The sequence below is a fragment of the Dasypus novemcinctus genome (assembly GCF_030445035.2).
Source record: "Dasypus novemcinctus isolate mDasNov1 chromosome 11 unlocalized genomic scaffold, mDasNov1.1.hap2 SUPER_11_unloc_1, whole genome shotgun sequence".
Lineage (NCBI taxonomy): Eukaryota > Metazoa > Chordata > Mammalia > Cingulata > Dasypodidae > Dasypus > Dasypus novemcinctus.
The window spans coordinates 2486123-2630301 of NW_026688125.1; the positions used below are offsets into that span (position 1 = coordinate 2486123).

General features: G+C 41.3%; 1 long non-coding RNA gene and 3 pseudogenes across 1 annotated transcript; 2 read left to right on the forward strand and 2 right to left on the reverse strand.

Annotated features, from left to right (window-relative positions):
- Positions 1-9218: 9218 nt before the first annotated feature.
- On the reverse strand, positions 9219-10675 carry LOC131277352 (ornithine decarboxylase pseudogene; annotated as a pseudogene).
- Positions 10676-17163: 6488 nt separating this feature from the next.
- Positions 17164-104188, reverse strand: LOC139438470 (uncharacterized). The gene is made up of 5 exons (XR_011648129.1): positions 103920-104188; positions 72753-72874; positions 43217-43401; positions 42809-42950; positions 17164-17244 (listed from the first exon to the last, which is right to left on the reverse strand). It is a non-coding gene; the product is annotated as an uncharacterized lncRNA (long non-coding RNA).
- LOC139438471 (E3 ubiquitin-protein ligase Mdm2-like) lies at positions 34361-36683 on the forward strand (annotated as a pseudogene).
- LOC131277350 (heterogeneous nuclear ribonucleoprotein D0 pseudogene) lies at positions 86431-87352 on the forward strand (annotated as a pseudogene).
- Positions 104189-144179: the final 39991 nt, after the last annotated feature.

A 144179-nucleotide genomic window follows, 5' to 3' on the forward strand; every position in this document is an offset into this window, starting at 1 on the left:
TTGAATTCCAGACCAATCACCAATACCCAATAATTGTTCAGCAGCAGTAAGAATGGGAGGATTCTGTACTGCGTTACAGTGCGCAATCATATTGGCTTCATCTGTCCACCAGGTTTAAATTGCAAAAACTCAGCCGAGCTTAAAACAGTTCTAGCCAGCATGTCCCAATCCCAGGGGATAAGTTGGTCAGCTTGAGTCAGCCCCTGCACTAAGCCAAAAGCGTAAGGACTATTAGTTCCAAATTGTGCACAGGCTTGTTTAAGTTCTTGCAGAATTTAAAGTGGCAGGGGTTCATGATGAAAATTATATCCTCCTTGAGGGTTGTTTGCCTCTGGGGAAACTTGTTGAATATTTACCGGGAAAGCTGTTAGTAATTGCATTCCTTCAGGACCCCCTGTCAAGATCCTTGCAGCAAACAATGCATTAAGGGAGTAGTTGGAACTGGATTTGGTACAAACACGTTGTTAGTGTAGGGCCTGGTGTCAATGGCATCAGTAAATATTCCCGGGGCTGTCGGCATTGTAACCGGTGAGACTGTAGGGGCTACATTACACAAATTAGGGTAAATGCTGGCTTTAGAAATATTCAATTTAGACACCTGCTTAGGCAGAAAGGGCTTAGTTTCTTTCTCATTGGGGGGCTCATCCTTGTCCTTGTCCTCTATTTCCTCCCTGTCCTCACTCTGATGGCCTGTGTCATGGGACTCCCTGGAAAAGATGGTAATTTCTTCCTCCTCTGCTTCAGACTGCAGCGGATCTAAGGCTGCTGCAATCTGTTGCCCTAAAGCCCACACCAACAGTGATATAGTCTCTCCTTTTTGGTATGCCCTATGTAGCACCTTCATTACCTGTTTCCACTGTTTAAGATTTAAAAGATTTTTTCCTTGTGCCTGAAACCAATAACAGTGTTTTTGTACTAGAGCAAAAATTCAAGTAAATCAGCAGTTTTCACTGAGACTCCAACAGTATTTAAAAGAGATTTTTGTCCTGTGAATATTCTTCCAGACATCCTCATTGATTCCCCATACCCTGATGCTAGCAGAAAACAAAATTAATTTAAGATTCTCACCACTGTATTGTCAGACTTGAGTCACCTTTCAATGGACACCTCAACCTTTCAGGAAGGTTTTCAGTTTCCATGTTCCCAATACTGCCATGGAAGAATCTCTGCTGCAGTCACTGCTTTGGGCCCCACATTGGGTGCCAGATGTCAGAGTCATGGACCCGAAGGGTATTGGGAGTGAAAGACAAAGAGAGATTGGGATCAGGGGATGTGAGAGCATTGAAGCCTCAAGCTCATCAGACAAGTTTATTTTTATTTTTATTTTTTATTTTTGTTTTTAAAAGATTTATTTATTTTATTTAATTTCCCTCCCCCCCTCCCCTGGTTGTCTGTTCTTGGTGTCTATTTGCTGCGTCTTGTTTCTTTGTCCGCTTCTGTTGTCGTCAGCGGCACGGGAAGTGTGGGCGGTGCCATTCCTGGGCAGGCTGCTCTTTCTTTTCACGCTGGGCGGCTCTCCTCACGGGCGCACTCCTTGCGTGTGGGGCTCCCCCACACGGGGGACACCCTTGCGTGGCACGGCACTCCTTGCGCGCATCAGCACTGTGCATGGGCCAGCTTCACACGGGTCAAGGAGGCCCGGGGTTAGAACCACAGACCTCCCATATGGTAGACGGACGCCCTAACCACTGGGCCAAAGTCCGTTTCCCCAGACAAGTTTATTAATCTCAGGGATTTCTTTATCTACCCCAAGCAATCATGAGAACCAGCAACTATTCTTGCTAACTATTCCCATTACCTTAACTTGTGTAACACAAATGCTATGATTATAATTCAAAGTACAAAATTTCAATGTTCTGTTATATTGTTGAGAAAACATAGCCATAAATCTTGTTGCCCAGGTTGTTCCATTCTACCTAGTCCTCATTCCACCTGAATGTACACATCTCCTTGCTAGATTTATGACCTGCATGTATAGCTATGGAGACAGCATGACTCAGTGGTCAAGGAAGTAGCTTGCTTCCATGGAAACAACATGCCTTTGTTTCCCTCATGAGGGTTTTTATGTTGGAGTTTGATGCTGAAGCCTTAAGCAGGAGCCCTGGGAAGTAAACTCACAGAGAAAAGAGAAGCCAGCACACGGAAGAGAGGAATGCTGAGCCCAGGAAGAAGCAAGCCCTTGGAAGAAAGGAGCCTTGAACCCAGAGAGAAGCAAGACTCTGAAAGGGAGGAACCTAGGAAGCCTGAACCCTTGCAGCCATCAGCAGCCATCTTGCTCCAAATACACTTTGGTGATGGAATTAACTTATGCTTATGGCCTGGTATCTGCAAGCTCCTACCCCAAATAAATACCTTTTATAAAAGCCAACCAGTTTCTGGTATTTTGCATCAGCACCCCTTTGGCTGACTAATACACATGGTATGCAGGATATGGTTTTGTAGAGAAAAATAAGAGAATAGTTCTTTCTTAAAGCAAAATCATTGGCTATTGAAAAATTTTAAAGAGAAAAAATACAGGATAAAACCTGAAAGAATAGGAAAGTTGCAAAGATTTGCAGAAAAAGAATTTTGTTTTTCATGGTTATTGCTGGATAAGACATAATGGGTTTTCCAATAAGATTTTTATAAACAGCATATGCATGCAAATTTGAAATTTGGTTTTTCCCATTAAAATGACAGCATTTTCTGGGATTATTGTTCTGCTTTCAGTAGGTGATTGAAAGAAGTTTTATTTGCCTTATGAGTAATTGGCCTAGAAGGCATTTATTATGTTTCTTATCACAACAATTCACTGCCCTGCATGTAGTCTTTAATATGAATGCATTTTTTAAGAGAATCAAGTCATCTTCCTTTTTTAAAAAAACATTTATTTATTTAATCATCTTCCTCTCCCACCACTCTGCTATTTTTGCTGTGTATGTACATTTACTGTGTGATCTTCTGCATCTATTTGTCTTTTGGTTTTCTCTTCTCATGTTTTTCTCCTCTAGGACTCAACAGTATTTGTTCCTGGGGACCACTGATGTGGAGAGAGGTTTGATGTCAATTGTGCCACCTCAGTTCCTGGTCTCCACTGTGCTTCACTTTGACTCTCCCCTTCATCATTCTTTTGTTGCATCATCATCTTGCTGTGGTACTCACTTCCACGGGTACTGGCTCACTCTACAGGCACTGACTCACTATGTCACTGGCTCATCATGTGGGGCATGCTTCCTCTTCTTATTTTTCACCAGGAGGTCCCAGGGATCAAACCCAGGCCCTCCTATATGGTAGGTGGAAGCCCTATGACTTGAGGCACATCTGCTTCCCCTCATCTCCCTTTTAATATATCTATTTTTGTAAAGGATCATACTACTGCCAGAATATTGTTTTAATTTTTCATTGTCACTTTGGTTAAATAAGGAGCTGAGTCTTGTTCATGGTGACCTATGATCTTATTTCATATACATTACAAACCTCCTGGCAATTTTGACATCTTGCATTTCCTCAAACAAATCCTAAGTATGTCTCCTTGATCAAAGATTTCTACAGGGGTCCCAGAAAATAAAAAATTGTGGGAAACAAAGGTATGTTGTTTCCATGGAAGCAAGTTACTTCCTTGACCACTGAGTCATGCTGTCTCCATAGCTATACATGCAGGTCATAAATCTAGCAGGAGATGTGTACATTCAGGTGGAATGAGGACTAGGTAGAATGGAACAACCTGGGCAACAAGATTTATGGCTATGTTTTCTCAACAATATAATAGAACATTGAAATTTTGAACTTTGATTTATAATCATAGATTTTGATCCATTGTGTTACACAGGTTGAAGTAATGGGAATAGTTAGCAAGAATAGTTGCTAGTTCTCACGATTGCTTGGGGTATATAAAGAAGCCCCTGAGATTAATAAACTTGTCTGATGAACTTGAGGCTTCAATGCTCTCACATCCCCTGATCCCAATCTCTCTTTTTCTTTCATTCCCGATACCCTTTGGGTCCATGACTCTGAAAAAAATTGTTAATTTTTTACCTTAATAGAAGAGAAATTTTAAAAGTTGTTAGGATTATTTGATACGTTGGGACTTGCATGGGATGTGTTGTCAAATTAAAAAGAATTATCTAATTTTCTGTTGGTTAAATTTGAGTGCGCAAAAAAGTTATTCATATAAACATTTCAGAAATTATATGAAGTTACTTAGAGAGTTGTCAAGATCTTTACTGCTCATGACAGGCACTAGTGCAGATTTGTAAGGTATTGTACAAGAGTGAGGTCTTATTAGTCAGTCAAGTTATTCTTTATAAAATGCTCCATTCCACAAAATAAACAAGTTGTCTGGTCATTTACATTGTATTCTTCTGGTGCTTTTTTTAACTTCAACAACAACAAATAAATAAATAAACAAACTTTAAATGAGAAGGTTAGCATATTTACCTTGCTCCATCTGTCAACTTCACAACACTTGTAAAACTGAAAGTTCAAGAGGTGTCAAATACCTTGCAAAAAGGACCCTTTAAACATCTTTAAATGGATTTTATACAATCTCTACCACCTCCAACTTTAACCTTATACCCAATTACAATTAAACTTATCATTTCAAGTTTATGAAAATCAAAATAAAACTATTAAAAGCCATCACTGGAGACATGGGGAGTGGTGGAGATTTGGGCCCAAAGGGTATCAGGAATGGAAGAAAAAGAAGAATGAAAGAAAGAGGAAGAAAGTGAGAAAGCTGGGATCAGGGGGTCCATGAGTAGAGACTCATCAGACAACTTTATTGTTTACAAGGAGCTCTATATATACCTCAGTCTACATGAGAACAAGCAGCAACATGCAGTTAACTATCAGCATTACTCATAGTCTAAGGAATTCAAAAAATCTTATCTCAAGGTACAAAGTCTAAGTGTTCAATTTACTACAAAAGGTATGTGCTCATCTTTCAGCCTTTAACAGCTTCCTCCTGTTTGCTGGGAACTATTTATTACTGAATTCCTTAGGTTGCAAGCATAGCCATGGAAACAGCATGTCTCTCCTTGTGAGACCTCTGTGTCTCAGTTTCCAAACTTTCCCTTTTTGTTTTGTTTGTTTGTTTAGTTATTTATTTCTCTCCCCTTCTCCCACCCAGTTGTCTGTTCTCAGTGTCTATTTGCTGCATCTTCTTTGTCCACTTCTGTTGTTGTCAGTGGCATCAGGAATCTGTGTTTCTTTTTGTTGTGTTATCTTGTTGTGTCAGCTTTCCATGTGTGTGGCACCATTTCTGGGCAGGCTGTACTTTCTTTCACACTGGGCGGCTCTCCTTATGGGGTGCACTCCTTGCACATGGGGCTGCCCTATGTGGGGGATACCCCTGCAAGGCATGGCACTCCTTGCACACATCAGCACTGCACATGGGCCAGCTCCACATGGGTCAAGGAGGCCCGGGACTTGAACTGCAGACCTCCCATGTAGTAGACAGACACCCTAACCAGTGGACCAAGTCCACCTCCCCCCCCTTTTGTTTTACTTGAGGTGACCATGCCTGTCTTAGGTTGCCCTCCTCTCAAAAGTCTTACTCATCATTGACTACCCGCCAAGCTCTTTGACTTGGGGAGATTATTGAAGTGCTTTGGCTAGCACCAGATTATTTGCATGTCCCATGGCTGTTACACTTTGCAATTTTCTTTGAAAGCACTGTCCGGCACAGGCAAGAATCATGAGCAATAGAACAAATATGTTTAGCCCTATTCCTAAAGCTGACAGGAAATGCTGTGCTTTCCACCAATTAACTGGGTTAAATTGTGTAATATGTGAAATCATATCTGAGAAAATATCCTTATCATTTGCTACATGAATTTGATTATGAGACATCTCTAATATTTTCCTTTGTAATTCAATTATTTCCAGAGAGATATTACTTTTATGGCCTAATAAATGATTCTTACTTTTTCCATACTATATTTGATGTATTATATGCAAGCAGAGTTAAACAGAAATTACTTTCATTCCAACCACATCTCAACCCCCTTAACAAATTCAAATTATACAATTGATTTCTAATATGTAACATAGCTGATTTCAAATCATTAACTCAATTATTTAACTGCCCAGAATCTATATGCTCTTGACTATGGCACAAATCACTAGCATTTTTATGCCAGTTATGTACATATTGTTCTGTTCATACTTTCATGTAAAGTTATTACAGCAATAGCAGCAACTGTAATGATACCAATCATCCCCAAAATGCTTATAATAAGCAGTCAAAGAAAGCATCTAGTCCATTTCAAGAATTCTTGTGCCATATGTAGCAATAACTGACTTTCAGGAAATGACTGCCAAATTCCACATCATTCTCACAGGTATCCAGATGCCTTTTCTTCTTCTGGCCATCACTATAGTTTCTTCATTGATATTCACCTTTACAGTGGAGCCAATTTTTCCTTTTCTCAGGTTTCAGTGGTAGGGCCCTGGACCTTTACAAAGGCATCTGTGTCAACAGTCCTAAAAGGGGTGTTAGTGGAGTGGGCAGGGACATGACAGCCACCTGTTACTACTAGCAGGTATCCCAGGTGCTTTTTCATAAACTGAGGGTGATTTACAACAGTCCATCATTTCTGTCTTGCTTTTAGTATTTGCAATCCACCCCCGGATAGGGATGGCAGTCTTTAGAGTGACCAGACCCTATTGATTTAAATCTTTCACTTTTAGCAGGACCTCCCATGCTGCACACAATTGCTTTTTTATATTGCACTTTTGGTCTCTTTCCAGAATTGTGATTAAAATCCAAGGGATACTTGTTTAGAATTTTGCTTTTGCCACAAACTCCACCCAAAGCCAATATTGGTGCTTGCCATGTCCAATTCATAGGCTAAGTTAATGTCCACAGTTTACTTTCCTTTTCTTATTATTTAAAGCAGCTTGCTGGAGGTTTTCCTACTTCCATGAAGGACTTTTCCCTATTAATACATACAATGGTTGTAATATTTGAGCTAAGTGAGGGATGAAAGATTTTCAGTATTCCAACCATATTACAAACTACATTAACATGAGAAAACATTGTACTTTATCAATCACAGCAGAGGTTATAGTTTTGTTTTGCCCAACTAAACAATATTGAAGAATTCATTAGAGGAGGAGGGACCTCACAGTCCACCCCAACTGTCTGCCCACCCCAGGCTCTCAAGATAAGATACCACTGTTTCTGCTGTTTCTTTTAATTTTGAAAAAAGGATTACTTATTAACATAATGTCATCAGTAGCATTTTTTTAGCCACAGATTTCTGCACAGCCAGATTCTTTGCCACAAGGCCAGGGCAGATGGTTGGGCTATATACACAGCCTTGGGGAGGCACTGCAAAAGTCTACTGTTGACTTTTCTACAGGTAGGAGAATGCAGGCTGGCTTGACTTGCCTAAGGAAATACTAAAGAAAGTCTTAGCACATTTTAAAACAAAATGATAGTGGCATAGTTGGATATTAATTTTTTTGCAACAAGCTAGCAATATTTGGTACAGCTCCATACTACAATGGTATTACTGCAATTTATGATAAGAAGTTGTTTCTATGACACACACCTTTTTATATTAATTAAATCCATAATCATATTGTACTTTTGTTTAGTATTATGTTGAAATATTGGTAAATTTATACACTCTTAAGCATTCATATGAACCTTTTACTCATACAACTTTAGTTAACAGGGTTTAAAAATCTGGTTAATTTTATAACACTTTTAAAGACCTTCCATTCAATTTATAACATATTAAATGAACTCAACTATTTAATTTTTCTTTCAAGGTAATTAGTTTGGAATAAAAAGCTACTTTTCAGGATTTGATTTTGAGAAAGCAGGTTTGAAAATTAATTTCCTTTAAAAGAGATGAGAGCTTTTTTTCTTTGAACACTGAGGAAATGATGAGGTTAAAGCACAAGAAGTTATTTTGATAAAACAGACTTTCTTTGTATACTGATTATTCAAGATGAAAACTTTTTATAAACTTGTACCAAAACAGGCTAATGATTTGAGAGACTTTGAGAAAGAAGAAAATTTTAACTTTGCATTAGTATACTTCTTGATACTAAACTATTTAAAACTTTATAGACAGACCCATCAAATCTTGCTTAACTTTAACCATAAAAATTTCTTTTCCATTAACCTTCTACACTTTCAGTATTCAATCAGATTTTGTCACACATTTTTTCTTTCTTAATAATCATTTTTCTTAGGACAAAATCATCTCCTGTTTCCTTAACAATAAAAACACATTCCATATAGTCCACATACATAAGTTACCAAAAAAATTTTGGAAACTTTTCAGGCAACCTTTTTCCAAAATATAATTACTATCAACACTAAACAAACTTATTAAAATAATGAACTTTTCTTCATTTTAAATACTTAGTAGCATGTAATACCAGAAATAGTCTTTTAGAAGCAGGTTTGCAGGGGAGGCTGGCTGCCAACAAGTTTTCTTGTTATAAAATTACCTTTTATTATTATTATTATCAAATCAGGTTTTGTTTAATAATGACTTTTTGCAATTATCCATTTAAGTACCTTAATTTAAACAATGCTTTGCTAAAATTCTCATAATTATTTGTAACCATATAGACTATAATTATATTATTTTAAGACAAATTTTACCTTCACAGGACACATTCCCTTACCCAAAGTTACAATAATTCTTTTACATATGGATATCCAGTTCTCTAGGCACCAGTTTTTGAATAGGCCATTCTTTCCCAGTTGAGAGGGTTTGGTGGCTTTATTGAATTTTATATGACTATATATATGAGGATCTCTATCAGCTCTCAGTTCAGTTCCATTAGTCTGTGTGTCTCTCCTTGTGCCAATACCATGCTTTTTTCTCTACTGTAGATTTGTAGTGTGATTCCTCCAATTTCGTTTTTCTTTTTTCTTTTTTTTTAATTTCAAGATACTTTTATTTTTAAAACAGGTCACAACATTAAGCTTTTGGCCCATTCTGCGGTCATACAAGCTACAAATGCTTGTTCAGCAGGTGAGAGGCATCCCTTAGAAGTATGTTTGAAAGTGAATAAAAATCCATATAAAACAAAATAATCAAGTAGTTTCCATAGGAACACAGATAAGTGTAACCCCATCTCCTAGTCTTCCTTATCGCTGTGTCTGTGCCAACCCTACTCTTAGAAGGACATTTCAAAACTAGCAGTAATTAAGTTAAATGATCCCCCCCCCAAATCCCTCCATTCAAGATAAACTCACAGCAGCTACAAAAATGGTATTTACACATTAATACTAGCTGGAGCACAAGTGGCCGGGTGGCACTTCATCCCACTTTCCCAAGCACAGGAAAAAGGCAGAGCACTGGCGTCTTGCTCCTCTACTTCAGGTGGAAACCCCCGGCTCTCAATTTGTTGCATGACTTGCCATGCAGGCCCTGACATCACATAGTAGATGGTTGGCCTCTGGAACCCATTGAAAGTGGAAGCAGTAGCCACAGTGTAAGCCCCCAGCATCCAGTCAAACAGCATCCAGTCACCCACGTGCATTTCCGGCAGGCCACAGTGCTCAATGATCCGATCAAGGCCATCACACGTGGGTCCCCATATGCTAGATGAGTAATACTTCTCACCTGGTTTGCATCTCTTCTGCATAAGAAGCTTTACATGCTCATGATCATAAAGGATACAATTAAATGATCCATACACTCCATCATTCACATAATGCATAAAGGTTTGTTCACTCGATTCATCTTCATCATCAGAGCCTGTCTGTTCCTTAAACACAATTTATTTTGGCAATGATATTCACTGCAAGTGTGAAAGCTGAAGCAACATAATATCAGCCTGGTTCAGCTATGATTCTCACTCCAGAATCTAATGGGAAATACTTGTCTAATGCTGGATTAATGACACTGGTTATCTCTTCAAATTTAAGCTTCACGTCATCAGATCTGGGAAAGCCACCACCAATATCAAGTAGATACATGCTGAAACCAACCTCAGCTCCCATGTCAAAGACACAGAGGGCATCATAGATGGCCTGCACAAAAGTTTCAGGATCAGTATAGCCACTTCCCACATGGAAGCTGACATCAATGACATCAATATTGAGCTCTTTAGTCCATTCCAAAAGAAGCTTGCTGGTTTTCTGTGTGGCTCCAAATTTAACACTGAGGTGGCAGACTGCTTTGGAGTCATCGGTGGCAATCCACAAAACCAACTTTTGCCTTTGGATATGCCCTGGCCACTTTCATCAACTCAACCTCGCTGTCAAAAGTCATCATCTCAACTCCATTATTGGCGGCATAGTTAATTTGAGACACTTGTTTGCAAGGGTTTGCATAGATTATCCTCTCTGGCGGCACCCCGAGACTCTGCACCAACTGGATTTCAGTCTTGCTAGCACAATCAAATCCTGTCCCTATGGAAGCCAGGGTCTTCACTATGGCTTTACTGTCATTACATTTGACTGCAAAGAAGGGGGTGACATGAGGAAGAACTTTTAACCATCTCAGATGTTTCTTTAGAATGTCTCCAAGGTCCGCAACATAGAAGGCATCTTTATCATCATCAGAAGAAACTTCATTAATTTTTTGGCCCAGAATGTCCTTGGCAGTAAAACCTTCATCAGGAAATGGCAGTCAAACTCCTCATTACTGAAGTTGTTCATGGTTTCTTGATGTTCCACTGAAACACAACAAAATGGAAAACTAAGAGACAGAATTTAAAGAGATTTCTTTCAACTATTCAGGAAGGCAATTCTCCAGGAATTCCAAATCTTGCTGAATTATAAAACTTGTGCCCTTGATGCAGCAGTAGAAATGTTCTCCTAGCACTTGGGCGCTGGGGCCACACCCCGAGGAGGTCCTGCAGCCCGCAATGCTGCCACCACTGCTGCCCACCTCGCTCCCTCCCGCTGGAGGACTGCTGGCCCAAGGAGGCACCAGAACTGCTGCCAGAGGGTGGTTGGTGGCAGAGCTGCAGAGGCCTGACTTATTTTTCTTTTTCAATATGTCTTTACCTATTCGGGGCCTCTTTCCTTTCCAAATAAATTTCATAGTGAGTTTTTCTAATTCCTTAAAGAATGCTGTGTTGATTTTTATTGGGATTGCATTGAATGTGTAGATCAGTTTTGGTAGGATAGACATCTTGATAATATTTAGTCTTCCTATCCATGAACAGGGAATATTCTTCCATTTATTTAGGACTTCTTTGATTTCCTTGAACAGTCTTGTGTATTTCTCTGTGTATAAGTTTTTCACATCTTTAGTTAAATTTATTCCCAGGTATTTGAAATTTTAATTTACTATTGTAAATGATATTTGTTTCCTGATTTCCTCCTGAGCTTCCTCATTATTTGTATATAGAAATGCTACTGATTTTTGTCCATTCATCTTATAACCTGCAACTTCACTAAACTCATTTAAGTTCTAGAAGCCTTGTTGTAGACCTCTTAGGGTTTTCTATGTATAGGATCATGTCATCTGCAAATAATGAAATTTTGACTTCTTCCTGTCCAATTTGAATGCTTTTTGTATCTGCTTCTTGCCTCAGTGCTCGAGCAAGTACTTCTAAGACAATGTTAAATAGAAGGGGTGAGAGTAGGCATCCTTGTCTTGTTCCTGATCTTAGAGGGAAGGATTTTAGGATTTCACCATTGTAAAAGATGTTGGCTGTGGGTTTTTCATATATACTCTTTATTATGTTAAAAAAATTTCCTTGTATTCTGATCTTTTGCAGTGTTTTTATCAAGAAAGGGTGCTGTATTTTGTCCAATTCTTTTTCTGCATCTATAGATATAATCATGATTTTTTCCCTTTAATCTGCTTACATGGTGTATAACATTGATTAATTTGCTTATGTTGAACCATCCTTGCATACCCGGAATGAATCCCACTTGGTTATGGTATATAATTTGCTTAATGTATTGTTGAATACAGTTAGCAACTATTTTGTTGAGGATTTTTGCATCTAGGTTCATTAGAGAAATTGATCTGTAATTTTCCTTTTTGTGGTGTCTTTGTTTGGCTTTGGTACTAGGATAATGTTGGCATCATAGAAGGAGTTAGGTAATGTTCTTTCTGCTTCGATTTTTTGGAAGAGTTTCAGCAGGATTGGTGTTAGTTCTTTCTGGAATGTTTTGTAGAATTCACCAGTGAAGCCGTCTGGCCCTGGGTTCTTCTTTGTTGGGAGGTTTTTAATGACTGATTCTATCTCTTTACTTGTGATTGGCTTGTTGAGATCATCGATTTCTTCTTTCATCAATATAGGCTGCTTATGTGTTTCTAGGAATTTGTCCATTTCCTCTGAATTGTCAGTTTTGTTGGAATATAGTTTTTCAAAGTATCCTCTCATGATAATCTTTATTTCTGTGGGGTCAGTGATGACATCTCCCTTCTTGTTTCTTATTTTGTGTATTTGCATCTTATCGCTCTTTTTCTTTGTTAGTCTAGCTAAGGGTTTGTCAATTTTATTGATCTTCCCAAAGAACCAGCTTCTTGGTTTTGTTTATCTTTTCAAGTGCTTTCCTATTTTCTATTTCATTTAGTTCTGCTCTTATCTTTGTTCTTTCTTTCTTTCTTCTTCCTGTGGGGTTACTTTGTTGTTTTTTTACTAATTCCTCCAAATGTGCAGGTAGTTCTTCAATTTTTGCTCTTTCTTCTTTTTGGATGTATGAATTTATGGCTATAAATTTCCCTCTCAGTACTGCTTTTGCTGCATCCTATAAGTTTTGTATGTTGTGTTATCATTTTCATGAGTTTCAAGGTAGTTATTAATTTCTTTTGAGATTTCCTCTTTGACCCACTGTTTTCTAAGAGCATGCTGTTTAATTTCCATATCTTGGTGTGAAATCTGGCTTCACTCCACTGTGGTCAGAGATATTATTTTTTATGATTTTGATCTTTCTGAATTCACTGAGCCTTTCTTTGTGGCTAGCATATGGTCCATCTTGGAGAATGATCCATGTGCACTTGAGAAAAATATATATCCTGCTGTATTCGGGTGTAATGATCTGTAAATGTCTATTAGATCCAACTCCTCTAATATACTGTTTAAAGTTTTTATTTCTTTAGTGTTTCTCTTTTGAGATGTTCTATCCAAAGTTGATAGTGGTGTATTAAAATCTCCCACTATAATTGTAGAGTCATCTACTCTTTCACTTAGTTTTTCCAGTGTTTGCCTCATGTATTTGGAGGCACCCTTGTTAGGAGCATAAATATTTATGATTATTCATTCTTCTTGAGAGATTGTCCCTTTCACTAATATGTAGTAGCCTTCTTTGTCTCTCACAATTTTTTCACATTTAAAGTCTATTTTGTCTGATATTAATATAGCTACTCCTGTCTTTTTTGGTTATTGTTTGCTTGTAAGATTGTTTTCCAACCATTCACTTTCAACCTCCATGAATCCCTGGGTCTAAGATGTGTTTCTTGTAGACAGCATATAGATGGGTCATATTTCCTTATCCAATCTCCAAGTCTGAATCTTTTGATAAGTGAGTTTAATCCATTGACATTCAGTGTTATTACTTTCAAGGAATTTTTTATGTTAGCCATATTTTGATTGGACTTGTGTTTGTCATATTTTGTTTGTTTTTTTCCTTCTCTTTTTGTCTTTTTTGTTGCTCTTACACTCTCCTCCAACTCTGCCTCTCCTGTTTTTTCCTTTCTTCCTGAAGAACTCCTTTTAGTATTTCTTGAAGGGCAGGGTTCTTGTTGGCATTCTCTTTCAATTTCTGTTTATCTGTGAATATTTTTAACTCTCCATCTTTTTTAATGCTAGTTTAGCTGGGTAGAGTATTCTTGGTTGGATTTTTTTTTCTTTTAGTACCTTGACTATATCATACCACTGCCTTCTTGCCTCCATGGTTTCAGATGAGAAAGCAGCACTTAATCTTATGGAGCCTCCCTTGTATGTGATGGTTTTCTTTTCTCTTGCTTTTAGAATTTTTTCTTTGTCTTGAGCATTGGATAATTTGATACATATATGTCTTGGGGTGGGCCTGTTGGGATTTATGATGTTTGGGGTGTGTTGTGCTTCCTAGACATGTACATCCATCTCTCTCAGTAGATTTGGGAAGTTTTCAGTCATTATTTCCTCCAACAGTCCTTCTGTCCCCTTTCCCTTCTCTTCTCCTTCTGGGATGCCTATAATACATATGTTTGTGCATTCTGCATTGTCATTCAGGTCCCTAAGTCCTAGTTGGATTTTTTCTATCTTTTTATCAATCAGTTCTATTATCTGTTTGATTTCAGATGTAATGTCTTCCATGTCGCTAATTCTCTCCTCTGACTCTTCTAATCTGCTGCTATTTGCAGCAAGTGTATTTCTCATTTCTTGAACTGTGCTGTTCATCCCCATCATATCTGTTATCTTTTTGCATAGGTCTGCAATTTCCTCTCCAAGTGTTTTCTTCATATTGTTAATCTCTAATATATGTTTTGAGATCTTTAATTACTTGTCCAATGTTCTGCTCCCCTTCCCAGCTTTTAGTTTGTTCATTGGATTCAGCCATGTTTTCCTGATTATTGATTTGGTTTGTAGTTTTTTGTTGCTGTCTGGTCATCATTTTATCTTGATGGGTTTAATCAGTTCCTTAGCTTCTTTGTCTATTCTTGGGGATTAATTAGTTCTTCTTGCATAAATGTTATGTCTTCTCTTTGTCACTTTGTTCTTCTTATTCTATGTTCTTGTTGCTGGCTAAGTTCACTTTGAAGGAAAATATTAGGGCCAGGGAAAGCAAAACGAGTAAGAAAAGAAAGTGTGTAATGTAGTATTGGTAATAACTGTTAACAGAGCAAAAATGTGAGATCTGGGAGAATGGATATTAGACTCACGTAAGTTGTGTTGAGTTATAGCAGTAAATAGAGTACCTATAATGAGACAGTCAACTGAATATTGGAGAAATAGAGTATGAATTAAAAAGCAGTGTTTTAATGAGAGAGGGAAAGAGAAAAGAAAGACAATAATATCAAGAGTGGATAAAAGACAAAAAACAGAACAAAGGTATTAGAAATTAAAAGTCAGACAATTTGGGGGCCAAAGAAAGGGAGGTGGAATGTAAGGGAGACAGTAGATGATGGAGGATAACAAGATGTAGGGTGGCCAAAATCAATTCACACAGAAAAGAGGAAATGGAGGATGAGGAAACACAGCAAATGTGAAGTGCTCCCTGCAGCTCCTATTATATAAATTAAATATAATAAAATAAGAAGAAAAAGAGAGAAAAGAAAAAAAAGAGAAGAAAAAAGAGCATGGGCAAAGAAAAGAGAGGGAAACAAGCAAGAAAAAGAAAAGGAGAAAAAAAACTAAATAAACAAAAAAGGACCTTGGGGGATAAAATGGGAGAAAAGACCAGGAGATAATGCAATATTAGCAACCAAGACAAAAAAAAAAAGAAGAAAAAAGAAAAAGAAAAAAAAACAGAAATGCTGAGGGCTAGGATAATCAAAGACCTCAGTGGACTTCATTGCACGGTGGATTCAGGGATGGGAAGGCTGTGATATTGCAGACTTAAGGTGTGTGAGTCTCTGGAGTGTGGGCCACCAGGGTTTAGGGGACACAGACCTGGGAACCATGCATCCAGTTAACAGGGGGCCTGGGAGCACTGCAGTGCAACACAGCCTTCAGGGATCCCTGCAGCTGGGCACAGCCCTAGGGAGAGGGGCCCCACCTGCAAACTCTGACCTCTGTGTCAGAAACCCAAAATTCCACCTCTTACAAGAATCTCTTCTGTTACTGTCTCACCAAATAGACATCCAGACACCTCCTGCCCTGCAAGCCCCTGAAACAGCCTGCTGGGTGTGCTGCTGCACTACAAAGAGTTCAGGGACCACCCCAGACAGGCTGCCAGCCCTAGGTGGAAGGGTTCCTCCTAAAACTTCTGACCTCCATGTCAGAAACTGCAAGTTCCAACTCTTGCAAGAATCTCTTCTGTCACTGTCTCACCAAATTGACATCCAGTCACCTCCTGCCCTGCAAGCCCCCGAAACAGCCTGCTCAGGTTTACGAACACCCCACACAACAAAGATCCCAGGGATCACCATGGCCCAGCCGCCAGCCCTAGGGGGAGGGGCTCCAGCCAGAACATCTGACCTCTGAATCAGAAACCCAAAATTCCACCTCTTGCAAGAATCTCCTCCGTCACTGTCTCACCAAATCAACTTCCAGACACCTCCCACCCTGCAAGTCTCCAAAACAGCCTGCTCAGGGATTGGGAACTCCCCAGCAAAGCAAAGCCTCCAGGAATCACCACCACCGGGCAGCCAGTCCCAGGGGGAAGGGTCCCACTCACAACCGCAACCTCTGTGAATGAGACCCAAAATTCTACCTCTTCCAAGAATCTCCTCTGTCACCATCCCACCAAATCAACATCCAGACACCTCCTTCCCTTCAAACACCCAAAACAGCCTGGTCTACCAGGACTCCAACCCTACTCAGCCGCTTCTTTGCAGGAGAGATTATAAGGTGCACTCACTCAGACGCCATCTTGTCTCCTACGCACAACTATCTTTTTAACATAGGGTAAAGCATCTGCCATATCGGAAAAGATTCCAGGTGTTGATGCTGGGGCAGCCATAATTGCTGGCTCAACAGGTGCATTAGGTTGAACTGGATATAAGCTAGGATAAAGACCTGGATGATATATGGAGACTGCATATTTTATTAGAGTAGACAGGTATTTTCTTAATTATAAAAGGGTTAGTTCTAGGACTAGGCATAAAGCCAGGAGACTCTCCTCTGCCTTTTGGCTCAGAATTTCTTTCTTTCAAATGGCCCTCCACTTTCTGTTTGTCTATGGGTTTTGAAAATATAGTAATTTCTTCTTTGTCATCTTCCTCTGATTGTAAAGGATCTAAGGTGGCAGTAATTTGCTGGCACAAAGCTCACACAGATAAAAGGAATGGATTCCCCTCTTTGATATGCTCTCTGTAAAGCTTTCATTACACATCTCCACTGTTTCAAATTTAAAACATTATGCCCCTGAGGCTGAAACCAACCACAATGCTTTTGTATTAAAGCAAACAATTCAATTAACTCACAACTTTTTACAGGCACCCCACTAGCTTTCAACAAAGTTTTTAACACTTGCAAATATTCTTCCACACTTCCCATTTGAATACCCATTACCCTGATGACTTCGTGGAAATGTTACTTACCTAAAAGAAGACTTGAGTCACACTGCTTTGGACATCATTTACAACCCTCATAGGAGTCCTTTCCGTGGGTCCCAATACTGTTTTGGAAGACTCACTTCTTTGGGCTCTGCATTGGGCACCATTTGTTGGAGATTTGGGCCTGAATGTTATTGGGAATGAAAGAAAGAGAAAAAGAAGAATGAAAGAAAGAGAGAGAGAGCTGGGATCAGGCGGTCTGTGAGTAGAGACTCATCAGACAACTTTTTGTTTACAAGGCACTCTATATATACCTGTCTACATGAGAACAAGCAGTTAACTATCAGCATTACTCATAGTCTAAGGAACTTAAAAAAATCTTATCTCAAGGTACAAAGTCTAAGTGTTCAATTTACTACAAAACGTATGTGCTCATCTTTTCTTTTAGTCTTTAACAGCTTCCTCCTGTTTACTGGGGAACTCTTTATTACCACATTCCTTCGGTTGCAAGCATAGCCATGGAAAGAGTATGTCTCTCCTTGTGAGACCTCTGTGCCACAGTTTCCAAAGGGAAAAAGCTATAAAATATTCCAGTCTGTAACTGGATGCAGAAGTTATACCATACTCAGCCATGAAAGGATAGTAGCTGCGGTTGCAACATTACATGAGGTGTCAGCTGACTTGGGCAGGGGGCGTACTTTTTAGTTAATAGAGCTCATGATTTGCTGGTTGCTATTCTCAAGAAAAACCTAGCATATGTCAACTCACAGACTGACCTTTTTGAAATCATACTGCTCACTCCTTAAAATATCCAAATCCTCTACTGTGATACTTTAAATCCTGTACTCTGTTGTCCATGCCTGAAAAAGATGATTCTCCAGATTGTGAGGTTCCTGTTTCTCAATTATTATCCCCAGGACCAGATTTACCAAAAATAAGGCAAAACAAAGCAAAACACACACACACAAAACAAAACAAACAACAACATAAAAATCCTTGCTAAACCTGGGTTAGATCAAATTTTAAGATGTGTCTTACCATAAAACAGAAACAGATAATTATGAGGCAGACTATGAAGTAACCACTACAGTAGAAGCAATTACTGGTCAACAAGCCCCTAGCCTCACCATGCCCTAGTGAGCTGTGGTAAAACTTTTAAATAGAGGCAGTCATTTAGCTAAAAGGAAATCACAATATTTATACTGACCGTAGGTATGTATTTGGAGTAATTCATGATTTGGGAAGTTTATGAAAATAAATGGACTCCCTGAAGTCATTAGGAAACAAATAAAAAAAATGGTAACTATCTGAAACAATAGATGTATTTCTATCACCTAAGGAAAAGGTAAAACAAAGAAAAAATGCTGTGATAAAAGTGGAAGCTCACACTCACAAAACTTAGAAGAAAAATGCCAACCTAGCAGCTCAACAATATGTGGAGACAACAAAACAGTTTCCTTATACAATGTCCCTCATAAGCCCTCTCCAAATGAGTTAGCTCACAGTTAGGAAAGTGTTTTTGTATTTGAAAAAGAAAAATAGAGTCAGTAGGGTCACCAATTAAATTCTGGGGATAGAATCTAGGAAGTGCTGGATGGTGCCCTGTTTGCCCTAGAGTCCCTAGAAGAAACTACATGTGAGCACTCCATGAAATTACCCATTACAGAATGCAAAAAATGAAAAAGGATAAGGAAATATATTGGTGGGCAGTCTTTGATAAGGTACTTTAAAAAATCTGTAACCAGATTCATACATGACAGGCTTGTAAACTAGGCAAAATTTATTAATGTATGTATCTCCATAACCTTAACCCCCACACCTGGACTATTTGAACATCAGCTGAAGGGCTTTACCAGCCAGTTCTTTCAATGGATTTTAATTATATATAGTTTATGGCTTACAGGTATTAAGAATGGGTTGAGGCATTCTCTTGTCAAAATAAGAATGCTTTAACTGTAGGGGAAAAAAAGAAAATGGTTTTCCAAAGCAGGGAGTACCCTTTGAACTCTCAAGCAAGCTTCAAACTCACTTCACTGGAAAGGTTATAAAAAAGTGTGTCAATAAACATTTATGTAATCTAAGTATCTTTTTAAAAATGTATATATATATATTTAAAGTTTGTGTCAAGTGGTTCCTATCCAGCAAATCACCCACTGCCCATACCATCCAACACCTATGGTAAGGTAGAATAAATCCATGAGATAACAAATTAAAGCTTAAATATTGACTCACTGGTTCTGTCTTGGCCAAAACATTCCCTTTGGTCCTCATGGCCCTGAGGTCTATGCCATCAGGCAACACCACTGATCCCACAAGAGGTAATTATAGGGCAGCCCATGTATGGGGAACAGTTCACTAGAGAGGATCTGTAACAGTTTGATGTTGGATGGATCCCAGAGAATCATGTCCTTAGAGCCAATCCATTCCTGTGGGAGTGGACCTATTGTAAATGGGACTCTTTGATTAGATTACTTCTGTAAGGCATGCCTCAGGGTGGGACTTAATCCTCTTACTAGAGTCCATATGGAAAGAGACAGACACAGGTGCTCAGAGTGAAATGCTCAGAAGCTGAGAGAGAAACCAGAAACTGAAAGCAACAGAGTTCAGAGGAGAAAGCAGAGACTGACAGATGACACCATGTACCTTCCCATATGACAGAAGAGTCCAGGATCACCCACAGCTGATCTTTGAGGAGAGAGCATTGCCAGAAGATGTCTTGATTTGGACTCTTTTCTCAGCTTCACAACTGTAAGCTTGCAAGTCAATAAACTCCCTTTGGAAAAGCCAACTCATTTGGGGAAATACTGTTTTCATCAGCCTCGGTTAACTAAAACAGGATCCAATGATAGTGAATTGAGTTTTTTTCAGTATTGTAGGAAATCAGTGGAATATCCTCAGGGATTTTTTTTTTTTAAGTTACTGAAGATTTACTGACCCTCTACCACCTAAAGACAACATCCCACCACCTGCAAACTGATGACATTATATTCTGGAAAAGAAAACAATGAAAAACCAATCTCTGACCTACTTGAAATAAACTTATCAGGTGTTAATAACTTCACATATAGCTGTCAAATTAGAAGGAAATGAGAGTTGAGTACAACACATGCAGCTAAAACTGATGTCACTTCCAAGGTGGGTATATGAAATGGTACATGATTCAAAATTAAAATTAACCAAAATAATCCAGAAGCACTTGACACTGTGTGTGTATCTGATGTGGACAGGTACTGCCAAGATCATGGAACAAGAACCCATTCAGCCAAGTGTTTTGTAGATTATGGGGAAGTTTTTTCAGTGATGAGGTACAAACATAGATACCCAGCAAGATTGCATGAAATGAGAGGTTCATAACATCAAAGAATCTGGAGGGGGAGAATGGAAAATCTTGGCATGGCAGGTCCCAGCTTACCTAGCCTAGGTTCCTGTGAGGGTTCATGGTAAGGCAGGTTGGAGCACATGTTTATTCCAGGCGCTTGCCTTTACTGTGACCCAGATGGGAAGGATCCAATGGATCCGGGGCCTGGCAGTTTCACAATATATGGTACAAAAAGCAGATGTGACTATGATGTGGGCTATGGGTGGAAGGCTCTTTGTCTCTTCAGAGATAACTAAGTTGTTTGACTTGTGGGTGTGGAACGGTAAGAGGCTGCAGTCCTGCCCTTAGGGACCAGCAGCGGCTCCAGTCCCAGGAAATGTTTAACAATGCAAGGGCTATAAACTTTAAGTATTTAGGGGAAATGCAAAAACCAAATATGCGAAAGGCTTATCTAGAATGTCTGGAGTCCATGCTAAAAGCTTACCTAAGATGTGGAAGATATATGCTAATTGAAGCCTATTGAGACTTGAACAAAGGGACCATTTGGCCTTTCCTCTCTGTATAAAAGATGTTTGAAAATCTTGTTCGGGGCTCGGGATTCAAACTGAAAGCTCCCGAGTCCGGCCGGCCGTCAATAAACCATTTTTCCTTCTCAAAATCATTCCTGAGTCCTGGCCTCTCTATACTCAAATAATTGAACTTCTCTTAAATTCCACAACATTTTTGGCGACTCCGCCGGGACTACAAATGAAGGCCAGAGACGGTAGCATTTTGTTGCCCCTTCCAAATCCCCGAGGAAGCTGGGAGGACTCAGGTGAACCCCAAATCTGGGTGCCCCTGGGTTAAATTTAATCCAGAAAAGATGTGGGCTCCACCAGAATCTTCCCGACAAAAATCGAGGGCAATGGAAGGTCTGAAGAGAAAGATTCTGGGAATGAAAAAGAACTCCGAACATGGAAGAAGGTAAGACTCCCCGGGTGAGCAGAGTCTGGAAGGCCCTAGCTTTAATTGCTAGGAAGGGGAGGCTGATCACCTCCCGAGAGAACCCTAGTAGCCCCAGAAGGCTGGGGGGAAGCCGTTCTCTCTAGGCTTGGGAAAAGGAGGAAAACCGGGGAAAAGCCCTGGTGTTTTGGGTTTGTCTAACTGCATGTTAGAATCTGGTACTGGTCTTATATCCACTAAAGGAGTGGAGTCTCGATTTTAATAGGAAGGGCTATTTATAGGTTCAAGTCCTAATGTCCTGGAAATTGGTCTAGATTAAGGGAAACAAAACTTGGTTACAGGAAAATGGATCGGCTTTTCTGGTGGAGCTTGGTCTGGGTGTAAAGTTTAAACAGTGGAAAAGTCTAGCTGAAATCTTTTGTTATGGTGCTAATTTGTGAATGAATTCACTTTATACCAAATGTTAAGTGTTCTGAGGTTTGTGATGGCTGTGGGGGGCAGCCATGGTGAAAATAAATATATAAACTTGTGGGTCAGATTAGTGACCTTTGTGCTTCTGTCTGTGTCAGCTCAAGGCCAGTGTTGGAGTTGTCCTTATGTAAAGTGGAATTACAGCTGAGCTGGAGCCCTCCCTTGCCATTGGCAAGGGAGTGAAATGATTCTGGGGCAAAAGCTGAGGAGTCTCGATGTTTGCGGAGTCTAGATGTTTGTGCATGCTCTGCTGTCTTGTCTCTGGTCTGGCCCTTTGCCAGGGCTTGGAGGCCATCTGTGTCCCCGCCATGCACCCAAGTTTGTTGGGGATGTCCCAGTCAGGGTGGCTGGGTCCCTGGGAGAGTTGCCAAATTTGAGTAGGTTCTGTCTGCCCATTTTGGCTGAAAGCTGGAAAGGGGGGAGCGGCTTGCCCCTTTCCAGTGAGTCCACCCTTCTATTCATAAGCCGCATTCCTGTTTGTTGTGCGCCTGACTGCCTGGAAGGGGGGGAAGTGAAGAGGGTGAAAAGCAGAATCAGAATAAATGCAGTAAAGTTCCCTCCTTAGGGTGTCAAAGCCAAAATACGTTTGCATTCTGCTCAGGTTCTTAGAAGGTATTGTAGTAACCTTAAGTAAGAGAATGTGTTCTGTGAAGGTAAAATTTGTCTTAAGGGTATAAATATAAAAGTTTTACAAAGCATTGTTTAAGGTATTTAAGTGGCTAATTGCAGAAAGTCATTATTTAACAAAACTGAATTGATAATAATAATAATAAAAGGCAATTTTATAACAAACTTATTTGGCAGCCAATCTCCGCTGCCAACTTGCTTCCAAAAAAACTGTTTCTGGTATTACATGCTACTAAGTATTTAAAGTGAAGAAAAGTTCATTATTTTAACAAACTTGTTTAGTATTAATGGCAATTATATGTTGTAAGAAGTTTGCCTGGTAACTTAGTATGTGGGATATATGGAGTGTGTTTTTATTGTTAAGGAAACAGAAGATGATTTTGTCCTAAGATAAAGTGATTGATTATTGGAAAGAGTAGAGTGTGGGACAGAACCTGAATGAATACTGAAAGTGTAGAAGGTTTGTGGAAGGAAATTTTTATGATTAAATTGAGTAAGATCAATATACAAAGAAAGTCTTTTATCAATAGCTTCTTGTGCTTTAACCTCATCATATCCTCAATGTTTGAAGAAGAGTCTTACCTCTTTTAAAAGAACATTTTATGTTCTAGAAATCAAATCCTGAAAAGTAGCCTTTTATTTCAAACTAACTGCAAGAGATTTATTCTTTTACTTTAAAGGAAAAATTAAAGTAATGGTTAAGTTCATTTAATATGTTATAAGTTGAATGAAAGGTATTTAAAGGTGTTATAAAATTAATAGGTTTTTAAAAAAATTAATAAAAACTGTAACTAAGAGTTAAAATCATTTATAAATGCATTTATATTATAAAACAGTGGAAAGACAATAACTGAGATTATAGCTGGGTGAATTTAGCCTGAAACTATTATTTAAGTGTAAATTCTACACTAACCTTTCCTTTGTTTATGGTTACTTCAAGCCTAACCTCACCCTTTGCCTTTGCCTATGGTTATTTCATAATTGAGAAGAGCTGGGACATCACTGTCTCCTCTCCTGGTATTAGTAACCCTTTCTCTCATGAATTCAAGTGTAAACTAAATAAATTGCTGCCTGATAGAATAAGGTTAAATGGCCACTGGAGTTTTATTATCTCCAAAATCAAAAAGGGGGGTGGAGGGGGAGAAGTCTCCTGCCTTGACGGTCAGTGTTCCTAAGAGTGGCAATTCATGAGAGAAAGCAGTCTGTCTCCCTGAGGCTTCAAATAGCCTCAGTAAATATATATAAAATTAATCTTGTTGCTTATCCAAAATTCTGCTAATTTCAAAGTAAAATATAAAGTTCTAAAACAAAATGGTGCTAAGGCATTGAGAATATTTTGGTTATTACAATCCATTAAGTAAGAAAGAAAATTCTTGTGGTAAACTGCATGGTCATAGTGCAAATTAAGAAGAGTTTCAAAAGTCTTTGAAAAGTTTAAAGTAACTAAAGTCATGTTGTTGTGTCAAACTATTCATGTCTGCCTATTTGCTCAAATTGTTGAGGTTAAATATGCAGTTATATAAGTAATATGTATTTCTGGACCCCTAATTAATTAAGCTAAACAGTATATAAAATGCAAATTATAAGTAATATCAATGAGTTGTGTTTGTGTCTAACTCTTTGTGTCTGCCCATTTAAAAAAAAAAGCTCAATGTATGTCTTCATACATCAGGATAATATCAAATTAACAAAAATTCTTAAAAGAGGTCTATTCAAATTGTTAAAAATTAAATATGCAGTTATATTTATAAATATTCTTAAAGCCCAAATTAAACTAAGCAGGATGAAAAAGTCATAGAAATCTGATTATGGAAACAATTGGAAAAGGGCCTCCTCTTTGCAAGAGCTTTTAAGGCAAGACTAGGTGTGGCAGATTAAACCTATCTACTAGGTTAGGGAATTAAGAATCAGTTTGCCTGGTAATTTCCCAGTTTAAACCTTTGTCAGCCATAAATTGAAAAAAAAAAAAACAAAGATTAGGTTAATTTTCACATAAGAAAAATGTTGATGTAACCCCGCGGCCTGCTGCCTCAGTCTCCCACTCCCGGGTTGGACAGCAGTGGAGGAGGAGACCAGTTTAGGCCAGTCCTATGGGCAGTGGAAGGATGCCCAAGAAGGAGCTAACTAAGTCGGTGCCATTTCAGCACTAAATTCTATTCCTTATTTGACAAAGGGGGGAGCAGATAAAAAAACTAAAATGGTTGGAATGTGATAGAAGAAGCAGTTAAATCAAACTTTTGCGTGGGAAACTTAAATCTCAGATAAGCTGTAACTTCTGAAGTATCCAATCTATGGAAAAACAGGAAGAGCTTGCATGCTAGGCTTAGGGGTATAAATTGTGTCATTTTTCTTTGTTCGTGGCACCAGCCATATCTGGCTCTGCACCCCTTCTTGCAAGATTGAGAATAAATTATTTTCTTCTCCACAATCTGGTGAACCTTAATTTCTTCCAGAAGATTTCTTTCCAATGAAATAAAGGTAATTAGTGGCTCTATTAACAAATTTCAGTAAGTAAAGGAAAGTCCATAAAAACTATGGAGAGATCTTTCCTGGGTTATGATTTAAAAAAAAAAAAATTAAGTAATTGTATAATGTGTTTTAAAACCTGGTAGTCAGTATGCTTTTAATTTAATAATTTTCATAACTTAAAGAAAAGAAGTTTTTAGCTTCCTGTAAGGGAAAAAGAGAACATTCCTTGCATAAACTATTATGGTTTCAATTTTATTTAACTTGAGTGTAATCTCCCATAGTTAATTTATAAACTAAATTAACATTATATGTACAAAATCTTTACAGTAATGAAAATTGTAAGTTCACATTGGTGAAATTAGGCTAAAGGAAAAAGATTGTAGATATGCTCTCTTAAATAAAGAGTAAATTTCTTTCATTGGTAATTGTAATTTAGTAAGTTTATTTAAACATGAGGTGGCTAGTCAATGTGGTTATAGTCAATTATAAAGAGTTTGTAAAACATCTTCCAAACTGAAAATGTTTAAATAGTTCTAGTTGTAGAAGTCATTGTTATAAACCTGTCTGAAGGCCACTGCAAAATACACATTTAAGTAAATGGTAATAAAAAGTTGTCTTGATTCTATTGGAAATATTCTGTTTTCATTCTAACAATGAAAAATAATATTTTTCCTCTATTACTAAAGTAAAGTACCTACTGTTATCTTCATAGTAAAATTGTGTAAGTAAATAGTCATTTGATATATGTATTGCGTTAAGTTGTTTAAAATATATATAAAACAAGGAATAAACTTTAACATTGTCAAACTCTTGTGCATTCGAACCAGGCCTTGTATACATTACAGGTGGCCTCTCCATGTGAGTTATTGGTGAGGCTGGTCACTGACCCCTCAATTAAAAATATGTGCTATATCAGTCTCTGGTTCTGCTCCTGAAGTTGATGGAAACTATATTGCAGTTTCAAGCTCCTGCAGCCAATAATGACTCGGTACAGCCAAGTGTACAATGGATATCGCTTCCAGACTGGCACTGTTCCATGGTGCCAGAGAGCACTATGCACCAGGCTAGTAGAATACTGGAAAATCTCTCTAAGATGAAGGATGCTGCAACTTGCTCACTGCGTTGAAGAACATGCTAAGTGGAGCCATGATACCAGGATACTGTAAGTAAAACTTAAACACAATTGGCATTATGGCCTGCTCTCATGGAGAGATAACATGTAAAGTATTACAAACCTGAAACTCAAAACTAATAATTGCAACTCTGAATCCTTATGCATTAAGTAATACATTAGTTAATATTAAGTGCTGCACTTTTATCCTGTACTAAATATATGCCTAATAATTGTAATGTTATCTTTTCTATTTTGGATCAAGTGCAGAAGTATATTAGACATGTTAAATTCCTGGTAAAATCATTTTCTAAACAGTTAATAACATGTCTATAGAATAAGGTGGCAGTCTCAGCCAGTCTCAGTTAGCAAAAGTGAGGCTTGCTTGCTGATGGTGAGTCACCTATTGAACAAGTCAAAATTGCTAGAAATTGTACAATGAAAACCAAGGTGTAAAAATCTTTATTCTGTAGTTCTGATCACTCCCACAGGTGAAAACTAAGAGTATTTCCAAATTAGTGTTCTAATCCTGAGTGAAGCCAGTTGCCCAAGGAGTACCAGTTCACCAGGAGCATCTGACAGAGCGAATGAGTGTCAATCATTGAACAGCTTGGAATGTGTCTTCAGACAAAGCTAAGTGTCTGTTGCAATTTCTCTCTAAAGATGGATAACTTAAAAAAGAATATATATGCTGTTCCCACCAGCTTTTAAGGAATGCCATCTTTATAGGCACCTAACCTTGTCTACCTCTGTAATCCAATGTGTCCTCTTTTAAAAACAGGTATTCCAAAATTTTAATTAAGTTTGTTTCTTTCAGAGTGAACATCTTATTAACCATATGAAAACTTCATCCAGCTTCGTACAGAATGCCAGATCCATCTTCCTCCAGTTAGAATAAATTAAAGAGTTTTACACCTTATTAGGCAATGACTACAGCCCATGGCCAGCAGGAAGCAGTTACAGAAAAGAGATCGTCTCCCTTCAGCACCCCTTTTAAATTAAAGGTGTAAACTCTTTAAGAGTAAAATAAAAGTAATAGATGGATCTGGAACCTGACTGGAAATCCACGTGAGTGCCAGTGGCAGCAGAATAACTGCGGGAGGCCCCTGCCCAAGATTCTGCTGTCCAGAATGAAAAGTTCTAAACTTCTAAAAACGGTCCTGGATGCTGTACTAAAGACTGATAAATAATCAGTCAAGACAACAAACAGCCATCCACCTCATAGCTCCAACAATAATTATGCCAAAGCTTAGCAAGTAAACTTTGACAAAGGGGGGGAATGACGTGGGCTATGGGTGGAAGGCTCTTTGTCTCTTCAGAGATAACTAAGTTGTTTGACTTGTGGGTGTGGAACAGTAAGAGGCTGCAGTCCTGCCCTTAGGGACCAGCAGCGGCTCCAGTCCCAGGAAATGTTTAACAATGCAAGGGCTATAAACTTTAAGTATTTAGGGGAAATGCAAAAACCAAATATGCAAAAGGCTTATCTAGAATGTCTGGAGTCCATGCTAAAAGCTTTCCTAAGATGTGGAAGATATATGCTAATTGAAGCCTATTGAGAACTGAAACAAAGGGACCATTTGGCCTTTCCTCTCTGTATAAAAGACGTTTGAAAATCTTGTTCGGGGTTCGGGATTCAAACTGAAAGCTCCCGAGTCCGGCCGGCCATCAATAAACCATTTTTCCTTCTCAAAATCATTCCTGAGTCCTGGCCTCTCTATACTCAAATAATTGAACTTCTCTTAAATTCCACAACAACTAAGGCCATGTGGAGAAGCTGGGAGCAGCTTCTTATCATCCAAGCCATATGGAAATTGATGTCTTGCAAATAAATTATGCAGCAGGAAAGAGCTGCAGTGGCAAGGGGGCAATTGAAAAGAAGTGGCAGAGGCTGATCATAGAAGCTGAGGTTAGCTCTTATCATCCATACCTGTGAAGGTGCAGGTGTTGCTAGTTGTGGTTATACCCAGGGAAGTGTTAACTCAGGTGGTTGCTCGAAATGACTAAGTCAGGACAAGGTGAAGATGTGTCAAAATAATTTATTTCATTACACCAAAATTCCCTTGTTTAATTGACACCCTTGTGCTTTTATCTATATTTACAATTTTGTTTTTATGCTTTTGTTATCTTCCTCAAAAGCCTATTTTCCATACTTTCTCTAGACATCAAGATAAAACCCTTAGTTTAAATAACACTATTAGGAGCAGATGTGGCTCAAGTGGTTGAGTGTCCACTTATCACATTGGAGATCCTGGATTCAGTTGCCTCATGCCTCCTAAAAAATTAAGAAAAACAAACAAGAAAAACAAAAGAAAAAATCAATTCAGTGAAGCCTATGTGGCTCAATGTTTGAGCTCCAGCTTCCCACATATGAGGTCTCTGGTTCAAACCCTGGCCTTGGTACCTCAAACAGACAACAAAAACAACAACAAAAATCCCAAGGAGACTGCACTTCATCAGTCCAACAGTGGTTTATATGGACTAATATCCAGGTAACCCTTCCCAGGAGAACAAAAGGCAAGTCAGCAAAGCCAGCATCAGGTGACCAAGGGTATTGGCTCTTCTAGGTTTGAATTTCCTAGTCTGAAAAGGCAGACTGTGTTCAGCACTCATTTTGTTTTGCTTTAAAAAAAAAACTTTCTCCTGAGAAAGGAACAAAAAATCATACTTTCATTTTTTAAAAGCATCACTACATAAAATTATGGGTTTACAAAGTAATAAAATTTGACATCCAAATAAAATAGTTTTTCTCCCAGGAATTTCTCAAACTCTTCTTGTGTCATATATGATGCTAACAAATATAAAGCAGGTAATCTAAATTTCAGTTTTGTGACAAAATGCATGTTTTTCCAAAGCTGCACAGAAAGCTCACCTAAACACTTGGGCCCTGAGAGAGTGGCCTTTAGGGAGCAAGCTGGGCACCCAGCAGCCTCTGGGGCTGAGGTCCAGAAGCAGAACCCCCTGTGAGTGGGGACTGGACCATAAAGGCAGCAGAGAGGCCACAGGAGCCCAGAGACTTGGTGGGAAATCTCAGTCTCCATTCAGCCATGCTCCATTTGGTGTTCTCTGCACAAACCAAAGGCACCTGGATCCACTGTGTAAGGAGAGTGATAAAAGCACCTGGGGAAGTGGCTGCCTCCAGGGAGAAGACCAGGCTGGGGGAGCTCTCATTTACCCCCATGGAGCAGGGAAGAGCCTGAGGGCCATAAAGGACCACCTGCTCACAGGGCCTCTATTCTCTAAGCACCAAGCTCAAGCCCTTGCGAACCACATCCCTCCGGTATAAACCAATGGTCTCTTTCTGACTGCACTCACCACTAGGGAGGCATTACTACTGCCCATGTGCAGAGAATGGTTTGTCAGGTCAAATCCTCCAAAACTGCAGGTTCTCTGTGTGAAGGAGAGGCAGACAGGAGAGGAGTTACCCCTGAAGTAGCTGGCAGAGAAGCACACCAACCCCAGACCCCACTTGCGGGGTGTCACTGAGCCACAGATGTGTGGGCAGGTGGAAGTGATGGGGGAGAGGGTGCAGGACTCAGGTTCCCAGGAACTTCTTGCCTAAACAGAGGTCCACAGTGCCCCTGACATACAAACACCATAATCACCACAAAGCTCTCTGCATATTCTGTGCCCTAAGATTCCCAGTCTTAGCTGGTGTTTCTGCGTGATGGAAATGGACTCAGAGGGGATCTCTTTTCACAAGACTTGCATGCTACTTTATTGGAATTGTAGTTGGTGCTGGGTTTAAGATATATGTAGGGGATTTGAATCTCTGGACTGATAATATGACACCCAGGCCCAGAGCCTCAACAGACTTCAGCTCCTACACTTTGACTTATTGGACTTACTCCACTCAGCTAACATGGAGTTGAAGAAGGTCAACCACCACAACATGGAGCCTAGAGTGTCTACAACTAGAAGCGGGAAGAGTGCATCCAGTACCCATGTGGAATCTAAGCCCTCACTTGACATAGGTGTGCAATGGACACAACCAATCCAATGTCCACAGAGAAAATGTGGAATGGGTGTGGGAACGGTAGCCATGGGGGCTGCTGGGTGTGGGGAACGGGAGGAAGGGATGAGATGTGGAGGCATTTTCGGGACGTGGAGTTGTCCTGGATAGTGCTTCACGGACAATTACGGGACACTGTAGATCCCCCCAGGGCCCACTGGATGGAACGTGAGAGAGTCTGGGCTATGATGTGGACCATTGACTATGGGGTGCAGTGATGCTCAGAGATGAACTTACCAGGTGCAATGGATGTATCACGATGATGGGAGAGAGTGTTGCTGTGGGGAGAGTGGGGGGCGGTGGCGGTGGGGTTGAATGGGACCTCATATATTTTTTTTAATGTAATTAAAAATAATAATAATAAATAAATATTAAAAAAAAAAAAAGATTCCCAGTCTTGTCATGACCCAGCCTCCCATTCAACCTCCCTTATGTCAGTGACAAACAAAATAAGGGCTATTTATACAGGGTCATGCAGTTTTAGAAGAGAAGACAGAAGCCCAGTGGCTGCAGAGAGCCTTCTAATGGACTTCTGTGTAGTTTAAATCACTCAGAAAGGAACAAGGCTATGTTTATTGCAGGCTGACAGGCAGGCTCATGCACTGGTGTCTCCTAACCACAGCCACAACTTTACCAACCTACTTAAATATGACCCTTTTTCTAAACGTGTAAAGGGAAGAGACCACATTTCCCCAGAAAGAAAAAGTTGGATGAACAACTGTCTTCAACCACACTCTTTAATTTCATCAGGAAAATTATTGAAGTTTTATAAGGAAGAAGAACTTCAGTGTACTTTTAGCTTGTTTCAAACTTCATGGAATGCCTTTATATTAGGTAATATAAGGCAGTAATTTTATATTTCCAGAACTTAATTTGAATACACTGTTGACTAAAAAACTAAACAAACAATACCTAAACTTCTAAGAAAATAAGTGAAAGCAAAAACACCCTATTTTTGGCACAGCTGATTATCTTTTTAAGTAGCCGTAATAAGATGTGAACAGCAGATACATGTTTCTCAAAGGACTATAGTTAATACTATGTATACTAGAACAGCACAATGAATACTAGAAATGCTGCTTATTTAAAATAGGCATGCTTGCTCTAAATACTTTAATTAGCTGACTGAGAAACACCCAGGAAGGGAAATTCCAGACACTGGGCTCCCAGATGTGGACTCAAATCCTGTGTCTGTCCTATGCAGTGTGATGAGTGAAGTGCTTAGACTCAGCTCTGGTTCACCAGCAGCAACACTTATGGACTGAAGACTGGATGGCAGGTGCTCAGTGAGGGCCACTGCACTCAGGACAGCCACCAGTGCCTCCTGACCACTGTGACCCTGAAGTTGAGGCTCAGTCAATGCCACAACCATGCAAATGAAGAGCTGGTATTCATTCTGTGAATTTCTACTCTAAAAGCAAAGCACACTGGGGAGGAATGGAAGGGCTGGATGTGGCAGTTTTGTCGAAAGAGGAGCAGGCAGCAGCCTTTCAAGGTGGCAGGTGATGAGGACACCACAGAACCTTCTCCCTCAGCAAACAGCTGCTGCTGCTCTGAATAATGTAGGGTGGATGCGATCTCCAATGGGACATTCCTAATTCATAGCAATTTAATGGGATATCTGACTTCCTTTATAGTCAACTTGGCTGGACCTCGATCTACTCTGTAAAAAGAGAAAGACCCACATGCAAAAACGTTCACCAAACCACCTAACAAAGCACATGGTGTTGCACCCACCCTTCAAGGCTGATTTTTAATATTAGCTTTCCCTTCCCACCTTATAAGGCTGAGTAAAGGTTCCCATGTTTACAAAGGCAATGATTTTATTTCAGTTCCTTTCCCCTGACTCGGGCTTCATGACAGTGTGAGGTCCAGATGCCACACTTGGTAGCATCTGCACATCCTTCTTTAACCAGCAGCAGCTTCACAAGACTGGAGCCCAGCTTGTTATTTCTAATGCACATGAAATAGCTGATAAAGAATTTATGAGGAAACTATGACTGCAATAAGTTAAGCACATATTTAAGTTTCTAAATTCCTGCTGTATGCATTTATTCTTAAAATTGAAAGCTTAAAGCTAAGAATGGACTGGTTTTCTTAAATACCAACTAAGACCACATCCTAAGATAAGATAAGCTATCTGGAAAAATTTTTCTTTCAATCAGTGGGGGATTGACAAGGAGTATAACAATAAACAGTCCTCAAACTAATCTCCAACTTTTTCTGTAATACCACATAGTTCTTGAAACAGCACTACTTAAATGGAGAAAATAGGTTGTAAACATTAAAAGAAAAATAACCCAATCTTTGATTTTGTGATATAAATGAAGCTATGTATTCCTTGCATCTTCTGTACAATTATAGAAATGTTCATACATACTTGTGGAGAAGGCAGCTAGTAAGTGGAATATGCCATGCAGTTGTCATGCATGTCTCTTCCCCCAAACAAAAATTTAATGACCAAATAAAATAAAGACAAGTGACACATCCAGTGTGTATGAGGCATTATCATTTCCCTGGTTTCATTAAGCAAATATGGCATTTTTAGAAGACAAAAAGATCAAGGTTGAAGAATAAAGGACAACTTTCAGTAAAATGAAGGAAATATATGAAAAGGAGAATGCAAAAGAACTTTAAAAATAAATAGAGCAAAGAAAACAATCCTAACCCCCTGAAAAACAACAAGAAAAATGTCTTATTTCTCAGTAAAACATTGTTTTACATTACTTTCTCTGGATAATTAGAAAATTAAATGTTGTTTTCCTTATTGTACAGTAAAGAAATGTGCACAAATATAATTGAACACTGAACACATTTCAGCAAGTGCTAAACTGCCCAGTGCTGCCCTAAGTTCATAGTACCTTAAAAATATTTAAACTTGGGCTGAGATTACATACATTGCTATCATTATGGGGCAAAATAAATATTTTCTTTTAAAAAATGGTACTTGAAAACAACCTTGTCTGATGTCTACATGATGCCTGTGGAATCAGTCCCCGACCCCCATGTTAGCACAAATCTGAAAAAAAGAACTTTCAGAGGGAAGTTCTTGATGAAGTTACATTGTTATAAATGATGACATATGCAGTCTATGATTTAGGTATCATATTGATAATGTATCATCTTCTGTTGTGAACCTACATATATCGTGAATACCATGAGGGTCATATGAACAACTGAATGTACTCAATTTGGAAAAATTGTCCGTGTCACATAATTTAAACCCACAAGGTTGGTCAGCCAATTAGGGAAGTGGGCTGTTTTATCATGGACATGAGTTGGGAAGACACTGGTGTGCTGAGCCTGTACCGAGTCTGGCCATGGTATATTATACAGAATAGATGTGAGACTGACTGAGCAAGAAAGAGAACTGTCATTTCAGCACAAAAACAAAACCCAAACAAAAAATACCATGCTAGAAAGGAAGAGAAAACTTTTGCTACATAGTAATAGTATTAAAAGAGCCACAAGATTCCTTTTTAGAATCTTTTAGAATGGAGAAGGGTGTTTCACATTGGTGCTGACCAGACAAGGACCTGGTGACATATAAGTAGCACAGCCTTGGGCTGGGGAGGATGGCAGGATGGAGGGCCACTGTCATCCTGAAGAGCTGGATGGGAGCCCAGGGCTTCTCCAGGCTCTGGGCATTCATACAGACCATGTGCCAGCTTCAAGGGGACAGACACATCCTCTTACCAGTCTAACCACACAGTAGTAAAACTGAGAAGCATTTTATTTTCTGTAAGCAACTGCTTCATTTCTGGCTACATACAGGAGAATAGACAAGATGTGTGTGTACATTTCCAAATGCTGCTTCTTTTGTTTAAAAAGATAAGAGCATCTAAGAGCTTAAGTAAAACAGAAGAGCTCTAATCTTCTTCCCTTTTAGTTAGCAGAGACAACAAGCATGTCTCTCAAGGCATCAAAGCAGAATGCTCTGATCCATATGGGTTCTCAGGAGGTTGGGGGGGCCTCCATACTTAGCTTCCCAGCCCCAGTGGCCTCCCACTATCAAGAGGACAGATGGGAAGAGGGGGGAGCATGGCTATTAGCAACCTTTGTTCCTTTTGTTTGGGGCTTGTGTTACCCTGTGTGACTGGAAGGGGGATGGAGCAAGAAGCTGAGCCTTTTTCTGGTCAGAGCCTCTGACTCAGGTTCTGATGCTTTTGCCTCAAGGGATCTCCTATTCCCAACCTAATGTGTTGGAATACAATAGTGGTGTGAAATTGACACGCAGGCTTCCATGTGCCCCATGAACAGAACTGGGGAGCCTCAAAAGATCCCACTGTAGGCATGAAAAACCCTGCATGGCAAATGTACAATATCAACAATTATCTATCTACTGATATGCTATGAGCACCTCACAGATTCCTGTTTCAGAACCAGAGACCCTGGTTAGAATAAAACAATCATTACTGAAGTTGCTAAAGTCTGTTGGTGCACAAAAACACACACAATGAAAGACATTATATTTTATCTTGGCCACTATATTATGACCAAGTGATGAGAAACAATAATATATTACATATTGTTTAAATTATCTTCTAGGGGAGTTGTTTGTAGTGCCAAGCTCCTCTGTGAAAGAACACAGGAAAATGTCTACAGAAAGTTGGTAGTAGTCAACCAGCAGGAACCATCAGATTCAGGTGCATCTCTAAGTGAAAACAGGCATCACCTTCAAGATGGCAACCATCAGGAAGCAGACTTGGTCCAGTGGATAGGGTGTCCGTCTACCACATGGGAGGTCTGCGGTTCAAACCCTGGGTCTCCTTGACCCATGTGGAGCTGGCCCGTGTGCAGCACTGATGCACACAAGGAGTGCTGCCTCACGCAGGGGTGCCCCTGCATAGGGGAGCCCCATCACAAGGAGAGCACCCCATAAGGAGAGCCGACCAGTGTGAAAGTTCAGCCTGCCCAGTAATGGTGCCACATGCACGGAGAGCTGACACAACAAGATGATGCAACAAAAAAGAGACACAGATTCCCATGCCGCTGAAAACAACAGATGCAGACAAAGAACACACAGCAAATGGACACAGAGAACAGACAACTGGGGCAGGGGAGGGGGAAGGGGAGAGAAATAAATAAAATAAATCTTAAAAAAAAGATGGCAGCCATCAAAGGGACCCTGTGCAAGAGGTGTAGGAGGAGAAACCTTCATCCTCAAATTTGATTTTTAGACCTTCATCTAAAAGGAGAGTAATTAGTGAGACAGAAAATTCAGAAGACTTAGCTGGTGGACAACAGAGAAAGCACCACAAATCTGCTAGCATTTACCTTTCCTCTGATGAAAGTCTTGCTCTATAATAAGGAAGATAAGGTGTAAAAGATTCTGTAGGAGTGAATCAATGGAGACTATCAAATCTGGATGTTGATACTGGTTTAAGTGAACATTCTGGTGATTGGTTGAATCAGGATTCAGTTTCAGATCAATTCAGTGTATAATTTGAAGTTGAATCTCTTGATTCAGAAGATTAGTGAAGAAGGACAAGAACTCTCATATGAAGATGATCAGGTTTATCAAGTTACTGTATATCAAGCAGGGGAGAGTGATACAGACTCATCTGAAGAAGATCCTGAAATTTCCTTAGCTCTCTGTGGGAAATGTACTTCATGCAATGAAATGTATCCTCCCCTTGTGGAAATGCATTACAACAGATGTGAGAATTGGCTTCCTGAAGATAAAGGAAATGATAAAGGGAAAATACCTGGGAAAGCCATACTAGAAAACTCAACACATGTAGAAGAGGACTTTAATGTTCCTGATTTCAGAAAAATGACATAGAGGAAAAGAATAAAATCACACAAGCCTCCCAATCCCAAGAAAATAAGGGCTATTCTCAGCCATCAATTTCTAGTAGAAACATTTATACCAGTAAGAAGATGTCAGCCATCTGCCCATTGGGATTTAAGCCCCCTCTCAAGTAGAAGCAGTGGGATCACCATCCTGAAATTCTCAAGACTGGGGAGTGAACAATGGACTAAAGTAGACTTAGTATTATTCTATTATAGATTTAATATTATTCTAGCAATGGAAGAACTTTTATCATTGATGTAAAGGTAGTGGCCACCAGAGGTTCTGAGGTGAGGGAGAGGGAAGAATAGATATAATATGGGGACATTTGGGGCATTGGAATTGTCCTGCATGACATTGCAATGACAGGTATAGGCCATTACATTTGGTCATAACCTATAAAATTGGGTAAGGCAGAGTGTAAGCTATAATAGAAACTATAGTACATTGTTAATAACAATGCTTCAATATGTGTTTATCAATTGTAGCAAATTTACCACACTAATGAAAGATGTCAATGTGGGAAAGTGTGGGAGGGTTAGGGTGAGGGGTTGGGGAATATGGGAATCCCCTATATTTTTTATTAAACATTTATATAATCTAAAGCTTCTTTAAAAATTAAAAAAAATTAAAGCTGTCCAAGAGTTTGAGAGGAATGAAACACAAGATAAAGAAAAATGCATGGAATCTAGTTTCCATCTTTGTGCCATTGAACCTTGTGACCTAAAATTGACTGTATCATCCATGACAAAAAAGGACATCTTATGGCTTGTTTTACATGTTCAAAAAAGCTAAAAAAAAAAACCCACAAAAAACAAAATAAGGCCTGCCCAATATGTAGGCAGCTAGTTCAAATGATTATGCTAACTTATTTCTCCTAATTGACTTGTTTGTAAGAGTAGAATTATATATTTCTAACTATGTAACTCTAAAAACTCAGATAGTTATTTTTGCAACATTAAATTTATTTTTATGTTTTTATACATATTGAAGTGTAAAAGTATCTCAGTCCATGTAGAATTCTTCGCCTTAATGTAATTTACCTACTTGGGGAGGGGATATGGTTTAGTGAATATTCATTTCATTTTAGGAAAATTTCACTTCTCTTTATAGTTCATATTTGGGTTTTAATGTAATTTGAATTGGCTATATAGCTGGTTTTTTAACTCTATCCTTCATATTTTAATTCATTTCTACCTTCACTTAAATAAAAATAACTGATTTTTCAAAATATAAGTAGGGTATTCACATATACATTATTTAGTACATTTCTTTTAAGGAGATAAATTTTGTGAGAGAGATTTATTATTTAAATTTTAGATACTCTTAAATCTTCTCATCCTTACTCTGCTCTTTCAGAGTCTCTTAAAATATTCTTTACAGGGAAGCAGACTTGGCCCAGTGGCTAGGGTGTCTGTCTACCACATGGAAGGTCCACAGTTCAAACCCCGGACCTCCTTGACCTGTGTGGAGCTGGCCCACGTGCAGTGCTGATGTGCACAAGGAGTGCCGTGCCACACAGGAGTGTCCCCTGTGTAGGGGAGCCCCATGTGCAAGAAGTGTGCCCCATAAGGAGAGCTGCCCAGCATGAAAGAACGTGCAGCCTGCCCAGGGATGGCACCACACACATGGAGAGCTGATGCAGCAAGATGATGCAACAAAAAGAGACACAGATTCCCAAGCCGCTGACAACAGAAGCCGACAAAAACAAGAACACAGCAAATGGACACAGAGAACAAATGACTGGGGGCGGGGGGCAGGAAGGGCAGAGAAAAAAATCTTTAAAAGATATTTTTTACAGATAAATAGAAATTGGTAGTTATATTCTCTGCCACTGAAGTAAAAAATGTACCACTTGTTCTCCAGGTATAGGTGGTGATGATATTGTCCATTGAGAGTCTTTCAGAAGAGCCAATACAACTTTTTTAAAGCTCTGCAGTAAAATGCGGAGTTGTCCTGGGAGGTCCAATGTGACATACATTTTCAGGATTTGGTGGGAATTGTTTGTTTCTCTCAAGTGAAAAACAGTTTAATTCACTTTGAAGTGTCTTCTTAGACAGGATTACACAGTCTCTATTAATTGCCTAGACATCAGAACTTTACTTAAGACCAGTTTCAGAAACAAGTGAATTCAGAAGGATTAATTCATAAATTAGTTAAAAGGAAGAACTGTTCATTTTTTAAAAAATAGCTGGAAAGGTCAACATTTCTCTAAATTATCCAGAAAATATACATCACTTCCTTCAAGAATTAATTACAGGGTCATGGGATTCTAATATTGCTGTCAAACTGCACAGATTAACTTATTGATTTATATATATGTATGAGTCCTTCAGCAAAATAGTATGAATAAACAAACCTTTAGATAAGTGGAGTTGAGTTTTAATTTAAAGTTCCAGTGTTTTGCTTCTGGTTATGACAAGTTGAGGGCAATAAAATAAACTGAACTATGAGTTTAGAACAGAACTGAGGGCCAATTTTAAACAGCAACATAGTGTGGGGGAAGCTGCCTCTGGCACAGGTGTTGTATTGGCCATCTTGTTGCTAAGCGCTATTTTTAGATACTAACCCGGTTAAGTTTCCATTTCCCCACCCTCGCTGAAGCAATTAAGTTTCTATTCTTACACCACTCCCCCCAGGCTCCAATTGGGCACTCCCTAAAGAGCAGGAAAGTCTTTCCGCTGACATTGCCAAATAACCATCTGCACATGCGTGTGGCATGAGAATCAAAATCTAGTTAATCAATCATTTACTGACACATGTGTTGTCATCAGTATGTACCACCTCATTCATCCCTGGCTATAAATACCCCTGATTGACCCTCAATAAACAAGACTTGATCAGAATCCTGTCTTGTCTCCATTCTTTGTGTCTCTTGTCCCTTTTCATTCCCAATCCCTCCCTCAGGTCTTGGTTCTACTGATCCGCGGGTCGGGTCAATAGTGTGTCTGTTATTAGCAGTAGATTGTTATAGATAGACTTCATAAAAACAATAAACACATCCACATAGGACTTACCCATGTATACGTATGTAAATATAAAACAAATGGCTGAAGGTATTGGTAATTAAGCCAAAGCTATTCTCAAATACAGTAAAGCTTAATTAATTTTTAATTTGATACCTCCAGCTAGAGCTAAACAGAATACATCCTTTCTTAGAAGAGTTAGTATAAATGAGATAATTAAATATACATTCAGAGTATATCTTTGCAGTGATTATGCTGCTTACAATGCAAAACTGAGCAAATGGAATCTCATTCTAAATGCCTATGGATTATTAATGTGGTCTTGATTACCTAAATTTTAAAGCATGGTGTAAAATATTATTGATTGATTTACAAAGAAACAACTTATTAAGTGATTTTAAAAATTTAAAAAGCAATGCTATTGTTGTAGAGAAATCAGGTGTGTGAGGTATCGAAGACCAGGACACGAGAGTACAGAGAAGGAAGTTGGTTTATTTCAACCGGCTGGGCTCAGTGGACTCTTGTCCTAATAAAAACCAAGGCCCGAATAGCTTTTTTCAGACCCTTTTATACAGAGGATATAGGATTAGGGAGACTAACAGTGATGGCAAACAGACCTCTGGTTAGGTTCTTCAGTGTTTGATCTTAGTATCAGATAGGTTATTTCCTCCAGGCGAGTTACATATTCTCCACATCCAAGGCAGCTTGGATTAGCATATCTTCCATATCTCATCTGGAGGCAACCCTAAATACACATTTAGTCTCACATCGTATCTGATCATTCAGAGACTGTAGGGCCTATATTACTTATTTGGCTATTTTGGGGACCAGGTACACTGGGAAACAATTTTGAATTTATGCACAGGCTATATCACTATTAATCACTGCTACTTCTCTAAGGTTAGATCTAGCTCAACTCCAGTTATTTATAGGGTTTCTAGCATTATAAATTTAACTGATTGCTGGGTTTGCCAATATCTAGATGATAAAGACAGACCTAGATATTTGCCGGTGCGGCCCGAGCCGCCGCCAACAAAAAGTGCGCGGGAGACCGGCGGGCGCACGAACGGGTGCAGGCGCCACGGGTGCAGCGCCCCCTCGCCGCCTCACTGCCGCCACAGCCACCACCGCGGGCCCGGCCCCGCACACCCTGCGCCCCGCCGCCCGCGGGGATGCCTTACAAACTGAACTTGAATGCGCACATGCCCGCCGCCTCCCTCAACGCGGCTGGAAGTGTCCACTCTCCTTCTACCAGCATGGCGACATCCTCACAGTACCACCAGCTGCTGAGTGACTATGGCAGCCATCCCTTGGCTAGACCCGGGGAACTGGGAAGAGCCAGGTGCCCCAAAGCAAATATGCTGAGCTGCTGGCCATTATCAAAGAGCTGGGGAAAGAGATCAGACCCACCTACGCAGGGAGCAAGAGCGCCATGAAGAGATTGAAACGAGGCATCATTCATGCTAGAGGACTGGTTCGGGAGTGCTTGGCCAAAACAGAACAGAATGCCAGATCCTAGCCACCTCGTTAGCTTTGAAGGCTTTCCATCTTTACAAGATGAGAAGTTACAGTTCATCTACCTGTTCAGATGTTAACTCTTTTGTTTTCAAAATGTTAACAGTTTGTTTTCATGGTTCATTAGGCTCTGAACCTACCGACTAAGATTGAGAAAAAATTTTGCAGTTGATTAGGATTTGTGTTTTAAGTAGTTAGGAAGTACCCGGGTATTTTTTTAAGCATTGATTAAAAAAATAATACATGGAAAAGTTACCTATCTTACATCAAACTATAGTTTGCCTCCAAGATACCAGTATCTCACTTTAATCTTCTCTTGAATATATTTATGTTCCCTAAGTTGTTATTTTCATAAGCTAATACAACTCTAAGAATTCTGTTTTTAGCAAATACTGACAGCATGCTTTTCTTAGTAGCCAGTCCCAGTTTGGCAATACAGTGTAGATTCTGCTTAATATAACTTTTTGCTTAAGCATTTGCATGACTATTAGTGCTTTGAAGTCAAATAAAAAGTGCACAAGTTATAAATACAGAAGAGCAATCTATCATACCGAACAAGGATCCCCCAAAATTTTCATACTGAGACTGTGTAGCTTTCAGTTTTGTGTTTCCTGTAAGTTGATCAAAATGTCTGGGAAAAAATGACTGAAACTATTTGCGTCTTTGTATGTATTTATTACTTGATGTAATAAAGCTTATATTCATTAAAAAAAAAAAAAGATGGACCTAAAATAGTGTTCCATTCAGGCAAAAGTGATCACTGGCCAAAAAAAGAGGTAAATGTTTAATAAAAAGATTTGGTATCCTGTTAAAAATTAGTCAGCCCTTGTTACAGATTAGTAAGTTAAATGTATTTGGCATTGGGACACTTTATTTGAAGCTTTAACTACATTTTCACAACTTATAATTTGGTGACTATAAACTCTTCTTTATGCAAGAAAACTGTAATAAGACAGGGCCAAAATTGGATATATACAAGACTGGTTGTATATATTGGTTGTATATAACCAATCAATCAGGTTAGATTCAGACAATAGATTTGGGACTCCCATAGTCAAAGACTGAGAGCTTAAAAGTGACTCCAATAATGATACTTTTACTGATGTAACAAAGAAAATCACTAAATTAGATATTCATTCAATGACAAGTATCCCACTTGCATGTGTAATGCCTGCATTATCTCTTTCCCCAATACGATAAACTTATATAACATGATTTAGTCAATATTCAGGTTATATTTAAAATGGAAACTCAACATACTTAATTGGGAGTAATATACATGATTTGTTACATCATTTAAATAGGAATGCTTTCTTCTTTCTCAGACTAATGGACTCTTGTAAAATGGCAATGTGCTGATGCTTATATGACCTCCTTAAAGGGTAAAAAAATACAAATAGAGAGACACTCAAGATGGTTTTCTGGATCTAATCTTAACCTAACTTTAGATCATATTGGATTGCTTATTTTCCATGTGGGAAAATATATAAAACTTTTCTCCATGTTTGGTCAGGAAGATGTGTACTAGGTTATCTTGTTCCATGTATACCAAAGATATTTACACTAGCAAGGGAATTTCCAGGAAGATGGCAGAGCAGGGAGATTCAGGACTCACTTCTCTTCCAAAAGAGCTAGTGAAGAGTCAGAAACTGTCTGTAACAGCTGTTCTGGAGCTCAGGAAGCCAAAGGAGCATTATACAGCATCCAGAGAATGGTGTATAGAAAAGGCTGAGAAATTGTGCTAAAAACTGTGTGTACGACATTATGATTATAATAACAGCCATTGATTATACACTTTGGATAGATCATAGTGTATGTGAACACATCTCAAAAAAACAACTTAATGAACTAATAAATAATTTTGCAAGAGTAGCCAGAAATAGCAACTATGTACAGCAGGGGAATCATAGAGAGGTTGAGAGGTGAGGAATTTTCCTGTTTGTTTTTTATTATTACTGAAATAATAGAAATACTCCAATAATGATTGAAGTGAAGAATGCACAACTATGTGATCATACCAAATTCCACTGTTTTTTTACTTTGTGTGAATTGTAAGCTTTATTAATATGTATAAATAAAATTGATTTGTTAAAAAAAGAACACTACACAGTCTAATTACAATTTTTATCAAGTTTAAAAAATACTGAGTAGCTCACTCTATACTTACAGCGGGCACCCATCCCCCATTCATGATATGGGCTATCTTAGGATCTAGTCCCTGGCTGGCTGTTGTGGGTGGAGAGGAACATGGACGTCTACCCCGACAATGGTGGGATTGAGCATATCTTTTGATCAGCGTTTTGATTACTGAGTTCCAGTTCTGAACCGCTGTTTTAGCTAACCCAGACAAGGACAGCCACTGCCATTGACTCAACCCCACTGCTGACATGGAGGAAGGCAGTTAAAGCTTAAAGGCACAATACCCCCTTAGGGTTGCAGGGAACAGTTTTCTAAAGGGTGCCTATTTTTGGCAGGACAGGAATTCAAGCTTCACCGAGTTGTGAAAAAGGCTTCTGGTGTCTTACCTGTACCTTTCTCCAGGGCTCATTGGGGCTGGTCTGAGCCCTTTTTGTGAGTCTCTGGTCCTCATTTGACTGGAAATACTGACTTCAGAAAGTCCTTTCTGAGGTGACCATCCTCCAAGATTTTGCATATCATGTAAAACAGCTAGAGGCAATGAAAGGAGTGTGTGAAAAAAAAAAAAAACAGAACAGATCAATATTGTCAGAGAACTAGGAAAGAATTTTTTTCTTAGGGTAAAACAATTATACACATAGTACAATCTTAAAAATTATACCAAATATCCAGGGCTAGAATGAGATGAAGAACTGGGAAAATTTGATCAATTAAATACAGCCAATTCTAAGTGTCAGAGAAGAGTTTTACTATAAAGCCAATCAACAAAAAATACTAGGCAAGAGAAAGAAACTGACCTTCATGTTGGGGCACTTTGAAACTTTATGTGGAGCCCAGGAAAGATCACATATTCTTGGAGCTAATTCATTCCTGTGGGCTTGAGAACTTGAATTGGATTCAATTTGGGGTCTTTGATTGGATTGCTTCAGTGAGTCTAGGGTGGGTATCGGTCCTCTTGCTGGAGTCCTTTATAAATGGAGGGCTGAAAGCAGCAGATGTAATATAGCCTGTGCACAAATCCAAACTTATTTCCAAATATGCCTAGAAAGCCAATTGAGAAGTATAAACTCTGTAGGCTTTGGATATTCAGGGAGGATATAAGCTGGAATGTGGGGGGGGGTAGTGCTAAATGCTGACTTGGAATTTGGGGGATATGCATTAATTCAAGCTTACCTGGGGGAAATAACCAATCCAATACTCAGACAAAACACTTGAAGAAACTAACAAAAATATTTTTGCATACATACAAGCACAATTTTTCTTCCCACTCTTATTTCCTCTGTACAAAAGGGACCCAAAAAATTCTATTTGGGGCTCAGTTTTTATTATGACAGGAGTCCACCAATTCTGGCTGGTCTAAATAAATCAACTTCCAGGTGGTAGACTTGGCCCAGTGGTTAGGGTGTCCACCTACCACATAGGAGGTCTGCAGTTCAAACCCAGGGCCTCCTTGACCATGTGGAGCTGGCCCATGTGCAGTGCTGATGTGCACAAGGAGTGCCGTGCAATGCAGGGGTGTCCCCCACATAGGGGAGCCCCACACAAAGGAGCACACCCTGTAAGAAGAGCCGCCCAGCACAAAAGGAAGTGCAGCCTGCCCAGGAATGGTGCCACACAGAGATCTGACACAACAAGATGATGCAATAAAAAGAAACACAGATTCCCATGCCACTGACAACAACAGAAGTGGACAAAGAAGATGCAACAAATAGAGAACAGACAACTGGGGTGGGGGGGAGGGGAGAGAAATAAATAAATAAATCTTTAAAAAAAATATTAAGTCAAATTCCTTCTCAGAGTTCTCGTGTCCTGGCCTTCAACACCACATACACCTGACTTCTCTGCTACTACAATTCTGGGGGCTTGTCCAGGATTGCACTGAGAAGATCAGAGGTGGCAACAATTGTTTGCCCCTTTCAGATGTCTCTGAGGAGGCTGGGAGGGCTCAGGTGAAACCCAGCCCTGGGTGCCCCTGGACTCCCCTTTTAGTCCAGAAAGAGGTTGTGGTCTTCACCAGAGACCTCCTGGAAGAACCAGAGCACCAGTGCATTTGAGAGACAATGAGAATGAAGCAAGGAGCACTACACATCAGATGGGTAAGACCCCCAGGGGCATAGTGCAGGAAAAGCCTAATTCTAAAATAAGGAGGGAGACTGATCAGCTCTCTAAAAGGGGAGGCCCCAGTACACCTGAGAATACAGGAGGAAGGTACCTCCTCTCCAGGTTCGAGAAAAGGAAAGGGGGGTGGTTGTGTGCATGTGATTGTGGAAACTGGGTGAGATGCAGAAAGTCACTTCTGTGTGGCAAGTGCAGAGTCCTGATCTGTGGTTCTGTGGTGACCTCATATGATCAAGGGCAGTCTGGGGGGTCCCTGCAAAGGGACCCTCTTCCAAGTCAGGGGCTTATACAGACCTGCTAAGGTTAAGAGGTGCCGAAAGTTTCCGTGAGGGTTGCGACCAGAGATGGACTAAGTGTATGGCTTGAGTGACTGTTGTGTACCATCAGCACAGGGTGGAAACATGGGAAACACACAAAGTAGGACCCTCTTCAGTTGTATGCTGAAAAACTTCCCCCATGCATTCCATGAAGATGTATACAGCATAAGGTTCCAACCAGGAAAGCTTAGGATGCTTTGTGAATTAGAATGACCAACTTTTGGCATGGGCTGGCCCCAGTATGGCATTTTAGATCCCTGGATCATCCATAAAGTCCATGATGCAGTAACTGGAAACCCAGGACACCCAATTCCCCTACATTGATCCTTGGGAAAATGCTATAAGCCAAAATCCACCTTGGTTAGGGTAGAGTATGAATATGGAAGCTAGAATTTGCCTAATACAGAAACCAAGGAGTGCTGTCCCAGGGACCATACCAAACAATCACCATGCAAAGGGCCCAGAGAAAGTGTACCCTGAGTCCAGTGCCAATCTGCCCATTTTAGAAGGGCCATACAAACATGAATTTCTGCCACCGTATGCAATGACTCCTGCCCCAGAAATACTAAGGAATGAAAATGAGCTAGTCTCTCTAAGCAGTGCCCCATTATCATCATCCACACAGGGAAGAGACACCCATACCACCCCCACCACTGATTTTATCACCATCTGAGAGGGCACCTATACCATCCCTGCAGTTGCCTTTATCGAACCAGAGAGCCCTATGCCATCCCTGTAGCAGCTTTTACCATCTCCTCAGTGGTCTTTGATACCTTCTGCAATGGAAAATACAGATCTGCAGCTTTTACAGCCCATTGCCCCTGGCAATGCTGCTGCAGTGCTGCCAATCAGTCAGGGTGGAGATGCTGAGAGGCGCAACTTAAACCACAGGAACCCCTAGGGGCAGAGGAAGCACAGAAAAAGCCTGCCTACCAGCTACCTTTCCATGAAGGCTGGACCCCAATTTTTTATGATGCACATGGCTAGGTTCGGGGGGGACCTGGACATTCATCTATCAGCCCTTTACCACAACGGACCATTTTAACTGGAAAAGCCATACCTCACCATTCTCAGAGAAGCCTCAAGCCATGATGGACATTTTCCAGTCCATCATACAGACCCACAAACCCACTTGGGTTGATTGTAAACAATTTATAATGACTTTATTAAACTTTGAAGAAAGAATGTGTGTCATGCAGGGAGCTCTAACCTGGCTTAGCACCCACCTGAGGAAAGTTTGGACAGTGACCAATATGCCCACTTGCAGTCCCCAGAGGAGGACCCCCTTTGGGATCCAAAGAGCACAACCAGGCTCAACTGACTAGAAACTTTCCATAGGGCCTTAGTTGAATGATTCATGGTGGGGAGCCACAAGACAGTAAATATGGCAAAAACTACTCAAATTCTACAGGCTCAGGCTTTTCGGCAAGATGGTGGCTGCGTGAGCTTGCCTGGTAGTGTCTCTGCAGGGGGCAGCTGGGCAGCGTTGAAGGCTCTTTGAGACCGCGCTGTTTCGGGGATTTTTGCTGGTTGGAAGGTGTCTGGACGTCAATTCGGTGGGAAGGTAACAGAGAGGATACATCTATAATATATAAACGGAGGTCCCAGCTGGGCTCGGGAAGTTTCCTCCTTGGGTGGGCGGAGCCGCGGTAGCGGGCGCTCTTGCAGCTCCGGAGCCCCGGCGGCCAGGGTTTTTGTTTTTTTTTTCCTTTTACTAGAGGCTTTGCGGTGCTGAGAAATTCGCGGATACTGGGCTGGCTGGTGAGGGATTGTTGGGACAAGACTCCTTTGCAGATTGATTTGGGGAGACAGACGGTGTTTTCTTGTGAAGCGGGGGACGTTTTTGGTCGCTGGACAGGGGGGACAGTGCTTCCGCCTGGAGCCCCATCCCCACAGGTCCGGCTGCCGATCTGCAACGGAATTGGATTTTGGACAATAAGGGGACACAATTGGGAGACTGTTGTAGGGTGCAGTGAGGGAGGAGGACACGTCTGGAAGCTGATTGGAGGATATTTTGCGAAGTTTGGGATTTCGGATCTTAGAGTCTGTTTTCGGCGTTTCCAGCTGAAGCCCACCCCACCCGGCGGGGCTTGGGATCTGGGTCATTGAACTGGCTGTGGTGTAGAGGCGCCCTCAAGTGGCCGTTGCGAGGGAGCACAGGGAGGGAGCTGTCCAAAGGCTGATACCCTGAGGAGTTAGGTGAATTTCAGGGATCAGAAATTCAATATAAAATTCACGGATCTGGCTTCCCCCACAGGGCTGGCACCCAGCTACGGGGATCCCTGAGGGCTGTGTTGCACTGCGGGGCTCCTAAGCTTTCTGTGGACCAGATTTGAGCTTGCCAGGTCTGGGTCCCCTGAACTCTGGCGGTCCACACCCCAGACTCACACCTCTTGAGTCTTCAGTGTCTCAGACTTTCCACCCCTGAATCCATCACGCTCTGGGGTCTACCTGGGGTCCTTGAGTGCCCTGGACCTCAACGTTTGCGTTTTATCTTTAATGGTTCATATTGTTTAGTTTTTATTTTCACTTTATCTTATTTTTTACTCTTTTTGACGCCCTGATTGCTAATATTGCATTATCCCCTAATCTTTTCTCCTAGCGTCTCCCCCAAAGTCCTTTTATTTTATACAGATATTTAGGGGTTTTTTTGGTTGTTGTTTAAGATAGTGTTGCAATTGTGACACGTGTATACCTGTATCTCTCTCCCCCCATCTGTTCCCCACCGCTTGCCTATCCTCTTTTTCTTTCTTCCTTTCTTCTTGTCTTTCTTTTTTTCTTTATTATAATTAGTGTTTTTTTTTTTTCGGTTCTCTCTTTCCCTCTTGTCCCTCATTTTCCACTTATTTTATTTTAATTCAAGTACACAATACGTGCTACAGGGAACACCTCACATTTGCTGGGTTTTCCCATCCTCCACTGCCTCATTTCTGTGTGAACTGATTTAGGCTACCTACACTATCCCTCTTCCCCTGCATCTTGATAACCACTATAATCTACTGTCTCTCCTATATTCCACCCCCCACCTCCCATTCTTTGATCCACAAAGTGTCTAACTCTTAATTTCTAATACCTTTGTTTTGTTTTCTGTCTGTTATCCACTCTTGAAACTATTACCTTTCTTTTCTTTTTCCTTCTCTCATGAAAACAATAGCTTTGTAGTTCATACCATATTCCGCCTATATTCAGTCATCTACTTCATAAAAGATACTCTACCTACAGCTATAACTCTATACAATCTACATGAATCTAACCTCCATCCTCCCAGATCTCATATTCTTGCTTTGTTAACATACATTACCAATACCACTTTACACTTTACCCTTGCTGACACAATTGCCTTTTCCCAACACTAATACTTTCTTCTAAAGTGAACTTAACCAACAACAAGTAACTTGAGTAAGAAGAAAAAAGTGACAAAGAGAAGATATAACACCTATGTAAAAATAACAACTAATTAACCTCCAAAAGCAGACAAAGAAGCTAAGGAACTGATTAAATTCGTCAAAATAAAGAGATGACCAGAAAGCAACAAAAATCTACAAACCAAACCAATAATCAGGAAAACATGACTGAATCCAATCAACAAACCAATAAGCATGAAGGGGAGCAAAACTTGGCACAAGCAATGAAAGAACTCAGAACATTCATCACCGACAAATTTGATGCAGTAATGAAAGAGGTTAACAACATGAAGACATCACTTGGAGGGGAAATTGCAGACATACGCAAAAACATAACAGATATGATGGGAATGAACACCACAGTTCAAGAAATCAAAAATACACTTGCAGCAAATATCAGCAGACTAGAAGAGACAGAGCAGAGAATTAGTGATGTGGAAGACAGTACCTCAGAAATCAAACAGATAGTAGAAGGGGTCAATAAGAAGATAGAAAAAATCCAATTAGGATTTAGGGACCTGAATGACAATGCAAAACGCTCAAACATACGTATTATAGGCATTCCAGAAGGTGAAGAGAAGGGAAAGGGGTCAGAAGGAGTGTTGCAGGAAATAATGGCTGAAAACTTCCCAAATCTACTGAAAGAGACAGATGTACATATCCAAGAAGCACAGCGCACTCCACAAGTCATAAACCCCAACAGGCCCACCCCAAGACATATACTTATCAAATTATCCAAGGCTCAAGACAAAGAGAAAATCCTAAAAGCAGCAAGAGAAAAGAAAACCATCACATACAAGGGAAGCTCAATTAGATTAAGTGCTGATTTCTCTTCTGAAACCATGGAGGCAAGAAGACAGTGGTATGATATAGTCAAGGTACTAAAGGAAAAAAACTTCCAACCAAGAATACTCTATCCAGCTAAACTAGCATTCAAACATGATGGAGAGTTCAAAATATTCACAGACAAACAGAAACTGAAAGAGTATACCAACAAGAAACCTCCCCTTCAAGAAATTCTAAAGGGAGTTCTGCAGGAAGAAAGGAAAAAACAGGAAAGGCAAAGTTGGAGGAGAGTATAAGACCAACAACAACAACAAAAAAGACCAAAAAAATATACAAACAAAATATGACAAACACAAATCCAATCAAAATATGGCTAACACAAATCATTCCTTGATAGTAATAACACTGAATGTCAACGGATTAAACTCACCTATCAAAAGATTCAGACTGGGACATTGGATAAGGAAATATAACCCATCCATATGCTGTCTACAAGAGACACATCTTAGACCCAGAGACGCATGGAGATTGAAAGTGAATGGCTGGAAAACAATCATACAAGCTAACAATAACCAAAAAAAGGCAGGAGTAGCTATATTAATATCAGACAAAATAGACTTTAAATGTGAAACAATTGTGAGAGACAAAGAAGGATACTACATTTTAGTGAAAGGGAAAATCTGTCAAGAAGATCGAACAATCATAAATATCTATGCCCCTAACAAGGGTGCCTCTAAATACGTCAGGCAAACGCTGGAAAAACTAAGTGAAAGAATAGATACATCTACAATTATAGTGGGGGATTTTAATACACCACTATCAACTCTGGACAGAACATCTCAAAAGAGAATCACCAAAGAAACAAAACATCTGAATAGTATATTAGAGGAGCTCGATCTAATAGACATATATAGATCGCTACACCCAAACACAGCAGGATATACATTTTTCTCAAGCGCACATGGATCATTCTCCAAGATAGATCATATGCTAGGCCACAAAGAAAGGCTGAACGAATTCAGAAAGATTGAAATCATACAAAACATTATCTCTGACCACAGTGGAGTCAAGCTGGAGATTTGCAAGGGACAGAAGCCCAGATTTCACACCACGATTTGGAAATTAAACAGCACACTCTTAGAAAAACAGTGGGTCAAAGAGGAAATCTCAAAAGAAATCAATGACTACCTTGAAACAAATGATAATGATAACACAACATACCAAAATTTATGGGATGCAGCAAAAGCAGTACTGAGAGGGAAGTTTATAGCCATAAATTCATATATCAAAAAAGAAGAAAGAGCAAAAATCGAAGAACTAACTGCACATTTGAAGGAATTAGAAAAACAACAACAAAGTAACCCAACAGGAAGAAGAAGGAAGGAAATAACAAAGATAAGAGCAGAACTAAATGAAATAGAAAATAAGAAAGCACTTGAACAGATAAACAAGACCAAGAGCTGGTTTTTTGAGAAGATTAACAAAATTGACAAACCTTTAGCAACACTAACAAAGAAAAAAAGAGAGAAGATGCAAATACACAAAATAAGAAATGAGAAAGGCGATATCACCACTGACCCAACAGAAATAAAGACTATCATAAGAGGATATTTTGAAAAACTATATTCCAACAAAAATGACAATCTAGAGGAAATGGACAAATTCCTAGAAACACATAAGCAGCCCATATTGATGAAAGAAGAAATTGATGATCTTAACAAACCAATCACAAGCAGAGAGATAGAATCAGTTATCAAAAATCTCCCAACTAAGAAGAGCCCAGGGCCAGATGGCTTCACAGGTGAATTCTACAAAACATTCCGGAAAGAACTGACACCAATCCTGCTGAAACTATTCCAAAACATCGAAACAGAAAGAACATTACCCAACTCCTTCTATGATGCCAACATTACCCTAGTACCAAAGCCAAACAAAGACATCACAAGAAAGGAAAATTACAGACCAATTTCTCTGATGAACCTAGACGCAAAAATACTTAACAAAATACTTGCTAATCGTATTCAACAATACATTAAACGTATTATACACCACGACCAAGTGGGATTCATCCCAGGTATGCAAGGATGGTTCAACATAAGAAAATCAATCAACGTAATACACCATATAAACAGATTGAAGGAAAAAAATCACATGATTATATCTATTGATGCAGAAAAAGCATTTGACAAAATACAGCACCCTTTCTTGATAAAAACACTCCAAAAGATTGGAATACAAGGGAATTTTTTGAACATGATAAAGAGTATATATGAAAAACCTAAAGCCAATATTGTTTACAATGGAGAAATCCTAGACTCCTTCCCTCTAAACTCAGGAACAAGACAAGGATGCCCACTGTCTCCGCTCCTATTTAACATTGTCTTAGAAGTACTTGCACGAGCACTGAGGCAAGAACCAGAAATAAAAGGCATTCAAATTGGAAAGGAAGAAGTCAAAATTTCATTATTTGCAGATGACATGATCCTATACATAGAAAACCCTGAGAGATCTACAATGAAGATTCTAGAACACATAAATGAGTTTAGTAAAGTCGCAGGTTATAAGACCAATGCGCAAAAATCAGTAGCATTTCTGTACACCAATAATGAGCAAGATCAGGAGGAAATCAAGAAACAAATACCATTCACAATAGTAAATAAAAAAATCAAATACTTAGGAATAAATTTAACTAAAGAGGTAAAGAACTTATACACCGAGAACTATACAAGATTGTTCAAGGAAATCAAAGAAGATCTAAATAAATGGAAGACTATTCCTTGTTCATGGATAGGAAGACTGAACATTATTAAGATGTCTATCCTACCAAAATTGATCTACACATTCAATGCAATCCCAATAAAAATCAACGCAGCCTTCTTTAAGGAACTAGAAAAACTAACTATGAAATTTATTTGGAAAGGAAAGAGACCCCGAATAGCCAAAGACATACTGAAAAAGAAAAACGAAATTGGAGGAATCACACTACCTGACTTCAAAACATACTATAAAGCTACGGTGGTGAAAACAGCATGGTATTGGCATAAGGAAAGACACATAGGCCAATGGAATCGAATTGAAAGCTCTGATATAGAACCTCACATATATAGCCACATAATATTTGATAAAGCCACCAAACCCTCTCAATTGGGAGACAGTGGCCTATTCAACAAATGGTGTCTGGAGAACTGGATAGCCATATGTAGAAGAATGAAAGAGGATTACCATCTCACACCTTATACAAAGATCAACTCAAGATGGATCAAAGACCTAAATATAAGAGCCAAGACCATAAAAACCTTAGAAAGCAGTGTAGGGAAACATCTACAGGACCTTGTAATAGGAAATGGATTTATGAATATCTCACCAAAAGCACGAGCAGCAAAAGAACTAATAGATAAATGGGACTTCCTCAAAATTAAAGCCTTCTGCACCTCAAAGGAGTTTGTCAAGAAAGTAAAAAGGGAGCCCACACAGTGGGAGAAAATATTTGGCAATCATATATCTGATAAGAAACTTATAACTTGCATATATAAAGAACTCCTATATCTTGAAAATAAAAAGATAAACAACCCATTTAAAAAAAGGGAAAAAGACTTAAACAGACACTTCTCCGAAGAAGAAATACAAATGGCAAGAAAGCACATGAAAAAATGTTCCAAATCTCTAGCTATCAGGGAAATGCAAATCAAAACTACAATGAGATACCATCTTACACCCATAAGATTGGCAGCTATGAAAAAAACAGAAGAATACAAGTGCTGGAGAGGATGTGAAGGAAGGGGAACACTCATCCACTGCTGGTGGGAATGCAGAAGGATCCAACCATTCTGGAGGACAGTATGGCGGTTTCTCAAAAAACTAGCCATAGATTTGCCATATGACCCAGCAATACCACTGCTGGGTATATACCCAGCAGAACTGAAAACAAGGACACAAACCGATATATGTACACCAATGTTCATAGCAGCATTGTTCACTATTGCCAAAAGTTGGAATCAACCCAAATGCCCATCAACAGATGAGTGGATCAATAAAATGTGGTATATACACACAATGGAATACTACTCGGCTGTAAGAACAAACACACTACAAACACATGTGATAACATGGATGAATCTTGAGAACCTTATGTTGAGTGAAGCAACCCAGACATTGAAGGACAAATACTACATGACCTCAATGATATGAAATAAACAAGCTGCCCTAGATAGCAAGAGACTGAACGATAGGCTTACAGGAAATCGGAGGGTGGAGGAAGGATATGAGCCGATGTCTGCAGGGGTGGAACTTAAGACGAGATGGTGGTAAGTATGAACACAAAGAAGAGATAAAATGGGGGCAAGGGGTTGCCTTTGGTTGGGGCTTTGCGGGTTTGAGGGTGGCTGGGGAGGGACGGTTGGGTAATGTTGCCAAAAAGTGGGGGGAGGGAGGGGTAGCATACGAACACAGGAGAGGGTTAGGAGGTGGTGGAGAGTAAAATGCCGAGAAAATAATATCAAAATATAATAAAGAGGGTTACCTGTTTAGAATGCTCGGAGGGGAGGGTCTGATGCAGGACGGGCTCCTGGGGAATGTCTAAATGCTCATTCTGCCAGAGTGGGTGACACCATGGGGTAGAATCCCAAGTAGTGAGAGTGGGGGTGGACCCACATCCTGGGGAGGACTAATGCCACCAAATAGAGGGAACTCTATCCCTCGAGAGAAAGGGTGGCTCCCAGGGCATTGGGGCAGATGAGCAAGTTAGGCCCTAAACACTATTCCATCTATCTCTGGAAGTGGCTCCTCAGGAAACGGAGGTTGACTGTCACTGTGGGCACCAAGGTGGAAGGGAAAATGGACGTTAAATGTGTGGAACCAAAGTAAATGGGGGGCAAGGGAGGAGTTTCTTGAGAGTACACAAGGATGGATATAAAACATGTAATATTACACCATAACATATAGGAGACGACAGACTGATAATGTAAACCATAATGTAAAACATAGGAGAACTAAAAATGTAAAGAACTGTGTATCCTAAAGTATGCACCATAATGTAAGCACAGATATTACCATGTTAGAAAGCTAATATCTCAGACTCTGTACATCACCTTAAGTAAATATGATGTGAATAGGGTGTAAGAGTATCGCTGTGGAAGGAAAAAGGTGTTGTGGTGGATGTATGGGAGTGCTGTATATTATATATATGCATTGCTGTGGTCTAGGACTCCTATGAAGAAACGCTGAATAATTAGGGGGGGGGGGGAAAAAAAGGATAGGATGTGGAATTTTTTCAAGTCAACATTCTTTATCTAAGTTCTTTATCTAACTTTATCCAAGTTCTTTATCTATCCTTTAAACCCATCGCTATATGCCATTCCCTAGTAAGGGACCATGACATTATATTGGGCTTCAAATTTTGGGGAGTTCTGGATCACAGAGTGTTTCAACAATGGCAATGGAGGGATACTGGTATGGGATACCAATGACAGGTGATATATGGCTGACAGGGAGCTGTACAGAACATATGTCCAGGGTGCATGGTAATGATTGGATATACTCATAGTGGCAACAATTAAAAACCCAGCAGGGGGGGGGGTACTGGGTTCCTGGCCAGTGGTGCTCTGTCGTGGTCCCTAGGGGAGCAGCGATAGTCTCCCAGGTACAGCGGCGGGGACCGGGAGGGAGTGAGGGTTCAACAGTGAGCACCTGATGCTAATGACTATGCTTGTGAGCTGATAAACCTAAAATAAGAACAAGGCCTAGAGCAACATTGTGCCTGGGAATTTCCTCCTGTCAGCCTTCATGTTACTCAAATGTGGCCAGTCTCGAAGCCAAACTCAGCATGTAAATGCAATGCCTTCCCTCCAGCGTGGGACATGACACCCGGGGATGAGCCTCCCTGGCAACGAGGGACCACTATCAAATACCAACTGATGATGCAACTGGAAAAGGACCTTATATGGAAGGTTCAATGCGGATCAGCAGAATATCCATGTCTACATAAAACAACATGACTTTAAAATGCTGTTTGACCTAAAGTAAGGGGGAAATGGAAAGGAGAAATGAGTTTATATGGCTACGAGTTTCTAAAAAAGAGTCTGGAGGCTGGCAGAAGGATTGCCCTCATGCACAACTGAGCAGAGTCAGAGAGACAGATAAAGCAGATACAACCCCCAGATATTGGTTCCTATGAAGGCTAAAGAGACCCATGAGAGTTATGGTCATGGCCGATGGGGTTTACTACCAGGGCAGATGGCCCCTCTCTGGAAATGGTGTTTATGTGTGATGAATCTGGACTCAGATGGGATCCCCCTTCATAAGACTTTCATACTAATCTGCTGGAGGTGCAGTTAACGTTGGGGTTTAAGATATAGTTAGGGGATTTGAATCTCTGGACTGATAATGTGATAGCCAGGTCCTGAGCCTCAACAGACTCCAGCACCTACAATCTGATTTATTGGACTTACCACACTCAGCTAAGATGGAGTTGAAGAAGGACAATCACCACACCATGGAGCCTAGAGTGATTACAACTGAAAATGGGAGGATGGCAGCCAGCATCCATGTGGAATCTGAGCCTCCTCTTGACATAGAGGTGCAATGGACACAACCAATCCAATGTCCACATAGAAGAGGTGGCATTGGATTGGGAAAAGTGGACATGGTGGACGATGGGTATGGGGAAGGGCAGGAAGAGATGAGAGGTGGGGGCGTATTTGGGACGTGGAGCTGCCCTGGATGGCGCCTCGGGGGTAATCACCGGACATCATGGATCCTCACAGGGCCCACTGGATGGAATGGAGGAGAGTATGGGCCATGATGTGGACCATTGTCTATGAGGTGCAGAGGTGCCCAAAGATGTACTTACCAAATCCAATGGATGTGTCATGATGATGGGAACGAGTGTTGTTGGGGAGGGAGAGGGGGGTTGGGGGGGTGGGGTTGAATGGGACCTCACATATATATTTTTATGTAATATTATTACAAAGTCAATAAAAAATAAAATAAAAAAAAAGAAAGGAAAAAAAAATTCTACAGGCTCTGGATGAGAGTCCAGCTCAATTCTATGAGAGGCTGTGCAGCATGTTTTGTGTATGCACACCCTTCAAACCCAGATGCTCCTGAGCGCCAAACAATGGTCAACGCAGCATTCGTTTCCCAATCACAAGCTGACACCCAAAGAAAACTGCAGAAGTTGGATGGGTTTGCTGGAATGAATATCTCTCAGCTCATGGAAGTAGCTACTAAAGTCTATGCCAACCATGATGTAGAAACAAGGAGGGAAGAAAGTCAGAAGATGAAGAAGAAGGCATATCTTCTGACAGTGGCAATCATGGAAAAATCCATTCCTGTGTCAAGGAGAGTAAATTGGGAATCCCCTGCCCCAAGGAGAGGGAAGGGCCTATGCTAGGGCAAAATTAGTGTGTGTACTGCAAAGAAGATGGGCATTGGAAGCAAGAGTGTCCCAGCTGGCCACTCAACCCTGCCACTGCTGTTAAAACATTAACCAGGAAAGCTAGTGGGGCATCACAAACAAAAACCTGGGTCCAAAAAAGTTCAGGAAAAAACCCCTGCAAATCAGATAATTGGGCTGGCAGGAATAGAGGACTCTGATGGAGATTATTAGGACAGACTGGGTTCCTATTCTCCCGGCCCTGCAGAGCCTATGGTCAGAGTCCAAATTGGGGGCCACACCATACATATGATGGTTGATGCTGGGGCTCAACATTCTGTAATGACCAAGCCAATTGGGCCTCTCTCAAAAAGACAGGCCACTGTCATAGGTGCAACTGGCAAAAGTACCCAATGGCCCTTCCTGCAAGCCAGGACCTGCAACATTGGGAGAAAAGAGGTCACTCACAAATTCCTTTATCTTCAGAGTGCCCAGTCTCCCTCCTGGGTTGTGAACTGCTGTCTAAACTGCAGCTCAAATTACCTTTGATGTCATGGGGCAATCCACACTGACACTGGGGCCACAGGACCCTCTGAGAATAGTGCTAACCCTTCCTCTGCAGGAGGAATGGAGACTGTTTTGCCTCAGTGAAACTGGCCAGTCCATGCCCATGCAGCTCCCTTTGGAAGATGCACCTGAAGTATGGGCAGAGGGTAACCCAATAGGGATGGCACATGACATTCCTCCAATTATTATTGAAATAAAGGCCACAGACAGTCCAATAAGAATAAAGCAATATCCAGTACCACGTGAAGCACAAGCAAATGTCCAGCTACTTATTCAGAGATTACTGAATGAAAGCATATTGAGCCATGCCAGTCTCCATGGAACACTGCACTCTTTCCAGTTAAAAAAGCTGATGGGGATTACCGCCCAGTCCAGGACTTACTAGCAGTTAATTCGGCAGTAATAACCCTTCATTCTGCAGTTTCTAATCCATATACTTTTCTCAGCTTAATACCCTCATTGGCAATCTACTTTTCATGCCTAGATCTTAAGGATGCCTTCTTCTGCATTTGGGTAGTGCCCTGCAGCCAGCCAATTTCCACTTTTAGGTGGGACTATCTGAACCCAGATGAAAAGCAGAAGCTAACATGGATGCAACTGCCTCAGGGGTTTAAAAATGCCCCCACTATTTTTGGACAAGGTCTGGCTAGTGATCTCAAATCCTTTAAACCAGAAAGCCATAACTGTTTTCTCCTCCATTATGTAGATGACCTCATTCTCAGAAGTCCCACCTACCAAGACTGTGCTGGTGGAACCCATGGTCTTTTAAAGCATCTACAGCAAAAAGGCTATCGAGTGTCTAAGAAGAAAGCCAAAATATGCCTGTCTCAGGTCAAATATCTAGATTATAAAAATAATGCAGGGGCCCCATGAATTGGGACTTGAAAGAAAGAAAGTAATCTGTAGTCTCCCTGAGCCCAACAGCCACCAGAAGCTGCCAGTTCCTCAGTGCAGCAGGATTCTGCCACAATTGGAGCCCCAATTTTGGGGTCCTCATGTGCCCTTTATATGAAGTCACAAAGGGGAAAGATTATGATTCCCTGCTCTGGGAAAGCCCACAGAAAAATGCTTTCATTGCTCTCAAACAAGCTCTAATGGAAGCACTGAGCCTCAGGCTTCCAGATCTCACTAAACCATTCTACCTCTATGTTCACAACTGCCAAAGGATCACAGTAGGGGCACTCACTCAATACCTCGGTTCCTGGCAAAGACCCATAGCTATCTGTTCAAGCAACTGGACACTAGCCCAAAGACAGGCTCTCATGTCTGCAAGCTGTAGCAGCTGTAGTCATTTTTACACTGGAAGCTATAAAATTGGTTCTGCATGCAGTAATCATAGTCTTCAAAGCCAAAGGAACACACCGGCTAACTAACAGCTGCCTGGTTAAATATCGAACCCCATTATGTGGTTTCCCTTCAACTGGAACTTGTAAAAACCCTAAATCCTGCCATTCTACTACCCGTGGAGCTGGGGATTCTAGCCCATAACTGCCTGAAAACATCACAAGAAGTATATTCCAGCAGGCCAGACCTCCAAGACCAGCCACTGGCAAATTCTGACATGGAGTTCTTTATGGATGGGAGTAGCTTTATGCAGGACAGCAATCAGTGAGTGGGATATGCTGTGGTATCAGGAGGCCCAGAGCCTCCTGGGTAGCAAATCAGCACAGAAAGTCAAACTCATTGCCCTCACCCAAGCCCTACAACTTGCAGCTGGAGCAAAGGTTAATATCTACACAGGCTCCAAATATGCCTTCTTTACCCAGCATATGCACTGAGCCTTATACAAACAAAAAGAACTCATCAACTCAGGAGGAAAGAGCATTAAATATGGCACAGGATTCTGGAACTACTAGAAGCAGTTTGGAAACCTACCAAAGTGGCTGTAATGCACTGCAAGGGACACCAGACAAGCCACAGCCCTGTCACCCAGGGAAATCAGAGGGCAGATGCTGAAGCAAAAAGAGTGGCATGGGAAGGATCCCTATCTAAAAACCTGGCCACTGCTCTCATTCCTCAACCTTTTTAATTATCTGAAACTCCAGTATACACTGCCTGCCACAGCCTCTGAATCAACAAGAGCTGCAATACACTCAAGCCGAGAGAGTGGATACTCTCTGAGGGTGGGATATAAGGAGAAAATGGATGGTGGACATTGCCCGATCACACAATAGTTGTGCCACAAATATTAGCCACAACATTAGTTCAACACTACCATGAGAAGACACACTTGGGAAAAACCCATCTTAAAGAAGTTTTAGAAAGATTCTTCAGGTGGCAGACTTGGCCCAGTGGTAAGGGCATCCGTCTACCACATGGGAGGTCTGCGGTTCAAACCCCGGGCCTCCTTGACCCGTGTGCAGTTGGCCAATGCACAGTGCTGATGCGCGCAAGGAGTGCCCTACCATGCAGGGGTGTCCCCCGCATAAGGGAGCCCCATGCACAAGGAATGCAACCAGTAAGGAGAGCCACCCAGTGTGAAAGAAAGTGCAGCCTGCCTAAGAATGGTGCTGCCCACACCGAGAGCTGACACAACAAGATGATGCAACCAAAAGAAACACAGATTCCTGTGCTGCTGACAACAACAGAAGCGGACAAAGAAGATGCAGCAAATAGACACAGAGAACAGACAACCGGGGTGGGATGGGGGAGGGGAAATAAATAAATAATAATTTTTTTTAAAAAAAGAAAGATTCTTCTACATCCCAAGTCTGGCTGCTATCACCCATGCCATACGCCAGTGGTGCATCACAAGTGCAAAAATAAAACCTTTGGCAGGGGGCCTATGGGAGTCCCAGGAGTCCAAAGAATTGGCAATATGCCTCTTGAAGATCTAGTAGTTGATTTCACTGAAATGCCACACTCTGGAAGTTATAAATATCTCCTAGTCCTTGTTTGCACCTTTTCTGGCTGGGTGGAAGCCTTTCCCACTTGAACATAAAGAGCTGAAGAAGTAACCAAAGTTCTCAGGGAAATCATTCCTAGATATGGGCTACCCCTCTCAATTGGCTCTGACAATGGACCCACCTTCATCTCTGAAATCACTCAAAAATTGCCAAAGCACTGAGCATCTGATGGAAACTGCACACCTCTTCCCATCCTCAAAGCTCAGGAAAGTAGAGTGAATGAACCATACAATAAAGACTTATATTGCCAAGATTTGCCAAGAAACTGGGCCAAAATGGGTGCAAGTACTTCTGAGTCCTCTTCTCCAAGTTTGGGCAAGCCCAAGCTGAAAGCCAAGCCTAACCTCTTTTGAAATCCTCTTTCAGAAACCACCCCCTTAATCCAAAATATAGAAGGGGATCTCGGAGAAAGAGGAAACTTACCAATAGCTCAGCAAATGATAAGCTTATGAAAAACCTTACAAAATCTGCAACACTAGGTCCAAGAAAGGGCCCCCATTAGCTTAAGCAACTATATACACCTGGAGAAGCCAGGTGATGCAGTCTGTGTCAAAGACTGGAAATCAGCTCCACTAATCCCTCTAGGGTGGGGACGCTATCTTGTCATTTTATCCACCCCCAGTGCAATTAAAGTAGCTGAAAGTACCCCATGGATACACCATAGCCGGGTCAAGCAAGCTGCCCCAGAGTCCTGGACCTGTATTCCAGATGCCCACAACTCAACCAAACTCATCTTGCAAAAGAACAAAACACCAAGCCCTGCTCCAGTCACACCCCAGAATCTGACTGGTCCGTGCATGGCTGAAGGTTGAGGATGGGACACCGAGCTCTGCTCCAATCACACCCCAGAAACTGATAGGTCTATGTACAGATAAAGAATAGTTTAATCCCAGTTACAATGCCCCTTTGATTATTCTCCCTACTCCTAGCCCTCACCCGCCCCTGGTCCCAGGTTGGCATCACAGAGTGTGAGCCATTATCCAAAAGGTGTGAATGGGGGCCCATGTCAATACCACATTAATATATCATAACCATTACACCTGCAAGGGCCATATAGCTGCCTGCCAGTTTCAAGGAATCTCCTATAGTGTCTGTAACATATATGGTCAAATAATCTGCTATGACCCCAAACCTCCAACAGTCTCCTGTAAATGGGAAATAAGGGTGCTTAATCAAAATGGGGAGCTACTTAGCTCTACCCCAGCCACTAGCCAGAACCAATGAGTGTCCCTCCTATTTGATGCTTGCCAAGTTATAGACTCTGGGATACCATGGAACACCAATTGTGGAGGGCTTAGCAGGGAGCAAAAATATACTCATAACAATAAGTATATGTGTGGTCCAGAAGTGAAAAGTGCAGTCCAAGGGGGGCCTTCTGGTGTAAATGCATAGGTGCATACTACTGCCCCTACTGGTCGTGTGTCACCTGGGCCACATGGAATACAGATGCAACTAAACAGCCATCCTCACCAAAGGAATGGCCCTGGCCATTTATGCTGTCATTGTAACCACTTAAACCTCACCATCCTTAAACCTGAATCCCGACAGACTCAGGGAGTCCAAACGAGTCTCTGCATTGATGGTAGAGGAATAGACCCAGAAGACTACATCTGGGTTGCGTATTGGGAATACCCACTCACAAGTAAAGACCATTCTGTGTTCCACTCCTTCTATGAAGAAATGGAAAAGCCCTTTTCCATTCTACAAGGAGTGAGAAACCTCTTCATAAGCCTAGCTGAAGTAGTAGGGGCAGCTTAAATGTCTCCTTGTGCTAAGTATGTGGAGGTACTAATATGGAAGACCAACGGCCCTGGGAAACTAGAGAACACAATTACAGCCAAACATATAATGAAACTGGCCTCTCAGCTGTCCCCTGAGATAGCATGTGGCCCTTGTAAACTTCTGTCATAGGAAAATATTGTGCTTCAAGGGCCTGCCTAAACTCTTCTTTATCTGTTAGAAACCTAACATGTACAGGGGGAGAATTCCAAAATTATACCACCAATATAACAGAGCCTTGGGGAACATGGAATGAATCTGACCTCACTCTCATAAATTGTACTTTGCCCAAATTAATCAGTGTGGAACTCCACTGCAAAAGGCCCCTTTAATGCCCCAAATGGTCTGTACTGGATTTGTGGGAAAGTTGCATTCTGAGAACTTCCCCAAAACTGGTGTGGTACTTGTATGCTCAGTACAATAAAACCCTCCTTCTTCCTCATTCCCTTAATGGAAGGGAAAGAGCTAAGCCAGCCAGTGTATCAAAATATAAGAAAGGGCTGTCGTTACCTGGAGAGGTGAAGAATGGCCCCATGAATGTGTAATCCGGTACTATGTGGGCCAGCATCTCAGGCAGAGGATGACATGTGAATTTATTGAACCCTTATCTATATGCTAAACTGAAACATCCACTTGCAAGCCATGGTGGAAATAATAACTAATGAAACTGCCCATGCTCTAAACCTACTAGCCCAACAGCAAACTAAATTCAGAAATGCTATCTGTGAAAACCATCTCACCCTAGACTATCTCCTGGCAGCTAAAGGGGGAGTTTGTGGAAAATTCAATCTCTCTAACTGCTACATTGAACTAGACAGCACTGGAAAGGTTATTGATGAAATTACAAGCAAAATGGTAAAAATTGTTCATGTTCCAGTCCAGAGCTGGAATGGGTGGAATTTAAGTAATCCCATTGGAAGCTGGAAGCCAATAGTAAACAATTTCAAGTTTCTACTGGGAATAATTGCCTTCATCATAGGAGGATGCACCATACTTCCTTGCCTCCTCCCTTTCATCATAAACAGAATGTGCACCCTAATAAATGATATAGTAAACAGGCAGACAGCTGCCCATCTCATGGCAGTATATACATACCAGTCAGTCCAGAGAGACTCTGACAATAGTGATGCCAAAGCTTAATAACCTTAAGCAGGCATCAAAAGAGGGAAATAATATTGCCTGTGCATAGATTCAAACTTATTTCATATCCAAATATGTCTGGAAAACCAATTGAGAAGTATAAATTCTATAAGCTTTGGATATTCAGAAAGGATGCAAGCCAAATGTGGCAAGCCTACCTGATTGTGGGGGATATGAGTTAAATCAAGCTTACCTGGAAGAAATAACCTATCTAATACTCATGTAAAACACTTGAAGAAACTAACAAAAAGTCCTTTTGCATACAACCACCATTAGACCCCCACTCTTATTTCTTCTGTATAAAAGGAACCCAAAAATTCTACTAGGCATTCAGTTTTTATTAGCACAGGAGTCTGCCAAGTCCAGCTGGTTGAAATAAACCACCTTGCTTCCCAGAGTTCTCATGTCCTGGCCTTTGATACTGCATACACCTGACTTCTCTGCTACTACACCTTCTTGCCAAGGACCAGCTGAGTAGGTACAACCACAGGTACTGGTACTCCTGAGTGCTAAGGAGACACACAGTCTATGTTCACATCTGATGACTCCAGATTTCAGTGCCCTGCCAGTGGGTCCTACTTTGGAATTTGTGCTCCTGAGTGTGATGGAGTTGGACTCAGATGTGACTTTCTACACATACCTCTTCTGTCACTTTGACTGAAGCTGTGTTTGGCACTGGGGTTTGTGTATACTCAGGAGTCTTGAATCTCTGGACTGCCCATGTGCCAGCTGGGTCCTGAGCCTCAGCAGAGTTACAAAACCTACTCTCCAGTTCATTGGACTTACTCAGGTGAGCTAAGAGGAAGATGAAGATGGTCACCCACCACACCAGGGAAGTGAGAGTATCTATACCTGCAAGCAGGAGAATGACACCCCCCAACCATGTGGGGTCAAAGCCCCCTCTTCACTGAGAGTTGGAGTGGACATAATCAACCCAGGGTCCACAGGATGGAGGAATAAATTATACGTTAGAGTGGACTTACTGGTATTCTACTATAGAACTACTGTGACTCTAGCGATGGAAGTTTCTGGTTTTCAGTTTTTGGTGTTTTAAAGGATGTTTACTGCTTTGTGCTTTTCATTGCTTTCCTTTTTTTGTTTTTCATAAAGACATAGTTTATTTCCCCTTGAAATTCCAGATAAATGTTACTAAATTGACACATGATATATTAAAGGAACGATTCAGAATAGACTAAAGAAGAATTTTACAAGCTGGAGTGTCTAGAGCTTGCAACAGCCTTCAGGATCAAATGACCATGACCTCCTCCCATCCAGGGAGATAACAGTTTCCTCTAAAGCATTTAGTCAAGGGTTGATTAAGTGTGCAGGAGGCATAACAAAAGTAGGCTGATGAGCTATCAAAAGATCATCATCCTTATTACCAGTAATAACACATTAGTTAAATTACAATGCAAACAGTATACATAAAAATACCCTTCTACTTTTGTAATTTTCAGGCCTCCCCTGCCCCAATACCAAACAGATAACAGATGACAACAAACACCCACCCTGCCCTTGATTCAACAGGATATACTAGTACCTGTGCAATCATAAATGAAACTTGTTGTTTTTACATTAACAGAACTGGTCAGGTAAAAGAAAATCTTAAAATCCTAAGAAAAATATAGAAATCATTCAGAAAATCCAAAATAATAACTATGAAAATCAATCACGGCTATCCTCATTCCTTTTTTATTTTTCTTCATTCATAAAATCAACCCTTTTACCCTTATAACATCATTATTAACAGTATTGCTGCTGCTGCTTTTTTTAAAAAATTTATTTATTTTCTTTATTTAATTCCACCCCCCTCCCCCAGTTGTCTGTTCTCTGTGTCTATTTGCTGCGTCTTGTTTCTTTGTCCACTTCTGTTGTTGTGTGCGGCACAGGAAGTGTGGGCGGTGCCATTCCTGGACAGGCTGCACTTTCTTTCATGCTGGGCGGCTCTCCTTACCGGTGCACTCCTTGCGCGTGGGGCTCCCCTATGTGGGGTACACCCCTGCATGGTGCGGCACTTCTTGCGTGCATCAGCACTGCACATGGGCCAGCTCCACATGAGTCAAGGAGGCCCGGGGTTTGAACCGTGGACCTCCCATGTGGTAGACAGACGCCCTAACCACTGGGCCAAGTCTGTTTCCCTGCTGCTTCTTTTTGATCCTTGTCTCTTACAGCTTCTTGTCCAATTCATACACCTAATCATACAGTCAATAACCCAGGAATATGTAAATGGTGTCTCTCTGCTACATGAACAACAATGTCAATGCCTATGGGACCTAAAACCACAGCCTACTATACAGGATGGATGAGAACTTCTTTTCTCTGCCCCTTGACAGCAGGAAGTAGCCAGACAGAACCAACACCCCAAATCCCCTCACCCTCTGATCCTTCCCATATATATATATATATAAACAACATATATATATATAAACAAAGAATTAGGAATGTTAGAGATTTGCAATAATTAACACGCTGTAGCTCAATTTCCCCTGATATGCATTGGGAAAAGGCAAACCCCCTCCCCTGGGTCTGAGGGCATAGCATGGCACTTTCCCACAGGTTAAAGAAATCTCATAGAGACAGGAATAAAGGGAGATAGAGATCTTCACCATCTGCAAATCAGAGGTAGATGGAGATCTTTACTATCTCTACCTGCATATCAGAGGGAGAGGGAGATGGAAGTCTTCAATATTTACATATCTTTTAATACCTACAGATGAAAAAAAAAAATCTGCTCCTGCAGCATTCCAAAAAGCCGTAAACTCCCTCAACCCTTTCCCACTACTGCACTTAGACCCTCAATCCCCCTCCCATGAACTATCGATTCCCCTCCTAGGAAAGTTCTGTATAAATTCAAGTCCCCCCCCCCTTCCAGAATTGCACTGAAGCCTCTCTTCAGACCCCCACCATGTTGGTCGGGGGGGGGGCTGAAGTCTGTTTTTCAGACCCCCTCCATTGGGAGAGCTTCTCAATAAATTATTTTTCTGCCTGTGGTCAATCAGTCTCCATGTCCCAGTGAATGCCATTTTTCTCCAACAGTAATATTAACAGTTCCTTCTATAATAACATAAGGAGGCACACAGGCCTGAAGTCTGTAAGTAGGCTCAAACTGCTAGTTTGCAGTTCCAGGATCTGTAATGAGAATAATATGATGTGTGGCAGCTACCAATTGCCACAGTTCTCAATGAAGTATTTTAACCTCCAACCATAACTACATATTTCCCCCTCTTTGGTTTTGCAAAGTACTGAATATAGCTTGGGTGGTTTCTTGTTGTATTATTCCCCAGAGGGTTTGTAGCATGCTGCTGAGGGCTCATCCCTTTCAAGACCAGGAGGGAACCAATGTCATAGTCACTGAAGTGAGCATGAAGAACACTCATGGATGATGTTCATGAGTTGTTGGTAGGAAACAGGCAACAGGAACTGCTGGGCTAGGCACCAGAAGGTTTGGTACTCATGATGTTCACTTTTTTGGTGGAACCACTTTGCCTCTTCTCAGGTTTTTTTGTTACCAGGCCAGGACAGATGGTTGAGCTATGCACACAGCCTTGGGGAGGAACTGCAAAAGACCATTGTTGACTTTTCTGCAGATAGGAGAATGTGGGCTGACTTGATTTCCCTAAGAAGATATTAGTAAGTTTTTTTAAAAAGTAATAATAATATAAGTGAATATTAATTTCTTCAAACAAACTAACAATATTTGGGGCTGTGGCATACAGCAGTGGTATTATTTAATTTATGATAAGAGGTTGTTTGGTGACACATACTATTTTTAATAATAATTAAAATGATAACTAACCACATTATAATTTTATCTAATATGGTAAAACACTATTAAATTTGCAGGAATTCTATACACTCTTTAAGTATTTACATGAACTTTTTACTCATACTGATGTAGGCTATGGATGGGGGGGTCTATTCATGTCTTCACATATAATCTCTGTCTTATCTAAGCTTATCTAAGATGTGGAAGATATATATTAATACAAACTTATTGAGTACTAAAACAAAGGACCATTTGGCCCTCTGAGGCAACAAACCAGCATTAGGTGATGCATATTTGCAAGCAATTTGCAGATAAATAACACTGACTCAGAAGCTTGCTTGGGCGCAATGGGGGGTATCCACTCCTGCCATTATAAGCCCAGTCATACAAAGGATTATACTCAGCTCTCATGATTAGATCTGAGTTTTTGTCAATAAAAATGTTGTGGTTCATGTTTTAATTTCACGTAGTACCTGCTGGCAAAATCATATTTTTTGAAAATGCTGACATTTGAATACTCGGCACCGTGTGCCATCTACTCAAAGGATGGTATAACCTAAAAAGAGCTGAGGCTTGGACCCAGGTGGATGCGGCAGAATCCTGAGTATATTCGAAGGTAGGAAAGCAGCCAGAGAGAAAGCACAGAGATGCTGAATGTGAGGTGTCAGGGGTGGAGATCTGACTGATAAAGCAGGGAGGCTGGAGGGCCCTGCCTTGCATTAAGTTATGCATGCTCAGGTGGCCATGGACAGGGAAACCAGGGGAGCTCTGTCTCTCCCCATCAGCCGAGTCCCTCAGCCTGGTGGGTGAGCCACACGGTGGTGACTGCCACCTTCCCAACTGTTCACTTGGCACCACTGCTGCCCACCTGCCTCCATGTCCCAGTGTTCCTGGAACCTGCCTCTTCAGGGCACCAAACCTCCAACCCTCTCCCTCAGACAGGCTGGAGCAGCCTGGGGCTAAGGAGAACAATGAGGATGAGGAGAGGTGTGGAGGCTCTACCCTGTGAGGTGGGAGGCCTCGGGGCACACCTTGGGCTGACCCGGGCCTCAGGGCAGATACTGCCAGAGAAATGGGGGCAGCTCTGTCCCAGTCAGCCCTTCAGCACTCAGGGCAGCAGGGCAGCATGACAGTGGCTTCCCATAATTCCCTGAGGCTGCAAGCACCACCAGCACCTGCAGCCACTGGGCACTAAACCTCTCTCTCCCTTTGGCACAGCAGTCACCCCCGTCCCTCAGCCCACCAACAGACTCCGTGGTTACCAACTCCCAGCAGGTCAGCGGCTGGATGACCTGTGCTCCTCACTGCTCAGCCCTTCAGCCCCAAGTGCCAGGCCTTCTGATGGGCTCCAACTAAGCCCATACGTGCTGTGACCGCTTCAGGCTGGCTGTCCTTGCCAACAGCCCTTAGAACAAGGGAGGCCTGCTCAGATGGAGGGGAAGTAGTGAGAAGAGGCTGAAGAAGAGTTGCTGCCTGCAAAGAGGTGGGAGCAGCCCAGGAGGGCCTCACCAACATGGTGCAGGACCACCTGCCCTAGACTGACCCAGCCAGGGGTGTGCTGCTGAGGAGGAATCTCCTCCAAGCCTGGACAGCTAAGGGGGCAAGGCCTCCTCACCAGCTTCTGCAGGGTCTGCTGCAGCCCAGAGGCCTGGGAAAGGTCCACTGAGCACTGTCACCCTGCCGACAACCTCCTACATGCAGAGTCTACGTGACCCCCAGCCCATTCCCCTCTCACGGCAGCTTCACCGAGATGCCGGGCGCTGAAGTGAGCCATTTCATCTACCTGCAGGAGGGAAACTGTGAGGACACCGTTTTCTGGGTCAGGAGCAGCTGGCGACCAGAAGACCCTCCTAGCTACACCTCCCTGCCTGCCAAGGGCTGCTGCCATTTCCCAAAGGCACACTGAAAAGGGAGCATAGGCCTGTGCCTGGAAAGGCCTCCACCTGCCCCTTCTGTTCCCTGGGCCTGGTCCAGGTGACTGGATCAGGACTTTAACAACTTGCAAAAGGCAATCTACCCAGCAACCCCAGGAATTCCCCATAAGCAAACCTGGATGTCTTGCCCCAGGCTCTGGGTGTGTTGCTAAGAGCCTGAGGCACTGAGAAGATTTGACCTTGTTCTGAGGTGTTCATAAAACCAAGGAGCAGCAACCAGAATCCCTACAAGGCCTGCCACCCAGCTGGGGGAAGAACAGGCCAGACTGGAGCATTTTCCATCAGTCAACATGAACATTAGAAAATGTCAGGCAGTATCATATGCCCTCAGCTGAGGGCCACAGAAAAGGGGACTGGGCTACATCGCATGGGAAAGTCCATCTGGTTGGAAGATCATGGCTTTCGAAGTGTGACAGAAGTTTCCCAGGGCCTCATTGGCAGATTGCCAGCTGAAGCCACGCAAAGGCCTAGAGCACTTCCCAAAAGGCCACGCCTTCCGCCAGGAGGGGAAGAGCTCTCCAATGAAAAGCACTGTGTGGGAGCACTCCATCCTGAGCACGGCATCCATGCTCTGCCCAGCAAGAGGACATGGAGAAGTCTGCAACCCCGCTCTTCCCCAACACCCTGCCACCCCTTCACTGTCAGCTCCTCCCACAACCTGGACCCTCTTAGGCAAGCTCATGGTGACCACAGAGCCAGAAGGTGGCTCTATTCTGAAATGAAAGCCCTAGCCCAGAAAAAGGACCTAAGCCCCAATCGTGAACCCTCATCTCTACCTAATGACAAGTTACTTCTACACTACTTTTCCAATAAAGTAGAAAAAGAAAACTGAAGAGGGAAAGAAGGTATTTGGAGACCCTATTTCTGCTAAGAGCGTAATGTACAGGCCATGAAGAGAATGACTGTAACTCCACGAAAGCACAAACAGCCGCAGCCATAAATGGGAAAAGAGCTTGAATAGACAAAGCTGCCAAGAACACATACAAATGACTGAAAAGCACTTACACAGATGCCCACCATCATTAGCCATGAGAGAAATGCAAATAAGACACCAAAGATAAAGATGAGATGCTACTTACTACCCACACGCTTGAATGCTGCTGTCAGGGGGAAAATGGCTGAGAAGGTGTGGAAAAACGGGCCCCTTGGCCACTACAGGTGGGGAAATTAAAATGCTGCAGCCAGAAAGTTACACACAGAATTACCATGGGAGCTGGCAATTCCACCCCTAGGTATACACACCAAAGACTGAAGGCAGGTCCTCAACCAGCTATCTGTATGCCAATATTCATGACAGCATCATTCAGGAGAGGAGTTGCAAAGGGAAGAAACTGGGAGTTATTGCTAAAGGGGGATGAGGTCTGGGTGGGACGATGAAAGGAGTCCGAATAGAGCAGTCAAAGCTACCCAATATTTTCATAGAACTCAATTGATGTCACCACGTGTCCCACTCACAAGGATTAAAATGATTTTTATGCTAGGAATGTTTTTCCACAATTGGAAGGAAAAAATCAAGTATGGTCATGACCACATTTATAGAATGAAAGATACAAGCCACATGATCCCCAGCTGTCAAGATGAAAAGACCTGCTCAAGAAGGAAAGACTTTTCCCTAAGATCACAAGAACAGGCTCAGCAGACCTAACAGCTTTTCTGCAGGAAAGTCCATTATCAAGAAAGGAGAGAGGGAATTTCCTGAAGAAGGGACAAAACACCTGATCATCAGGTGTGTGGTAAGAGTTTAATAGGGCAAGCCTGTAGGCTACTGAAAGTCACAAATAAAAGGAGAAATGCTGCCATTAAAAATAGGGGCAGGTGACTGGACCTTTTCCAAAGGAGATACACTACTGAGAAAGAAGCACCCGAGAAGGTGCTAAACATCCCGAGACATCAGGGAAATACAAATAACAAAGGAAGTGCTACCGCTTCCTTAAAACATGTTGGATAACCACTGAAGTGGATATAGAGTCATCAAAACCCTCACACATTGCAGAGAGAAAGATGAAACAACAGTGAAGCCACCGTGGACTCCAAGTTGGTGATGCCTCAATTAGTTAAACATAGAATTTCCACAGGACTTAGCAGTTGCACTCTGACTTTTACACGGAAAGATCAAAAGAGGTATTCAAACCAAATATTACCCAAGAATGATGTCAGTGTCTTTACTCACAATAGTCAAACGTGGAAGCAACTCAAATGTTCAAAAGAGGTATTCAAACCAAATATTACCCAAGAATGATGTCAGTGTCTTTACTCACAATAGTCAAACGTGGAAGCAACTCAAATGTCCATCAAAGAATGAATCAACTAAATGGTATACAGAGGCAACAGAGAACTCTAGAGCTGTAAAAAGGAAGGCAGTTCTGTAAAGAGCTGAAATATGGATGAACCGTGAAAGCGCTGTGCGAACTGAAGTAAGCACAAGGAAAAGCACTGCAGAACTGCACTGAAAGCAGCTGGGTAAATGGTGAACTCCACAGAGACAAATATCGATGACCACACGGACTTGGGGCAGGCGACAGGCAGTAAAGGATTTCCGTTTTGCATGATGGGACATGTCTGGTAATGGTGGAAGGGGAAAAGAGCACAGCATTGTGAAGGTTAACAAGATGACAGTGTTGTGTGCTGTACTAGTCAGCCAAAGGGGTGCTGATGCACAATTCCACAAGCCTGCTAGTTCCCACAAGGGGTATTGATATCCAGTAGGAGGTTACAGATACCAGGCCGTAATGCCTAAGATACTTCCCTTGACAAAGTCTTCTCCCACGTGTTGGAGCAAGAGGACTGGCAACATCAGCCAGGGCGCAGGCTTCCTGGCTTCCTCTCTTCCCAGGTCTTGCTTCTCTCTGGGCTAAGCACCTGTTTGCTCCACAAGGGCAGCTGTAGGCTATGAGGTTCTCTAGGCGTTGCCTGGCTGCACAAGGTCAGCTGAAAACAATCAGGTGAAGGGCTCTGCTTCTTGCTCACCGTGGGGATTCTGGCACGTCGAAGGAGCTGTTTCTATTCCTCTGTGTTCTTCCCCTGCCTCAAGTCCTGTCTTCCTGAGGCTTGCTTCTCTTTCCTCTCTGAGCTGACTTCCTGGGATTCCAGCTAAGGCTTCAGCATCAAACTCCAACTTTAACTCTGTCCTTTGCCATGCCTTTTCTCTGCCAGTCACCACTGCCCACAGGATGGGGCCTCCATGTCCTAGTGATGTGGCCCAATCAAAGCCCTCCTCATACCTTAGTCTTTCCCAGGTTCAGATCAGATGGCAAACACATTCTGATATCGGTTTTTGGAATTCATCACAATAACGAACTTCTACATATAATGAAAATTGGTTCAAGTGGAGGGAAATGAAGGCAACAGATTATAAGGGGCTTGCTCCTGTTAAGGACAGACTGCTCAGTTGAGCTTATCAAAGAAGAGCTCGGGGCTTCCTGCCAAGGTCAAACAGGTGGAAAATCACCCTCTATGCATAGATTGCACAGAAGGTATTACAAAGATTACTGCAAGACAGGTAAGAATATATTGAAAGATATGGATAAAACACTAACTTGGGAATACCTGAAGTGGAATCTGCTCATATGGGACAGCTCTGATTGTGGAAAAGTTGTGACAGGCAGCCAAAAGAGATTCAGACAAAGCAGGTGGCTCCTGTAAATGTAAGTCATTTAACACCTACAGCTTTTTTATCCCATTATCCACAAGATGGTATTGGAGTGAACTCTTTAAACCTCTCATGTATTAAAGAAGGATAGGGTCCCATGAACATTCCTCTTATCTGAGTCTCCAAGCCAGCATTTGGAAATGCACATTTGTAAGCAAATCACAGATAAAGGACACTGACTTGGAACTCACTTAACGGAACCGGTTCTATTAATTCCTCTCATTCCTGCTATCCTTCACTCTGGTGCCTGCCAAGCCCAGACTAAGCCACCAGTGCCCCACAAGCTGGGGTGGCTGTACCCACCTCCTCCCTGGCATGTAGGCCTCCATGCCCCTGCACACATCAGAGTTGCCCCACCCCTATCCCACCTCCTTGCTTTGGAAACATTGGCCACAGGCATTGCCTACAGCAGGGAGTGCCAAGACAGTTGCGATGTGGGGGCATTTTCTTGACTTGGACTTGTCCCCCATGATAGTTCCAGGACAGATGTGGCCATTATACATCCTGCTGAAACCCACTGAATGGACTGGGGAATGTGTCAAGTGCCATGGAAACTAATGCATTGCAGGGGAGCAGTGTTCCAAAATGTACTCACCACATGCCATGAGTAGGCCCCACAGTGATAAAAGAGATCACTGACGTGGAAGGAGTCTGTTGAGTGGAGCCTGGGGTTGAAGAGAACCTCTTCTATTGTGTCTTGTACTGTTGTTTTCTAATCTATGTATCATGGAAACAAAAGAGACAGAAGAAGAAACATGAACAAGAAAGCTACTCCATTGCAGAAAGCCAGAGCCAAATGCCGCCACTAGGTGCCACGTTGGATAAGAAATGTTCCTTCCTCACACTTCCTGGAGGGCAGGGGCTGGATTTGAAGGCAGGAAGAGGGGCAAGGACCCTTGCAGAAGGGGCAGTAGGGGACCCCTGAGCCAGATCTGTGACTGATGTGAGAACCTCTCTCCATCAGATAGCTCACCTGGTCCAAGCTAAGAGTCTGGGTTGGGCCAGGCTGCCAGGTCACTTTTCAGAGGGGGATTCCTTGCCAACCAAAGTTCTAAGGCCTGGTCAAATGGGCCTACCCAGGGCTGGCATTGCCCTGCAGGTCTCTCCCATGGCAATGGTCACAGACATGCTGTCTCCAATTGTATCACCTCCATCTTTTTTAACTGAAAACCTGGCCTTTTCCACTGGTTGCCTGAGGGCTCCTGCCTTGGCTCCCTGCCAGCCAGCCCCTCCCCCCCACCCTGACCCCCACCCCCAGAGGCCTGTCCCCCAGAGAGGAGAGGCTCAGAGACTTTCCTGTTCCTTGTCAATTACCTCTCTTTCTCTGTGTTTCTTTCCTGGGATGAGAGGGGCCCCTGAGGACCTATCTGACTCTTAGAAATGAGCCTGCCTTTTCTCTTCTCACCCTGCTTTTTGGTACAGTATTAATGAACATTTTTCTTTTCTCCAGGTTTGGGGGACCCAAAACGAAGCTGTTTACATCTGGTTGTGAGACTTTTCAGTGGAAATAATTTCTGCTCACTTGAGTCACTACGGTCAAGTGGGATTACAGGTCCTTGTGTTCCGTGTACAAGGTACATTATAAGAAGCCATCATGACCGTCAAAAGTGGTTGTATGGGTTGCTTTGGCATTGACTTGAGTAATAATGATCAGTTTCTGAAAAAATAAAATAAAATAAAAACCGGAAGCACATTTTGCTTGGCCAGAGCACGCAATGCAACCAGGTGATTTTCCTACTGCTTGTTGCTCAAAGCCACCATAGCAGGCGATTCAACATGTATATTGCCAAGATTTCCAAACTAAAGCAGACTACCTTCTCGCTGAGGAGTGGCTGAGTAGATAAAGCCCCAGGTACAGGTGCTCCTGAAGGCTGTGGGGACACACAGGTCTACATTGATGGCAGGTGGTTCTGAGCTTCAGTGCCCTGCCAGTGGGCCCTACTTTGGAATATGTGCTCCTGAAGGTGATGGAGTTGGATTCAGATGGGACCTCCCTACACATGCCTCTTCTTGCACTTTGGCTGAAAATTAGTCTGCAAATTGCCACCTGAAGCGATGTAGGTCATAGAGAACTTCCCAAAAGGCCAGGCCTTCTGCCAGAAGGGTCCAGTGTTCCCAGGGGGGGAAGAGCTCTATGAGTGAGAGCACTTTGGGGGAGCACTTCATCCTGAGCAAGGCATACAAGCTCTCCCCAGCAACAGGACATTGGACAAGTCTGCAACCCTGCTTTTCCCCAGCAGCCCTGCCACTCTTTCATTTTCAGCTCCTCTCACAACCTTGACCCTCTTAGGCAAGCTCCTGGGGACCACAGAGGGAGAAGGTGGCTTGAACCTGAAATGTAAGCACTGGACCAGAAAAAGGACCTAATCCTGAATCATGAACCCTCATCTCTACTTAGTGACATATTACTACTATACTACTTTTCAAATAAAGTAAAAAAGAAAACCAAAAACAGAAAGAAAATATTTGGAATCCCTATTTCTGCTAATAGCATAATGTATAGAACACAAGGAGAACAAGGAGAATTACTGTAACTCTACCAAAGCACAAAGAGCCACAGCAATAAATGGGAAAAGGGCCTGAATAGACATATATGCCTAGAATACATACAAATGACTGAAAAGTACATAAACAGATGCTCAACATCATTAGCCATTAGAGAAATACAAATAAGATACCAAAGATAAAAATGAGGCACTACTTTCTACACACACTCTTGAAAGCTGTTGTTAGGGAAAAAAATGGTTGAAAAGATGTGGAAAATGGAATCCTTAAACACTATGAATAGGAATTTAAAATGCTGATGCCTAAAAGTTAAACACAGAATTACCATAGCAGTTGGCAATTCCACTCCTAAGTATACACACCAAAGGAATGAAAGTAGGGTCTCAACCAAATACATCTATGCTATTATTCATAACAGCCTCATTCAGAAGAGGAGTTGTAAAGGAAGGGAGTTGGGAGTTATTGCTAAAGGGGCATGAAGCCTGGTTGGGATGATGGAAAGGGTCTGAATATAGTGGTGAAAGCTACAAAATATTATCAATGAACTCAATCAATGTCACCATGTGTCCCACTTACAATGATTAAAATGATTTTTATGCTATGAATGTTTTTCCACAATTAAAAGGAAAAAATCAAGTATGGCACTGACCACATTTATAGATGAAAGATACAAGCCACATGATCCCCTCAATTGACTCAGAAAATGCTTTTGAAAAATTCCCACACCCGTTCATGTTAAGGAAACATTCAGAAAGGTAGGAGGAGATGGCATCTTCATCCATATGATAAAGGGTATTGACGAAAAACCAGCTGTTAAGATGAAAAGACCTGCTCAAGAAGGAAAGACTTTTCCCTAAATCAGAAGAAAAGACTCATCAGATTTAAAAACTTTTCTGCATGAAAGTCCATTATTAAGAAAGGAAAAAGAAAATTTCCTGAAGTAGGGCCAAAACACTTGAACATCATCTGTGTGATGGGAGTTTAATATGCCAAGCCTATAAGCTACTGAAAGTCAAGAATAAAAGGAGAAATACCACCATTAAAATAGGGGCAGGTGACTGGACCTTTTCCAAAGAAGATATACTAATGAGAAATAAGCATATGAGAAGGTACTAAACATCCTGAGACAACAGGAAAATACAAATAACAAAGGAAGTGCTACCCCTTCTTTAAAAATGTTGGATAGGGTGGCGGACTTGGCCCAGTGGTTAGGGCATTCGTCTACCACATGGGAGGTCCACGGTTCAAACCCCGGGCCTCCTTGATCCGTGTACAGCTGACCCGTGTGCAGTGCTGATGCACACAAGGAGTGCCCTGCCACTCAGGGGTGTCCCCTGTGTAGGGGAGCCCCACGCACAAGGAGTGCACCCCCTAAGGAGAGCCACCCAGCGTGAAAGAAAGTGCAGCCTGCCCAGGAATGGCACAGTCCACACGGAGAAATGACACAAGATGACATGGACAAAGAAGAGGCAGCAAATAGACACAAAGAACAGACAACTGGGGTGGGGGGGAAGGGGAGAGAAATAAATAAATAAATAAAATCTTTAAAAAAATGTTGGATAACTACTGAAGTAGATGTAGTGTAATCAAAACTGTCACACATTGCAGAGAGAAAGTTAAAACGGTGAAGCCACCTTGGATTCCAGTTTGTTGATGCCTCAATTAGTTAGCCACAGAATTTCCATACGACCTAGCAGTTACACTCCTACTTTTATACTGAAAGGTCAAAATAGGTATTCAAACAAAACGTTATCCAGGAATGATTTTAGTGTCTTTATTTGCCATATCCAAAAGTGAAAGCAACTCCAATGTCCATCAATGAATGAATAAACTAAATGGTATATATAGGCAACAGAGAACTGTACAGCTATAAAAAGGAATGCAGTTCTCCAAAGAGCTGAAATATGGACAAACCATGAAAGCACTGTGCTAACTGAAGTCAGCACAAGGAATAGCACTGCAGAAGTGCACTGAAATCAGCTGGGTAAATGGTGAACTCCACAGGGACAAAATATCTATTAGCACACGGACTCGGGGTAGGCATCAACAGTAAAAAATTTCAGTTTTGCCTGATGGAACATGCCTGGAAATGGTGGGAAATGAAAATAGCACAGGATTGTGAATGTCAACAAGATGACAGAGTTGTGTGCTGTACTAATCATCCAAAGGGGTGCTGATGCACAATTCCACAAGCCTGCTAGGCTCCACTGAAGGTATTTCTTTCTCATAGGAGCTTACAGATACCAGGCTGTAATGCCTAAGTTACTTCCCTTGACAAAGTCTTGGAGCAAAATGACTGGCATCATCAGCCAGGGTCCAGGCATCCTGGCTTCCTCTCTTCCCAAGTCTTGCTTCTCTATGGGCTAAGCTCCTCTGTTTGCTCCACAAGGGCAGCTGTAGACTATGATGCTCTCTAGGCTTTGCCTCTCTCCACAAGGTCAGCTGGAGACAATCAGGTGAAGGACTGTGTTTCTCACTCACCCCGGGTATTCTGCCATGTCTAAGGAGCAGTTTCTATTCCTCTGTGTTCTTCCCTTGCCTCAAGTAACATCTTGATGGGTTTGCTTCTCTTTCCTCTCTGAGCTTACTTTCAGCTAAGGCTTCAGCATCAAGCTCCAACTTCAAGATTCCTCAACTCTGTCCTTTGCCATGCCTTTTCTCTGCCAGTCACCACTGCCCATGGGATGGGGCTCCATGTCCTAGTGACATGGCCTAATCAAAGCCCCCCTCATTGCTTAGTCTATCCCCAGTACAGACCCAATGATGAGCACACTCCAATAACAGTTTTTGGAATTCATAACCATAGCAAACTGCTACATATACTGAAAATTGTTTCAAATGGAGGGAAATGAAGGCAAAGATTATAAGGGGCTTGCTCCTGTTGAGAACAGACTGCTCAGTTGAACTTCTAAAAGATGAGCTTGGTGTTTCCTGCCAAGGTCAAGCTGGTGGAAAATCACCCTCTATGCCTAGATCATACAGAATGTATTACAAAAGATTACTGCAAGACAGGTAAAAATATATTCAAAGATATGGATAAAATACTCACTTGGGATAACCTGAAGTGGAATCTGCTCACATGGGACACCACTGATGGTGGAAAAGTATGTGACAGGCAGCAATAAGAGAGTCAACAACTGCAGGTGGCTGCTGGAAATATGTCATTTAACACTTACAGCTTTTTTATTCTGTCATTCACCAGCCGGTATTTGAGGGGACTCTTTAAACCTCTCATGTATGAAAGAAGGGTAGGGTCCCATCAACTTTCCTCTGCTCAGAGGCACACAGCCAGCATTAGGAGATACACATTTGCAAGCAATTTGCAGGTAAAGAACACTGACTCGGAAGCTGGCTTAAGCAAAATGCGGGTATCCCTTCCTCTCATTATAGACCTGTCATACAAAGGAATATACTCAGCTATTATTTTTAGATTTGAGTTTTTGTCAATAAAAAGTTGTGGTTCATGTTTTAATTTTATATAGTACATGCTGGCAATATAATATTTTTTGAAAATGCAGAAATTTGAATACTCAGCACTATATACGACCTATTCAAATGATGGGATAACCTAAAAAGAGCTGAGGCTTGAACCCAGTTGGACATGGCAGGATCCTGATTATATTCAAAGGTAGGAAAAGTAGCCAGAGAGAAAGCATACAGGGGCTGAAGATGAGGTGTCAGGGATGGAGCTCTGATTGACAAAGCAGGGAGGCCAGAAGTACCCACCTTGCATTAAGTTATGCATGCTCAGGTGGCCACGGCCAGTGCAAGAAGGGGAGCTCTGTCTCTCCCCATCAGCCAGGTCCCTCAGCTTTGGTGGATGAGCCTGTCACATGTTGGTAGCTGCCAGCGTGGTGCTTCAGCCCCCCCTTCCTAATAGCCACCAAGTTCAATTGGCACCACTGCCCACCTGCCTCCAAGTCCCAGTGTTCCTGGCACCTGCCTCCTCAGAGCACTAAAACTCCAACCCCATCCCTCAGATGGGCAATAGCAGATGGACTTAGAAGTACATTAAGGACTAGGAGAGGTGTGGAGGATCCACCCTGTGAGGCAGGAGGCCTGGGGACACACCTTGGGCTCACCTGCACCTCAGGGCAGATACTGCAGGAGAAATGGGGGCAGTTCTGTCCCAATCAGCCCTTCAGCACTCAGGGTGGTAAGGGAGCATGACAGGGGCTTCCCGTAGTTTCCTGCAGCCACAAGAACCACTAGCACCTGCAGCCACTGGGCACTAAAGTTCTCACTCACATTGGCACAGCAGTCATCCCCATCCCTCAGCCCACCAACAGATTCCGTGATTAGAAACTCCCAGCAGGTCAGTGGCTGGATGACCTGTGCTCCTCACTGTTCAGCCCTTCTGCCCCAAGTCCCAGGACTTCTGATGGGCTCCATCCAATCCCATGCAAGCTGTGACTACTTCAGGCTGGCTATACTTTCCAACAGCCCTAGAACAGGGGAGGCCTGGACAGATGAAGGGGAAGTAGTGAGGAAAGGTCGAGGAAGAGTCGCTGCCTGCAAAGTGTTGGAAGCAGCTCAGGAGGGCCTTGCCAACACAATGCAGGACCATCTGCCCTAGATTTACCCATCCAGGGGTGTACTGGTGAGGAGGAACCTCCTCCAAGCCTGGACAGCCAAAGGGGCAAGGCCTCCTCACCAGTTTCTGCATTGTCTGCTGTAGCCCAGAGGCCTTATAAAGGTCCACTGAGCACTGTCACCCTGCTGACAACCACCTACATGCAGCGTGTATGTGCACCCAGCCCATTCCCCTTTGACAGTAGCTTCACCGAGATGCTGGGCGCTGAAGTGAGCCATTTCATCTACCTGCAGAAGGCAAACTGTGAGGCCATCGTTTTCTGTGTCAGGAGCACCTGATGACAAGAAGACCCTCCTAGCTAAGCCTCCCTGCCTGCCAAGGACTGGTGCCAGTTCCTGAGGGCACATTGAAAATCTAGCACAGGCTGGTGCCAGGAAAGGCCTCCACCTGCCTCTTCTGATCCCTGCACTTCATCCAGGTGACGGGATTGGGACTTTAACAACTTTCAAAAGGCAATCCACCTAGCAATCCCAGGAACTCCCCATAAGCAAACCTGGATGACTTTCCTCAGACTCTGGGCATATTGGTAGGAGCCTGATGCACTGAGAGGATTTGAGATTTTTCCAAGATGTTCATAAAACCAAGGAGTAGCAACCAGAATCCGTACAAGACCTGCGGGACATCTCAGGGAAGAACACACCAGACTCGAGCATTTTCCATCAGTCAACATGAATGTTAGAGAATGTTAGGTGGCATCATATGCCCTCAGCTGAGGTCCAAGAAAAGGGGATTGGGCTACATTGTATAGGAAATTCCACCTGGCCGGAAGGTCACTGCTTTCAAAGTGTGACAGAAGTTTCCTGGAGCCTCATCTGCAGATTGTCAGCTGAAGCAATGTAAGTCCTAGAGAACTTTCCAAAATGCCAGGCCTTCTACCAGAAGGGTCCAGTGTTCCCAGGAGGGGAAGAGCCATCTGATTGAAACCACTGTATGGGACCACTCCATCCTGAGCAAGGCATACAAGCTCTGCCCAGCAACAGGACATGGAGAAGTCTGCAACCCTGCTCTTCTCCAGCAGCCCTGCCAACCCTTCATTTTCAGCTCCTCTCACAACCTTGAACCTCTTAGGCAAGCTTGTGGGGACCACAGAGTGAGAAGGTGGCTCTAACCTGAAATGTAGGCCCTGGCCCAGAAAATGTACCTATTCCCGAATTGGGAACCCTTATCCCTACTTAACTGCATGTTACTACTACACTGCTTTTCCAATAAAGTGAAAAAAAAAAAAACCGCCAAAAAAGGAAAGAATATATTTGGAAACCCTATTTCTGCTAATAGTGTAATGTAAATAAAGAGAATTACTGTAACTCCACCAAACCACAAAGAGCCACAGCAATAAATGGGAAAAGGGCTTGAATAGGCATATCTGCCAAGAATACATATAAATGACTGAAAAGTACATAAACAGATGCTCAACATCATTAGCCATTAGAGAAATACAAATAAGATACCAAAGATAAAAATGAGGCACTACTTACTACACACACACTTGAAAGCTGTTGTTATGGAAACAAATGGTTGAGAAGATGTGGAAAAATGGACCCCTTAGATAATATGGGTGGGAAACTAAAATGCTGCAGCCAGAAAGCTAAACACAGAATTACCATGGGAGCTGGCAATTCCACTCCAAGAAAACATACCAGAGGACTGAAAGCAGGGACTCAACCAGATAGATCTATGGCAATATTCATGACAGCGTCATTCAAAAGAGGAGTTGTGAAAGGAGGGAGTTGGGAGTTATTGCTAAAGGGGAATGAGGTCTGGGTGGGATGATGGAAAGGGTCTGAATACAGTGGTCAAAGCTATCCAATATTATCAATGAACTCAATCAATGTCACCACGTGTTCCACTTAAAATGATTAAAATGATTTTTACGCTTTGAATATTTTTCCACAATTAAAGGAAAAAATCAAGTATGGTAATGACCACGTTTATAGAGTGAAAGATACAGGCCATTATGATCCCCTCAGTTGACTTAGAAAATGCTTTTGAAAAATTCCCACACCCGTTCATGTTAAGGAATCATTCAGAAAGGTAGCAGGAGACAGCAACTTCCTCCATATGATAAAGGATATTGATGAAAAACCAGCTAAGATGAAAATACCTGCTCAAGAAGGAAAGATCATTCCCTAAGATCACAAGAACAGACTCATCAGAATTAAAAACTTTTCTGCATGAAAGTCCATTCTCAAGAAAGGAAAAAGAAAATGTCCTGAAGTAGGGACAAAACACTTGAACATCGTCTGTGTGATGGGAGCTTAATATGCCAAGCCTATAGGCTACTGAAAGTCAAGAATAAAAGGAGAAATACTGCACTTAAAATATGGGCAGTTGCCTGGACCTTTTCCAAATAAGATATACTAATGAGAAATAAGCACATGAGAAGGTGCTAAACATCCTGAGACATTAGGGTAATACAAATAACAAAGGAAGTGCTACCACTTCTTTAAAAATGTTGGATAACTACTAAAGTAGATGTTGCATAACCAAAACCCTCACACCTTGCAGAGAGAAAGTTCAAAGGGTGAAGACACTTTAGATTCCAGTTTGGCGATGCCTCAGTTAACCATAGAATTTCCATATGACTTAGCAGTTGCACACCTACTTTCCTACTGAAAGGTCAAAATAGGGGTTCAAACAAAACGTTACCCAGGAATGATTTCAGTGTCTTTATTTGCAACAGCCAAATGTGGAAGCAACTACAATGTCCATCAATGAATGCATAAACTAAATAGTACATATAAGCAACAGAGAACTGTACAGCTATGAAAAGGCATACTGTTCTGGAAAGAGCTGAAATATGGATGAACCATGAAAGCACTGTGCTAACTGAAGTCAGCACAAGGAAAAGCACCACAGAACTGCACTGAAATCAGCTGGGTAAATAATGAACTGCACAGAGACAAAATATCGATGACCACATGGACTTGAGGCAGGTATCAGGAGTAAAGGATTTCAGTTTTGCATGATGGAAAATGTCTGGTAATAGTGGAAGGGGAAAATAGCACAGTATTGTTACTGTTAACAAGATAACAAGATGTGTGCTGGACTGGTCAGCCAAAGGGGTGCTGAGGCACAATTCCACAAGCCTGCTAGTCTCCACTGAAGCTATTTCTTTCTGGTAGGAGCTTACAGATACCAGGCCATAATGCCTAAGTTACTTCCCTTGACAAATCTATTTGAACATCTTGGAGCAAGATGACTGGCAACATCAGCCAGGGTTCAGGCTTCCTGGCTTCCTCTCTTCCCAAGTCTTGCTTCTTTCTGGGCTAAGCTCCTCTGATTGTTCCATAAGGGCAGCTGTAGACTATGAGGCTCTCTAAGGCTTTGCCTCTCTCCACAAGGTCAGCTGGAGACAATCAGGTGAAGTGCTCTGTCTCTCACTTACCCTGGGGATTCTGCCCCATTGAAGGAGCTGTTTCTATTCCTCTGTGTTCTTCCCCTGCCTCAAGTCCTGTCTTCCTGAGGCTTGCTTCTGTTTCCTCTCTGAGCTTACTTCCTGGGATTCCAGCTAAGGCTTCAGCATCAAACTCCAACTTCAAGAATCCTCAACTGTTTCCTTCACCATGCCTTTTCTCTGCCAGTCACCACTGCCCATGTGATGGAGACTCAATGGCCTACCCAGTGAGGTGGCCCAATCCAAGCCCTCCTCATAGCTTAGTCTTTCCCAGGTACAGATCAGATGACAAACAAATTCCAATAACAATTTTTTGGAATTCATAACCATAGCAAACTGCTACATATACTGAAAATTGATTCAAATGGAGGGAAATGAAGGCAAAGGATTATAAGGGCCTTGGTCCTGTTGAGAACAGACTGCTCAGTTGAGCTTATCAAAGAAGAGCTCGGTGTTTCCTGCCAAGGTCAAGCTGGTGGAAAATCACCCTCTATGCCTAGATCATACAGAATGTATTACAAAAGATTACTGTAAGACAGGGAAGAATATGTTCAAAGATACAGATAAAACACTAACTTGGGATAACCTGAAGTGGAATCTGCTAACATGGGACACCACTGATTGTGGAAAAGTATGTGACAGGCAGGAACAGGAGAGTCAGACAATGCAGGTGGCTGCTGGAAATATAAGTCATTTAACACCTACAGCTTTTTTATTCTATCATTCACCAGCACAGCTTTTTTATCCTATCATTCACCAGCCGGTATTTGAGGGAACTTTTTAAACCTCTCATGTATTAAAGAAGGGTAGGGTCCCAGGCACCTTACTCTGCTCTGAGGCACACAGCCAGCATTACTAGATGCACATTTGCAAGCAATTTTCAGATAAAGAACACTGACTGGGGCGGCAGGCTTGGCCTGGTGGTTAGGGCATCCGTCTACCACATGGGAGGTCTGCGGTTCAAATCCCGGGCCTCCTTGACCCGTGTGGACCAGGCCCATGCACAGTGCTAATGCATGTGCAAGGAGTGCTGTGCCACGAAGGGGTGCCCTCCGCATAGGGGAGCCCCACGCGCAAGGAGTATGCCCCATAAGGAGAGCTGCCCAGCATGAAAGAAAGTGCAGTCTGCCCAGGAATGGTGCCACACACACGGAGAGCTGATACAGCAAGATGATGCAGCCAAAAGAAACACAGATTCCCATGCCACTGACAACAACAGAAGCAGACAAAGAAGATGCAGCAAATAGACACAGAGAACAGACAACCAGGGTGGGGAGCGGTAAGGGGAGAGAAATAAATAAATAAATAAATAAAATCTTAAAAAAAAATAAAAAGAACACTGACTCGGAAGCTGGCTTAAGTGAAATGTGAGTATTTATTCCTGTCATGATAAGACCTGTCCTACAAAGGATTATACTCAGCTATTGTTTTTAGATTTGAGTTTCTGTCAATAAAAAGTTGTGATTCATGTTTTAATTTTATGTAGAACATACTGGCAAAATAATATTTTTTGAAAATGCAGAAATTTGAATACTTGGCACCATATATGACCTATTCAAATGATGGGATAACTTAAAAAGAGCTGAGGCTTGAACCCAGTTTGATGCAGCAGGATTCTGAGTATATTGGAAGATAGGAAAGTAGCCAGAGAGAATGCACAGAGGTGATGAATGTGAGGTGTCAGGGATGGAGCTCTGATTGACAAAGCAGGGAGGCTGGAGGGACCCACCTTGCATTAAATATGCATGCTCAGGTGGCCATTGCCAGTGAAACAAGGGGAGCTCCATCTCTCCCCATCAGTCAAGTCCCTCAGCCTTGGTGGGTGCCTGCCAGGGTGGTGCTGCAGCCCTACCTTCCCAACATCCACATTGTTCACTTGTCACCACTGCCCACCTGCCTCCAAGTCCCATGTTCCTGGAACCTGCCTCCTCAGGGCATCACACTTCCAACTCTCTCCTTCAGACTGGCTGGAGCAGCCTGGGGCTAAGAATACAATAGGACAAGGAGAGGTATGGAGGACCCACCCCATGAGGCAGGAGGCCTCGGGACACACCTTGGGCTGACCTCGCATCAGAGCAGATACTGGAGCAGCCATTGGGGCAGCTCTGTCCCAATCAGCCCTTTAGCACTCAGGGGCAGTAGGGCAGCATGACAGTGGCTTCCCATAATTCCCTGTGGCCAGAAGACCCACCAGCACCTGCAGGCACTGGGCACTAAACCTCTCTCATGTTGGCACAGCAGTCTTCCCTGTCCCCCAGACCACCAATAGACACCGTGGTTATGAACTCCCAGTAGGTCAGTGGCAGAATGACTTGTGCTCCTCACTGCTCACACTTTCTGCTCCAAGACTCAGGCCTTCTAATGGGCTCCATCCATGCCCATTCATGCTTTGACTACTTCACCCTGGCTATCCTTCCCAATGACCCCAGAACAAGGGAGGCCTGGGCAGATGGATGGGAAGTTGTGGGAAGAGGTTGAAGGAGAGTCATTGCCTCTGAAGTGGTAGATGCAGCCCAGGAGGGCCTTGCCAACATTGTGTAGGACCACCTTCCCTCAATTTACCCATCCAGGTGTGTGCTGGTGAGGAGGAATCTCCTCCAGTCCTGGATATCCAGGGCAGCATGGCCTCCTCACCAGTTTCTACAGGGTCTACTTGCAGCCCAGAGACCTGAAAAAGGTGCACTGAGCACTGTCACCATGCTGACAACCTCCTACATGCAGAGTTTATGTGCACCTGGCCCAATCCCCATTCACAGAAGTTTCATCGAGCTCCACAGAGATGAAGTGAGTCATTTCATGTACTTCTAGAAGGGCCCTGAGACCACAACTTTCTTTCAGGAACAGCTAATAATCAGGATACATTCCTAGCTAATCCTCCCCACCTGCCAAGGGTTGGTGACAGTTCCTGAGGGCACACTGAAAATCTACGGCAGGCTAGTGTCAGAAAAGGCCTCCACCTGCATTGCCTCCTCCCTGTGTCTTGTCCAGGTGACTGGATCAGGAATTGAACAGCTTTCAAAAATTAATCCACCTAGCAATCCCAAGAAGTCCCCATAAGCAAACCTGGATGACTTGCCCTGGGCTCCCGGTGTGTTAGCATGAGAATGACACACCGAGAGGATTTGAAAAATTTCCAAGGTGTTCATAAAACCAAGGAGCAACAACCAGTATCCATACAAGATCTATGGTCCATCTCAGGGAAGAAAAAGCCAGACTCAAGCATTTTCCATCAGTCTACATGAACATTAGAAAATGTTTGGTGGCATCATATGCCCTCAGGTGAGTGCCACAAAAAAGGGGTTTGGGTTGCACTCTAATAGGAAATTCCACCTGACTGGAAGGTCATGACTTTAGAATTGTGACAGAATTTTCCTGGAACCTCATCTGCAGATTGCCAGTTGAATTGATATGAGTCATAGAGAACTTCCCAAAAGGCCAGACCTTCCATCAAAAGGGTCTAGTGGTTCAGTTGGCCATTTTAGGTGGTCCACAGTGGCGCCATTAAAGTGAGGAGGCAGCAAGAGGGGCTGCCACTACTTCTTTTTCTTTTTAAGTGCAGCCAAAAAAAGCAGGAGTGCATGCCACACGAGAGTGGGAGGCGAGGGGACAGGCCAGGGAGAGGCGCAGGAGCTTTTGCAGCCACGCGTGCTCCCTCTCTGTCTTGTGTGTCTCGCGAGGTAGAGCGGGTGCACGGCAGCAGCGGGGATTACTTTGCTGCTAGTTTCAGTTCAGGGCAGTGGCGGGTGTAGTCTCGGTGGCGGCGGTGCAGGCAGTAGCACGATGTCGGAGGAGCAGTTCGGCGGGGACAGGGCAGTGGCGGTGGTAACGGCAGCGGTAGGCGCCTCGGCAGGTGAGCAGGAGGGAGCCATGGTGGTGGTGGAGCAGGAGGCAGCAGCGTTGGCAGGAAGCGAAGCTGGGACCGGGGGGCGGAACCGTGGCCAGAGGCACCGAAGGGGGCAGCGCCGAGTCGGAGGGGGCAAAGATCGATGCCAGTAAGAACAAGGAGGATAAAGGGAAAATGTTTACAGGAGGCCTTAGCTGGGACACTACAAAGAAAGATCTGAAGGACTACTTCTCCAAATTTGGGGAAGTTGTAGACTGTACTCTGAAGTTAGATCCTATCACAGGGTGATGAAGGGGTTTTGGCTTTGTGCTATTTAAAGAGTCAGAAAGAACATAAATTGAATGGGAAGGTGATTGATCCTAAAAGGGCCAAAGCCATGAAAACAAAAGAGCCTGTTAAAAAAAATTTTGTTGGTGGCCTTTCTCCAGATACACCTGAAGAGAAAATAAGGAAGTACTTTGGTGGTTTTTCATAAGGTGGAAATCATAGAGCCCCCCGTGGACAAGACCAATAAGAGGCATGGATTCTGCTTTATTACCTTTCAAGAAGAGGAACCAGTGGAGAAGATAATGGAAAAGAAATACCATAATGTTGGTCTCAGTAAATGTGAAATAAAAGTAGCCATGTCAAAGGAACAGTATCAGCAACAGCAACAGTAGGGATCTAGAGGAGGATTTGCAGGAAGAGCTCGTGGAAGAGGTGGTGATCAGCAGAGTGGTTATGGGAAAGTATCCAGGTGAGGCGGTCATCAAAATAGCTACAAACCACACTAAATTATTCCATTTGCAACTTATCCCCAACAGGTGGTGAAGCAGTATTTTCCAATTTGAAGATTCATGTGAGGGTGGCTCCTGCCACCTTGCTAATAGCAATTCAAACTAAAATTTTTCTATCAAGTCCCCAAATGGAAGTATGACCTTGGGTCCCTCTGAAGTTTAACTCTGAGTACTATTAAAAGAAATTTGCTTTCATTGATTTATTTCTTAATTGCTATGCTTCAGAATCAATTTATTTTATGCCCCTTCCCCAGTATTGTAGAGCAAGTCTTGTGTTAAAAGCCCAGTGTGACAGTGTCATGATGTAGTAGTGTCTTACTGGTTTTTTAATAAATCCTTTTGTATTAAAAAAAAAAAAAAAAGGGTCCAGTGTTCCCAGGATGGGAAGAGCTCTCTGATGAAAAGCACTGCGTGGGAGCACACCCTCCTGAGCAAGGCATCCAAGCTCTGCCCAGCAACAGGACATGAAGAAGTCTGCAACCCTGCTTTTCCCCAACAGCCCAACCACATGTTCATTTTCTGCTCCCCTTGCACTCTTGACCCTCTTAGGCAAGCTCATGGGGATCACAGAGCAAGAAGGTGGCTTGTGACGGTTTGCTCGGTCGGCCAGCAAACCACACTTCAGCCCGAGGGGTGACCGCAGTGGCTCTAAACTTAAATATAAGCCCACTTATTGTATGAGTCTCCAGAAGTCAGAAAGAGGACCTAATCCCAAAATCTGAACCCTGAGCTCTACTTAACTACTTTACTACAATACTACTTTTCCAAAACCTAAAAAAAGTAAACCTAAAAAGGGACAGAAAATATTTGGAAACTCTGTTTCTGCTAATAGCGTAATATACAAAACATAAAGAGAATTACTATAACTCAACAAAAGGACAAACAGCCCCATTTAAAAATGGGAAAATGGCTTGAATAGACATATCTGCCAAGAATATATACAAATGCCCAAAAAGCATGTAAACAGATGCTCAACATCATTAGCCATTAGAGAAATGCACATAAGATACCAAAAATAAAAATGAGGTGCTACTACACACATGCTTTAATGCTGGTTTTAGGGAAAAAAATGGTTTTGAGGATGTGAAAAATGTAGCCCTTGGAAATTATGGGTTCAAAATAAAATAAAAGTCACACAACCCACTTAAAAAATGGTCAAGAAATTTGAACTGGCACTTTCTCAAAGAAGAAATTCAAATGGCCAAAAAGCACATGAAAAGATCCTCAAAATCACTAGATATTAGGGAAATGTAAATCAAAATTTCTAGGAGATACCATGTTACTCCCATCAGACTGGCAGCTATCAAAAAATAGAAGACTACACGTGTTTGAGGGGATGAGGAGGAATGGGAACACTCATCCAGTGTTATTGGGAATGCAGTAGAATCCGGCCATTCTGGAGAACAGTTTGGCAGTTTCTCAAAAAACTACCTGTAGATTTGCCATATGACCCAGCAATCACTCTACTGGGTATATATGCAGAAGAACTGAAAACAAGGACACAAACCTATGCACACCAATGTTCATAGTGCCATTTTTCATTATTGCTAAAATTTGGAATCAACCCAAAACCCATCGACAGATGAATGGATAAACAAACTGTTGTCTATACATACAATGGAATACTACTCAGCTATAAGAAGAAATACAGTACAAACAAATGGGAAAGCATGGATGAATCTTGAGGCCCTTATGTATAGTGAAGCAAGCCATGCATTGAAGTACAAATACTACATGACCTTTCTGATATGAAATAATCAAACCAAGCTGTCTCAGAGAGCTAGAAACTGGATGATAGGCTTACAGGAAATTGCAGGGGGAGGAAGATTGTGCACTGATGTCTACATGAGTGAAATCTATGATAAAGTGGAGGTTAAGCAGTTGTACAAGGAAGGGATAAGATGGGGCATAGGGAAAATATTGGGTGGGTCTTTGCAGGTCTGAGGGGGTCTCGGGTGGGAGGATGGGTCAGATGGCCTAAGGAATCAGGAGGAGGGCTGGGGGAACAATTGAACATGGGAGATTGTTGGGTATGTGGTTTAAACTATAATGTTGAGAAAACTCTTTAGAAAATTTAATAAAGAAGAATTATCTGGTTAAGTTCCTTAAGGTGGGGCATCTGGTACAGGGGCAGGCTTCTAGGGAGTGTGTGAATGCTCATCTTCTCATAGTGTTATAGTGTGTTATATCATTGGATGGAAACTCATACAATAAGTGGGAAGGTGTGCCCACATCCTGGGGAGGCCTGATCTTCTGAAATAGATGGAATTGTGTCTCTCAAGAGAATTGGTGGCTCCCAATGGGGGAGGACAGTCTAGTATATCAAGCCCTCAGCATTATGGTAAGTATCCATGAATCTGGTCCTTCAAACAGTGAGTATGCGTCCTGAGGGGAGGGAGAGAGAGGACTAGAGTAGATGGAAGCAGGGTAACTGGGGGTCAATGGAAGTGTTCCATAAGCTCATGCAATGACGGATATAAGACATGTTAAATTACACCAAAAATGTATAAAAGTCTATAGGCTAAAATGTAAATCATAATGTAAAACATAAGGTAAGTAAAATTTTAGAAAATTTGGGAAGTGGATTTGGCTCACCTGATAGAGCATCTGTCTACCACATGGGATGTCCAGGGTTCGAATCCTGCACCTTCTGACCCATGTGGTGAGATGGCCCACATGCAGCACTGATGCACACAAGGAGTGCCATGCCACACAGGGGTGTCCCCCATGTAGGGAAGACCCATGCACAATGAATGCACCCTGCAAGAAGAGCTGTCCCTCATGAAACAAAGTGCAGCTTGCCCATGAGTGGCACAGCACACATGGAGAGCTGATGCAGCAAGATGATGCAACATAAAGAAACACAGATTCCCAGTGCTGGTGACAAGAATACAAGCAGACACAGAAGAACACACAGCAAATGGACACAGAGCAGACAACTGGGGGAGAGGGGTGGAGAAATAAAAATCTTGAAAAAATGAAAATAAAAAATAAAAGATTAGAAAAATTGTACTGTCTAAAATATAAACCATAATGTAATCCAAAATGAAACCGTGTTTGATAGCTATGTTTCAATACCTTTACATCAGCTGCAGCAACTATAACATGAACATGTAAAAAGATCATTGCTGGGGAAGGGTGAAAAGGGTTTGATGTTGGATATATGGGAGTCCCCCATATTTTATGGGATTTTATGGGTGAAAAGGGTTTGATATTGGATATATGGGAGTCCCCTATATTTTATGGGACTTTAACATGATCTAAAACATTTTTGAAGACAAAATTAAAAATTAGGGAAAAAAAGAAAGGATGTAGACACTGAGGAAGAAGTGAAAGAAACAGCCTTGCCACTGTACATACATGGCAACACCTATTAGAGTGATGAAAGGCAAAATGTCAAAACAAAGTTTTATGATATTTTGCACTTTTTAATACCCCAATTTATTTTTACTCTATTTTAGTATTTCTAAAATAGTATGCAATCTACTACTAATCTTTAAACCTATCACTACTACTTCATTTTCATATTAATTGAATTTGGCAATATATTAGGGTTCATTTTTGAAGATGTTTTGGACCACAGAGGGGTCCAGCTATGGCAGAGGAGGAACTCTGGTGTGGGGTGTTATTGATGGGGGACACAAGGTTGGGAGGGAGTTCTCCAGGGCATGTATATAGGGTACATAAAATGTTTGGATATATTTTGGGTATATTCATAGTAGTTACTGTTACAAATGACAACTGAGGGAGTGCTGAGTTCCTAGCCAGGGAAATGTGTCACATTCCCCAATGAAACAGCAACAACCTCCATGTGCAAGGGCAAAGACCAGTGAAGAAGAATGCTCCAATGATGAGCCCTTGATACTGAAGACTATGCTTATGAACCTGTGCACCTGAAATTTGAACCAGGCCCAGAGCTGCAGGGTGCCTAAGAGTTACCTCCTGAGAACCTCCATGTTGCTGAAATTTGACCACTGTCTAAGCCAAATTCAGCATGTAAACATATTACCTTACCCCCCCCCCCCATGGGACATGACTCGCAGTGATGAGCATCCCTTGCCCTGAAGGATTATTACCAGTCACTAACTGGTGATGCAACTAGAAAAAGACCTTGAATAAAAGGGGGAAATGGTAAAGACAAATGAGTTTAGATGGTAAAGAGCCTTCAAAAAAGTCAGAAGGTCATCAGAGGGGTTGTGCTTATGCATGACTTAGCAGGATCCCAGAGATAGCCAAAGCAGATAAAACCCCAGGTACTGGTTCTCCTGAGGGTTATGGAGACACACAGGTTCTATGGTTTAGGCAGTTGGCTCTGGAGTTCAGTGCCTTGCCAGTGGGCCCTACTTTGGAATTTGTGTTCCTGAGTGTGGAGTTGGACTTAGGTGAGACCTTTCTACACATGCCACTTCTGTCACTTTTACTGAGCCTGTAGTTGGCACTGGGGTTGGTGTATACCCAGGAGACTTGAATCTCTGGACTTGCCATATGCCAGCTGGGCCCTGAGCCTCAGCAGAGTTGCAATTCCTACTCTTCATTTTGTGGGACTTACACAGGTCAGCTAACAGGGAAATGAAGATTGTCAACCACCATACCAGGGAACCAAGAGTGCCTACAACTATAAGCAGGAGATTCACATCCATCAACCATGTGGGATCTAAACCCTCTCTCAACATAGAGGTTGAGTGGACATCACCAACCCAGGGTACACAGGATGGATGAATAAAATATGGATTAGAGTGAACTTACTGGTATTCTACTAAGAACAATTGTGACTATTAATGGAAGAAACTATAGCATTTATCTGGAGAAAGTGGCCACAGGAGCCTGGAAGACTGATGGGCAGACCTATAGGATGGAAAAGCAGGGCTGACAAGAGGACAAAGAGGAGATGCTGCCTCTGAGGCAGTGGATGTATCCCAGGAGGACCTTGCCAAGGTTGTACATGACCACCTGCCCTGAATTTACCCATCCAGGTGTGTGCAGGTGTATAGGGGACAGTTCCCATTCTGGACAGTCAGGGTGTATGGCCTCCACACCTGGTGCAGAAGAGACCACTGCAGCCCAGTGGCCTGAGGAAGGTAACTTGGGACAATATCTCCAACCTGAAAACCCCTTACACACAAAGTTTAGGTGTGTTCCTCTTTAGGACAAGTTCATTGAGACCCCAGGAGCTGAAGGGAGACTTTGAATGTTTTTTCAGAAGGGCACTAAAGCCACTAATTTCTGTCAGGAACAGCTAATGATCATGAGACACTCCCAGCAAAGGCCTCCCTGCCCAGCAAGGGCTGTTGCCAGCTCCCTAAGGGTTTTTTGACAATCTTAGAGAGGAAGGCTGCAGAAAAGACCTCCACCAGCCTCTTCCATTACCTGTGCTTTGTCTAGGTGACTCGAGTGGGACTTTCAGGATGTTAATCCACCTAGTTATGCCACAGATTACCCTCAAGCAAAACTGGATCACTCTTGGAATTCCATGAGTGCTGGCATGAGAATGACACCATAAGAGGATTGAACATTTTTCAGAACTGTCATACAACCAAGGAGCATCAACCAATATCCAGGCCAGACCTGCGGTGCCATCTCTGAGCCCAGAAGTCAGAGTCCAGCTGTTTCCATCATAAAATGTGAATATTAGAAATGTTATGAGCAATCACATGCCCTCAGATAACAAAAGAGCACTGAAAAGGATTTTGGATTATCCTGTCACAAGAAATCCCACCTCTCTGGAAGGAAATGGCATTAGAAGTGTGACTGAAAATTCCTGGCTGCTCCACTGTGGATTTCCAAGTGAAATGATATGTTGTATAGACCTTGCCCAAAGCCCACAGACCTGTACCAGTGTCACAGGAACAATTTCAAGACACAGGTTCATATCTGAACAGGTACCTCCAGAGGAGATTTTGAGGAAAACTATTTCTAACCATCACCCTAACCACAACTTTGTCCTTACCTCTCTAACTATAAACTTAAACTTCAATGTCTCTCAAAACTTAACCCTCAATCTAACGCTGAAGGTGCACACTGGAATCTCCTGAGTAGTCCACAACCTTGACAATATAAACGCTCAGCTACTGCCACCCAGACATCTATGGAAAAACATCATTTAGAATGTCCTATTGACTTCCAAGACAATAAGCAATCTGACAGTTGGAACTGGAAAATTGGCCTGAAATGCTGTAAGGGCACATGAACTATGAGACTTTTCTTGGCCAGGGCAGAGAGAGACAGCTGTTTTTCCCCAGGCCATATCAGCCTGAAGGGTCCAGCAGGACAACATTCCAGCCATTGAAGAGGGCCTGGGAGAAATTTTTCATGTTACCCTTGGAATCCCTGTCCCACCACTGACAGCTGCTGCTCAGGGCAAAGACCCTGGGAACTCCCTAGCAAGCTGACTTGGTTTTGGCTGTCGGACCATCTTCCAGAAACTTAGACCATCTGGGGGCTGCCTCATGAGGCCTCCAAACAGATGGCTGGTCCTGGCAGATGCTGGCTGGGTGGTGTGGATGTGCACCTTGGACCACTGTCTGAAGCCTCAGCAAAGGGTAGAAAGGAGGCTCCTGTGTCAGGTAAAGTGAATCTACTGCTCAGAGCCCTGAAGCAAGCTGGCTCTGATCTGTCCCCTGCAGTGAATTTGGAGAATTTGGTTGATGTTCACCCAAAAAGGCATCAAAGGGTAAACTGGGTGGGACAACAAGCCTCCCCTCATGGCCCTGCAGGCCATCACCAGCAATTCCTGGTCTCCAAATGGAGACTTAACTTAGTTTTGGGGGAGGCATAAACTGCCAGGTACAAGTGTGAGCAAGGTCTTGCAGGGATGGCTGGAGGCTCCTGACATGAAGTGACATTGAGCATGGCTTTGGGAGACAATGAAAAGGCTGTATGTGTGGGGAGGAAACTCTGACATCATTGTTAATAAAGGGTAAAAATGTCACAGACACAGAAACTCAACAGTGTTTAATAACATTGACCACAAATGAAGAGCAATAATAATGCATGATACCAGGAAGTGGGCTTGGCCTAATGGATAGGGCATCTGCCTACCACATGGGAGGTCTGCGGTTCAAACTCTAGGCCTCCTTGGCCCGTGTGGAGCTGGCCCATGCACAGTGCGGATGCATGCAAGGAGTGCTGTGCCACGCAGGGGTGTCCCCTGTGTAGGGGAGCCCCATGCACAAGGAGTGCACCCTGCAAGGAGAGCCGCCCAGTGTGAAAGGAAGTACAGCCTGCCCAGGAATGTCACCACACACAGAGGGCTGACACAACAAGATAATGCAACAAAAAGAAACACAGATTCCCGGTGCTGCTGCTAAGGCTAGAAGCAGTCACAGAAGAACACACGGTGAGTGGACACAGAAAGCAGACAATGTGGGGGGGTTGGGGAGGAAGGGGAGATAAATAACTTTAAAAATATCTACTAAAAAATGCATGATACCATTACTAAGACAATCCTAGTAAGATTTCTTACAGAGATGAGACTGTGACCCAGGTTTGAGGTTGAATTCACTGGTGTCAGGATGCACATTAAGAAACAATTCTTTCTAAGTAAGCTAGCACATTGTCTGATTGCTACTCACTGCTTTTGAGACCACTGAGGAACCAGAACTAAGGGCAGCCATTGTTCCACACCCCTCAGGTGAAACTGGCAGAGATGTCTTGAAACAGGGCTTTTTATTCCTGTTATCTTTTTATGTCCAGGAATCAACAAAAAGTTACAAGACCAACAAAAAGGGAAACTATAACCCACTCACAGAAAAAAAATGTTTGCAAGAAAACATTCCTGAGGAAGCTCATAAAATAGAGCAATTTGTTTAAGATGTTAAATGACTTATCTTAAAAATATACATAACTTAAATGAATCCATATGGAAAGAAATAAAGGAAAGCAGGAAAACAAAAAACTCACAGAATAAACTAGAGATAGAAATTATAAAAGAAGAGAAATTTGGAGCTGCAAAAGTACAGTAATTGAATTTACTCAAGCAAAGAATGTAGTGAAAGGATGCAAAAATATTTCCACACAGTTATTAGCCAAATGAGAACACAAGTGGATATAACAATATTGGACAAAATTGACTAATTCAAATGTCTTACAAAACAGAGTACACACATACATAGATCTACACTACATTGTTAATACTAACTTAAACCATGGACTACAGTTAATAGTACAATTATACGAATATGATATCATCAATTGTAAGAAATATTTCATACTAATGCAAGGTGATAATAACAGAGGTACATGGGAATCCTTTATTTTTTGGATGAGTATGCTCTAAACCATCAACTTCTCCAAAAAACAATTAAAAACCAAAATCAGTTACAAGACAAAACAGGAGGCTACCTATTAATGAAAGGCACAGTAAAACAGGATGAAATAAACATTTATGCATTTAAAAATAGTGCCCCAAAATACATAACTTAGAGATATAAAAATTGTTTAAAGTCTATGTTAACAGGCATGCAACATACAAAGATGTAATCTAAGACAGTAAGAACACAAAAAAAGAGGTGGAGTATTGTGGGGATAGACTGTTTATTACTGAGATGAGGTTGGTACTAGTCTAACTAGGTTTTTTATTTTAAGCAGTTATTGTTAAATACAAAGGTAACCAATAATAACATAAAAATATAAAGAAGAAAAGGGAAGGAAATCCAAATAGTACAGAGCAGAAAGCCACAAAAAGGAAAAAAAACACAGCATTACAGCCATCACTGAGGAACAATAAACATACATGACATGCAGAAATCAAATAGCAAAATTGAAAATATATTTTCTTCCTTCTTCTATTGTCTTAACTGTCAAAGGATTAAACTCCCCTTTTAAAAGAAAGAGATTGATAGACTGGATGAAAAACCTGATCCTGCTAAATGTGGTCTACTTTAGGTACAATCTCAAAAAGATGTAAATGAAAAATAAGGAGAAAAATTATTTCCATGAGAATGGTAATCACAAGAAGCCCCAGAAGCTATATTATTTTCAGAAATAGAGTCTTCAGGTATAAAAATTTTTACATTAATAAAAGGCCCAATCAACAAAGATATAATGGTGATAAGTAATCTGCCATATATACAACCAATAACATCAGAGTACATGTGTACAATACATATGGAAATTTTTCCAGGGTATGCCATATATTAGACCATGTATAAAATGAAACTAATATTTAAAATATTGGAATCATACAAAGGATCTTCTCAAAAATCAGTAGCAGGGGAAAACTGGAAAATTTACAAACATGTAGAGATCAAACAGTATATTACTAAACATCTAAAGAGTTGAAGAAGAAATCTCAAGGGACTAATGAAATATCTTGAGATACTGAAATACAAAGCATTGCTGAAAGAAATTATTAAAGACCTAAACAAACTGGGTATACATCCAGTGTTCATGAATTGAAAGACAACACTATTAATATATCAATATTGTCAAAAGAATCTACAAGTTCAATGCAATCCCTATCAAAATTCCAGTAGCATTTGCAAAAATGCTAAAGATGATTGTCAAATTCATAGGCACTCTAAGAGGTATTGCATAAGCAAAACAAACTTGAAATAAGGAAAAATCTAAAGGAATCAGACTCGCTGATTACAAAGCTTGCTATGAAGCTACAGGAATAAACACTGTGTGGTACTGGCATATGAACAAATATACCAATGGACTAGAATTTAAAGTCCAGCCTAAAATCCACACATCTATGGGCAGTTAATTTTTGACAAATGCCCAAGTTTGTTCAATGGGGAAACAATAAATAATCTCTTCAAAATATGGTACTGGGACTACAAGAAATCCATATGAAAAGAATGAATGTGAATACCCCCTTATCATTATATGGAAAAATTAATTCAAAATAGATCAAAGATCTAAATATAAGAGCTAATACCATACAACTCTTAAAATAAAAGAGATAACTAACTTTAGCACCTTGAAGTAAGCACTGATTTTGTATTTTACAACAATGCACACAAACAGAAAATGAAAAAAATAGCTAAACTGGACTTGATCAAATATACCTTCTTTTTTTAAAGGCTTAATGAATTTTACTACCTACTGAACACTGATAAGCATTCAGAATGGTATATCTCACTTCTTTCACTGCAACGTCATTTAGCAGGTGTGTCTATGTCACAGATGAAGTTGAAGAGCAGACTGACCATCTGTGCAAGAGCAAAAGGCAGCAAGGGAAGGGCAGGGATCCACAGGCTGAAGCCCAGCTCCAGACACTGCCTTCCCTTCATCACAGTTTAACTTAAACAATCCCAAACAATCCACAGCCATTCCATTTTTTCCCTCTAGGAGTACTCAAAAAAAAAAGGGGGGGTATTGAGAGTAGGGTAATAGGATGTAGGTAATAAGTATTGAGAATGGGATACTGAGGACAGAACGCTGAAAGTAGGGAGTGATGGCCTTCTCCAAACCTTAGCTCCACCAAGGGGAAGTGTCTCTACTGCTGTTGTGTGATCACACAGTCCTCACTGCCTACCTGTCCTCCCAGTCCTGCCCCCGTGCTCTCAAATGGCAGGTGTGCTGTCACCCAGCCTGAGATTCCCTCCCTGCCCCAGCCACATCTCCAGCCTGATGCCACCACACTGCCACTGCCCAGGGCCTAGTTGCTCTTCCCCTTGTACCTGTCCTTGTGCATCTTGTCATGGTGCTTCTTGACATCCACAGCTTGTGCTGCTTGGCCACCTGGCTCTGGTCTTGCCACAGCCCTCAAAGGTACACATCTTGCTGTACCACACTGCTGCCACCACTGCTTCCCCCTGCTGGGACCTCCTGCTCCTCCAAGATGGCCATGCCACCTCTGCTGCCACCCCCACACCCACCAGGGCCTCCTGCTCCTCCTGCTGGGGCTGGCTCCTCCTCCTGCTCCTCCAAGATGGCCATGCCCTCTCTGCCCAGTGGGCCCAGATGGCCAGTGACTCTGCCTCATCTTCACCACCCATGCCATGCATGGGGCCCCCACCATGGCCTTGCAGGACTGCATCAGGAGCAGGGTGAGTGGTGGGTGGCACCCTGGTAGCCCCTGTGCCTGTGTGCTGCTGGGACATGCATGGATCCTTGGCACTACCTCTCCCCCACCTGCAGCCCAAAGTCACATGTGCATTGAGGCTCTGAACCTGAGTGGAAGGCTGCTGGGGGTACACAGGCCTCTGGTGTGCCTGCAGGGTGCCACCTCATGCAAGAGCATCTGTGCATCTGCTGGGGACCCATGAAACACAACTTCTGAGAGTCAAAGGACATTATCAATAAAATGAAAATAAAATGTACAGAATGGAAGAAAATATTTGGAATGTATTTTTGTTAAGAGTATGATATACAGAACATTTAAGGTATTACTAAATCTCAACAAAAAGCCAAACATCCCAACTTAAAAACTGTAAGAAATTACATTAATTATATTTTTCACATGCATCACTCTATTCTTAGCATCATGTAATAGTGACATTATTTGTGGTAGTTCATAGAAGAGCATTCTTATATTTGTATTATTAACCACTATTCTCATTAACCTCTGGGTTCACTATGTTATTCAGGCCCTAGATTACTCTTTAGCTTTGTTTCAATCAACATTTCCATGACTAGACACCCCTTTCAGTCACAGTAACTTATGGACTATAGTTAAAAGCAATTTTATGATACTCTTGGATCAATGTCAAAGAAGGTACTATATCAATGCTAAGGATCAAAATATGGTATTTTTTTCTTTGGGACTAAAGAAAATGTTAGCTTTATTGAGGGAATGACTGTACAATTCTGTGATGAAAGTGAGAGTCACTGAGTGTACACTTTGGATAGAATGTGTTGTACATGGAACTGTATAACACAGTGAACCATGTGGTTAACAGTACAAATAGGAGAGTGTTCTCTCATGTACCGGAACAAATGCACAATACTAATACATAGCATTAATAGAGACTGCATGGAAAAATATACCAAGTGTACACTATGGACTATAGTTAGTTGTCATAGTCTGATCGTGTCCTTTCATAATCTGTAACAAATATAAGGTGCCAGTTGAGAGGTGACATATGGGAATTCTGTACATTATGCATATTGTTTTATAAGCTCACAAGCTCTCTAATAAAACAAACAAAAAAGTAATGTACCTTGGATGGAATTCTGAGATAGGAAAAGTTTATTAAGATGAAGGGAATGCAAATAAAGTATGGAATTTGGTTCAAAATAGCATGGCAATATTTGTTCACGATAGTACTGTTTAAATGTAAGATGTTAAATATCTATTAAAGTAGGGGAATTCTATGGATTATCCTTACAACTTTCTGTAATTTTAAAACTGTTCTAAAACAAAATACTTAATGAAAACAAAAAAATAATGTGTGGTGGTAGCAGGAAAGGGAAGAGATGAGCTCAAGAAGAAGACTGAAACTTTGTGTAGTTGGAGATACAAGAGGAGAACCAGAATCAAGAACAAAATAATATTTCCATCTACATTAAGCCCCACATTTAATCACAAACTAAATGTTTGAATTTATATCAATTTAAAAAGTCATATAAGGATTAATAGAATTTTAGCTAGTATGTACTTTCCATTTTCTGCTTTCCAGTAAGATCTTTCCTTTCATTTTAATCTAAAGAAAAAATATATAGCAAAACAGGACTCCTTCTCTGCCTCTATTCTGTCTCCAACACAGCCTCCTCTTTCTCTGCTCTCTATCTTAGGGAGGACAAGAAACTGAAGTCATCCATGACTCTGCCTAATTCCTCACTTCCTGCCCAGGCATCTGGACCTGGAGACTCCACCTTGATTTACATTTACATTTATAGATTTATTTACATTTCCCTCCCTCTCCCATTTCCACTATTCAGGCATCATCACTTCTGAGTTAATCTCTCACCATAAAACCTCCTAAGAGAAAACAGGGCACCAAGAGTGTAGGGATTCTGTTTGGGGAGGATTACTAATGGAATTGAGTAAGGATATTGAAATATTGTGAATGTGATTAATCCCATTGAATTGCATGCTTGGGAGTGGTTGGGATGGAAAGTTTATGATATATTCTCACAGTTAAAAGAATAAAAAGTACAAATAAAGAGACAATGACAATTAAATATAATACATGATCTTGGATGTTGGATGGGGTATCTAGCAAGGGAGGAAAAAGAATCAAAGGAACATTATTGGTACATAAGAAAAAATAGAACATAAACTGTGAACTTTATATCAGTGCTAAATTTATGAACTTAGCTATTATTTAAGGTGGTTGCATAAGTGAATATCCTTCTTCCTAGGAAATGTACATTGAAGTATTGAGTGCTCAAGGAGCATGGTATATATACCCTTCAGTTAAGTGACCATAAAATGGATGGATGGATATAATGGGTAAATAGAAGATAGGTAGGTAGGTAGTTAGGTAGGTAGATAGATGATAGATAGATAGATAGATAGATAGATAGATAGATAGATAGATAGGTAGATAGATAGATGATACATAATGATGTGGAAAATGTGGCAAAGTTGGATAGGGCTATGTAGGATTCTCTGTATGGGTTTTGTACTATTTTTGTAAATATCCTCTAACTTTTTTGTTAGTGATATATGGCTTATTTATTAATTTAATAAAGCTTATGTCTGAAAACATTTCAGAAATGTTATCACAAGCATATTATTAAGGTTGAAAACTGTTACAGGAAGTGACCCAAGATTTCTCCTACAAGGCTAAACAAACTCTAAACTCCCTCCAACAAGGACATTAATAGTCCCATAATTTTTAATGCTGTGTGAAATATTTGAAAGATTTGCTAAAACTGGTGTGAGCAGATGTATTAGAGATTTTGTTATCACAATGACATCACAATGACAAAATCATACAACAGAAAGTTATCTACCATACAAAATTGCTGGAAATATCATGACAGTTTATTTTAGGACAACAGCATTAATTACTCATTAAAATACAAAATGTTCATTTATCTTAAAACATCTTGTGTTTTATGTGATTTTTTCCATTTAATGTTGCAGATAACACCATTTAGAACATTGGTCTGTTGTAGAGACCAAATATTTGACTGACAAACTCATATTCTTAATATGCAATAAAATGGGCATATATAGACATCCATTTTGTTTTTTGTACTCTCTACCGTAACTGTGTCATGTATTCCATAATCATTTCCATAAATGTGCTTATACAGTGAGAAGCTAATCTTGTCCAGGAATGTTTTTAGCATCACTGTTAGCACAAGCCAAAGGTGGAAGCAACTCAAATGCCCATAACCTGATGAATAAACAAAATGGCATATAGATATAATAGAAAAATATGCAGCTGTAAAAAAAGTAGTTACAATGAGAACTGAAACATGAGTGAATCATGAAACTTTATGCTAATTGTATTAAGAATTAAATATATTTTGTAAAGTCATGTAGTTAATAATTATAATATAAGTCACCATAAAAAAGACTGAGGTTAGAGAATGGAAAGCTGAGGTTTAACCTGTGCATAATTGGTAAACAGTTTTTTGTAAATCTTTGGTAATGAATAGAGATGGGGAAAGGATATCATGGTGTTTGAAACTAGTAGTGCTAGTGTATGGTTAGGACAGTGGTGGAAAGGGAATGTCTAAGGTCATGGATATCACTAAAAGGAAAGCTAGAAACTGTAACATGGGACTGCACATGATAGTAAAACTTCATGTCAAACACAAATATGAGTGACATTGCCTATATAAGACAGTTTTTACAAAATATAAATACAAATATACTGTATTATTATACACCTGTATAGCTGATTTTTAAAATGATATGGATAGAGAAAAATGTTACAGAATAATTCTTCATTTGCATTAAAAAACCATTATGTTAAGTGAAATAATCAAGATTCAAAAATATTAGAGAATTGCTCTTATATGAGATGTGTAGAATAATGAAGTTCACTGAGGAAAAAGTAGATTACAAGTTACCAGGGGCTTGGGGGTGGATGATGGGAAGTAAGGAGTTTCTATTTTGTGTGATGAAAAAGCTTGGTAATTGAGGGAGGTGATAACAGCACAACAAGGAGTTATACACTTACAAATGGTTAAAACAGAAGAGAAAAAAGACAAGGCAAAGGATTGTAACTTATTTCCCTTGGCTCCTGTGGAGCCCAGACTGTTCAGCTGTGGTTTTAAAGCAAGGATTCAGGGTCTCATTGCTGAGTTGGAAGTGATGGAAAATCACCCTCTATGCATACTCTGCATAGATTTACTTAAATACAGGTAAGAGTATTTTCAAAGTTATGGATAAAAAGCTAACTTGGTATAACTTGAAGTGGAATCTCTTTACCTGGGTTATGGTGGTAAAAATGTGTGTGGAGCAGGAAAAGGCTTATGTAGAAAAATTCGTGTAGCTAGTGGAAATATAAGCCCTTTAATACCCACAGCTTTTTAAAAATGTATTATTCATCAGCTGGTATTTGATGGAAATATTTGAAGCTCACATGTGTTAAAGAATGATAGTGCCACATGAACTTTTATTGCTCTCATGCACACAATCAGTATTCACAGATATAGATTAGCAATCAATTTTGAAGATAGGGAACACTCACCCATAAGCTCAGTGAAGCAAAATGGTGTTATTCATTCTTCTCCTTATGAAAACTTTGTCACAAAACTTTGCACTCATTATTATTATGCTTTGAGTTTTGTAAATAAAAACTGGTGTTTCTTCATTTGAATTTTATGCAGTACATATGTTAACAGAATAAAATTTAAATTTTTAAAAAATTGACAAAGGACTAACGAAAACATTCAAAGGTTTAGTTGACAAGGACTGCACAACTCTGTGAAGAAAGTGAGAGCCACTGAGTATACACTTTGAATAGAATGTAAAAAGCATGGGACTCTATAACACAGTGAGCCATGTGGTGGAAGATGGACTGTGGCTAACAGTGCAAATAGAAGAGTGTTCTCTCATGAAGTATCACAGATGTACAATACTCATACTTAGTATTACTAATAGGGGGGCATATGGAAAAAATACACCAAATATATGCAATGGACCATGGTGGTAATACTATATTTTTTCATAATCTGTAACAAATATTCCACAACAATGTAAGATTTTGGTTGAGGGGTGATATATGGGAATTCTGCACGTTATGCATGATTGTTTTGTAAGCTCAAAACTTCCATAATAAAAAATGGGGGGGAAAATGAGGAAAATTGAATACTCTGCACTATGCACTATCTGCACAAGTGATATGATAACCTAATACAAGCTGAGGCTTGGAGCCAGTTAGACACATCTGGATTCTGAGTATATTTGTAGGTATGGAAATGGGTGTCAGAAAGAGCAGAGGAGCTGACTCTGGGATGTTGGAGTATGCATGGGGAGGCGGGAATTGCCAGTGAAACAAGAGCAGCTGTGTTGGTCCTCATCAGCCCATTCCCTCAGCCAGGAAGGAAGGACAACATGGCGGTGGCTTCCTGACAGAAGCTGCAGCCCCACAGCCCGCCTGCCTAGAATTCCCATCGTTACCGAAAACTGCCCCCAAGCACATAAACCTCTTCCTCTCTCCCTCAGACAGGCCTTGCCTGAGGGACCTGATGCTGAAGCCAGCCCCGAGGAGGGGAAGTCAGGGAGCAGCCTGGTGCTAAGGACAAGAGGAGACAGGGAGGGTGCCCTCTGTGAAGTGAGAGACCTGGTGACCCACCTTGGGCTGATGTCCATCACGGAAGGTACTGCAGCAGAAGCGGCAGCAGTTCTGTCCCTCCTCAGCCTTTTTCCAGTCAGGGCAGAAAGGCAGCATGTCTGTCACTTCCCTTCTCATCATTTGCGGCAGTCCCAGGACCCAGCAGCCCCTGCAGCCACTGGGCTCTAAAGCTCACTCCGCGCCCCCCTCACATTGGCTCAGCGGGCACCCAGCCTTCAATCCACCAATAGACACTGTGGTTACAAGCTCCCAGCCAGTCATAACCTGCAGGATGCCCAAGCTCCTCATTGGTCTGCACCTCCGCCTCAAGCCCCAGGCCCTCCAGCGGGCTGTGACCCCTCCCATACATGCTCTGCCTATCTTCTGCCAACTGCCCTTGCCCTGAGTCCCAGCCGTACTAGAGCTGAAAGGAAAGTAGTGAGAAGAGGTTGAAGAAGGGGCACCACGTCCAAGGTGGTGGAAGGAGGTGTAGGACCACCTGCTCTGGATTTATCCCTCCAGGTGTGTGTTGGTGTGGAGGGAACCATTCCCAGCCTGGACAGTGGCAGGATTCGTAGCCAACGCGTGGCCGCTCCAACCCTCCTCCTCAGCCCGTTCCTCAGACAGGGCGGAGGAGCAACATGGCGGCGGCTCCCCGGCAGGACCTGTGGCCCCGCCTTCCAGCAGTCATCAAGGCCTCAGCACGCCGTTGCCTGCCTCCCTTCAAACTCCCTTTTTCCCCTGCAGCTGCCACACCTGTGCATACATGTATGTACGCCCTCCCTCTTCCTCCCTCCCTCTCCCCTGTGGAGCTCAGTCAGAAGCACTGCCCTGAGGAGGTAGGACAGGTATTGCAAGGAAGTCATGGCAGCTCCACTCGGGTAGAAGAGCAGCATGGTGGCATTTTGTTGTCACTCCCTGTAGGCCCTTGTAGCCGGTAGCCCCCATGGCTACTGAGCGCTAATGCTCACCCCTCCTGAACTCACAATCCCCTAAGACAATTGCAGCTCTTTGCACGTTTTTTTTTCCTCAGAAAGGTCACTAACACAACTAGATTCTAGCGGTCACAGCTACTGATTAGGAGACACACCAGCAAAAGCCTCCTGCCTGCTAAGTGCTTATGCCATTTCCCTAAGGAAAACTGGATACCCCATTGGAGGGGTAACCAATAACAGCTGGAACCCTCCCCTTACCATTAACAAGGGAAAGAATAATTAATAGATTAAAGGGTGACCACAAAAGCCAAAGCTCTCTCTGTCTGCCTAGAGGAGCCTGTAATAAATCACAGTGTATATTTCCATCCTTCTCTTCCATTTCTCAGCAAGTTCTGTTCCTTTCCCCCATTTTCCAATAAATTCTTTTTACTACATAAACTAAACTGCAAGTTATTAAATTCATAGCCAAGAACATAGAGTAATCCAACACTTTCCTGGCTTCAAATCTCTCAGGGTTTGGTGCCAGGAAAGACCTCCATGGGCCTCTCTCCTAAGTTATATCTTGTCCAGGTCAATGGAGTGGGACTTTAAAACATTTCTGGAGGCTCATCCACCAGTAAACCCTGGGATTCCCATTGAGTGACACTGTGTAAGAGACAGGGATCAGTTTAGTTTTCACATAAAGATACTGAAAAGCAGGGAGGAAGAAAATATTAATTAATGTAACCCAGCAGACTACTGCCTCAGTCTCCCAGTCCAAAGTTAAGCAGGAACAAAGGAAACCACCTTAAGCCAGTCCTATAGCTGGTAAAAAGGATGCACACATGATTAATTGACTGCAATGGACTTTCTCTTACAAGCAATGGGACCACCATTTTTTCAGCTGGTGCTCAGCCAAAAGCTTATATGTTTTAGTTTATTTTTTATCTCTCCCCTCCCCCCCCCCACTCTGGTTGTCTGTTCTCTGTGTCTGTTTGCTGCATCTTCTTTGTCCAGTGGCACAGGAATCTGTGTTTCTTTTTGTTGTGTCATCTTGTTGTGTCAGCTCTCCATGTGTGCGGCACCATTCCTGGGCAAGCTGCACTTTCTTTTGCACTGGGTGGCTCTCCTTATGGGGTGCACTCCTTGCATGTGGGGCTCTCCTATGTGGGGACACCCCTGCATGGCAAGGCATTCCTTGTGCACACCAGGACTGCACATGGGCCAGCTCCATGCAGGTCAAGGAGGCCCAGGGTTTGAACCGTGGACCTCCCATGTGGTAGACAGACGCCCTAACCACTGGGCCAAGTCCACTGCCCTATATGTTTTAGTTCTGAAATCCTGACAATATGCATGCTAATTGCCTGCTATGGCATGGCTATTCACTACAATCAATATGAACAAACTGGTTTACAATTAGTGCTCTGAAAGAGCAACATGTGCTTTAGTTTTGTACTTTTGAAGATACATAGATCACAAAAAATGTTAAATTAAAAAATGGAAGAGGCTCCCATATACCCCACACTCCATGCCCTCTCCTGCCACATCAACAACCTCTTTCATCATTGTGGCACATTCATTGCAATTGATGACACTTTTTGGAGCACTGCTGTACCACATGGATAATAGTTTACATTGTAGTTTGCATTCCCCCACAGTACATTCAGTGGGTTATGGCAGGATATGATATGTCCAACATCTGTCCCTGCAAGATCATTTAGGAAACTCCAAGTCCTGAAAATTTCCCATGTCACATCACTTCTTCCCTCTACTTACCTTCAGCAACTACCATAGCCACTTTCTCCATGTCAATGCTACAATTTCTTCCATTACTAAACACAATACTTCTATAGTAGAATACCAATATGTCCATTCTATCCATATTTTATTCTTCCATGCTGTGGACCCTAGGACAATGATGTCCAATCCAACTCTATATTGAAAGGGGGCTTAGATCCCACATGGTGTTTTGATGTGATTCTCCTGCTTGCAGTTGTACACACTCTTGGGTCCCTAGTGTGGTGTTGACCATCTTCCCCTCCCTGTTAGCTGACCTGGGTAAGTCCAGTGAACTGGAGAGTAGGACTTGCACCTCTGCTGAGGCTCAGGGCCCAGTTGGTCTAGAGATTCAGTCTAGAGATTCATGTCTCCTGAGTATATAGTAAACCCAGAACCAACCACAGGTTCAGTAAAAGTGACAGAAGACACATGTGTAGAGAGGTCACACCTGAGTCTGACTCCATTACACTCAGGGACACAAATTCCAAAGTAGGACCCACTGACAGAAACTGAACTCCAGAACCATCAGCCATGACCATAGAACCTGTGTGTCTCCATATCCCTTGGGAGAACAAGTTAATTGTCTCTTATTTTAAAGATATATAGATCACAAAAAGTGATACACTAAAAAATACAAGAATGCCTTATACACCACACTCCATGAGCCCACTCATCCCACATCAACAACCTCTTTCAACATTGTGGCACATTCAGTGCATTCGGTGGACATATTTTGGAGATCTGCTACACCACACAGATTATAGTCTACATTGTAGTTTACACTCACCCCCAGTGCATTCATGGGTTATGGCAGAATATATAAGGTCCTGCATCTGTCTCTGTAATATCATTCAGGACAACCCCAAGTCCCAAAAATGTCCCCACATCACACCTCTTTTTCCCTCTCTTGCCCTCAGCAAATCCTGTGACTGCTGTCTCCACATCAATGATACAATTTCTTGGTTGCTAGAGTCACAATAATACTATAGTAGAATAACAGTAAGTCCACACTAATATATATTTTATTCTTCCATCCTGAAGACACAGGGATTGTGATGTCCACTCCACCTCTAACTCAAGAGGGGGCTTAGATCCCAAATGTTTAATGGGTGTGATTCATCTACCAGAAGTTGTAGACATTCCCGTCTCCCTGGTGTTGTGGTGGAATATCTTAACCTCTCTGTTAGCAGCACTCAGTAAGTCCAATGAACCAGATTTTAGTATTGCAAATTTGCTGAGTCTAAGGGCCCAGATGGCACATGGCCAGTCCAAAGAATAAAGTCTCCTTGGTATACAGCAATCCCAGCACCAACCACAGGTTAGTAAAAGTGACAGAAGAGGAATGTGCAGAAAGGTCACATCTAAGTCCAACTTCATCACACTCAGGAGACCAATTCCAGAGTAGGGCCCACTGGCAAGTCCCTGAACTCCAGAGTCATCTGCCATGACTATAGAACCTGTGTGTCTCTGTAGCCCTCAGGAGCACCAGTACCTGGAATTGTATCTCCTCACCTGGTGATTGGAAAGAATCTAAAGTGTTTAGTTTTGAAATCTTAACAATATACATGTTGAATTGCCCGCTATGGGGTAGCTTTTTACTATAGCCAATAGGAATTAAATGATTCCAGTTAGTCCTATGACTGAGCAACATGTGTTTAGTTTAGTTTTGTTTCTTTTAGTCATTCAAATTTATTACTCATGACAATGCAGGACAACAAAATACAACCAGTTTAGAAGATAATGGCAGTTTCATGTCTTGTAAATCCCATGCTGAACAAATGGTCCTGTAACCCCACTTGTACATATTTACTCAAGTGAACAGAAATTATTCCCACAAATAATCTTGCCCCAAATGTTTAAGCAGCTTTGGGTTTTGACACCAAAAACTGGAAAAAAAATAAAAAAGGACATTAACAGTTGAAAAAAATGAGTGGAAAGAGAAAAGGCTGATGTATTAAAACAAATAATATGGGGTCTGAGTGGCCTATGTCATCACAGAATAAAAAGACAGAGAAAGGGAGGTAATTGATTATTAAAATGAAAGTCTTTGAGCCCCTAATCTACTTAAACAAAGAAGTAGGGAGAGAGGCCTCTCCAGAGCTGACAGGTAGCCAAGGCGTATGCCATCAGACAAAGAATTCATAAGGCTAGGTTTTACTTAGGAAGATGAAGATGATGCAATGGACATGAGCAATGCCAAAGAGATCTGGAATGCATCTCCAGCCCTAGGTCCCTTTGACACAGTCCTGGAATTTTTTTACTCAGAAAGCCCTCTTAATTCCCTGGCACCCTGGCTCAACTAAGACTCTTACTACCAGCAATGCTTTGTTCAGGTTACCTATCAGCAGGAGAGAGGATCTCACAACAGCCACAAGTAAGGCCCAGGCAGTCACCCTACAGGAGCCCTACAAAGCCACATACCTGAAAGGTCCCTGCCCCAACTCCAACATCAAAAGCCCAATCCCTGCTCCTCCAGGAATTTGAGTATGGAAGAATTCTTATCCAACAGCATCACCTAGCGGTGACTTTTTGTTCTCATTTTCAGAGCTGTAGTTTATTTTTATTTTTTTATTTTTGCTTTTTTATTTAAAAATTTTATTGTATTTTTTGAAGATACATAGATCACAAAAAATGTTACATTAAAAATACAAGAGGTTCACATATACCCCACCCCCTATGCTTCCCACTCAACAACCTCTTTCATAATTGTGGCACATTCATTGGATTGGTGAATACATTTTTGAGCACAGTTAAACTTCATGGATAATGATTTACATTGTACTTTACACTCTCCCACAATACTTTCAATGGCTTATGGCAAGATATATAAAGTCCAACATCTGTCCCTGCAATAGCATTTAGGACAACTCTAAGTCATGAAAATTCCTCCACATCACATCATTTTTTTCCCTCTACATGCCCTCAGCCACTACAGTGGTCACTTTCTCCACCTCAATGCTACAATATCTTACATTGCTAGACACAATTGTTCTATAGTAGAATACCAGTGAGTCCATTCTAATACATATTTTATTCCTCCATTCTGTGGACCCTGGGATGTTGATGTCCCCATCACCTCTAAATTGAGAGTAGGCTTATATCCCACATGGTGTTTGGATGCAATTCTCCTACTTGCAACTGTAAGCATTCCTGACTGCAGGGTATGGTGTTTGACAATCTTCACTTCCCTGTTAACTGACCTGGGTAAGTCCAACAAACCACAGATTAGAAGTTGAAACTCTGCTGAGGCTCAGAACCCAGGAACCATTTGGCCAGTGTAGAGATTCATGTCTCCTGAGTATACAGCAATCCAGCACCAACCTCAGATTCAGTAAAAGTGACAGAAGAGGCATGTGTAGAAAGGTCATATCTGAGTCCAACTCCATCACACACAGGAACAGAAATTCCAAAGGGCCCATTGGAAGGGCCTGAATCCAGAACCATATGACATGACCATAGAATCTGTGTGTCTCCAGGAGCCATCAGTAGTGAAATTCATTGTCTTTACTTTTAAAGATATGTAGATCACAAAAAAATGTTACATTAAATAGTATGAGCCTGCTCTATAACCCCAAACCCAACATCCCAAATCCTCCAACATCAACAACATCTTTCATCATTGTGGCATATTCAATGCATTGGGTGAATATATTTTGGAACTCTGCTACACAACACAGATGGTTATGGCAGGATATATAATGTCCTGCATCTGTCTCTGCAATATCATTCAGGACACCTCCAAGTCCCAAAAATGACCCCACATCACAGCTTTTTTTCCCTCTCCTGCACAGAGCAAATCCTGTGACTGTTGTCTCCACATCACTGATACAATTTCTTGATTGCTAGAGTCACAATAGTACTGCAGTAGAATAATAGTAAGTCCATGCTAATATGTATTTTATTCCTCCATCCTGATGACACAGGGATTGTGATGTCCACGCCACCTCTAAATCAAGAGGTAACTTAGATCCCATAAGGCTGATGGATGTGATTCATCTACCGGAAGATGCAGACACTCTCGACTCTGATGTGGTGGTGGATAAATTTTGCCACCCTATTAGCAGACCTTGGTAAATTCAATGAACCAGAGATTAGGAGTTGCAAATCTGTTGAGACTAAGGGTCTAGATGGCATGTGGCCAGTCCAGAGATTAAAGTCTCCTAGATATACACCAACCCCAGTGGAAACAGCAGGTTCAGTAAAGTGACAGAAGAGACTAGTGCAGAAAGGTCTCATCTAGGTCTCCATATCCCCTAGGAGCACAAATTCCAGAGTAGGAGCCATTGGGAGGGCCCTGAACTGCAGAACCATCTGCCATGACTGTAGAACTTGTGTGTCTCTGTAGCCCTCAGTAATACCAGTACCTGAGGTTGTGCCTACTCAGTTGGTGACTGGAAAGAATCTAAAGTGTTTAGCTTTGAAATCTTGACAATATACATGCTGAATTGCCTGCTATGGGGTAGATTTTCACTACAATCAATAAGAATAATTGATTACAATTAGTCCTATGACTGAGCAACGTGTGTTTAGTTTTTTTTTTTTTTTTTAGTAATTCAAATTTATTACCCAGGACAATGCAAAATGAAGCAATACAACTAGTTTGAAGATAATGGAAGCCTCATACCCTGTAAATCATACACTTAACAAATGGTCCTGTAACCCCACTTGTACATATTTATTCAAGTGAACATAAATTATTTCCACAAAAAGTCCTGTCCCCAAATATTTCAGCAGCTTTGGTTTTGGTCACCAAGAACTGGAAATTATACAGAAGGTCATTAATCCGTGAAAATAATGGATGGGCACAGGAGAAAAGCCAGACACTTTAGTACAAATAATAATGGGTCTGGGGAAGCAGACTTGGCCCAGTGGATAGGGCATTCATCTACCACATGGGAGGTCTGTGGTTCAAACCCCGGGCCTCCTTTATCCATGTGGAGCTGGCCCATGCGCAGTGCTGATGCACACAAGGAGTGCCGTGTCGCGCAGGGGTGACCCCCACGTGGGGGAGCCTCACGCACAAGGAGTGGGCCATGTAACGAGAGCTGCCCAGAGTGAAAGAAAGTGCAGCCTGCCCAAGAATGGTGCCACACACATGGAGAGCTGATGCAGCAAGGTGATGCAACAAAAAGAAACACAGATCCCATGCCGCTGACAACAGAAGCAGACAAAAAGAACACGCATCAAATGGACACAGAGAACAGACAACTGGGGTCAGGGGGAAGGGAAGATAAATAAATAAAATAAATTAAAAAAATAAATAATAATGGATCTGAATGTCCCATCACATCACAGAAAAAAAAAAAGGCAGAGAATGGGAGGTACTTGTTATTTAACATGAAACTCTCTGAGCCCCTCTTGTATTTACACACAAAAGTAAGGAGAGATGCCTCTCCAGAACTGACAGGTAGCCAAGACAGATGCCATCAGGCAAACAATTCACCAGGCCAGGTTTTACTTAAAAAGAGGGACATGATGCAGTTCCTTGGCAGCCTGGACCACCAGCAATGGTGTGTCCATGTAACTTATCTGCACAAGAGAGGGTCTCACACACATTCACAAAAAAGGCTCAGGCAGCCACCCTACAGAGGCCACACAGCCCCTTTCTTGAAGAGTCCCAGTCCCTCTTCCTACATTAAAAAGCCAATTCCATGCTCCTCCAGGAAATTTCAGAATGGAAGAATTCCTATCCAACAGCACCACCTAGCGGTGGCTTTTGCTCTTACTTTCAGAACTGTAGCTATTTTTATTTTTCATTTTTATTTGAGTTTTTATTTTTATTTTTATTTTTTTAATTGATTTTGTAAAAATATTACATTAAAAAATATATATATGAAGACCCATTCAACCCCACCACCCCCACACCACCACTCCCCCCACAGCAACACTCATTCCCATCATAATGACACATCCATTGCATTTGGTAAGTACATCTCTGGGCACCTCTGCACCTCATGGTCAATGGTCCACATCATGGCCCATACTCTCCCAAAATTTAAATGTTTAATTGTACTTTTTGAAGATACACAGATCACAAAAATGTTAAATTACAAAAAAGAAGAGATTCCCATATGTCCCATACCCCACACGCCCTCCCACATCAGTGACATCTTTCATCATTGTGGTACATTCATTTCATTTGGTGAATTCATTTTGAAGCACTGCTGCACCTCATGTATAAGAGTTTACATTGTAGTTTACACTCTCCCACAATATCTTCAGTGGGATATGGCAGGATATATAATGTCCAAGATCTGTCCCTGCAATATCATTTAGGACAACTCCAAGTCCCAAAAATGACCCCACATCACATCTCTTCTTCCTTCTCTCTACCCTCAGCAGCTACCATGACCACTTTCTCCTTATCAGTGCTACAATTTCTTCCATTACTAATCACAATAGTTCCATAGTAGAATATCAGTAAGTGCACTCTAATCCATACTCTATGCCTCCATCCTGTGGACCCTGAGATGGCTAGGTCCACTCCACCTTTAATAGAAAGGGACTTAGATTCCACATGGATGATGGGTGCAATTCTCCTGCTTGCAATTGTAGGCATTCTTGGCTCTCTGGTGCCATGGTTAACCTTCTTTGTCTCCCTGTTAGCTGGCCGGGGTAAGTCTAATAAACCAGAGGGTAGGAGTTGCAAGTCTTTTGAAGCTCAGGGTCAGGTTGTCACATGGACAGTCCAGAGATTCAGGTTTCCTGAGTATACACAAACCCCAATGCCAACCACATGTCTGGTAAAAGTAACAGAAGAGGCATGTGTAGAAAGGTCACATTTGAGTCAAACTCCATCACATTCAGGAACACAAACTCCAAAGTAGGGCCAACTGACATGGCACTGAACTCCAGAGCCATCTGTCATGACCATAGAACCTGTGGGTCTCTGTAGTCCTCAGGAGAATGAGTACCTGGGGTTGTATCTACTTTGTCTGTCTCAGGGATCCTGCTGAGGTGTGCATAAGCATGACCCCTCTGATGACCTCCCAACTCTTTTTTGGAGACTCATAACCATGTAAACTCATTTGTCCTTTCCATTTCTCCCTTTTATTCAAGGTCAAAAAGCAGTTTTTAACACCTGATATTACATGTAGGCTGAGATATTCTGCTGGTCTGAGTAGACCCTTTTATTCAAGGTCTTTTTCTAGTTGCATCATCAGCTGATACTTGGTAGTAGTTCCTCAATGCCAGGGAGGCTCATTCTCAGGAGTCATGTCCCATGCTGGGGGGAAGGTAATACATTTACATGTCGAGTTTGACTTAGAGAGTGGCCACATTGAAGCAACATGGAGGCTCTTGGGAGGTAACTCTTAGGCACCCTGCAACTCTAGGCCATGTTCATATTTCAGGTGCACAGGCTCATAAGCATAGTCATCAGTATCAAGGGCTCATTGTTGGACCATCATTCTTTATTGGTCTTTGCCATTGCACTTGGGGGATTATTCCTGTTCAATTGGGGAATGTGATACAGCTCCCCTGACTAGGAACTCAGCACTCCCTCAGTTTACATTTTTAACTCTAACCACTATGAAAATATCCAAACACTTATGCACCCTGTATACATGCCCTGTAGAACTCACTCCCAACCATGTGCCCTCTATCAATAACACTCCACACCAATGTTCCTCCCCTGCCATAGATGAACCTCTCTGTGGTCCAAAACTTCCTAAAAATGAAGCCTAATATATTGCCAGTTTCCATTAATAGTAAAATGGAATATAGAGATGGGTTTAAAGGTTAGATATAGAATACATACTAATTTAGGAAAATAAATAAAGTAAAAATAAATTGGGGTATCAAAAAATGAAAAAGGTTTGTTTTGACATTTTGCCTTTCATGCTGTGTATGTACAGTGACAAAGCAATTTCTTCCATTTCTTCCTCAGTGTCTACATCCTTTCTTTCTCTTTTTATTTCTAATTATTAAGTTAGGACAGAATAGCATGTGCATTAGTTTTTCAAACTAAGCAAGGTACACAATTGACTAACTGCTAAGTGCTTTCTATCACTTACACTAAAACCTAAACAGAACACTATTCTTCACTTAGAGAGAAACCTGAGCAGATCTCTAACCCTAAGCCTAACCTAATCCCTGTGTTCAATATTTGCTAAGTCTTTAAGCTTAGGTCTATGACAAAGGTACATATGCTTTACTATTCTGAACTAAGCAGCATATACACTTTGTTGCCTGCTATATGCTTTCTTTCACTTACAGTGAAAGCTAAGCCTATCCCTAACACTAACCCTGACACTCACCTTAAGCCTATCTTTATCCCTAACCCTGTCCCAAATCCTAAGCACTAACCAAAAGTCTATATTAGCTCACTCTTTAAACTTAGTTCTGCACTTGAATAACATGTGTACTATGCAGTACACACACTTCTTTGCCATCTATGTGCTTTTATTCACTTACACAACATGTGTATATATGCCTGAGCTACTACAATGACATGTAAAAAGTTAACTTATTCCATATGGTTGCAGTAAACATATCTCACTGACAGCAATGGGTTATCTCTTAGAATCAATGAGGCACAATGCTTGCATCTCATCCACATTCAAAAGTAATGTGTTTTAACATTGTCCATTTTACAATACACAGTTTTTTTGTCTGCTATGTGTAGGCTCTTAACTACACTTATAATGAACTCACTCTTTAAACTTAGTGCTGGAACAGAATAGCATGTGGATTCATTTTGTGAACTAAGAAGGGCACATGTTTGATTAACTGTTCAGTGCTGTCACTTACACCAACACCTAAACAGAACCCTATTCTTCACTTACAGTGAAAACTAAATAGAACTCTAACCCTAAGCCTAACCCAATCCTTGTGGTCAATATTAGCTCATTCTTTAAATTTAGTTCTATTACAAAGGTACATAGGCTTTACTATTGTGAATCAAGCAGCATATATTCTTCATTGCCTGCTGTGTGCATTTTTTCACTTAGTGAAAGTTAATCCTATCCCTAACACCAACCCTCTCACCCTAATGCTATTCTTATCCCTAACACTATCCCTCACCCTGTCTAACCCTAACATAACACTAACCCAAAAGTGTATATTAGCTCACTCTTTAAACAGAGTTCTATGCTTTACTGTGAACTAAACAGCATATACATTTATTTCACTGCTATGTGCTTCCTTTCATTTACAGTGAAATCTAAGCTGATCCCTAACACTAACCCTAACTCTAACCCTAAACCTAACATTAACCCTATCCCTATCCCTAAACCTGTCCCTAGCCCTAAGTTTAACCATAACAAAACACTAACCCAAAAGTCTATATTAGCTCACTCTTTAAACATGGTTCTATGACAGAGGTACATATGCTTTACTATTGTGAACTAAGCAGCATATACACTTCGTTGTCTGCTTTGTGTTTTCTCACTTAGTGAAAGCTAAGCCTATACCTAACACTAAACCTCACTCTCACCCTAACTCTATCCCTATACTGACCCTATCCCTAACCCTAAGTCTAACCTTAACATAACATTAATTGAAAGGACAATATTAGCTCACTCATTAAACTTAGTTCTATGACAAAGATACATATGCTTTACTATTGTGAACTAAGTAGCATATACACTTCATGGCTGGCTTTGTGCATTTTTTTAAATTACTGAAAGCTAAGCCTAACCTTAAAATTAACCCTAACTCTAACCCAAACCCTATCCCATCCTTAATACTGTCCCTAACCTGAAGTCTAACCCTAACATAACACTAACCCAAAAGTCAATATTAGCTCACTCTTTAAACTTAGTTCTATGCTCGAGTAACTTGGGCTTTACTTTTGAGAAGTATGCAGGATGCACACTTCTTTGCTATGTATGTGCTTTTCCTCACTTACACAACTTGTGTATATATGACTGAACTACCACAGTGAGACATAAGTAATCAATTTACTTTCCATAGGAATGCAGGAAACATACCTTATTTACAGCAGAGTGTCTTCTCTTAGAAGCAATGAAGTACCATGCTTGCATCTTGTCCGTGATTCAAAAGTAATGTGTTTTAATGTTATCCTTTTCATAATACACGGGTTTTATTTGCCTGCTATGTTTAGACTCTTACCTACACTCATAATGAACTCACTCTTTCAAATTAGTGCTAGGACAGAATAGCATGTGCACGAGTTTTATGAACTAAGCAATGTACAAATTTGATAAAATGCTAATGGCTTTCTATCACTTAGAGGAAAACCTAAACAGAAGCCTATGCTTCACATAGAGAGAAAATGAACCAGACCTCAAGCCTGAGCCTAACCCAATCCATGTGGTCAATATAATGTCACTCTTTAAGCTTAGTTCTATGACAATGGTACATATGCTTTACTACTGTTAACAAGGAGGTATATACAGTTATTTGCATGCTACGTGCTTTCCTTCACATACAGTGAAAACAGCCTATCCCCAAAACTAACCCTAGCTCTCACCCTAACCCTATACCAATCCCTCACCCTCTCTAACCTTATTTCTAACCCTAACATAACATTAACCCAACTGTCTATATTAGCTTAGTTTAAACTTAGTTCTATGACAGATTACATAGGCTTTACTATTGTGAACTAAGCAACATATACACTTTGTTGCCCTCTATGTGCTTTCTTTGACTCATAGTGAAAGGTAAGAATATCCTTACTACTAACCCTAACTCCAACCCAAACCCTAGCCCTATCCTTAACCCTGTCCCTAACCTTAAGTCTAACCCTAACATAACACTAACCCAAAAGTCAATATTAGCTCACTATTTAAACTTAGTTCTATGCTCGAGTCAATTGTGCATTACTTTTGAGAACTATACACTTCTTTGCCATCTATGTGCTTTTTCTCACTTACACAACTTGTGTATATATGTCTGAGCTACCACAATGATGTACCAAATTTCCTTACTTCAATATGGATGTAGGAAACATGTCTCATTGACAGCAATGGGTTATCTCTTAGGCAATGAGGCACAATGCTTGCATCTCATCCACATTCAAAAGTAATGTGTTTTAACATTGTCCTTTTCATTATACACAGGTTTTATTGCCTGCTATGTGTAGGCTCTTAACTATACTCATAATGAGCTCACTCTTTATACTTAGACCTAGGACAAAGTAGCATGGGCATTAGTTTTGCAAACGAAGCAATGTACACATTGCATTAACTGCTAAGGGCTTTCTGTCATTTTCACTAAAATCTAAACTGAGGCCTATTCTTCACTTAGAGAGAAACCTAACTGGATTTCTAACCCTAAGCCTAACCCAATCCTTGTAGTCAATATTAGAACTCTCTTTGTACTTAGTTCTAAGACAAAGGTACATGTGATTTACTACTGTGGAGTAAGCAACATATACACTTATTTACCTTGTATGTGCTTTCTTTCACTTACAGTGAAAGCCAAGGCTATCCTTAAAACTAAACCTAGCTCTAACCCTATCCCTAATGCTGTCCCTAACCCTAGGCCTAAACCTAACATAACATTAACCCAATAGTCTTATTAGCTCACTCTTATACTTAGTTCTATACACAGGTACATATACTTTACTATTGTGAATTAAACAGCATAGACACTTCATTGCCTGCTATGTGCTTTCTTTTACTTATACTGAATGGTAAACATACCCTAACACTAACCCTAACTATAACCCTAACACTATCCTTATCCCTAACCTAAAATCTAACCCTAATAAAGCACTAACCAAAACATCAATACAAGCTCACTCTATAAATTTAGTTCTATGCTAGAGTCACTTGTACTTTTGTTTTGATAACTATGTACTACACACAATTCTATACCTTCTATGTACTTTTTCTCACACAACTTGTGCATATAAGACTGAGTTACCACAATGAGATGTAAGAAATTAACTTACTTTCAATAGGAATGCAAGAAACATGTTTAGTTGACATAAATAGGTTTTCCAATAGAAGGAATGAAGCATGAAGCTTGCATCACATCCACATTAAAAAGTAATGAGTTATAAAATTGTCCTGTTTGTAATACAAGGGTTTTACTGCCAGCTATGTGTAGGCTTATTAGCTACACTCATAAAAAGCTCACACTTTAAATTTAGTGCTAGGACAAACTAGCATGTGCATTAGTTTTGTGAACTAAGATATGTACACATTTCATTAACAGATAAGGGCTTTCTATCACTTACACTAAAACTTAAACAGAATCCTACTCTTCACATAGAGAGAAACCTGACCAGAACAAAAACCCTAAGCCTAACACAATCCTTGTGGTCAATATTATCTCACACTTTAAGCTTAGTTCTATGACAATGTACAAATGCTTTACTTCTGTGAACTAAACAGGAGATGTACAGATTTGCCTGCTATGTGCTTTCTTTCACTTACAGTGCCAGCTAACCCTCTCCATAAAACTATCCCTAAGCATATACATATCCATATCCCTATCTGTGTTAAGCACAGATATGTGCTGTGTTAAGCAGAGCATAACACGAGCTCAAAAGTCAATGATAAAAGTCAAAGATAGCTCACTCATTAAGCTTAGTTCTATGCTCAAGTTACTTACGACTTACTTTTGAGAACCATGCAGTACTCACACTTCTTTGCCATCTATGTGCATTTACTCACTTACAAAACTTGTGTATATATGACTGAGATATCAGAATGAGTTGTAAGTAATTAATTTATTTTCAATAGGAATGCAGGAAACATGTCTCATTGATAGCAATGCATTTTCTCTTTGAAGTAATCTAGAATGACACTTGAACATCATCCACATTGAATGTAATGTGTTTTCACATTGTCTTTTTGTAATACACAGGGTTTTTTGCCTGTTAGGTGTAGGATCTTAACTAAAATTCTATTGAACTCACTCTTAAAACTTAGTTCTAGGACTGAATCACAAGGGCATTACTTTTGGGAACTAAGCATGGTACACATTTGGTTAACTCCTAAGGATTTTCTCTCACACTGACACCTAAAACGAAGTCCATTCTTCATCTAGAGAGAAACCTAACCGAATCTGGACCCTAAGCCTAAACCAAATCCTGGGGCAATATTAGCTGGCTCTTTAATCTTAGTTATTTGAGAATAGTACATATGCTTTACTTCTGTAAAGCAGCATGTGGAGAGATTTCCCTGCTATGTGCTTTCTTTCACTTATACTGCCAGTTAAGCCTATCTCTAAAACTAACCCTATCTCTATCCCTAAACATATCCATATCCATATCACTGCCCCTAACCCATACAAAAGCCTAGCATAACACAAACTCAAAAGCCAATCGTAGCAATCTCTTTAAACTTAGTTCTATGCTCAAGTAACTTGTGCTTTACTTTTGACAACTATGCAGTACACACACTACTTTGCTGTCTATGGGCTTTTCCTCAATTACACAACTTGTGTATATATGACTGAAATACCAGAATGAGCTATAAGTGATTAACTTACTTTCAATAGGAATGGAGTAAACATGTCTCATTGACAGCAATGTGTTTTCTCTTTGAAGCAATCTGGCAGAATACTTGAAATTCATCTACATTGAAATGTAATGTGTTTTCACATTGTCCTTTTCATAATACATGGGTTTTTTTTGTCTGCTATGTATAGGCTCTTGACTGTAATCCTATTGAATTCACTCTTCAAACTTAGTGCTAGGACTGAATGACTAGGGCATTAGTTTCAGGAACTAATCAAGGTACACCTCTGGTTAACTGCCAAGGGTTTTCTATCACTTACACTGACACCTAAATAGAAACCTATACTTCACCTGCAGAGAAATCTAATCAGAGAGAATCCTAACAGGATCAGGCCCCTAATCCTAACACAAGTCCTGTGGCAATATTAGCTGGCTCTTTAATCTTAGTTATATGACAACAGTACATATGCTTACTTCTGTAAACTAAGCAGCATATGCAGAGATTTCCCTGCTATGTGCTTTCTTAAACTTATAGTGCCAGCTAAGCCTATCTCTAAAACTAACCCTATCTCTATCCCTAAACATATCCATATCCATATCACTGCCTCTAACCCATACCAAAGCCTAGCATACCACGAACTCAAAAGTCAATCTCACCTCACTCATTTATCTTAGTTCTAAGCTTGAGTAACTTGTGCTTTACTTTTGAGAACTATGCAGCACACAGATTTCTTTGCTGTCTAAGGGCTTTTCCTCACTTATGCAACTTGTGTATATATGATTGAGATACCAGAATGAGTTGTAAGCAATGAACTTACTTTCAATAGGAATGCACTAAACATGTCTCATTGACAGCAATGCGTTTACACTTTGAAGCAATCTGGCATGGTACTTGAACCTGGTCCACATTGGAATGTAATGTGTTTTCACAATGTCCTTTCCACAATACATGGGTTTTTTTTGCCTGCTATGTGTAGGCTCTTAACTGCAACCCTACTGAATGCACTCTTCAAATTTCATGCTCGGGCTGAATCACAAAGGCATTAGTTTTGGGAACCAAGCACGGTACACATTTGGTTAACTGCTAAGGTTTTTTTTTTTTTTTTAATTTATTTCTCTCCCCTTCCCCCACAACCCCAGTTGTCTGTTCTCTGTGTCCATTTGCTGCATGTTCTTCTTTTGTCCACTTCTGTTGTTGTCAGCAGCATGGGAATCTTTTTTTTTTTTTTATTGACTTTGTAATAATATTACATTAAAAATATATATGTGAGGTCCCATTCAACCCCACCCCCCCACCCCCCCTCTCCCCCCCCAACAACACTCGTTCCCATCATCATGACACATCCATTGGATTTGGTAAGTACATCTTTGGGCACCTCTGCACCTCATAGACAATGGTCCACATCATGGCCCATACTCTCCTCCATTACATCCAGTGGGCCCTGTGAGGATCCACGATGTCCGGTGATCACCCCCAAGGCGCCATCCAGGGCAGCTCCACGCCCCAAATATGCCCCCACCTCTCATCTCTTCCTGCCCTTCCCCATACCCATCATCCACCATGTCCACTTTTCCCAATCCAATGCCACCTCTTCTATGTGGACATTGGATTGGTTGTGTCCATTGCACCTCTATGTCAAGAGGAGGCTCAGATTCCACATGGATGCTGGCTGCCATCCTCCCATTTTCAGTTGTAATCACTCTAGGCTCCATGGTGTGGTGATTGTCCTTCTTCAACTCCATCTTAGCTGAGTGTGGTAAGTCCAATAAATCAGATTGTAGGTGCTGTAGTCTGTTGAGGCTCAGGACCTGGCTATCACATTATCAGTCCAGAGATTCAAATCCCCTAACTATATCTTAAACCCCAACGTTAACTGCACCTCCAGCAGATTAGTATGAAAGTCTTATGAAGGGAGATCCCATCTGAGTCCAGATTCATCACACATAAACACCATTTCCAGAGAGGGGCCATCTGCCCTGGTAGTAAACCCCATCGGCCATGACCATAACTCTCATGGGTCTCTTTAGCCTTCATAGGAACCAATATCTGGGGGTTGTATCTGCTTTATCTGTCTCTCTGACTCTGCTCAGTTGTGCATGAGGGCAATCCTTCTGCCAGCCTCCAGACTCTTTTTTAGAAACTCGTAGCCATATAAACTCATTTCTCCTTTCCATTTCCCCCTTACTTTAGGTCAAACAGCATTTTAAAGTCATGTTATTTTATGTAGACATGGATATTCTGCTGATCCGCATTGAACCTTCCATATAAGGTCCTTTTCCAGTTGCATCATCAGTTGGTATTTGATAGTGGTCCCTCGTTGCCAGGGAGGCTCATCCCTGGGTGTCATGTCCCACGCTGGAGGGAAGGCATTGCATTTACATGCTGAGTTTGGCTTCGAGACTGGCCACATTTGAGTAACATGAAGGCTGACAGGAGGAAATTCCCAGGCACAATGTTGCTCTAGGCCTTGTTCTTATTTTAGGTTTATCAGCTCACAAGCATAGTCATTAGCATCAGGTGCTCACTGTTGAACCCTCACTCCCTCCCGGTCCCCGCCGCTGTACCTGGGAGACTATCGCTGCTCCCCTAGGGACCACGACAGAGCACCACTGGCCAGGAACCCAGTACCCCCCCTGCTGGGTTTTTAATTGTTGCCACTATGAGTATATCCAATCATTACCATGCACCCTGGACATATGTTCTGTACAGCTCCCTGTCAGCCATATATCACCTGTCATTGGTATCCCATACCAGTATCCCTCCATTGCCATTGTTGAAACACTCTGTGATCCAGAACTCCCCGAAATTTGAAGCCCAATATAATGTCATGGTCCCTTACTAGGGAATGGCATATAGCGATGGGTTTAAAGGATAGATAAAGAACTTGGATTAAGTTAGATAAAGAACTTAGATAAAGAATGTTGACTTGAAAAAATTCCACATCCTATCCTTTTTTTCCCACCCCCCCTCTAATTATTCAGCGTTTCTTCGTAGGAGTCCTAGACCACAGCAATGCATATATATAATATACAGCACTCCCATACATCCACCACAACACCTTTTTCCGTCCACAGCGATACTCTTACACCCTATTCACATCATATTTACTTAAGGTGATGTACAGAGTCTGAGATATTAGCTTTCTAACATGGTAATATCTGTGCTTACATTATGGTGCATACTTTAGGATACACAGTTCTTTACATTTTTAGTTCTCCTATGTTTTACATTATGGTTTACATTATCAGTCTGTCGTCTCCTATATGTTATGGTGTAATATTACATGTTTTATATCCATCCTTGTGTACTTTCAAGAAACTCCTCCCTTGCCCCCCATTTACTTTGGTTCCACATAATTAACGTCCATTTTCCCTTCCACCTTGGTGCCCACAGTGACAGTCAACCTCTGTTTCCTGAGGAGCCACTTCCAGAGATAGATGGAATAGTGTTTAGGGCCTAACTTGCTCATCTGCCCCAATGCCCTGGGAGCCACCCTTTCTCTCGAGGGATAGAGTTCCCTCTATTTGGTGGCATTAGTCCTCCCCAGGATGTGGGTCCACCCCCACTCTCACTACTTGGGATTCTACCCCATGGTGTCACCCACTCTGGCAGAATGAGCATTTAGACATTCCCCAGGAGCCCGTCCTGCATCAGACCCTCCCCTCCGAGCATTCTAAACAGGTAACCCTCTTTATTATATTTTGATATTATTTTCTCGGCATGTTACTCTCCACCACCTCCTAACCCTCTCCTGTGTTCGTATGCTACCCCTCCCTCCCCCCACTTTTTGGCAACATTACCCAACCGTCCCTCCCCAGCCACCCTCAAACCCGTAAAGCCCCAACCAAAGGCAACCCCTTGCCCCCATTTTATCTCTTCTTTGTGTTCATACTTACCACCATCTCGTCTTAAGTTCCACCCCTGCAGACATCGGCTCATATCCTTCCTCCACCCTCCGATTTCCTGTAAGCCTATCGTTCAGTCTCTTGCTATCTAGGGCAGCTTGTTTATTTCATATCATTGAGGTCATGTAGTATTTGTCCTTCAATGTCTGGGTTGCTTCACTCAACATAAGGTTCTCAAGATTCATCAGCATGGGAATCTTGTGTCTCTTTTTTTGTTGTTGTTGCATCATCTTGCTGCATCAGCTCTCAGTGTGTGTAGTGCCATTCCTGGGCAGGCTGAACTTTCATGCTGGGCGGCTCTCCTTATGGGGTTCACTCCTTGTGCATGGGGCTCCCCTATGTGGGGGCACCCTTGCATGGCATGACACTTTTTGCACACATCAACACTGCATGTGGGCCAGCTCCACATGGGTCAAGGAGGTCCAGGGTTTGAACTGTGGACCTCCCGTGTAGTAGACAGATGCCCTATCCACTGGGCCAAGTCCAATTCCCTGTTAAGGGTTTTCTATCACTTCCACTAACACCTAAGCAGAAGACTATTTTTCACCTAGAGAGAAACCCAACAGGATCTGGAAGCTAAGCCCAACCCAAGTCCTGGGGCAATATTAGCTGGATCTTTTATCTTAGTTGTATGACAGTGGTACATATGCTTTCCTTCTTTGAACAAAGGAGAGTATGCAGAGATTTCCCTGCTGTGTGCTTTCTTTCAATTATAGTGTCAGCTAAACCTATCCCTAAAATTGACCCTATCACTATCCCTAAGCATATCCACATCCATATCCCTGCCACTAACCCATAACTAAGCCTATCATAACATGAACTCAATAGTCAATCTTAGCTCACTCTTTAAACTTGGTTCAATCCTTGAGTAACTTGTGCTTTACTTTTGTGAAAAATTCAGCACACAGGCTTCTTTGCCTTGTGTGGGCTTTTCCACACTTACACAGATTGTGTGTATATATATATGCATGACTGAGGTACCAGAATGAGTTGTAAGTGATTAACTTACCTTCAATAAGAATGCAAGAAACATGTCTCATCGACAGCAATGCATTTTCTCTTTGAAGCAATCTGGCACAATACTTGAACATCATCCCCATTGAAATATAATGTGTTTTCACATGGTCCTTTTCATAATACCTGGGTTTTTTGCCTGCTCTGTGTGGGTTCTTAATGACAATCCTATTGAACTCACTCTTCCAACTTAGTGCTAGGAGCAAATCACTGGGCATTTAGGTTCAGGAACTAAGTTAGGTAAACATTTGGTTAACTACTAAGGGTTTTCTATTACTTACACTGACACTTAAACAGAAGCTTAATCTGCACCTAGAAAGAAACCAAACAGGATCTAGACACTAAGCCTAACCCACGTCCAGGGGCAATATTAGCTCACTCTTTAATCTTAGTTCTATGATGATGGTACATATGCCTTACTTCTGTGAACTAAGTAGCATATGCAGAGAATTCCCTGCTATGTGCTTTCTTTCAATTATAGTGCCAGCTAAGCCTATCCCTACCACTAATTCAATCTATACCCCTAAGCATATCCATATCCATATCCCAGACCTTAGCATAACAGGATCTCAAAAATCAGTCTTACTTCATTCTTTAATCTTAGTTCTATGCTCGAGTAATTTGTGCTTTACTTTTCATAACTATGCAGTACACACACTTCTTTGCCACCTATGGGCTTTTTCTCACTTACACAACTTGTGTATATATGACTGAGATACCAGAATGAGATGTAATTAACAGACTTTCAATAGGAATGCAGTAAACATGTCTCATTGACAGCAATATGCCTTCTCTCTAAAGTAAGCAGGCATGATACTGGAACCTCATCCACATTCAAAAGTAATGTGTGTCAACAACAACAACAAAAAAAAGAATTAAAAGGCAACCTGTTTTTTAAAAGTGGGCAAGAGATTTTAATAGACAGTTTTCCAAAGAGGAGATACATACAAATGGCTAAAAAGCACATGAAAAGATGCTCTACATCATTAGCTATTAGGGAAATGCTAATCAAGAGTACAGTGAGATACCATCTTATACCTATTAGTGTTGTACTATCAAAAAACAGAAAACCAAAACAAAGTACAATGATTTAAAAAATAGAAAATAAATCAGAAAACTACAAGTACTGGAGAGGATGTGATGGAAAGGTAACCATCATACCTGCTGGTGGGATTGTAGAAATGGAGCAGCCTCTGTGGAGGATGGCGTTGCAGTTCCTAAGGAAGATAACTGTACAGGTGCCATAGGATCAGCATTCTCACTTCTGGCATATGCCCAGAAGAAGAAAAGTAGGGACAGGAACACATTTATGCACACCAGTGTTCATAGTGGTATTATTCATTATTGCCAAAACTTGGACTCAACCCAAGTGGCCATCAACATGTGAATGGATATGTGAAATGTGGTATTCCCATACAATGGTTTTACTCAACCTTAAGAGGGAATGAAATATTGACATGTGACAACATGGTCAAGTCCTGAAAACTTTATTTTTTTTAAACTTTATTTTGTACATTTAAAAATTGAAAATATAAAGAATAATTAAGAATTTAAAAATACACTTGAATAAAAACCTAAAAACTTGAGAAAAAAAACATTACCCTTTTTGAAGTACATGGGTTTTTTGTTGTTCTTGTTGTGTTTTTTGTTTTTTTTTTGCCTGCTGTGTGTAGGCTCTTTACTGTGCTGGAGTTGTAGTTGGTGTTGGGGTTTAAGATATATTTAGGGGATCTGAATCTCTGGACTGACAATGTGATAGCCAGGCCCTGAGCCTCAACAGACTCCAGCTCCTACAATCTGATTTATTGGACTCATCTCACTCAGCTAAGATGGAGTTGAAGAAGGACAACCACCACACCATGGACCCTAGAGTGCCTACAACTGAAAGTGGGAGGATTGCATCCAGTATCCATGTGGAATCTGAGCCTCCTCTTGACATAGAGGTGCAATGGACACAACCAATCCAATGTCCACAGAGAAAAGGTGGCATTGGAGTGGGAAAAGTGGACATGGTGGACGATGGGTATGGGGAATGGCAGGAAGAGACGAGATGTAGAGGCGTCTTTGGGACTTGGAGCTGCCCTGGGTGGTGCTTCAGGGGCAATCACCGGACATTGTAAATCCTCCCAGGGCCCACTGGATGGAATGGGGGAGAGTATGGGCCATGATGTGGACCATTGACCATGAGGTGCAGAGGTGCCCAGAGATGTACTTACCAAATGCAATGGATGTGTCATGATGATGGGAATGAGTGTTGCTGGAGGGGGGGGGGGAGTGGTGGGGTGGAGGTGGTGGGGTTGAATAGGTCCTCATATATATTTTTTAATGTAATATTTTTACAGAATCAATAATAAAAATAATTTAAAAAACTGCAATCATACTGAAGTCACTCTTCAAACTTACGCAAGGACTGAATTGCAAGGGCCATAGTTTTGGGAACTAAGCAGGGTACACATTGGGTTAACTGCTAAGGGTTTCCTCTCACTGACACTGACACCTAAAGAGAAGTCTATTCTTCAACTAAAGAGAAAACAAGATCTGGACTGTAGGCTTCATCCAAGAATTGGGTCTATAGACCTCACTCTTTAATCTTAGTCAATGACAATGGCACATGTGCTTTATTTCTGTGAGCTAAGCAGCATATGCAGAGATGTCCCTGCTATGTGCTTTCATTCACTTATAGTACCAGCTAAGCCTATTCCTAACTAACTATCTCTATCCCTAAGCATATCCATATGCATATCCCTGCCCCTAACCCATAACTAAGCCTACCATAACAGGAACTCTAAAGTCAAGCTTAGCACACTCTTTAAACTTAGTTCTATGCTCAAGTACCCTGTGCTTTACTTTTGAGAACTATGCAGTATTCACTTTGCCATCCATGGGCTTTTCCTCACTTATACAACTTGCATTTATATAACTGAGATATCACAATGAGTTGCATGTAATTAATTTATTTTCAATAGGAATGCAGGAAACATGTCTGATTGACAGCAGTGTGCTTTCTCTTTGCAGGAAACTGACAATATACTGGAAACTCTACCACATTGAAATGTATTTTCAATGACCTTATACGGAAGGTTCAATGCGGATCAGCAGAATATCCATGTCTACATAAAATACCATGACTTTAAAATGCTGTTTGACCTAAAGTAAGGGGGAAATGGAAAGGAGAAATGAGTTTATATGGCTACGAGTTTCTAAAAAAGAGTCTGGAGGCTGGCAGAAGGTTTGCCCTCATGCACAACTGAGCAGAGTCAGAGAGACAGATAAAGCAGATACAACCCCCAGATATTGGTTCCTTTGAGGGCTAAAGAGACCCATGGGAGTTATGGTCATGGCCGATGGGGTTAACTACCAGGGCAGATGGCCCCTCTTTGGAAATGGTGTTTATGTGTGATGAATCTGGACTCAGATGGGATCTCCCATCATAAGACTTTCATGCTAATGTGCTGGAGGTGCAGTTAATGTTGGGGTTTAAGATATATTTAGGGGATTTGAATCTCTGGACTGACAATGTGATAGCCAGATCCTGAGCCTCAACAGACTCCAGCACCTACAATCTGATTTATTGGACTTACCACACTCAGCTAAGATGGAGGTGAAGAAGGACAACCACCACACCATGGAGCCTAGAGTGATTACAACTGAAAATGGGAGGATTGCATCCAGCATCCAGGTGGAATCTGAGCCTCCTCTTGACATAAAGGTGCAATGGACACAACCAATCCAGTGTCCACATAGAAGAGGTGGCATTGGATTGGGAAAAGTGGACATAATGGACAAAGGGTATGGGGAAAGGCAGGAAGAGATGAGAGGTGGAGGCGTCTTCGGGACATGGAGCTGCCCTGGATGGTGCTTCAGAGGTAATCACCGGACATTGTAAATCCTCACAGGGCCCACTTGATGGAATAGAGGAGAGTATGGGCCATGATGTGAACCAATGTATATGAGGTGCAGAGGTGCCCAAAGATGTACTTACCAAATCCAATGGATGTGTCATGATGATGGGAACGAGTGTTTTTGGGGGGGGGGGAGAGGGGGGGTGGGGGGGTGGGGTTGAATGGGACCTCACATATATATTTTTAATGTAATATTATTACAAAGTCAATAAAAAAAAATTAAAAAAAAAAAAAAAAAAAAAAAAAAAAAAGAGGGACATGATGCAGTTCCCTGGCAGCCTGGATCACCAGCAATGGTGTGTCCATGTAACCTATCTGCACAAGAGAGGGTCTCACAACATTCACAAATAAGGCTCAGGACAGCCACCCTACAGAGCCCCACACAGCCCCTTTCTTGAAGAGTCCCAGTCCCTCTTCCTACATTAAAAAGCCAATTCCATGTTCCTCCAGGAAATTTCAGAATGGAAGAATTCCTATCCAACACCACCACCTAGCGGTGGCTTTTTGCTCTTGATTTCAGAGTTGTAGCTATTTTTATTTTTCATTTTTATTTGAGTTTTTAAATTTAAATATTTAATTGTACTTTTTGAAGATACACAGATCATGGAAATGTTAAATTAAAAAAAAGAAGAGGTTCCCATATACCCCATACCCCACACCCCCTCCCACATCAGCGACATTTTTCATCATTGTGGCACATTCATTTCATTTGGTGAATTCATTTTGAAGCACTGCTGCACCTCATGTATAAGAGTTTACATTGTAGTTTACACTCTCCCACAATATCTTCAGTGGGATATGGCAGGATATATAATGTCCAACATCTGTCCCTGCAATATCATTTAGGACAACTCCAAGTCCCAAAAATGACCCCACATCACATCTCTTCTTCTCTCTCTCTACCCTCAGCAGCTACCATGACCTCTTTCTCCTTATCAATGCTACAATTTCTTCCATTACTAATCACAATATTTCCATAGTAGAATATCAGTAAGTGCACTCTAATCCATACTCTATGCCTCCATCCTGTGGACCGTGAGATGGTTAGGTGCACTCCACCTTTATATAGAAAGGGACTTAGATTCCACATGGATGATGGGTGCAATTCTCCTGCTTGCAATTGTAGGCATTCTTGGCTCCCTGGTGCCATGGTTAACCTTCTTTGCCTCCCTGTTAGCTGGCTGGGGTAAGTCTAATAAACCAGAGGGTAGGAGTTGCAAGTCTTTTGAAGCTCAGGGTCAGGTTGTCACATGGACAGTTCAGAGATTCAGGTTTCCTGAGTATACACCAACCCCAATGCCAACCACATGTCTGGTAAAGTAACAGAAGAGGCATGTGTAGAAAGGTCACATTTGAGTCAAACTCCATCACATTTAGGAACACAAACTCCAAAGTAGGGCCAACTGACATGGCACTGAACTCCAGAGCCATCTGTCATGACCATAGAACCTGTGGGTCTCTGTAGTCCTCAGGAGAACGAGTACCTGGGGTTGTATCTACTTTGTCTGTCTCAGGGATCCTGCTGAGGTGTGCATAAGCATGACCCCTCTGATGACCTCCCAACTCTTTTTTGGAGACTCATAACCATGTAAACTCATTTGTCCTTTCCATCTCTCCCTTTTATTCAAGGTCAAGAAGCAGTTTTTAACACCTGATATTACATGTAGGCTGAGATATTCTGCTGGTCTGAGTTGATCCTTTTATTCAAGGTCTTTTTCTAGTTGCATCATCAGCTGATACTTGGTAGTAGTTCCTCAATGCCAGGGAGGCTCATTCTCAGGAGTCATGTCCCATGCTGGGAGGAAGGTAATACATTTACATGTCGAGTTTGACTTAGTGGCCACATTGAAGCAACATGGAGGCTCTTGGGAGGTAACTCTTAGGCACCCTGCAGCTCTAGGCCATGTTCATATTTCAGGTGCACAGGCTCATAAGCATAGCCATCAGTATCAAGGGCTCATTGTTGGACCATCATTCTTTATTGGTCTTTGCCATTGCACTTGGGGGATTGTTCCTGTTCAATTGGGGAATGTGATACAGCTCCCCTGACTAGGAACTCAGCACTCCCTCAGTTTACATTTTTAACTCTAACCACTATGAAAATATCCAAACACTTATGTACCCTGTATACATGCCCTGAAGAACTCACTCCCAACCATGTGCCCTCTATCAATAACACTCCACACCAGTGTTCCTCCCCTGCCATAGATGAAACTCTCTGTGGTCCAAAACTTCCTAAAAATGAAGCCTAATATATTTCCAGTTTCCATTAATAGTAAAATGGAATATAGTGATGGGTTTAAAGGTTAGATATAGAATACATACTAATTTAGGAAAATAAATAAAGTAAAAATAAATTGGGGTATCAAAAAATGAAAAAGGTTTGTTTTGACATTTTGCCTTTCATGCTGTGTATGTACAGTGACAAAGCAATTTCTTCCATTTCTTCCTCAGTGTCTACATCCTTTCTTTCTCTTTTTATTTCTAATTATTAAGTTAGGACAGAATAGCATGTGCATTAGTTTTTCGAACTAAGCAAGGTACACAATTGACTAACTGCTAAGTGCTTTCTATCACTTACACTAAAACCTAAACAGAACACTATTTTTCACTTAGAGGGAAAACCTGAGCAGATCTCTAACCCTAAGCCTAACCTAATCCCTGTGTTCAATATTCGCTAAGTCTTTAAGCTTAGTTCTATGACAAAGGTACATATGCTTTACTATTCTGAACTAAGCAGCATATACACTTTGTTGCCTGCTATATGCTTTCTTTCACTTACAGTGAAAGCTAAGCCTATCCCTAGCACTAACCCTGACACTCACCTTAAGCCTATCTTTATCCCTAACCCTGTCCCAAATCCTAAGCACTAACCAAAAGTCTATATTAGCTCACTCTTTAAACTTAGTTCTGTGCTTGAATAACATGTGTACTATGCAGTACACACACTTCTTTGCCATCTATGTGCTTTTATTCACTTACACAACATGTGTATATATGCCTGAGCTACTACAATGACATGTAAAAAGTTAACTTATTCCATATGGTTGCAGTAAACATATCTCACTGACAGCAATGGATTATCTCTTAGAATCAATGAGGCACAATGCTTGCATCTCATCCACATTCAAAAGTAATGTGTTTTCACATTGTCCATTTTACAATACACAGTTTTTTTGTCTGCTATGTGTAGGCTCTTAACTACACTTATAATGAACTCACTCTTTAAACTTAGTGCTGGAACAGAATAGCATGTGGATTCATTTTGTGAACTAAGAAGGGCACACGTTTGATTAACTGTTCAGTGCTATCACTTACACCAACACCTAAACAGAACCCTATTCTTCACTTACAGTGAAAACTAAATAGAACTCTAACCCTAAGCCTAACCCAATACCTGTGGTCAATATTAGCTCATTCTTTAAATTTAGTTCTATTACAAAGGTACATAGGCTTTACTATGTGAATCAAGCAGCATATATACTTCATTGCCTGCTGTGTGCATTTTTTCACTTAGTGAAAGTTAATCCTATCCCTAACACTAACCCTCTCACCCTAATGCTATTCTTATCCCTAACACTATCACTCACCCTGTCTAACTCTAACATAACACTAACCCAAAAGTGTATATTAGTTCACTCTTTAAACAGAGTTCTATGCTTTACTACTGTGAACTAAACAGCATATACATTTATTTCACTGCTATGTGCTTCCTTTCATTTACAGTGAAATCTAAGCTGATCCCTAACACTAACCCTAACTCTAACCCTAAACCTAACATTAACCCTATCCCTATCCCTAAACCTGTCCCTAGCCCTAAGTTTAACCATAACAAAACACTAACCCAAAAGTCTATATTAGCTCACTCTTTAAACATGATTCTATGACAGAGGTACATATGCTTTACTATTGTGAACTAAGCAGCATATACACTTCGTTGTCTGCTTTGTGTTTTCTCACTTAGTGAAAGCTAAGCCTATACCTAACACTAAACCTCACTCTCACCCTAACTCTATCCCTATACTGACCCTATCCCTAACCCTAAGTCTAACCTTAACATAACATTAATTGAAAGGACAATATTAGCTCACTCATTAAACTTAGTTCTATGACAAAGATACATATGCTTTACTATTGTGAACTAAGTAGCATATACACTTCATGGCTGGCTTTGTGCATTTTTTTCAATTACTGAAAGCTAAGCCTATCCTTAAAATTAACCCTAACTCTAACCCAAACCCTATCCCATCCTTAATACTGTCCCTAACCTGAAGTCTAACCCTAACATAACACTAACCCAAAAGTCAATATTAGCTCACTCTTTAAACTTAGTTCTATGCTCGAGTAACTTGGGCTTTACTTTTGAGAAGTATGCAGGATGCACACTTCTTTGCTATCTATGTGCTTTTCCTCACTTACACAACTTGTGTATATATGACTGAACTACCACAGTGAGACATAAGTAATCAATTTACTTTCCATAGGAATGCAGGAAACATACCTTATTTACAGCAGAGTGTCTTCTCTTAGAATCAATGAAGTACCATGCTTGCATCTTGTCCATGATTCAAAAGTAATGTGTTTTAATGTTATCCTTTTCATAATACATGGGTTTTATTTGCCTGCTATGTTTAGACTCTTACCTACACTCATAATGAACTCACTCTTTCAAATTAGTGCTAGGACAGAATAGCATGTGCACGAGTTTTATGAACTAAGCAATGTAGAAATTTGATAAAATGCTAAGGGCTTTCTATCACTTAGAGGAAAACCTAAACAGAAGCCTATGCTTCACATAGAGAGAAAATGAACCAGACCTCAAGCCTGAGCCTAACCCAATCCATGTGGTCAATATAATGTCACTCTTTAAGCTTAGTTCTATGACAATGGTACATATGCTTTACTACTGTTAGCAAGGAGGTATATACAGTTATTTGCATGCTACGTGCTTTCCTTCACATACAGTGAAAGCTAAGCCTATCCCCAAAACTAACCCTAGCTCTCACCCTAACCCTATACCAATCCCTAACCCTCCCTAACCCTATTTCTAACCCTAACATAACATTAACCCAACTGTCTATATTAGCTTAGTTTAAACTTAGTTCTATGACAGAGTTACATAGGCTTTACTATTGTGAACTAAGCAACATATACACTTTGTTGCCCTCTATGTGCTTTCTTTGACTCATAGTGAAAGGTAAGAATATCCTTACTACTAACCCTAACTCTAACCCAAACCCTAGCCCTATCCTTAACCCTGTCCCTAACCTTAAGTCTAACCCTAACATAACACTAACCCAAAAGTCAATATTAGCTCACTATTTAAACTTAGTTCTATGCTCGAGTCAATTGTGCATTACTTTTGAGAACTATACACTTCTTTGCCATCTATGTGCTTTTTCTCACTTACACAACTTGTGTATATATGTCTGAGCTACCACAATGATGTACCAAATTTCCTTACTTCAATATGGATTTAGGAAACATGTCTCATTGACAGCAATGGGTTATCTCTTAGGCAATGAGGCACAATGCTTGCATCTCATCCACATTCAAAAGTAATGTGTTTTAACATTGTCCTTTTCATTATACACAGGTTTTATTGCCTGCTATGTGTAGGCTCTTAACTATACTCATAATGAGCTCACTCTTTAAACTTAGACCTAGGACAAAGTAGCATGGGCATTAGTTTTGCAAATGAAGCAATATACACATTGCATTAACTGCTAAGGGCTTTCTGTCATTTTCACTAAAATCTAAACTGAGGCCTATTCTTCACTTAGAGAGAAACCTAACTGGATTTCTAACCCTAAGCCTAACCCAATCCTTGTAGTCAATATTAGAACTCTCTTTGTACTTAGTTCTAAGACAAAGGTACATGTGATTTACTACTGTGGAGTAAGCAACATATACACTTATTTACCTTGTATGTGCTTTCTTTCACTTACAGTGAAAGCCAAGGCTATCCTTAAAACTAAACCTAGCTCTAACCCTATCCCTAATGCTGTCCCTAAGCCTAGGTCTAAACCTAACATAACATTAACCCAATAGTCTTATTCGCTCACTCTTATACTTAGTTCTATACACAGGTACATATACTTTACTATTGTGAATTAAGCAGCATAGACACTTCATTGCCTGCTATGTGCTTTCTTTTACTTATACTGAATGGTAAACATACCCTAACACTAACCCTAACTATAACCCTAACACTATCCTTATCCCTAACCTAAAATCTAACCCTAATAAAGCAGTAACCAAAACATCAATATAAGCTCACTCTATAAATTTAGTTCTATACTAGAGTCACTTGTACTTTTGTTTTGATAACTATGTACTACACACAATTCTATACCTTCTATGTCCTTTTTCTCACACAACTTGTGCATATAAGACTGAGTTACCACAATGAGATGTAAGAAATTAACTTACTTTCAATAGGAATGCAAGAAACATGTTTAATTGACATAAATAGGTTTTCCAATAGAAGGAATGAAGCATGAAGCTTGCATCACATCCACATTAAAAAGTAATGAGTTATAAAATTGTCCTGTTTGTAATACAAGGGTTTTACTGCCAGCTATGTGTAGGCTTATTAACTACACTCATAAAAATCTCACACTTTAAATTTAGTGCTAGGACAAACTAGCATGTGCATTAGTTTTGTGAACTAAGATACGTACACATTTCATTAACAGATAAGGGCTTTCTATCACTTACACTAAAACTTAAACAGAAGCCTATTCTTCACATAGAGAGAAACCTGACCAGAACAAAAACCCTAAGCCTAACACAATCCTTGTGGTCAATATTATCTCACACTTTAAGCTTAGTTCTATGACAATGTACAAATGCTTTACTTCTGTGAACCGAACAGGAGATGCACAGATTTGCCTGCTATGTGCTTTCTTTCACTTACAGTGCCAGCTAACCCTCTCCATAAAACTATCCCTAAGCATATACATATCCATATCCCTATCTGTGTTAAGCACAGATATGTGCTGTGTTAAGCAGAGCATAACACGAGCTCAAAAGTCAATGATAAAAGTCAAAGATAGCTCACTCATTAAGCTTAGTTCTATGCTCAAGTTACTTACGACTTACTTTTGAGAACCATGCAGTACTCACACTTCTTTGCCATCTATGTGCATTTACTCACTTACAAAACTTGTGTATATATGACTGAGATACCAGAATGAGTTGTAAGTAATTAATTTATTTTCAATAGGAATGCAGGAAACATGTCTCATTGACAGCAATGCATTTTCTCTTTGAAGTATTCTGGAATGACACTTGAACATCATCCACATTGAATGTAATGTGTTTTCACATTGTCTTTTTGTAATACACAGGGTTTTTTGCCTGTTAGGTGTAGGATCTTAACTAAAATTCTATTGAACTCAGTCTTAAAACTTAGTTCTAGGACTGAATCACAAGGGCATTACTTTTGGGAACTAAGCATGGTACACATTTGGTTAACTCCTAAGGATTTTCTCTCACACTGACACCTAAAACGAAGTCCATTCTTCATCTAGAGAGAAACCTAACCGAATCTGGACCCTAAGCCTAACCCAAATCCTGGGGCAATATTAGCTGGCTCTTTAATCTTAGTTATTTGAGAATAGAATAGTACATATGCTTTACTTCTGTAAAGCAGCATGTGGAGAGATTTCCCTGTTATGTGCTTTCTTTCACTTATACTGCCAGTTAAGCCTATCTCTAAAACTAACCCTATCGCTATCCCTAAACATATCCATATCCATATCACTGCCCCTAACCCATACAAAAGCCTAGCATAACACAAACTCAAAAGCCAATCGTAGCAATCTCTTTAAACTTAGTTCTATGCTCAAGTAACTTGTGCTTTACTTTTGACAACTATGCAGTACACACACTACTTTGCTGTCTATGGGCTTTTTCTCACTTACACAACTTGTGTATATATGACTGAGATACCAGAATGAGATGTAATTAACAGACTTTCAATAGGAATGCAGTAAACATGTCTCATTGACAATAATATGCCTTCTCTCTAAAGTAACCAGGCATGATACTGGAACCTCATCCACATTCAAAAGTAATGTGTGTCAACAACAACAACAACAAAAAAGAATTAAAAGGCAACCTGTTTTTTAAAAATGGGCAAGAGATTTGAATAGACAGTTTTCCAAAGAGGAGATACATACAAATGGCTAAAAAGCACATGAAAAGATGCTCTACATCATTAGCTATTAGGGAAATGCTAATCAAGAGTACAGTGAGATACCATCTTATACCTATTAGTGTTGTACTATCAAAAAACAGAAAACCAAAACAAAGTACAATGATTTAAAAAACAGAAAATAAATCAGAAAACTACATGTACTGGAGAGGATGTGATGGAAAGGTAACCATCATATCTGCTGGTGGGATTGTAGAAATGGAGCAGCCTCTGTGGAGGATGGTGTTGCAGTTCCTAAGGAAGATAACTGTACAGTTGCCATAGGATCAGCATTCTCACTTCTGGCATATGCCCAGAAGAAGAAAAGTAGGGACAGGAACACATTTATGCACACCAGTGTTCATAGCGGTATTATTCATTATTGCCAAAACTTGGACTCAACCCAAGTGGCCATCAACATGTGAATGGATATGTGAAATGTGGTATTCCCATACAATGGTTTTACTCAACCTTAAGAGGGAATGAAATGTTGACATGTGACAACATGGTCAAGTCCTGAAAACTTTATTTTTTTTAAACTTTATTTTGTACATTTAATAATTGAAAATATAAAGAATAATTAAGAATTTAAAAATACACTTGAATAAAACCTAAAAACTTGAGAAAAAAAAATTACCCTTTTTGAAGTACATGGGTTTTTTGTTTTTGTTTTTGTTTTTTGCCTGCTGTGTGTAGGCTCTTTACTGTGCTGGAGTTGTAGTTGGTGTTGGTGTTTAAGATATATTTAGGGGATCTGAATCTCTGGACTGACAATGTGATAGCCAGGCCCTGAGCCTCAACAGACTCCAGCACCTACAATCTGATTTATTGGACTCATCTCACTCAGCTAAGATGGAGTTGAAGATGGACAACCACCACACCATGGATCCTAGAGTGCCTACAACTGAAAGCGGGAGGATTGCATCCAGTATCCATGTGGAATCTGAGCCTCCTCTTGACATAGAGGTGCAATGGACACAACCAATCCAATGTCCACAGAGAAAAGGTGGCATTGGAGTGGGAAAAGTGGACATGGTGGCTAGTGGGTATGGGGAATGGCAGGAAGAGACGAGATGTAGAGGCGTCTTTGGGACTTGGAGCTGCCCTGGATGGTGCTTCAGGGGCGATCATTGGACATTGTAAATCCTCACAGGGCCCACTGGATGGAATGGGGGAGAGTATGGGCCATGATGTGGACCATTGACCATGAGGTGCAGAGGTGCCCAGAGATGTACTTACCAAATGCAATGGATGTGTCATGATGATGGGAATGAGTGTTGCTGGGGGGAGAGTGGTGGGGTGGGGGTGGTGGGGTTGAATGGGTCCTCATATATTTTTTTAATGTAATATTTTTACAGAATCAATAATAAAAAAATTAAAAAAAACTGCAATCATACTGAAGTCACTCTTCAAACTTACGCAAGGACTGAATTGCAAGGGCCATAGTTTTGGGAACTAAGCAGGGTACACATTGGGTTAACTGCTAAGGGTTTCCTCTCACTGACACTGACACCTAAAGAGAAGTCTATTCTTGAACTATAGAGAAAACAAGATCTGGACTGTAGGCTTCATCCAAGAATTGGGTCTATAGACCTCACTCTTTAATCTTAGTTCAATGACAATGGCACATGTGCTTTATTTCTGTGAGCTAAGCAGCATATGCAGAGACCCTGCTATGTGCTTTCATTCACTTATAGTACCAGCTAAGCCTATTCCTAACTAACTATCTCTATCCCTAAGCATATCCATATGCATATCCCTGCCCCTAACCCATAACTAAGCCTACCATAACAGGAACTCTAAAGTCAAGCTTAGCACACTCTTTAAACTTAGTTCTATGCTCAAGTACCCTGTGCTTTACTTTTGAGAACTATGCAGTATTCACTTTGCCATCCATGGGCTTTTCCTCACTTATACAACTTGCATTTATATAACTGAGATATCACAATGAGTTGCATGTAATTAATTTATTTTCAATAGGAATGCAGGAAACATGTCTGATTGACAGCAGTGTGTTTTCTCTTTGCAGGAAACTGACAATATACTGGAAACTCTACCACATTGAAATGTATTTTCACATTGCCTTTTCATAGTACATGAGATTTTTTGCCTGCTACATGTAGGCTCTTAGCTACAATCAAACTGAACTCACACTTCAAACTTAGTGCTAGGACCGGATTGCTAGGGTATTAGGTTTGGGAATGAAGGGATGTACACATTTGGTTAACTGCTAAAGGTTTTCTATCACTTACACTGGCACTTAAACAGAAGCTAAATCTGCACCTAGAAAGAAACCTAGCTAGATTTAGACCTAAGCCTAACACACATCCTGGGACAATATTAGCTCACTCTTTTATCTTAGTTCTATGACAGTGGCACATATACTTTATTTCTGTGAGTTAAGAAGCATATGCAGAGATTTCCCTTCTATGTGCTTTCTTTCAATTATACTGCCAGCTAAGCCTAGCCCTATGACTAAGCCAATCTATACTCCTAAGCATATTCATATCCATATTCCTGACACTAACATGACATGAACTCAAAATCACACTTACCATACTCTTTAAACTTAGTTCAATGATCGAGTAACTTGTGTTTCCATTTCAGAAATATGCAGTACTCAATTCTTTGCAATCAATGGGATTTTCCTCACTTACACAATTTGTGTATATATGACTGAGATACCAGAATGAGAAGTAAATAATTGACTGGCTTTCAGTAAGAATGCAGTAAACAGGTCTCATTAACAGCAATGCGATTTTTCTATAAAGGAACCAGGCACAATACTGAAACCTCATCCACATTGAAATGTAATGTGTGCTAACATTGCCCTTTAGGTAGTACATGGGACTTTTGCCTGCTATGTGTAAGCTCTTACCTACAATCATATTGAACTCACACTTCTAAAATAATGATATAACCAAAATGCAAGGGTCAAAGCAAGGTACACATTTGGTAAACTGATAAGGGCTTTCCAACATTTACACAGAGACCTAAGCAGAAGCCAAGCCTTAACCCAGAGAGGAAACTGTATATAGAACCTGAGCCTCACCGAAGACCTGCAGGAATATTAGCTTGCTAATTAATCTTCATTGTATGACCATGGAACATATACTTTACATCTGTGAACTAAGCAACATTGGAAGAGATTTCCCTGTTATATTTTTTCATTCACTTTTATTGCCAGCTATGCCTGTCTCTAAAACTAACCCTGTCTTTATCCTCAATTATATCTATAACATATCCTTTCACTGTACCATGTCTAAACTTAGCATAACCCGAACCACGAAGTCAATCTTAGCCCACTCTTTAAACTGAGTTCTATGATTGAGTTCCTTGTGTTTTACTTTTAATAACTATTAAGGAAATGCAACTCTTTGCTGTCTATGGGCTTTCCATCTCTGTCACAATGTCTGTATATATGGCTGAGATACCAGAATGAGGTGTAAGAATTTAACTTTCCATAGGCATGCAGTACTCCTTGACAGCAAGGTGTTTTCTATACAAAGCAGTCACTCTCCTGGATCCTCATTCCCATTGAAATGTAATGTGTTTTAATGCTGTCCTTTCATACCACATGGGATTTTTTGCCTGCACCCTGTGGGCTCTTAACTACAGTCACATCGATCTCACTATTCCCTCTGAGTGCTTGGACCGAATCGCTAGTGCATTAGTTTTGGGAACTAAACAAGGTACACATGTGGTAAACTGCAAAGGGTTTCCACGACTTACCCTGATACCAAAACAGAAGCCTGTTTTCACCAAGAGATAAAACCATTTCTAGAGGATATGCCTCACCCAAGTCCTGGGACAATGTTAGCTTGCTCTTTAATCCTGGTTGTACAATCATGGAACATGAGACTTACTTCTGCAAATTAAGCAAGGTGTGAAGAGATTTCTGTGCTATCTACTTTCATTCACATTTAGTGCCAGCTTTGCCTATTCCTAAAACTACCCCTATCTCTATCCCCAAGTATAGCCTTATCCATATCTCTTCCACACTACCTTATCTAAACCTAGCATAAAATGAACCCCAAAGTCAGTATTCCTCACCCAGGGAGACAATACAAAGTGCACCCTAACTGCACCCAAGACCTGGGGCAGAATCAGCTGTTTCTTTAAACCTACTTGAATGAGCATGGCACGTGTGCTTTACTTCTGTGAACTAAGCAGGGTGTGCAGAGATTTTGCTGCTTTCTGGCTTCCTTCAGTTTTTGTGCTACCTTGGCCTATCTCTAAAATTCGCCTTTATTCTTATGCAAGCATGACCTGCGGCTGTCGCAGCTTTACTCTTTAAACCTACTTGAATGAGCATGGCACATATGCTTTACTTCTGTGTACTAAGCAGTGTGTGCAGAGATTTTGCTGCTATCTGCTTTGCTTCAGTTTTTGTGCCAGCTTTCCTATCACTAAAACTAACCCATTCTCTATATTGCAGAATGACCTGGAGCTGTAGCAGCTTACTCTTTAAACCTACTTGAATGACCATGGCACATGTGCTTTACTTCTGGGAAATAAGCAAGATGTGCAGAGATTTTCTTGCTATGTGCTTTCATTCACTTTTAGTGCCTGCTTGGCCTATCCCTGGAACTAACCCATTCTCTATATGCAAGCATGACATGGGCCTGTAGCAGCTTACTCTTCAAACATACTTGAATGAGCATGGCAAATGTGCTTTACTTCTGTGAACTAAGCAGGGTGTGCAGATTTTTCCTGCTATCTGCTTTCCTTCAGTTTTTGTGCCAGTTTTGCCTATCCCTAAAACTAACCCTTTTTCTATATTGCAGAATGAACTGGGGATGAAGCAGCTTATAATTTAAACCTACTTGAATGACCAAGGCGCATGGGCTTTACTTCTGTGAACTAAGGAGGGTGTGCAGAGATTTTCCTGCTATCTGTTTTCCTTCAGTTTTTGTGCTAACATTCCTATCTGTAAAACTACCATTTACAGTATAGGAAAGCATAACCGGCAATATAGCAGCTAACTCTTTAAACCTAAATGAAACAACATGGCACATATGATTTACTTCTGAGAACTAAGCTTTGTGTGCAGAGAATTTGCAGCTATCTCCTTTACTTCAGATTTTGTGCTAACATTCATATCTTTATACAAGCATTTACTATATACGAAAGCATAACAGGGTATAGCAGCTAACTCTTGAAACCTAAATGAAAAAACATGGCACATATGATTTAGTTCTGAGAACTAAGCATTGTGTGCAGAGATATTGCAGCTATCTCCTTTACTTCAGTTTTTGTGCTAACATTCCTATTTGTAAAACTACCATTTACAGTATAGGAAAGCATAACCGGCAGTATAGCAGCTAACTCTTTAAACCTAAATGAAACAACATGGCACATATGATTTTCTTCTGAGAACTAAGTTTTGTGTGCAAGATTTTGCAGCTATCTCCTTTACTTCAGATTTTGTGCTAACATTCATAGCTTTATACAAGCATTTACTATATATGAAAGCATAACTGAGGGTATAGCAGCTAACTCTTGAAACCTAAATGAAACAAAATGGCACATATGATTTACTTCGGAGAACTAAGCATTGTGTGCAGAGATTTTGCAGCTATCTCCTTTCATTCAGTTTTTGTGATAACATTCCTATCTATAAAACTAGCATTTACACTATAGGAAAGCATAACAGGCGGTTTAGCAGCTAACTCTTTAAACGTAATGAAAAAACATGGCACATACGATTTACTTCAGAGAACTAAGGATTCTGTGCAGAGATTTTGCAGCTATCTCCTTTCTTTCAGTTTTTGTGCTAACATTCCTATCTGTAAAATTAGCATTTACAATACAGGAAAGCATAACCGGCAATATAGCAGCTAACTCTTTAAACCTAAATGAAACAACATGGCACATATGATTTACTTCTGAGAACTAAGCACTGTGTGCAGAGATTTTGCAGCTATCTCCTTTCTTTCAGTTTTGTGCTAACATTTCTATCTGTAAAACTAGCATTTACACTATACGAAAGCATAACCGGCGGTATAGCAGCTAACTCTTTAAACCTCAATGAAACAACATGGCACATATGATTTACTTCTGAGAACTAAGCATTGTGTGCAGAGATTTTCCAGCTATTTCCTTTACTTCAGTTTTTGTGCTAACATTCCTATCTGTAAAACTACCATTTACACTATAGGAAAGCATGACCGGCGGTATAGCAGCTAACCCTTAAACCTAAATGAAACAACATGGCACATATGATTTACTTCTGAGAACTAAGCTTTGTGTGCAGAGATTTTGCAGCTATCTCCTTTACTTCAGATTTTGCGCTATCATTTATATCTTTATACTAGCATTTACTATATACGAAAGCATAACTGAGGGTATAGCTGCTAACTCTTGAAACCTAATGAAACAACATGGCACATATGATTTACTTCGGAGACCTAAGCATTGTGGGCAGAGATTTGCAGCTATCTGCTTTCTTTCATTTTTTGTGCAAACATTCCTATTTGTAAAATTAGCATTTACAATATAGGAAAGCATAACCGGCGGTATAGCAGCTAACTCTTTAAACCTATATGAAACAACATGTCACGTATGATTTACTTCTGAGAAGTAAGCATTGTGTGCAGAGATTTTGTGGCTGTCTCCTGTCTTTCAGTTTTTCTGCTAACATTCCTATCTGTAAAACTAGCATTCACACTATCGGAAAGCATAACAGGCGGTATAGCAGCTAACTCTTTAAATCTAAATGAAACAATATGGCACATATGATTTACATCTGAGAACTAAGCATTGTGGGCAGAGATTTTGCAGCTATCTCCCTTACTTCAGATTTTGTGCTAACATTCATATCTTTAAACTAGCATTTACTATATACGAAAGCATACCTAAGGGTATAGCAGCTAACTCTTGAAACCTAAATGAAACAACAAGGCACATATGATTTACTTCTGAGAACTAAGCATTGTGTGCAGAGATTTTACAGATATCTCCTTTCTTTTTGTTTTTGTGATAACATTCCTATCTGTAAAACTACCTTTTACACTATAGGAAAGCATAATCGGCGGTATAGCAGCTAACTCTTTAAACCTAAATGAAACAACATGGCACATATGATTTACTTCTGAGAACTAAGCATTGTGTGCAGAGATTTTACAGCTATCTCCTTCCTTTCAGTGTTTGTGCTAACATTCCTATCTGTAAAACTACCATTTCAACTAT